This window comes from Cygnus atratus, chromosome 4 (genome assembly GCF_013377495.2).
Source record: "Cygnus atratus isolate AKBS03 ecotype Queensland, Australia chromosome 4, CAtr_DNAZoo_HiC_assembly, whole genome shotgun sequence".
Classification (NCBI taxonomy): Eukaryota; Metazoa; Chordata; class Aves; order Anseriformes; family Anatidae; genus Cygnus; species Cygnus atratus.
In genome coordinates, this window is record NC_066365.1 from 51,825,661 (window position 1) to 51,969,839 (window position 144,179).

The 144,179-nt window shown below is 36.7% G+C and overlaps 1 protein-coding gene across 1 annotated transcript; it reads left to right on the plus strand.

The window, feature by feature from the left end:
• The first annotated feature begins 33,169 nt into the window (after positions 1-33,169).
• On the plus strand, positions 33,170-120,761 carry KCTD8 (potassium channel tetramerization domain containing 8). Its single transcript, XM_035552260.1, has 2 exons — positions 33,170-34,013; positions 120,301-120,761. The coding sequence occupies exons 1-2, from the start codon at positions 33,170-33,172 to the stop codon at positions 120,759-120,761; spliced, it is 1,305 nt and encodes a 434-aa protein (XP_035408153.1).
• The last annotated feature ends 23,418 nt before the right edge of the window (positions 120,762-144,179 follow it).

Genomic DNA, 144,179 nt, shown 5'->3' on the forward strand with positions numbered 1-144,179 from the left:
TTGACAAAGAGCTTGATTTTATAAATAGCCTGTATTGTTTTAAAAAATCAAACATCTGTAACTCTATCAGTCAGTCTGTTTCTGCAGGTAATAATCAGTTCAATGAGTTCCAGAAATATCTTTGCAGCCAAATCCACTAATACTATTATTATGCAGTCCAGTGTGACAAGATAATGTGCATGGTCAGCAATAACTCATTGCTACAGTTAATCCATCATATGCTGTTGATATTCTGTTTATTACCAACTATTTATAGTATCTTCTTCTCTTTGTCCTTGACAGGGCATACTCTATTTTAGCAAATAGATGCACATGTGATTTTTTGATAGATCTGGTGGAAAATTTTCATCTGAAACAGTTTTCCTGACAAGTCTGCCTATTTGTTCAAAGCAGAGATACAAATCACCATTTCATCTTAACAAACAGCAAAACAACCTGCGTACTGGAAATGTGAGGGGGAATTAGGGTTTCAACAGTTATCAAAACTTTGGAAGAACTGGAAAATCCTACCCTGTTTTACTTCAGTAAAGTAGAATAGAATGGGATAGAATAGTTCAGTTGGAAGGGACCTAAAAAAATCATCCAGTCCAACTGCCAGACCAATTCACGGCTAACCAAAAGTTAAAGCATATTAAGGAAGGCATTGTCCAAATGCCTCTTCAACGCTGACAGGCATAGGGCATCAACTACCTTGCTAGAAAGCTTGTTCCAGTATTTGATCACCCTCACAGTACATAAATGTTTCCTACTGTCCAGTCTGACCCTACCTTGGCCCATCTTTGTGCTGTTCCCATGCATCCTGTCATTGGTTATCAGGGAGCAGAGCCCAGCACCTCCATCTCCCCTTCCCCTCCTGAGGACATTGCAGAGAGCAGTGGGGTCACCTCTCATCCTCCTTTTCTCCAGGCTGGACAACGCACGTGTCCTCATAAGGCATGCCTTCCAGACCTTCTGCCAGCTTTGTTGCCTTCCTCTGAATGCATTCAAGTATCTTAATATCATTTTTATATTGTGGAGCCCAGAATTGCATGCAATATTCAGTGCTAAATATAGTGGGAGAATAACCTCTTTTGAACCAGCTGGCTTAGCTGTCTTTAATGCACCCCAAAATGCAGTTTGCCTGCTTGGCTGCCAGGGCACACTGCTGACTCGTGTTCAGCATGTGCTTAACTGGACTATGTTTACCAAAAGAAACCCCCACACCAACAAATATCACTTGGCGGACAGCAAGTTTTGTGCAGGCATAGGCACAAATAGATAAGACGACCAAAAGGAATAATATGACAAAGCTGGGCTGTTTTCAGTTTCAGGAATACAAAGCTGACTTAAGCTGTTATGTCTCAGGTTTCAGTTGACTTGGATCACTGAAAAAGCACTGTGTAGTTTTTTATTACTTGGAAGTATGGAGAAGAGGAAATTGCGCTATTCTCTATACTTTTTTATACAAACACAGGGAAATAGTTCAATGCCTTCATCACAGGAGTGCTTGTATTATTTTGCTTATCCCTTTTCTCATGCAGTGGTATTTTATAAAGTTGCTTTCCATTATTAAGTAATTTGAGCTGAAATCAAGCAGCAAGGAAAATGAAAGATAAGATTTTCTGTCAGTCCAAAATGTTTCTTTCATACCAATTAATCTGATGCTAGGCAAATACTTCTATAACATCAAAGCAATTAGACTGAGTAGCATATTTTCATTATTTTCTTTTTAAGTGTGCTGTTCTTTAGATCAATTTCTAATAAACAGCAAGTAGTGAAAATAGTTTTCTACCTCATTTGGATCCTGATCCATCACCCATCAATGTCAATAGAAATTCTTTCACAAGATTTACTGGTGTTAGGGCAGAGCTTTTAGTGCTTGCTATGAAAATTGAGAATATACAAGTTCCTGGAAGTGATGGTGAATGCCATTTGAAATGTTCATAAACTGTTCAACAAAACCAGTATAATAGATATCATCACATATCCCAATATTATTAAAGCTTGTCAACTAGGAGAAAATGAACCCTGGAAAAGCATACAAGGAGCAGGGGGAGGTCGTGTCTCTTTTTTGTTCCACTTGTTAATCAATCTGGTTGGTGGTTAGTCTGGGATCCTTAGGATTTTTATGCAGGTGATGACTGGTTGTGTAACCCTGTCGTACTGGGTCATTTTGTTCAGGCACCATTAGCCTTGCACAAAGAGATGCTGTGATCAGCATGTATCTGGCTTCAAAGTATAAAATAATTAACTTTATTTTTGGTCTTTTTTTTTTTTGTCTTTTTTTTTTCTATAAGATGGCTAGAGGATTTAGTGAGCTGCTATGCTATGCATGCTCACCACCCAAGAAGATGCTTGAAGAGACTTTCTGGCCAGTCTTTCTCAGTCTCCAGGTGCTGTCCTCCAGCTCCTTGTGTTTTCTTTTAGTGTTTTATAACCTTCCTATGTTTCTCCTTATGGCTCTGCTACAGATTTCTTCACAGCTCTTTCTCACAACAGTGAATTTCCTCAGCCATCTGAGCCAAAGTTTTGCAGTTTGGCCAGTCAGAGCTAAGCATTGGGCCATTCAGATGAACTACTGGAGAGATGGTTATACTGTAGTCAGAAATACAAGATGCTGCTGGACAAAGGAAATGTGATCATTTTTTCATGATCCCTTCTCTTCTGCAGTCCTTTATCACCCCACTGTCACTACAGTGCCCTCATCCACTGTCCTTCCTAGGCCCAGTGGTCTCCTTCCCCCTGCTTTAGCTTCCCTAGAAGAGAAGTTCTTGGCAGGGTCCGGCATCGTGCTGGAGAGTGATATGCCAACAGTAGACTGAGAAGCAAGGAAGGATGCCAGCACCTCCTGTCTCTTCTCACCACTGCTCAGGTGGCACCAGGAAGCCATTTAGGCAGCACATTCCTAGGTCTTTTGAAAAGCATGGGGTGGACAGAAGTGGATACAGCACGGTGAGTATGGGCAGTACCAAGTGTGGCTCTGCTGGGCACACAGACACTAGATTATTTGGTATTATTTATCGTCATATATATTTACATTAGAAATGATATTATGATAGCAATGCATCACTCACCATATATTCTGAGGGCTGCATCCTCATTATATATAAATCAGTATATTATGGTAACTCTGGGGAAGCCACTACATCTACACTGTCTGTCACAGAATCACAGAATGGTTGAGGTTGGCAAGGACCCCTGGAGGCCATCTGGTCCAACCCCCTGCTCAAGCAGGGACACCCACAGCAGGTTGCCCAGGACCATGTCCAGGTGCCTTTTGAAGATCTCCACAGCCTCTCTGGGCTGCCTGTGCCAGTGCTCAGTCACCTGCACAGTAAAAAAGTGTTTTCAGTTCAGACAGGACATCCTGTGTTTCAGCTTGTGCCCTTTGCCTTTTGTAAATCCATCAATCTAAATTGTCATTTAAAGTAATAAGGAATACTGATCCTGTAGGCTGACCTCCAGGCTACTGTTGAATGTACAATCCCATCCACAGGTTCCTTCAGTAAGGAGAATTTGTCTTCCCTCCAAGTCCAAGAATGATACTAAGCACAATTTACTCATGATCGAAAACTAATGTAAAGAAGATCAGGTTTTACTCTGAACTACACTGCAGTAAATCTGGAATAAAGTCATTAAAAAATATAAGTGAATGGATCTTAGGAATATCAAGACATGAGATTTCTGGGCAACACCAAATACCTGGGTAATGGCAGGGTTTAGGCTTAAGGACAGAAAAAAGAAAAAAAAAAAAAGAGTTTTTGACTTTCTCTGGAGTGTAAAATAACTGTGACATTCCTGACAAAGAATAGTTTGTGATAGCAAAATTGCTTTCACGTTTTTAATGAAAAAACTTGAAAGCAGATTCCTTCTGGTTCAGACAAACATTAATCAGTAGAAGCAGGTTCTTGTAAATAAATTAACTGATGCCATAGCCTCCTGTAAACTTTTTTCTCTTCACATGCTGAGAAATCACAATATACCTCAGGGAAAATGGTCTTATTTGGTGTTAGAATCTAAAGATGTTATCAAGAAAGAATAAATACAAATCAGAAGTAAAATAAAATGCTTGTCTCTAATGAAAAGACGGAGACTGTTTGATTGGATTGTGATTCTTAGCATCTACAAAATTGAGGTCACTGTTGTGAAGGGGATCAGTCAGTTTCTAATCTATTTCTTTAGTGCAGTACTACCAAATCATCAGAAAGTTATAGGGAGAAGTCCAGCAGAGCTTGAGGCTTGGGCAGAATTCATTACTCAGTACCCAACTTTCCCTTCATGAGATGCATATTTAGTGCAGCGGCTGTATTTGAATCCACCAAAGAACTCTGCTTAGATCCCAAAGGTTTTCCTTGATAACATTCTGAAAGGTCTCTTGGAGGTGTCTAATCTATAGCAAGTCTGTATGTATCCTTAAGGGTATCAAGGAGTATACCTTTACTTACTCTTAAGGCTGTTTTTGTAAACCAACAATGAAAAAATTTACAAACATTACAGATGAAGTCTGACTATTGATCCTATAAATCATGCCTGTAAAATCACTTCCCCAAGCACTATAATGCACAGAGTACATACATTTACTCCATGGGAAAAAATAAAAATAAAAAATATTTCACGATTATTTCTACTGTCTTGGTGAATGCCAGCCTTGATTTCTCCCAGTAGGTTCTGCCTTTCCATGATCACCATGCTTTCCACATGCAAAATGGAAGAATGGTTTGAAGCTTTGCTACATAACCAGATTCCTCATTGCCTTTCATATTTGTACTTATTTTTTGCAGAAAAGAAATCAGTTCTGTTAAACTATTTTAACCATCAGTGTAATAATCCATTTGTAGATTAAGAGCAGCTTTCTATATGTATCTCTACTGAACTAAGGAGAGAAAATGACAGAAACACATCACAGACTCATAGAAATGTTGTTTGGAAGAAACAACAGAGGAGCATGTTGTCCAACCTTCCCCCTCAAAGGGTGACTATCCCCAGCACTGGGCTAGGCTTTGTCTAGCCAGGTCATGAATTCTTCCAAACATGTCTGCAGCATTCATGGGCAACCTGTTCCAGTACTGCACCATCTCCTAATGTCCAACCTGAACCACCTAAGCCATGTTTTGTGGCTACTGCCTCTTGTTATGCCATCTACCACAGCTGAGGAGTTAGGCCCAGCATGTTTGTAAATTCTTCACTCAGAGGGTGGTGAGGCACTGGAACAGGTTGCCCAGAGGCATTGTGGATGCCCCATCCCTGGAGGTGTTCAAGACCAGGTTGGATGAGGCCCTGGGCAAGCTAATGTAGTCAGTGGCATCTCTGCCCATGGCGGGGGCGGGGGTGGAACTAGATGATCTTTAAAGTCCCTTCCAACCCAAGCCATTTTATGAACTTCAGAAGAAAAAAACTTCAGAAAGCTGCAGTCTGCCCTTAGGCTGCTCCTTAAACTTCTCCTTGCCTGTCTAAACTAGTTTTGCTCCCTCAACCTCTCTTCATAGGGCATGTGCTGTGAATAAACCTTCTATCTTCTAACATCGAGATAATTCTCAATATTTTTGTACCAAAACTGCCAATAACTTCAAAAAAGTAAACATATGAGATGATACATAACTATTTATAATGAGGGCCTGACGGTCTAGTGAGATATCTAAAAAGGTCTGATTTAATGAGTCTCACCTTACCGTATTTTAGTGAACACATAAAATTAGACTGCCTGCTTTTCTTGTAGAAAGTGGTCGTACAACACAAAAGATTGTTGGTTGAAGAAAAAACACCAAAACCTGTAACATATACAGTAAAAGTTCAGATCAACACAAAATGCAAACCACTGTCCCGGGAGGACATTATGAGACGACTTCAGTTTTGTCAGCTTGTAGATTGCAACATGGCAGCCACTGGGAACATTATAGCAATTCCACAACTGTTTAATTTAGCAGACAATAAATGAAGTGTTATTTGTTCCCTTTACAAGTGGAAGGGGGAAAACTTAAAATGGAGTTTGGTACAAAGTATGCTGTTTCTCTAATTTCACAGCAGAGCAATCAGAGACTACTTAAAACCACAAAGTTGTGAAAAAACTCAATGCTTCTAAAGCAGATATCACCCGCCTGGGCCTTATTATATTGAAGGTAACATAAAACTGTAAACAGCATATGCTGAGCTTCTGTACTGTAAAACAAAGGGTGAGCATCCTCTGTTTCAGAAAATGGCTGTAAGAAGCTCATTTGTAATCAGCAAGGTATAAAATTCCTGCAGATTCCTAAAAATGATGAACCCCCATGAAAAGTTAGCTATACTCAACACAAGGCATGAGGGATCTTTTACATTAGAAATAGAACTTCGGAACATATGAAAAACAGGCATGTGCTTGAGTTTTGCCAGTAAAGCTTGGACATACAAGACATACATTGTGAATTTCTGTATAACTCTGGTGAGGCTATCCAAGCAACTCTAGTCATAAACATAAAGGTGGCTCAGATATGTAACAGTACTCCAGATATCCATCTTGTAGAAACTAAGCTTTGACAACACTGAGCAGTTCAGCATGTATCTTATGCCTGAGGCCCAGTAAAACTCCCAGACTGGACATCTAATGTTTTTTTCACTGGAGGAGGCCAGTCTGCTACAGATGTTAGTATTTATCTCCTGCAGAAGGCAGGCAGGAGGAGCCTCCTAGGGCTAGAGTTTGAGGAGTCATTGAAAATAATAGGTACAAAATTATCTCTGCATCAGAAGTTAACCCTACATGTTATTCATCCCAACAACATGCTTTAGCCTTGGACTAGAGAGTATTAATGGATCAGACATTCCCGGTGTGCCAAGACTATTTACTCTTTGTGTGCTATACATGTTCATTGGTCACAGAAAGAAACAATGATAAAAGTACATTTTAGTGTAGTTTACACTGGAAGATTTGCAAACATAAATTCTGATCCAGCAATTATATAAATATTTTATACAAAATATATTGGAAGAGATCAAGAATCTTCCACATGATATAACTTATTATGCTGTGGGAGATGTGGATCTAACTCAGGTAAGAAATCAAGCTGTGCCTCTCCCATTACAGGACTGAGTAAAAAAGTGGCATACTACCTCCATGCTAATACTCTGAGCACAGGTAAGTGACAACCAGTTTTGGCAGCTAGCATCCATACTGAATACTGAATTCAGCTTAACATAAGGAACTGGGTGTTTCGCAGCACTTAGGAATGGCTTGTTAAGCTTTCTGGCCCTTGTGAGCCCATTAATTTTATAAGGGACCTTAGATGACTAGCTCTGAATATGGATTCTGCAGAAAGTTAAATACCATGGCTGTTAGGATTAATCCACCCCCTCCAGGTGTTCCCTCACTAACTTTAGGGAAAACACCTCATACATACCCTTAGCAAAAAAAAAAAAAAAAAAAAAAAAGGTCACATACACATATGATCAAAACAATAAAGGCTTTATTTTCCTTCTCCAAGCAGATCAACAGAAGGGTGCCCAACTCAGTTAATACAGCTAGTAAAATGGAAAATTTCTGCTTGTATTCCCTCTCTCTCTATTTTTTCTTCCAAGGGTTTTCATTTACTACCTATATCATCTCCCAGATATACAGTCTGTCTCTATTCTTTCCTGTTCTCCCTAATTTTGGTGCTTCATACCTCTTCAGTACTTGTGGTACGTTTGCACTGGTAATTTCTATCTTGATCAGCAATTGCTTTAACTTAGTAACCTTCTCTTCTAATCAATAATCTTTCTCATTACTGCTACTTCTTATGTCACCATGTCGTTAATGTAGCCACAAGTCAGGATTAGATATCTGCATATACCTTGCTCCCTTTTGTTGCTCTCTACAGCATTTTATAATTTCTCCTGTTGTTATTTTGTTAGTGTAGCTGTGTGTCAGGGCTGGCCATATGCATATATATGTACCCTAACAAGAGTCTGTTGTGAATCTAATACACTTTACATGTATTCCTCACTGTAATGGAAGATTGATTTAAGGTGTCCCTACTACAATAGCAGTACTTTGTGGGTACTCGGTTATCTGTCATTCTTGGTTAGCACAGGAGAAATGTTGCTTCCTCTGCATTAACTTTTAGATGTTGGTGTATAAAACCTTCAGGAAGTTTCTGCCAGAGATGAGAAATTTATATCATCCAAAGCTGCCATGATACAAGAACTTAAAGTTACTTTAAGTTGATTCTCCATATGGAAGAATAGTAATAATTCATACATAGAAGATAATCATATTATAAGGACTGTTGACTTCTAAGGCTCTTCCAGATTTGTCCAGATTGACATAAAACCGCTTAGGTTAGTCTGGAGAATTAAAAAAATTAACTGAGGGCTGTATTTGGTTAAAAATATTCAGTTTCTTCTTTCCCTTTTTTTCACCCCTTAATAATAGGAAAAGATTAGCAGCTGTCTCTGTCCTCATTGAACTCTCTCTTCTTGGAAGATTACTGCTGTTGACTTTGGCTGCTCATATTGACTGCATGTTTGCATTCATTCAAGCTCTGGTGCTCTGCCACTCTAAAATGTTTTCCCTGACTGCAGGAATGCCCTTCAGAAGTCAGTCTCCAAATGTAGCTCCTACAATTCCATGAGGAGGACTCCACAAAAATTACATGGATCACTAGTAGAATACATGCTTATATATATACATATATCCTGTATATACATATGTTTTTGTAGTGGATGACTAATGTAAATGGCTTGAATTATTCCATATGTATTCAGCTAATTCAGCCCAGATGGTGAATTCTTAAGACTCTTCTCTTCAAGGACAGAGAGCTTCTGAACAGATTGTATGTGACAATAGAAATCAATTCTTACTCAAAGAGTTTCTATTATTTGTCAGAAAAAATCATATCAAGCATGTCACATCAGCTCTTTACTGTCCTACCACAAACAGACTGACTGAAAGATATATTGAAACATTTCAAGCAACCAGTGGCAAAGCCCTCCTGGAGATAGTACCTTTCCAGGTACTGCCTTGTGGTTTGAACACTCTCTCCTCTCCTGTAGAAAAGCAGTAGATAATTAGCCAAATTATGTCTTTGAAATGTTTTCACAGAATATAATTTAAGGTTTTTAACATCAACAGAGTAAGCATTAATGAGTTCAGCTAGCTGAAAACTGAAAGTAACAGTATTGTCATTTACTGGTCCACTCTCTTATAATTTTGTCATGGATAACATAAATAAAATATGTGGTTATATAGTTTTGATACTTTTTTGTAATTACGAAACAAACAAACAAACAAACAATCGTGTTTCCATTCTTCTTTGTACAGAATATTGAGTATGCTAGGATATGTGTTGCTGTTGTAAGTTACATTGGCTGATGAATGTGCTGCAGATAAATTATATAAAAAATTGTTGTTGTTGTTGTTCATGACTGAGCTTCCAAATTGTTCACTCTGCCCTCTAATATATGTGATTTCAAAGGGGCAGCTCAGAAACTTAAATAGTGACATATTGCTGAACTGCAGTTTTCTGTGACTTCATTATTCATAAGTGTAAAGATCATAAGAGAGCATAATGAGTGAATGAATGAACAAATAAATAGATGGTACTGTTCCAATAAATTAAAAACATGCAATGCTTTACATGCCCATTTCATGACCTTTTGAAGGACAGCTACTTTTACAGATAAAAAATTAAGCACAGACTTAGCCAAAATGAATAAAGCAATTGGAAAAAAATAACTTGTGAATTTTCTTTGTTGTATTTGATTGGCTCAAAAAAAAAAAGTGATTTTTTTTTTTTATATATATGACATGACAGTTTTCTTGACTGAAACAAAAACAATCTTCCTCTGAAGATGAAACTATCACCAAAGATCTTCAATATCGGAACAAGAGCTGTAATGCTCTGATGAATTAAACCTTCTTGTTTTGCTATGTTTCTAGCAGACTTATATGTGTGTCGCAGGATCCACACCATCTTGAGAAACTGGGGCCACTGAAACCAGCCAATTTTGAACAATCAACAAACTGTAGTAAAAAAAAAATATATAAAAAAATCTTGAATTTTTGAGCTCTATATTCACTATTTATTAATACAAACATCAGCTAGTCATTGAAAACAGCAGTTCTTACTATTTTCTATATGACTGTAGACATTAGCTGAACCTGTCTGAATGTTACTTTTGTTGGTGAACTGTAATGGTTAATGGGGAGGGGAAAAGGAAAGGAAAGGGGAAGAAATTCCACTGAGTGACTAGAGGGAGAATGGATGTAGTATTTACTGTTCCAAGAGCTTATCTGAAATTGTCATACACTGTACTTGAACATTAATTAATTCTAAAAGTACAGTTCAGTAAACAGTATATGCATAAAAAGTAGACTTTACTGATTTTAAGTTATGAATGGAAGTACCTGCGTCTATGATCATTCCAATATTATGCATTGCATCACTTCTGGTAAAAATGGAAAGGAATCAAGTCCTATCCTGATCCTGAAACATTAAACTACCTCAAATAAAAGTCAATAAAAAGCACAGTTGTATATAGTGTGATTCCTTCAGGCACTTGTTCAAAAGCTCCATCAGATTGTAGCACCACTCCATTGCTAAAACAAGATACCAAGAGACATAAGACACGACACATTCCTCTGCAAAGTCCTTTTTCCCAATGCTGGTACTTTCTACAGTGGAATAATGTGCTAGCTCCTCTCATGGTGGTACTTTTAATATCAGATTTACTTCCATGGAAATGATATCTCTTTCCACCACCTTTTATCAAGGGGTAAATATACACTTATAGCATTTCTGGAAAGTTAATCCAACAAGAACCAGACCTTAGTTAGCAAGGAGAAGTTCAGAAGTACGAAGATTCAGATGGGTAAATCAGGCTATGTCTGCAGCGTGGGATACAAGAATCCTGCCCAGCCCTTGCACTGTGAGGGATGACCTCCAGGCTTTCAGACTCCTTGCCAGAACAAGACCTGAGCATATATCCCCTGCATCTGCACACCTTGGTTTCTGTGGCCGTGGGCCAGGAGGGAGCTGCCAAGTGCCCTGCAGGGTGCCTGACCTGAACATCAGGGATCTGCATGGCACATCGGTTCTCGGGCACACAGAGTGTGACCTGAAGGCTGAGTAGACATTTTCCTCCCATTTACCTGCTCCCATTCAGCAAGGTTTTTAAGGAAATGAATACATTACACCCTATTCCGAAAAATTCACAAGCATCAAATAGCTGTGGATTGCTAAACTAGTTTTCTGTATAGGCATCCCCCCCATCTCTTTGTCATCTGTGACAAGGTGGTATTTCTTCAAAGGAAAGGAAAGTGTGGTCTTATGCAGGGAAATGGAACTGAGGAATACTATTTGATTCATACTGGGAAGTTTATAACATGACTTTCCTCTTTTTGATTGTAAATTGTCAAAAGAAGTAATTAAATGGCTCAGGTCTCCTCGTTTTCTGGATATTTAAACATTTGGGCTAATTTTGCTTGGTTTTAAATGGAAAATAGATTTTGAACAATCACATGTTTCTGTAGACAGAAAACAAACCAACACTTCAGAGAAAAAGAAAGCCAAACAAAACTGATCACCTCTGCTGAGACGTGATTCCAGGTGAGAAGATTAAGTTCATTTTTTCTAAGGATATTTATACTGATAATATTTGAACATGGCTTATTTCATAAAAGTAAACATTGAAATCGGTCATTAAAATTCAGTGTCTCTCACCAAAACCCATGTCTGGAAAGTGATAACCTACCGTGGGATAATTATACAGAGATAGTATATAATGTAAAGAATGTCATCCCTGTTATACTAACAGTTTATAAAAATATTTTAAAGACAGGTGCTTCTGTCAGTAGTTTCTCTGTTCCTTTTCACTACCAGGTATGAGTCAGATTCAGAAATATACAAAAATGGCATATATGTCTATGTATTCATCTGGAAGTTGCAACAGAAGTGGTATCTAAGAAATAGTTTATACGCTTTTGTAGTGGAAATTGATGGAAAGTGCAAGTAATGTGGAGTAAGTAATCTATTAGATTGATTTGTCATTTTAAATACCTTGACTGATTTTTTAAATCTTTGTAGTAATCATATAACATACGTGACAAACTGATTTATATATATATATATATATATATATATATATATATAAAATCCTTAAGGCAGAACCAAATAAACACTTAAAAGCTAGTTCAAAGAGAGAAAATTTGGAAGATTTTGAATGGTGTCTTAGAATACATAACTGTTTTTATCACTCAAAATTATTTGTCTGTCTATTCATTCAGCCAGTATAATCTGGGTATTGAATTCTTTGCTTCTGCTGCTTTCACAATTGTTTTCTTAATGCAAAGCCTATGAAGACACACACTTATCCTGCAGGGGATTAACAAAAAATATAACAAAAGGCAAAATGCAATAATTTGTGTAGTCATATCATTTTGCTCAATAGAACAAAATGGAGTTACTCAAAAATCCTATATAATTTGTAGTGCGTATCACAAGAATGGTGTGTGTCACCGTAACTACATCATGCTCTGCTATTGTGAAGTTGGAACTGTCAGCTTTTACACAGAACCCTTTTTGTTCAGTGTGTTGCTCCAAGTCAGTAATTATTGGTGCCAAAAAAATAAATAAATATTATATTAGCAAAGCAGAACACATATTAGAATTTGTTGGGGTTTTGTTTGTTTGTTTGCTTGTTTTTCTACTGATGGAATGTTATAGCAGGAACCAATCTAATACTTATGCAGAGGAACAACTATTTTTAGTAAAGCAGTTTTCACTAGATATAATTTGTGTATGCTGAATACAATATGTGAACCATTGCAAATTTAACTCCTCTGGGGTAGGAAATAAAGTTGATGGTGTACATGACTAAGGTGATTTTCATTTCAGAATATGATATAGGTTTTGATCTGCTGTTGCAAGGTCCCCAGTTGTAAGATACTCCTGCATAGGCAAACAAACACGGTATTCAAGGATCCTTTTATAGCAAGAATACTTATAGATAAACTGTGATTCAAATTCATGTAATTTCTTACTGTAACTTCTTTTCATTAAGACAGATTGGCTTCAAATATTTGGAGGACATACCCCAGCAAAGCACAGCTATTTTCATTTTGCACAGTGTAAGTGCTCTACGTATTCCACATTTGTTTCTTCCAATCCAAATATATTGTAAAAGCAGTGATTTGTATTTGTCCATTGTAGGTTCAGCCTATTAACTCTTACCTATTTATTTGCCTGCATAAGTAAATTTTTCATACGAAGCCTGTGAAAGTAGTATCTAAGCAACAGCCTGAACATTTCAGCTTTGTCCTGAGGACTCCATTCAGCATTTAGAATGGAGCATAAATGTCGCAAGTCGTAATGGCTATCAGGAGTTCCACCACTAGGGTAGTTTACCTGAGTGTGTTTGAAGCAGCTGTAAACAGCATGATGTTTAAATAGTTACACTCTCCTACTTGAAACAGCACTCTCACAGTTGTTACCAGTAATGAAACTACCTCAGAGGTGCTAACCTAGAGAAATGTTAAGATGATACTAGAAAAAATAACACTGAGAAAAAATAAAAATAAAAAATCAGTGCTATACTCTTGTTGCAGTCTTTGCATCTGGTTGCAGGCATACATGGGATTTAGTGGGATTTACTTTTCTGATATTCAAGGCAGGCTAATAAGTAATGAAAGCTTATGATGTTATTTGGATTTTATTCTAATTATACGTATATTGAAAGGACCTGGCATATTTTTTAACCTATCGGTCAATGTGTCTCTTGAAGGCTACTCTGAGAACTGCTAATTCATGCTTCTTCCCCACCAGTACCTGAGAGTGTGGTACTCACTGTTGTGGCAAATTTCCTTCTCTTAGCTAGAAAAGCTATGTATGAAACATATGCTCTTTTGGCTGGCCATATATTGTGAGAAAGTTGTTTGGCAAACTCATCTTGATTTTTTACCAATTGTGATAAAACATATAAGGAAAAGTTTTTGAAAGATGGCATGAAAAGAGCTACTAACCTTGATGTGTGAGACTGAGTTTTCTGTTGGCTGACTTGCCTCTATTATTGAAAACAAATGAAAAGCCATAGTCTCAATCAGGAAAACAGGAGAAAATAATCAATATGTAAATCCTGTCTGTATTAGAAAAAAAAAATACTGATTGTATTGCAACTTTGATAGTACTTCCACAATTTTTTTGCTGCAAAATGTGGGAACATCAGATGTGAAATATTTCCAGCTTAGAGAAGGACTGGAATGTCATATAAAAGAACCAGCCTTAGGCTAAAGCGAAGCTGAAATGTAATAATGTTAAACAGGAGGACATGAACTTAGGGACTTACAGTAAGAATTTATTCTATAAACTGTGGACTCTTCTGTTGAAATGTCAGAGTAGTAGAAATACTTTCTTTTCTGTTAAATAACTCCTGGCATGTGAAAAGAAAAAGATAAGATGCCAATGTGATATTGCCATGAAAGAGAATTGGAGAATTTATCTACGAGAGGAATCTAAAAGACTTAGCTAATGTGTTTGCCTGTAATAACGAGCAATGAATAGTGATGTCCTGGGAATTTTCACCTAACAAATTCCTAGTCACTATCCAGCTCTGGGACACTGGTTATTCTTCAGAGTCTCCCTTTTATCCCTTATGATACAAATTCTTGACTTTCACATACATTGAGAAGTATTTTGCAGTTTTCTGAACAAAATGTTTATAACATCTTTTTTGCATTTTCACTCCACTGGACTCAATGACCTAATAATTCTTATCAGAAGAATATTCCTATACATATTCTGGGAATTACAATTGCCAAAATTAAAGAAAATCCACTCTATTATTCAATTTGCTGAGAGAAAAAGAAAGTTCTTTATGAATAACTGGAATTTTCATGGCCACAATGTCACTCCTGTGTGTGGGAGTACTAAAAATGTATTTCAGCAAAGCAGAGAGAACTTAGGGACAGTTAAGAGAAATAAGGCTTGGAAAACTACTCTCGAAAATCTTGGCTAATGTCCACATTTTTACTGTGCCTAATAACGTCTTGGATTATAGCTATGCTCCTCTGTAGTAATTAATATTGTTACAGAAGAAATCTGGTCCAGAATTATTGCTTATTCTTGACTGCCCTGTCCTTTTATTCCCAGATTAATAACGAAAACTTTATTATTGTTTCAGATATCTAAAGGTAAGCAAGTTAGCAGTAATTCTTATTTCATTTGAAATATGCATCATTATTGCTTTTGTCCTTGTGCAGTCTTTGAGTTCCCATTATTACTTTCCACTTCTTTGAAGAGGACAAAAAAAAATCACTTAAAAGAGAAGTATTAAAACTAAATGTAATACTAAATAGCCAAAGATTGTGGCTATTGTGTTAATGAGTAAGTCACTGCACTGAGACATAATAAAAGTTGATTCACCATGGAAAAAAAAAAAAAAAAAAAAAACAGCAGTAAGGGGATGCCCCAATAATCTAGTAAAATACTGCATAAGCTACCTGGCTAGGAAAAAAAAAAAAAATCGGTAAGAAAAAAACGAAAGTGGGGCGAAGAATAGAAGAATAGAATTTAATTGATAAAAGGCAGGAAAATACTAAGGACCAAAAAAAAAAAAAAAAAAAAAGGTGACAAGTTCTTCTTATCTTCTTGTCTTTCTGACAATTTTGTGCCAACATATGAATATTTTAGGATTAAAAAAAAAGTGTTGTTTTTTTTTTTTACCAATAATATCCATTTTAGGATTTTTTTTCCTTTTAGATTTCTGCTATTTTCCCTGATAATTTTCTGTTTGCTTCTTCACGTCTTTACTCTTTCTTTTCTACTCCATTATTTCCTCCTTTGTCTCTCCTCTCTGTCTCGTTTTCTTACTTCAATCTTTTTTTTTTTCTTTTTTTTTTTTTTTTTTCTCCTGGCTGGTCTCCATAGAAAATACTGCAGTATTTTATTTTTTTTTTCATACTGTTCTTGCCAATAGAGCAGTATCCTTGATAAAGAGAAGAAATAAGCTGCTGCTCTGGAGGTGGCTAGAAAACTGGCGTAATACCAGTGAACATAATCCAAGCCTGGCATGGACAGACAAGGCAATCTAAAAACTTTTCCTTACCTCCAAAATCAAGCTTTTTGTGGAACCAGTAAGGAAGAGGGGCAGATTATAAAACACTAAAATCTGTCGTGACTTTTTAATTTATCTGTGGAGGGCTTAAAGTGCTCCAGAGAGACTGTCCTTAAGCAGGGGTTTTGCTCTCAGTGTTTAATTTGCATTTCATCTTGTTTTAAACTAGATAGCAATAAGATAACTACTTTAACTACTTCACCTCAACCCTTTGCTTTTGTTAAGCAGATGAGAATACCGTGCTAGGGACAGAGGCCATCACTCTTAAATAGGCAGGTTTAGACAAACAGGGAGTGAATAGACAAATTCAATCTGGAAACGAGCAGAGTAAATCCTAGACCAGCACTACAGTGCAGTGGACATGGTTTTCAGCAATCATATAAAGTGGAGGAGTCAAAGACTAAGGCAGATCCCAGAGAAGTTAATACCCTAGGTATGACAGCATGTCCATAAATTTCCTTTCCTTCCTTTCTTGTCTGTTGTCAAGCTTAGCTGCTTGCACCAAGCATGGGCTTCAAGACTGTAGACCCATGTAGAGGAGTCTGAGGGGTTTCTTCTTGCCTGTGTCTTGTGGATCTGTGATTTGCCTAGCCTTTGAGGAAAAGTACCTAACCATGTTTGGATACATTCGTTTAATGATTTCAATTCTTGTTTCCATTATTTTGAAACACACACTTCTGAAAGACTGTAGAGACATCCTGTATTCAATAGGAAACAAAATATCCTCTCTAATCCAAGGCCGTACTGTGTCAATCCCCGGGGAGACATCAAGCTCCTTTATTAGCACAGGAGCCAAATAAGTACATGATAGAAGCCACCACTGACACTGACACAATAAACACTGTGGTGAAGGTTCAACAAACCTTCAGACACAGTAATTTGACATTTTATTTCTCCTCCTTCTTTGTCAGCTATCCATCTATATATAATTGAAGCACAAAACAACCATTTGATTAACAGCTCTTATTTAACAGAAATTCAAGACCAGTAACTTTTCAAAAATAAAACTAGGAACACTTAAAAAAATGAAGGATTCATCCCAGATTTGGAGCTAGTTTGCATTGCCATTTCTGACACATAGGACTGAGCCTTTTATTTTCATATCTTGCTGTAAGCCTTTGCCAGCCTGCTTATATTCCCCAAATAGCTTCTGCTTCACTACATTTCCATCTGTACAGAAAGGGCATGGACATAAACACTGATAAACAGTGAATGAAATCTTCCCAACCTCCCAGCTAAAGGCAGGATACTGGCAGGCCATATTTTTCTTTTCAGAAAGTATTATGCTAGGGATTGAGTCTTTTATTGTGATTTAAGAGGGATTTTTACCAGGAAGCTTACAGCAACAAGCCTTTTTCTTCTTCTTTCTTTCTTTATTTATTTTGCTAGATGTTGCACTGCTCTATGACATATAGGTGTGTGTCTTTTGGCTGCTGTAGCAATTTTTCTCAGAACCAACAAATAAAGTTCCATTAACTATATCTTCACCATTTAATCTCTGCAGTAGATTAAAGTAGATTTTTGTCCTGCATTTTTTGTCTGAGTTTTCCTCTGATTAAGAACTAGATGGAAGATTATCATATATGCTTACATAAAGGAGGGGATGTAAGATCTGTACTCCCCTCTGTGGACCGCCTGCATCAGGAAATCATCTGGCTGTTAGTGCAAAGTAGATTTCATGGGAATGCTATTTCCCATGTTAAATAAGCAAGAAACATTTGGAAGGTTAGGGTTTGGAAGAATGTCGCCTTTTTCACTTTTTTCTTTTTTTTTTTTTCCTTTTTTCTTTTTTTCATCTTTATTTTCAACATTATTGTACTGGTAACTATTGGTAGAAAGTTGTCTGAGCCTCTTGAATAATTAACACAGTTATCATGTCTACAGTGGAAATAAAGCTCAGGGTTAAGGAATTATAAGTCCAGGCAATAACAATTTGATAAAGAGTTTTAAAAATCAATAGAAATAGATAAGTCACTGAAAAACAAATAAAACTCTCCACATCTTTCCTTCCTGTAGGAGGAAATCTTCAAGATGAGATCATTCCAGTAAGGTAGGGTAGTAGATGTTGTATATTGAAATAAATACTATACTGTATTTAGCAAGTGTTAGTGTAAACCACAGGTCCCTCTATTGATGAAAAAAAGACACATATGTCTTAGGAAATTACAACCAGATTACTTAAAACAGAAAAATGTTTTTCTATGACTAAATTAATATCACCATAACTAAGCTCATGTAATTCTCATTAATATCAATAGGAAGCTGATATTTAGAAAGAACAGAACCCTTATGCACTTAAAATTATCAGATTTGCAGCTGATTAATTCATAAAAATTAGTAAACTAGCTTTTAGCTTCTGATCCTACACAACACACATGAAAATGCATATACAGCTTGTACCCTGCATTCTCATAAGACAGCATCTATTCCTGAGTCCTGAACCCTCTTGAAACATAGCCCAATGGTAGAAAACTAGGAAGAAGGGTAAATGAAGAATGTTCTTCTTCATTTAACTGTTTCCCTTTTACTTCCAGCCTGTTCATCAGAGCTGCTTCAGATGGCAGCTACTCCCTTACACGTTTTTTGGCATCGTGTTCAGAGTAGCCCTCAATCAGACCCCAAGAGGAGGTCCCTATGGAGGCAGCTGTGGAAATGCACTCCGGAGTGTGTTAAGGGAACCTGCAAGAATGTGAAGATCAGGCTGAACTGCAGTTAATACAGTGCCTGAGGAAGTTATTGCCTTAGTAACTACAATGAAGGAAAAACATGCTAGACAGCAGACTGCAGGAAAGAATTGTATTCTTTAATTATAGATGCAAGAATTTGAAAAATACCTGGAATTCTTCCCTGATTCTGAATGAAAATAAAATAATAAGTGATTGAAGAGGACAAGAATGATAGGTATGGTAGAGGTTTTAAATTGTCAGTAAAGATAGTTGCCTGAACTCTTGCTGCTGTTTGCCATGAGCTTATTATGAAGGAAAAGACCATAAGCACTTTAGACTTGTTATCTCAGTGCTACCCATTTTTCAAAAACTTGGTGATCATAAATTCCTATGCCAAAAATCGATGTGGATCAACCTATCTTTTAGATGTGATTTGTAGTTATTGGGGGTATCCAAATCTCATTTAAACATAGCTCTGTCACTGCCCAGTCCCCTTAATTTGTCTGAACATTATGTTCCTTCTGCAACTACACAGGAGCAGAGTGCACAAAAAGCACACTACAACATGTCATGCAGTGGTTTGATGTGGAGAACTGCACTTCATAAAGTCCTACAGGACTGTCATATGCTAGTGAGTCTTCAGGTTATTAAAGCCAAAAAACTCAGGAATGATCAAAATGTTTCAAGGGATAAAGAAAATAGAAATATAATATAGCTTCTCCCCTGAAATTTTGCATGCCTCACTGTTTGGTGAAATGACAGACAAAGTAATCCTAAAGTAAAAGTATTAAAAGGTTTCTGAGAATTTTTTTGTCTTCTCAGATGTCCTGTGCATATATTATGACGCAGCAGTCTGTGCTAAGAAAATAACAACTTCTTAATTTCTTCTGTGACAATTTTCTGTCCTTTCTTCATTCCTCCTACTATGCAGGTCCAGAAGGAAGTGGGGAGACTGAGGAAGAGGAGGGCTTTTCCCTTCTTACAAAAATTTTCTCCACTGGCCACAGCCAGCTGGCTCCAAGCCAGAGAGAATAAGCAAACCAGTGAAAACCCAAATATGACTTTTCTGTTTCTACTCTTCCAAGGACTAGGTGCACTCAGCCCCACAGCTCACCTCAGCTCTGGATTTGTTGTTTCTTTGTTCAAACCAGTCTGATACATGGCAACAGTACTAGATACCATGGGGTGTAAGTGTGAATCCAAAGGATCTATAACCTGACCATATACAATTGAATCATCTTATGTTTTATGTCATGCATTGTCCAGTTGGTTATTATCTTCTGCCATTCATCACTTGCTAATTGATTAATTACCTCACTGATATTCTAACCATGCAGGAAAGATCATTTAATGGGTAAAAAACATTCAATTTGTATTATTATCTTTAAGTGTCATATTTGGAAGTTCACTGGTTTGCTTCCATACAGTACAATACATGTATAATAATTAAACTTTCTATTTTTAAGCCTTTATGGCAAGCTGTATCCTACACTAGGAAAAATGAAAAAAAAAAAAAAAGGGCAGGAAGAAATGAACTGAGAGGGGAAAGATAAAACTGACTGATTTAATCAGCGAACCTTGAAGGCAAATTCAGTCTATAATATAGATTTAATTGTCAGATAGAAAGCTGTGTGTCAAAATTCCATGATAAAATATACCTGATTGATATAATGTTGATGATGGAGAAAAGGGGCTGACAGAGACCGGCCATTTCTGTTAGAAGTATAAAGAAACATGGTTATTGATACACACAAAACAAAGGAAAACAATTGCAAACTCCTGGAGTAGGGGGCCTATTGGAACTACTGTTCCATATTTGTATCTCACTACTCACTAATTACATTCAGTTTTTACTTTTTATAAAATCTTTTTCCTGTACTACCTTAAAATCTCCCCAAATACAGGAAATTGAAGTGCAATTACAAGAATGTCTAAATATAGTAAAGACAATTACACTTCCTTGTTTATTATAGCATTTGTTCTTACAATAAGAATAAGGAAGATGGACTTGTATGGAGTATTTTCTATCTGATTTTCTAGATCTTCACTTAATAAGATCTGTTAAATAAGTTGGACTTATTTAAAATATGTTTTTCTGTTTAAGTGTTAAACTTCGACTTCTATCGGTGTCTTTTTTCTTTTTTTAACTCCCCTGTTATTTATTTATTTATTTGTTTGTTTGTCTTCCAAATGGCTTTGTAAAAGGAGATCAGGCACACTGGGTCAAATAGGATTTTGAAGTTAAATACCCCTGGAAGCATATTACTTCAGTTTCATTTAATAGCTCTTTGGATTTATATTACTGTATAAAATATCCCCACTGCTTAGTGATATGGTGGTGTTTCAGATGCCTTATTTTGATAGCGTTCTGGCCCATGCCTAAATTACTCCTGACCCTGCTATTGTAGTTTTGAGAGCCGGTCTAGGTGGTTTTGTAATTAGACCCTCCCAGGTAGCAGGAAGCTAGAGCTTTGGCTCCCTAGTTAGCAGCTGTGATCCCAGCTGGGTGTGTTTATTATAAATGAAAAAGACTTTTCAAATTTCCATTCTCGGCATGACCATGCTTGGCTTCAGTCTCCGTTTCTGGACGTCACTGAAGATAAACATTAAAGCCAGTCTGAATGCTGCCTTATAAAGATTTGGTTGACATAATGTACCATAATGATATATTTCTAATCAGGCTATTTAGTGCTATCAAAGGGTCTTTTAAAAAATGAATCATGACTTGTCATTTGAATATAAATGTAACCTAACTCAGACAACTCTCTATATAACAAGCCTATGCAGTATAGCAACTGAATATGAAATGAAATATTTGCCTAAAGCATGCAGGTGATAACAAAACAATGGGGCATTGTTGACCCATGGTGAGAGCATTTCACTGCTCATTTGAAGAAAAAATATAAATTGTATTTCTATCTCATTATAAAAACTTGAAAATGTGCTCTCTGGTATTATCCACAATAGTGCACTGCATTTTATTGGCTCGCTTACACCCAATTTGGAAGGTTTAAGTGAGATTTAGGGAGTACATAGGCCCAGTACTGCTTCTTAACATGGGAGGGTTTCATCATTAATAGCTGTAGATCAGACATAAACCTCTATAAAAGAAGACATGGAAAAACAGCATTTAAAATTAGTTTTCCCTAAAGTCTCTAGAGTATATTTCTGTAGAGCTGGAGGTTTTTGTTTCAGGTGATATTTTTATGAGTTCAAAAAATGATTCCTTTCCACTCTCCCTTCTATTTAAGCCCCTAACAGGCAATCTTTCCCTCTGCACCTCCCAGCACTTTCACTGCTTTTTTGCATGATTCATTGAGCATTTTGTCTCAGATATTTCATCCAAGTGTAACAAATCCCCTCAAGCCAGCATTGGTCTAAAAAAGGCTGAGGATGGTAAAGTAACTTATTTCATATCAGGGTTAAAGTCTTTAGATTACTGTTCTGCGTTTTAATAACTATGAATTTGTCTACTTGGAATTTTTTTAAATCAGAGTTCTGGTTGAGCTTAAAGATAAACTCTAGATTTCCTAGACTAAATCCTACCAAAGTAAATGAGAGTTTTGCAAGAGATTTCAGGGAGGCCTAGATTTTATTCAATTTCTTTACCTTCTATGTCTCTAGGAGATAAATCTCGGCTCTGCCATCCTATTCTGCTGCATTCTCCTTTAGTGTCCCCATATGGTTATTCTTATAGATCAGTGGAACACCAAGGTGCCTTCTTCCAAAGTGACTTCCATGCTATGGAAAGCAATCATTTTCTTCCCTGGAAATATGCCTCCCAATGACCAGGTAGCCTTAATCAATTATTTAGGAAGTATTATTACCCATCAGTATGAAAATATATTTGATGCACTGCTCTATTAGGAATACACCCAGTCCACCACATAATTTATTATCAGTCTTGAATTGTAGGCTCCCGTGGCCAATGTCTGTTCTGATCTATGTCCTGAGCCCATTATCATCGCTGAACAAATAGAGGTAACTCTTAACATAACCATGAGGAAACTAAACCAGGAAGCTTTCAAGAAGACCAAAAAAGGTGTTCTGTCTCTACCTCTTTACAAATAGAAGAGTTTAAATGTGTTGATCCTTTGATCATGGCACCATAAAAATGTAGTGTTATGTGTTCCTAGGTAGGGCACTCTCAACCACAGATATTCATGAATATGAATTTGACACTATCAACAAATTTTCTTTTAACACAGTAAAAATGCATGGATGGCAGCCAGACACTGTACTTCATCTGAAACCAGCCTCTATGATTAACTATGCAGTAGAAATCTAATTATATGTTACAGTATCATGCCTATAGGATGAATAAATTGGTTGAGACCATATTCCTTCCACACGTGCAAAGTTTGGCTACACTCATTCCATGTTTAACATTACTGGAAAAAAACGTGCTTTTTCTCCCAGAGATACACATGATTCTAGAGGCCAAATTCTACTGATTTACACACAGTGAAGTCTCACTAGGTTAAATTACTAGAATTTGATCATTTAGCATATTACAGCTTAGCACAATTCTTTTTCTATCACGCATATTAGAAAAAAAAAAAAAGATGTATTTCACTTTGGAGAAATGCAGTTGTTCTGGTGTGTAACATCAGAAGCTGTCATCAGCTTGGGAGATAGGAATAAAACCAAGAAAATCGGTGTAAGTATTCATGTAGGTCACATTCTGAAAAAAAATAATCCAACCAAATTATACTGAAGGTTTTTTTCTGCTTTTTCTCCAATCCAGTTACAAAAGGTGTTTGAAGTAATTTGCTGCACAGCACCAAAATATTTGAGAATTATTGTTAGTTTTAGGTCAGTATTAATTCTGCTTACCTTAGCTACATTTTGGTGAACCCCAAGAGCTGATGGAGCACAGGCTGCCAACCTCAATTTAAGAAAAATTCGGAATATACACAAAGAAAAAACAGATAAAGTCTAAAAAGACAAAAGAGTCAGTTTGAGGATTCGAATGTTTTGTTGTTTTAGGAGTATGATCCCTCAATTCCCAATTTCCAGCAGAAGGAAAAATTAACAAAACCAATAAAGTTTCATGAATTTTAATATAAGGTATGCTACATAAAACTGAAATCAATGTTAATATAATTTACAATACAAGGTTTATTCGTCAAATCCAAAATTGTGTGGCAATGTTTCTGCTCTTAATTCCAATAATTTATTAATATTTTATGTATAAGTATTTATATTACATTTATTCCTTGCTTGCAGCACCAGCTACCTTTAGTATGTTCAATAATTGTATTGAATTATCTTTTGAGTTCCCTAGTACCTCAACCTTTTGTATTTTAATTATTAGTTCCTGCATTTTGATGTTTAATAGGACATACCTCTGTTTCACCTCTATTTTTAGCTTTAATTTCAGGTTTAAGCTTGACATCCCCCATACTTCTTCTCCACATTTGTAGGTTTTGTGATTATCAGCAGTATTTTTGCTCAAAGTATTTTAAAATTTATTATGTAGAAAACTGCAGCTGTGTTTTATCTCCACATACACGCTACTAGCTTCATTTCTTCCACTTGATTCTCTCAAATCTATGACTAGTTTAAGAAAATCTCCCATTACTCCAAAAGCTCTCTTGACCTTTCCATATGCCTTTTCATTTCCTCAGTCATTTCACACTCGAGCTGTTCTTTCTGGAGAAGGCGGAATATACAATATTTCTGTAACTAGTTTATTCTCTGAGACCTATTCAAATTCAACCCCTAATGACACCAAAGCCTCAGGAATTGTCAGGTGGCTGCTGTTCTTCACTTGAAGAACAAGTGAATCAGTGCCAATATGAACACCTGTCATGGGAAAGAAGTAAAAAGGAAACCTTTCTCTCATGGCATGGGCTCTCCACATTGAATTGGATGGCCAATTTAAGCTGATAGAACAACAGTTTATACCCCTTTCCAGGTCCTCTGCCCCCAAGTAAAGGGGGATGAAGTAGTTTCATTCATAAGAGTAGTTGCTCATAAGGAAGGTACAGGCTTCCCATTTCACAGACTTCCTATTTCACATTTCTGCTGCCTTCATCTAATATATATCTTTCATTGTTAATAGCCCAGTTAATGTAATCTTCAAGCCATATTTAAGTTATGCCTGTAATATCCTACTTTTCTTCATATGACTAGCTCTCTCATTCTCCTACCTACTTTGTTAGACTTCTTTCCATTTTATACAGGCATTTTAACAACCTTTTATTATTGAGCTTACATTACCGTATATTAATGTCTATAAATTCCCCATTAATCTCTTACATAGCACATTTCCACCACAAAAGTACATTTTCCTGTTAGCATTTACTCTATTTTTTGTTTTCATCATCTCTATGCATACAATTGTTAGAGAGGCCATATTTGGGAGGGGTTTGGCTTCAGCTGACTATAAGATACTACCTTATCGATCATAAGATACTCTTATGAAGGTAGAAAACAAATAAACACTTGAGTACTGGTGCACTCAGGTAATTTCTAGAAGTCTTTCCTCCCTCCACTCTATATATTAAATCAGAAAATGTCAGCAGGAATGAATATATGTATATCAATATATACATGATATAATTGCCTATTTTGATATAAAAACCTTGTAACAGTGAAGTCGTTATTTACAGTTAGTTAACAACATTTTACTTGACATACTTTATCATAAAGAATACATACATATACGCTTGATAAGGAGGTTCTTTTCTAACAAATAAAAAAGTGTCAATCACAACATGAACGGTCATAAACTATAGCAAGACGGTAAGGAGAAAACCATCATACAGTGTTTCTACTGAAATATGCCTTTCTTGGTGTTATTGTCCCCTTATATGTGTGGTTTTGTGTCTGTTTTTTTTTTTTTTTTTCTATTTTCCATAGCACCTGTGAAAATCCCAACTTCATTTTTTTTATTGTCCTCTCAGAAATGGGAGGTAGCCCTCTCTAAATCCTTTTGGTCAGTCCAGCACACATACACAAAAAAAATTTACTTTATTCTTTCTACTTTATGGCTTTTATTAATGTTATTTTGATAGTGACAACAATTTTGTTGGCTGAAAAATCAAATGCACATTGTTATTAGTAGTTAATACTGATTTTTGCATTCACGTGTAAATTTACTTTGCTATTCATTGAAGCCTTGTCACTTTCATAATTTTTCTTCTGCTTTAAAGCTATCATTAATTTATCATTATAATCCATTCCACAGCTTGCTTTTGTGAATGCAACTCCCTGCATGACAAAGAAATTCTATCTTTATATTCTGATTTTGTTCTTCAAAGGAATGTTAGGAAGAAAGTATCAAGTACACAAAGAAAGAAGAAAAAATATACAGAAGAAACAAAACAGAAATTCATATTTCACTATGTAATTTTGTCTCTTTCAGGATGAAATGAGTAGACAGTATGCTTTAAAGCATTATGAATTATTATTTTATGCTCTATATAAATATTGTTTCATACTAATGAAACATCAGTATAACTGACAGAGAAGCAAAGACTTAGTATAATCTCTGATCCTGCATAGCATGTGAATATCCATCTCATCATATCCATTGGGGCTCTTTTTTGCTGTTATTGCAAAAGTTTCTATATGTCCAGACCCAAGTATTGAAGCACTTACCTCCTGTTTAGGCATTTCACTCACATTAACTCCAATGTATCATGATAGGGTCTTGTATATCCTGTTATAGATCTGGCCTTAAGTGTTTTGTAGAATAAGAGCCCTGTCTGACACATCCTTTTTGACTCATCCAACAGCAGTGTTGATGTACAATATGGCAAGCTGTGATATTACCAGAAACATGACATTTCTTGGGTTTGTGCATTTGACTCAAGTATAATCTTATATTGCAGAAGTATTGTGCATTATGTTTTCTTTGATACTTTCTACCTTAATGAAGAAGGAAAAGATCATTATCATCATCCATTCCAATATTAGATAACCTACAGCAAACAGGAAAAATCTATACCGAGTTTAGTGGAGCCATAATTTGTACCACTGTAGGGAGTTCCTGAAATAAACACTGCTGCATTAATTTCCATGTGCTAGACTATAGGTATATACCCACTCAGACACTAAGTGCCTACTTATAAGAACTCCTGAATACCACAAACACAAGCTGAAGCCAAAGGGAGCTGTGATTATGTAGAATCTATGAAAAACAGAAAAATCAGAATTTTCATTGACAAAACAGTTACAGTCAGACTCTAGCTGCTCCAGCACCCATATGCACAATCCAGCACCCATATGTGCTATCGGTTCCTGATGCTTCTGGATTTAACTCGACTTATGTTCATAAAGAAATGGCAGCAAGAGAATATGAGGTTCCCTGTTTGGACAATAGCAAAAAGGAGCATAGCTGCATAATATCTGTTGCTATATTAAGGGGATGATATAAACTTAATATTCAGGAGCCAGGTGTTAATGAAATATAACCTAACTTCACTATAATGAAACACTGCTGTGCCAGATATATGTGTGTTCTGTCAGGCTGTTCATTTTAGCAGGCTTTGGAAAATTGCTGCTGGAGAATAAGAAAGAAATGAGCAGCTGAGCAGAACATCAATACACAGGATTTTTATGGAGATCGCTTCACATTGATCAACATTTAAAAGAGGGTTTTTTAAACAGATAAATGAAAGAAGACGGAAAAAAATAGTACATTCAAATGCTGAATACAGACTACACTGAGAAAAGTGAGAAAAATGTCCTTATACCCAGGTTACACTTGCATAACTGTCCAGGCTATTAGGCCTAATTAACAACGAGCTAACACATTCTTACTATGAGGTGGTTAGATGCAGAGTATGCTAAATGTAAAATTTGCTCCAGTGAAGCTAGAATTTAGCTAGATTTAGGTTAGTGTAAATTCACAAAGAAGACACATTTCTGTTTTGAAAAGGAACCAAGAGCTTAAATACTCTGGGTATGCTAATTCAGAGTGCTATATTATTTTCTACTATGTTTTAATCTTAATGAAGCAAAAGAAATTGTGCATTCTTTGTGTAACGAGTCCAGTAACACCAAACATCAAATTATTCTCATGTTTGTTTGGATAAAATAATACAGTTGAAATATTGTAATTAAGCAAGGCTGGTTTATAATTCCTGGGGTTATTCTTCTTGTGTGTGTGTTCTCTCATACTGTAACATAGTATAGGGAACATTTCAAACAGCTACAGTATGAAAGACCCAGCTTATTTTAACTTCCATAGATGACTTTGGACCCCAAGAACTCATCACGTAAAGCTTGTCCAGTTGTTGCAATGAATAAATCAAACAACTCACTTCAGCCACAGTACAATGGAGCTGATTTAACACTGGTAATCTTTGTAAATACTTTAATAAAACAGGTATGTTAGCTCTTAGTGACTAAAACTTCCAGCCCTTGAGAAGCAAAACTTGCTAAATTCTTCCTGATTAACCTGACTGAAAAAAAAAAAACTTCTCACCAAATCTTTTTTTTTATTTTTCCTGAGAATGTATAATCTCTGAAACATTAATAACCAGCAGGTACATTTCAAAATGCATCTTACATTAGAGCAATCAATTACTACAGACTGTAAAGAACAAAGTTCCCACATTCTCAGAATCAAGTGTGCAGATTAGTTTCTCCTGATTTCAGTCCCAGCGGTACAACTAAATAATCTATAATACTCATTTAAATGTATGAAATGTTGTGTACACTCGCAATGCTGTTTAGGTCCTGAATGTACAAATTCTCACAGTACTAAGTTTACATGTGTGCTTCTGCTTAACTCTGAGAATTAATCACATGAATAAAATTATTTCTAAATTTTTGTATGACAGAGCTCTAATCATTTTGGAATAACGAAACATTACATAGAAATACTTCTAAGGTTATAAAAGGTGGATTCAGGACTAGAAGGAAAATGTAGTAAGGAGAAGACCCAAGAAGAAGCAAATACAATCCATATACTGAATTGACCACTGTTAGATGGATGGAAACCTGACAAGCTTACAGTATTTAGGAAAACAACAACAATAACAACAACAAAACAACAACCATTTCGTTGAAATGTTGCATTTGTGTCAACACAGAACAAGAAAGATGTACATCTTAATACAAAAATATTAATAACCAGAAAAATGACAGAAATTATAACAAAAAGAGGAGAGAACCATGAAAGCAGCCAATTCTTTTAGGGCTTACTGAGTGAGAAATCCAATTCTGCTGGCAGTTTGTCACACACTTGTCTACAATTTTAATGTCATTTTTGGGGGGCTGATGAGTTTTTGAAAGACATCATAATCTTCCTAAATGCTTATCAGGTGATTTCTGTAATTATTATAGACCCTCCCATTGTAATCATCTGGAACTTTTTCTGATTGATGCTCTTCCTGCCTGATCCTGCAATTCCGGACAGAGAAACAATTCCCTTTGACTTCACTGGAAATCTGCCAGAAGATTTAGCAAGAAGATCTTCTTGCTAAAAAAAGTTCACTTAATTTATTCACTTACCGGGATTGCAGAGTTTTCATAATTTTCTCTCTAAGAACCTCTGATTAAGCAGCCAATTTCATTGTTTGTTCTTCTCCTACATGTTATCCTCTACTTTGTTGTTCATTTTCACTAGGGGAATATGATGTATTTTGCAATTTAATTTGAAAAGTGGTTATGAATCTTTCATTTTGTATTATTCAACTGTGTAAAAATAAGACTAACAGCAGAAACCATCATGGATAGTAATAGCGAACTTTTTTTTTTTAAAATTTTATTTTTAAAAAATGTTGAAATGTATCTTTAAAACATATGTTCTAATCTTAACTGTTGTCTGGGGACAAGTCACTTGTGAAGGTAACTGTCACCTTCAGCACTCTTCTCAGAAACCTTAAATATTTTATTTATCAGTTTTTAACCAAATATATTTTCATAACAGAGATTACAGAAACATTTCTAAAATGTAAATAACTTACCTTTTACAGGTGTAAAAAATTTACAGGTGTAAACCTTTATCAGTTCAAAAACTGACAGAGCAATAAGCCAAGTAAATGTATTAGTCCCTAATATCCTGATTTCCATTTCAGAACTGAGCAGTCTGAGCAGCAGTAAACGCGTGCTTGTATCTATATGAATTTCTCATAAGGATGACCCAGTTGATCTGGATGATACAGTCTGGATGATCTCCCTGCCCCTCCTTTCTGCTACTTTCCCCTCTCAGCATGATCGTCGCGGAGAAGTCTGGATTTATCATGTAGCCTGATCAGGCCAGCACCTGGAATGACTCCACGGCAGGAAGGACTATGGTAAAAGGAAGCTTTTTCACTGAGGAATATGGTCTGCCTGTGTCTGTCCAGGCTGACTGCTTTCCCAGGGGCTGTTGTTGCTGTCTGTTGCTTGCACCAGTGTGCCTACCTAAGGCCAGGGCTGGCGAATCTCAGACAGAAATTATTGCCTACATGAGGTCTTCTGCCCTATCTTAAAATGCTCCCCGAAATCACTTTCCTGATTTCACCTGCATCTTTTTTCCCCCTCTGCTTTAGGAATCAAACACCACCACCCATTTGAAGCATAAGGAAATTTACTTATGTACTTGCACATTTACTTTTTTCTGTTGAACTGGCCTCAGGCTTCACCCACATGGTACTGCAGGACATTGTTGGGACATATGTAAGCAAGAAGAGGCTTCTTATCCTATATAGCACAAATATGTTCTCTCTGCCCCATTCTCATGTAAAATTACCTCTGAAATTTATATGAGGTTTGGTCATTGACCCAGACATACGCATTGTTGGGCATAGAATGTACTTATTCACAGAGGAAACCATAAGCTGACCAAACAATTGGAAGCATACAGGAGCTTAATACAGAAGCGACTGCAAACATTCAGTATGGTCATTTTTCCCGTGCTTCAGACAATGGCTGTTCAGCCTGGAAGAATGAAGGACTCATTTTTCCTTCCCCCGCCCCCCCCCCCCACCCCGCCCCGAGAATCTCGAGAAGAAATTTCTACTTTCCCTGAGTAATACGTTAACATTTGTTTTATGCATGACTCCTATGCAACCTGCTAAACTTGGGCAATCCTACGTGGTAAATGATCTCACTCTAACATTTGTCAAGTTGCATATCCTTAGATTACGTCCTTGCAAACACAACTCAGTAGAGAGAAAGTTTAACACAGTTCTACTGTCGCCATGTGTTTCTGGATGAGAAAGACAAGCAATTGTTTCCTTGCTAATGGCACTGCACTAGGTATGGTAGCAGCTCAGTGCCATTCATTGGTGTGATGCTGCAACATCACAGCCATACAGTGCTCTGGCACAAGTTGTCTTAGACATGGATAAATTATTATTCCATACTACACAGAAGAGGGCAGGTATGGAATCTGTCCTCTTAGAAATTAGCAGAAATGTTTCAACTGAATTCTCAAAGAGAAACCCTGAAGGCAAGAATAAGACAAGGAAACTGTCTTCTCTCATACCTTAAGGATTTCCACCTAAAGAAATATGTGACAAAATGGTCAATAAACAATGATGCCCTGCTTTCTTCTTGTCTAGCAGTTTGAATATTTTTTCTGACCTTCAAGAGCATTTCAAACAAATAACCAAAGAGAGAGAATGTGGCTTAATTTCTTACAGTCATCCCTGTTTTCAAAACTATTCATCAGTTTCAGCGCGTGGTCAAGAAGAGGCACTAATGGTATCTTTTCTGTACATTTATTCTTTATAACAAGCCCTTTCAGACCCAAGTAATTTTTAAGTTTGAAGCATAACATAACCTCGTTTTCTAGAAATCTTCTCTCAGTCTTTCCAACATTCCCCACCCAACAGATAGGTGGGATGCACCTCCCCTAACATTAGCCATGTGAAACTTAGGAGTGCTCTCTAAACATTATATGTAAGGTTTGTCGACAGCAAATGGAGGGAGATGGTAGCACCATAGACTGATTCATTCCACCTCGAAAGAGGTACCTAAGACAGGTGGAATGAAGTGCTGTAGAAATATCTGTGCTAGTGCATTTAAAGAAGTTCTTTCTAAATAGGTTGAGGAACATGACTGAGCTTCTGGTGACTGCTGAAGGAAACTTCCTTTTCTTCACCAGCACCTTCCAGTGAGGAGGTAACAGACTGCAACAGAATCTACCTGTGAATGGATGTCTTCTGAAGACTAAAGTGTGACCGTTATTTAACTTATGAATGTGCTGGGCTACTGTGTCTATATGGCATAATCAAGGCTTGAATACTTAACTTGTAAGGAATCATAAAAAATTAAAGTGTTGCCATGAAGTACCCAGCAGAAGGGAGTCACACTTAGATCTGGCACTAGGAGTCTGAGAAATCCTGTCAGTTTTAGGCCTCAGTTTCTACTGGCAAGAGCAATTGCACGTCTTTCTTCCAATACATGGGCACAAGTCTGCACTCTAGTACGTTCCAGCAGCACAGACTGAAAGTACATGCATCAGAAATCTGGATGCAGGTGAGCTGTGGCTCCGGCTAAGAACAAATAAATAAAAATTAAAAAATCTACTCTTTAAATAGAGTACAAATTTAGTTGTTACACAGCCAACAATCCAGATGGTGATGTGTTCCAAGACAAAATCTGTGTTTGGCATCTGGATCCCGGTGGCAGCTGACTTTCTTTTCTGTTCTGAATCACCCCAATTCCGTTGTGAAGTGAGAGATCGCGTTGAGCTTCTGCCACAGCGCTCTGAAAATCAGGATCCCGGCGATGCATGCAGCGTTTGCGTCCCAACGCGGCCTGTCAGAGCCATACCACCGGCACGGCTGAACACCCGTTTCTTTGATGCCCTCAATTTCCTCCCCTTCCCTCGCAGTGAAGGCGTGCTGATTATACGGTGAAATATGTTGTCATATGCACCCTGCTGGATGCTACTTTTGGACGGACCACCGTCATCCTGGCTGTGAAACTCTGCAAGCGCCGAGCGGCGCGGCAGCGTAAGGGAGACAGAAGGGGGGGAGCCTGAGAGGTTTTTAAGCGGGGGTAACAAATAAATAAATAAAAATAATCCGAAGCGAACCAAAAAAGCCACCCAGCAGCCGAGGCGAAGGGGAGGAGCCGAGCTAGGGGCTTGGCTCTCCCCTGAGCTGTGCTTGGCAGCGCGGCAGCGGTTCGCCAAGTGCCAGCCGGCTCCGGGGGCTGCTCGGCCGCGGGACCAGGGCTGCTGCGGACCCCCTGCCGCCGGGCGGGGCCGGGCGGGGCGAGGCGGGGCCGGGCCAGGCCGTGCTGGGCCGGGCAAGGGAGGGCCGGGCAGGGCCGTCCCGGCGGCGGGGCAGCGAGGGGGCGCCGCGGGGCAGGTGAGGGCCGGCGCCGCGCCCCGCGGCGGAGCCGGAGAGCGGCGGCTCCGTCCAGGCGCTTCCGGGCGCGGCGGGGAAGGAGGAGGGGTGGGGTGGGTGGGTGGAGGGAGGGAGGCAGGCAGGGAGGGAAGGAGGGAGGTCGCCTTTTTTAGGAGGGAGACCCTCCTTCGCGGCCGCCCGCCCGCCCGCCCGCTCGCAGCCATGGCTTTGAAGGAGGCGGGCGGCAGCATCCTGCCCATCAGCGACATGGTGTCGGGGCCGTCGGGCTCGCCGTTCCCCGAGGTGGTGGAGCTGAACGTGGGGGGCCAGGTGTACGTGACGAGGCACTCCACGCTGCTCAGCGTCCCGGACAGCACGCTGGCCACCATGTTCTCGCCCTGCCGGGGCGGCCCGGCGGCGGCCCGCCAGCTGCCCAGGGACAGCCGGGCGCGCTTCTTCATCGACCGCGACGGCTTCCTCTTCAGGTACGTGCTGGATTACCTGCGGGACAAGCAGCTGGCGCTGCCCGAGCACTTCCCCGAGAAGGAGCGGCTCCTGCGGGAGGCCGAGTACTTCCAGCTGGGCGACCTGGTGAAGCTGCTGTCGCCCAAGGTCACCAAGCAGAGCTCGCTCAACGACGAGGGCTGCCAGAGCGACCTGGAGGACAGCAACTCACAGGGCAGCAGCGACCGGCTGCAGCGGGCGGCGCTGGACAAGCGCTCGGGCTTCCTCACCGTGGGCTACCGCGGCTCCTACACCACGGTGCGGGACAACCAGGCGGACGCCAAGTTCCGCCGCGTCGCCCGCATCATGGTGTGCGGCAGGATCGCCCTGGCCAAGGAGGTCTTCGGCGAGACCCTCAACGAGAGCCGCGACCCCGACCGCCCCCCCGAGAAGTATACCTCCCGCTTCTACCTCAAGTTCACCTACCTGGAGCAAGCCTTCGACCGGCTCTCCGAGGCGGGCTTCCACATGGTGGCTTGCAACTCCACCGGCACCGCCGCCTTCATCAACCAGTACAGGGACGACAAGATCTGGAGCAGCTACACCGAGTACATCTTCTTCAGTAAGTGCTGCCCCCGGGGGGGGGTGCGCGGCGGCGTCCGCTTAAATCTGCCTCCCCACTCCCCTGAATAAAAAACAAAAGCACCTTGCTGCCCCCCCACCCCCTAAAAATACTCTAAAAACGCCATGCTGTCCCGCAGCAACGTGTAGCTGGGGGAAAAATGGGGCTGCAACCCCTCTTTAAGCATTGTCACCCCCACAGTACTTTGTCTAGGGGGAGAGCCCGGGGCTGACTGATGTCTCCGGAGTCCAGATGGGAGCGGTTCTCCCCCCCCCCCCCCCCCCCCCCCCCCCGACCCAGTTGGAGAAATCGGGGCTGTTTGCACCTTTTGGAGGCGAATGTGCCCTGGGAAGGAGCAGCCCCCCTGCCCAGTGTCGGGGTCTCCCCGCAGGGCATCGTGGCAGGTCCCAGTGCTGGCTGCGCTGCTCCATGGTGCGGGGACTGCGCTGCTGGAGCAGGGAGAGAGGAAGGGTTTTTAATATTTCATTACTACATTGCCTTCAGCTCTTGTTAGCTGCGGAGTAAGCACGCTGCTGGCAGCGGGCGCGCTCCTGGTGAGGGCAGCAAGGGCAGAGCCATGTCCCGGGGGAGCAAGAAGGAGCCTGGCTCCAAGGGAGGAAAAAACCCAAATGTATACACAAAAACTCCGTGGTGTGTACGCAGCTCTTAAGTAACTCTGCTTGTCGGCGCTGCGTAGCCTTAAAGGTTGCGGGTCACTCGCAAATAGGGGAATCAAGCGATGGAGAATGCAGGGTTTCTGTCTTGCAAAGTACTCAGCCCTCTGTAGGGCAGGGATTTGGACTGCTGAAACAGCAGCTGGATGGAAAACACCAGCCCTTGGCAGAGAGCTGTCTCTGAAAGGCAGAGGTTAGCCTTACACCTTACTGGTGTGTTTGGGAAGGGAGCCCTGCTGTTCTCCATCCCCTGCCTTGTTCCTTCTACCTTTGTGTGGTCTCCTGCTGCCTGAGGGCAGGAGGAGCGCTTTTGTTGAGCATCCATCAGCACCTGGGTGGGATACACAAACCCAAACCCCACCAGGAGTGGGGCTAAACAGAAGCAACCTGTTCTGTGTGCAAAACCGGACCTGTGCACAGGATTTAATAGAGGAGGGAGATGTGAATGGCTTTCTATTGGGAGGAGAAGGTCATTCAATAGTTCATGTTGCTCTATGTTATATAGGTGGTGACCACCCTTTGGTGAACAAACTTCAGTTCTTCAGTCTTCAAAACTATGTTAAAACAGCTTTTGAAGATTCATTATGTAACCCATCAAGCTGATCATATCTGATTAGGAGATGTGAAAACTGAGTTGTTGGAGGAGCTTTACTTTCTTCTGGGTGGACTTAATCATGTAAAATATGTGTTAATTAATTTTCCTTTCTGAAAAAAAGGGACGTACTAATTTTCAAAATAGTAGAAATTCCTTACTGTTATTATCAAGACTATGAAATAGCCTGTTCTGTTTGCTCAGACATAGATTTTTTATGTGCCTAATTATTTGTATGCATTTGTGATGCTTACAATGTTTTGGATTCTTTTGCGTGTGTTATGATGAGGTTGCTGTATAGAACAGTGCTCTAATTCAGATCAGCATTCCAAATTAATCCCCGGTGTAATGCCACTGATTTATGTGGAATCATGCCAGGGATGAATTGGATGTTATACACCACGATTTCTTTTTTGGCTTCCAGGTTACCGTGTTATAACAAGTAAAACAGGTAGTTAATTACTTAATTTGATAAATGAAAACTTCAGTTTTTGCCTAATGTCATTATTTTTCTCTAATCCTGGGTGCAAACAATGGCTGAGCTAAAGTAGGCTTAAAAGAAGGGGAACACATTTTAATTTTTGTAGCCTAGTTTGGCAACCTTTGCTTAATGTAACTTTATAAATTTCTGTATGATTATGTGATAGACTCTTCCAAAATGTAGCAATGTTGAGATAACTTAATAAACAAACAAACAAAAAAGAAAAACAACATCCAAATGGGAGGAGAAACAGACAGAGCATAATGTCTGAAGTAATGCCTTAGGGATTATTTTTCTTTTTAACTGACTGAATGTCTAGTTGATGGAGTCTCTGATAAAACAATGCTTTATAATGGAGGGCTCTGGATGGATTGGGTGCTTTCTGTAGTTTCTGACTCCTGCATAAGAATCCATTGAAGGGACAGCAAACCTTGAAAGCCTGCCCTGCTGCTGTATACCGGGGGGAGAAGACTAGTCAAGGTTACTGACTGTGGTCTCTCCAAGACCATTTGCCAGGACCGTATTTGTTTATTCACTCACATAAACACAGCTTTGTACACATCATGAACACCTGCGACCAGCAGCTATATTAGTTATTGGTTTGTAATTCTATAGCAGCCACACAGTTTTCTCTCCAACTGTTTCTCCCGAGGACTTGTGGACGATTCTGAAAGTGTGGAAAAATACATGAGGATATACACATTCTAGCCATTGCCTTAGATCAGGACAAGCTGAATGAGTTTCTTCCCGAGCTACTAAGGAACATTTGAAGGCCAAAGGTGGCCTTTAATCTCTGCTTTGGGAAATGGATTTCAGGTCTGTTTCTAGTGTATCTCTATCTTCTGTATTTTGAATTGAAAAGACCATCTCACTTTTTAAGAAAATAATTTCCACTTTCTGAAATGTTGTGACAGATGAAATTCACTGGGTACTAAACATAATTTAGTTAGTTTTTAGATGGCTTAGTATCCATGGATGGATTATTTGATTCAATTCTGACTCAAGAACCAGGGATTGTTTGAGATGATGCTTTAGGCTTTGGCAACATGTCCTGACGCATAGAGAGACAGGCTTCCTTAGTGTGCATAATTCTTCTTTTTTTTAAAAAAAAAAAAAAAAAAGAGAAAAGATTTACTTGCCTCCAGTGGTGTGCAAACTATCACCTATGCAGTGACTGCTTCATTTGTCTCCACAATTACTACATATTGATGGCTCAGTTCTGGAAAGTGCTCAACAGATCTGTTCCATGTATCTATTACAAACTCTGTCTCCTAATGGCCGATAAAATTGGTAGCTTTTAATGTGGTATTGAAAGGGCTCTACTAGAGTGCATCACTTTTCCTTTTTTTTCTCCCCAGTAGCTCAGCTCTGAGCTATACTTGCTCAGAGCCTGAAGACTGACTAGGGCTATTGAAGCTTACAGACCTTAACCCATGGGAGAGTGATTTGGTTCTGTTAACACAGTATGAAACGCATCTGCAGTTTGGGAAAGAGGCTGAAGCGCTTTTGCTGCGTTAGTTTCAGGCCATCATGTGGACCACTGTTTTAGTTAATTACCTGTTGGTGTGCATAGGAGATAGCCCTCACAGAAGTTCCATCTCGATGGAGATGGGAGACCAGAAGCAGGGAGACCATACTTCACATGGCTGCAGACAACTTAGCAAACCCTGTTAGCAGGTCTCTTTGTAACGATTTTGTGTAATTTACATTTTTAAGCTTTTGCCTTTCTTTTGTGGTTCACTGTATCTCTTGGTGCTATTGTGTAATGTAGAATTGCCTGTGCACGCTATTACTATATTTTTTTCTTCTGTAGAATCTAATTGGTCTTAATGGATTTTACATTTAACATCTGCTACACAATCTGACTTATGGGTGTTGAGAGCATCATGCTCAACTGGAAGCTATCCACTCTGAATTGACATGCATACTGTAAGAAGAAGACAGTAATATTTCATGAAAAAACTGTCGTATTCTGTTTCAATGTCCCTGTTTCACGTGACATTTTGTTTCCGTGTCTTTTATTTTTATTCATAACAGGTGATGTTTGCATGAATTTATGGCACTTATTTTCCCCTCAGTCATAGTACGCAGAGATTACACTGGTGTATCTGGAAATTGTTGTAAACAAGTGTTAATAATTTCATAATCAGTAGTGGAATAATCTGTTGGAAACAATGAAAAAAAGAAAAACCACTCCCACCTCAAAAACAAACAAGTAAACAAAATACCACACCACCACCTCATTGTTTATATCTTTGTAATACAGAGGAGAAGAAAACAGGAGGTGATGATTGAAACATGGAGAAAAAACATAGGTAAAATAGTTTGAGATGTTAATTGTTCTGTAAATGCCAAATCGAGTTCAACATCCGACTGGGATAGTTAGGGGGCGGTGTGTTGGCAGGTAACCCTAAACTGCTCTGAGGGAGCAGTGTCAGGAGATCCATCTTGTGGGTGGTTTCTGTGGCAATGCCAAGCTGCTCTTCATCCATCACTATTTGGTAGTGTTTTTGCTACATGGAGTGTGTCTTTGATACTTTTTTTTAACCTCCCTTTTTATGTATGGAATGAATACCTGGAACTTGCTAGGCTTGGAAAAGAAAGGAGACTAAACCAAAAGTAAAATAAGGATATTGCTTCTCTGTGGAACATGAAGGTGGGCTATTTTTTCTGAGCCTGAATCAGTGTCTCAAAGATTTGAGTGGAAATTTTTGGTGTATTTAATCCATCACGTCTCCCTGCATCACAAATGTGATGTAGGAAAGCTTTAGATTTCTGACAGTATCAGAATCTAGGAATGTTGGTCCTGGTAGGACTATTGCACGATGCTTTTTAGAACTTAGTGACTTTGTAAGTTGTCCTGTGACTTCGGAGAACTGACATACAACTTCAGGATATTCTGCTTATTAGTCCAGTTAACTCTAATGTTGTTTAAAAATATATAAATAATAGTATGCTTTATTTTGTCATCTTCCAAAATGTATGCCCCTGAACTTAAAAGGATGAATCAAAGCATACAGTCATAAATTACTATTATGAGAATATCTTCCTTATGCCACCATTTGACATAGTGAAATAATCCGGACTACTGAAATTGATATTCTAATTTCAGTCATCATTTCAATCTACAGACTCAATTTCAGGGACTGATTTTTTTAAGATATGAAATTAAAAAGGAATTAGAACAAATTCTGCTTTTCAATAAATAATGAAAACCAGAGTTTCTCTACAGCTAGTGTGTAAAGACACTGCACTAAAAATGATACCAGGAACCTTTTGATTTTTCTTAAATTCAAATAGAAGTATGCAAGACTCAATACAATGATTTGTGATTGAGCTTTAATCATTATATCTACATTCTGCTCTTACTAAAATAAAGTTAAATTTTTAAGTACTGTATAACCGCTTTAATGTTTGGAGCTGAGGATTGGGACTGTTGCACAGTATTTTAAAAGTAAAATTGGGGATTGTCAGAGGAAACATCTGTCCTGGTATTATATACTAGGATCACTACTAGATGAGTAACAGATTCCTTGATACAAGCAGCTATTATTTCTGGTATTTGGAAATGGAAATACGCTAGTTTTGATAACTATTCCAGACTTATACTTCTTATACATTGGTTGGGAACGAAGTTACAATGTTGGAGAAGCTGACTTTGCTGGTTCTCTAATATTTTGCAGGAAAACTGCTTCTTGGTGTCAGATCACTTCATGCATTTTCAAGGATTTATGACAGTGGTTGCAGGGAAATGTTTACATTTTGACAGTGGAATGAGCAAATCATATCTTATTTTTTTTTCTTTACTGTCAACATGAATTTCTAGTTATCTACTGTTCAAGCACAGAATTTGTGTACAAAAGTTTTTCATAGTATACTGTTCCAACATCATGATTTAAAATTAAAACATTACTGCTAATAAAATATATTTTGAAACGTATTTGCTTTCACAGTGTGATATGGCTGGTAATTTCACTGCTGCTTTTCTCCGTTGCAGCAAATACGGAATTCATTATGCTGTGATGAGAATTTGTGTGGTGTGCAAAAATTCACTGAGCACTGCACAAAGAGGGAGCTCAACAATACTCACGTTATCCTCTTTCTGCCACAGTTCTGCGTTTAAACATATTTCCCCAGAAATGAAAAGCCTGTCAGCCAGCTCTCAAAGATAAAATGCTATGGGCGTGAGGAAAGACTGAAGTGGTTTCCACTAACCTAAGCCTAAGAAGGGCACTCTTTGTGGCCCAGCTGAACATCAGCATGATCTGAACAAACCATCCAGAAATAATCAGTCACATTTTGGTGTGTTATCAGCTTAAGGGTGAGGTCTTTGCTGAGGCAGGTATCTAGGACAAAGAAGGAAAGTATGGAAGGTGGTATGCATCCGTTTCACTCCTGTGGGGTGACCAGGACCAGCGTGGTGCCTGGTACAGCCCCTAGCCAGCATTGCTCTGTTCTCTCAGCAGCTAGGCACATCCTGGGTGTCTCTGCAGAAGGGAATAGCATGGCCCTGCTCTGGTCTTCCCTCTCATTTTCTATCTCTACTTTTGGATTACTCTACTGCCAGAGTCATGTAAGAAGTCTATTACAGAGTTGAGTTGACTGAGGTCATATTTACAGGGTTTTTCCACAGCACAGGCTGATTATTTGGTTGGAGGTTGTTTGGCTTGATATAATTGTTGAGGAAAGCTGGAGTCACTATACCAGATAACATCTTAACTTGGCAAGCAGATACTGATATTTTTGTATCTGAGGATGACTATTTCATTTCTCATCACTAGACTTTTCTTACTTAAAGTGGCAGGAATAGTAATGGCACTCTCAAATCATGGCTCTTAAATTGAGCCACAAGTCCAATGGAAAATCCTTTAAAAAAATTACCTGGGAAAACTTCATTTTTCTTTAGCAAATCAAATGCTTCATGATGGATTTCCTGGGGAGGTTGTTCACTCTAGCTTGATAAAACTGCATGTTCTTTTTGAGAAGAGGTAATTTATATTCTAATTAAAGTTCATATATTAACTAAATGTTAGGAGAAAAAAGTGCGAGGTCTGAAATGAAATTATCATTCTCAGTAGAGTTTAAGTACGTCTCTTTAAATATTTTGCATTACTTCTATTTTTTTATTTTTAAATCAGTAATGACCTTTGTATATTTAGCTTTTGCCTCATACACATTAAGGATTGTTCAGTGTTTAAATTTTTTTAACCTAAATGGGATTAATCATACAAATAGTGTGTGAAACTCACACTCAAGCCCCATTCACAGCTGCGAGATAGACCTTCACTGGGACTGAAGCACCAAATAGTCTTGCACTAGTCTTTTACATCAAAGTGAAATTCAAATTACATGAGTAATTATTTAGTGTCATAATTGTTTCTAGTACACAAAATCCTGGCAGGAGGCAAGCAGTGATGATTTATAATTTTCATGGCACTTGCAAAAGAATTGAATGCAACCATTCAATTTTGGTTGCGTTTTATCACAATGTGGTAACAAAACTTTGTTACGTTTTGATAGTTTAGTTTCAGAAGACATTTAAATGAAAGGGTGCATCTAGCTGCAAGGTGCCACTCCACTTATGTAAACTCATCTCTAAATGTTTTCAGGACTTCACCACACATGTAAATATCACAGTGGTGTCAATGAATATTTCCCGTTTTTAGTGAAGAGATGAATACAATGGTTTAAAAATGTTTAAGCAAGTATTATTTCATATTTATGGTATGACTTCTATCTTGTCTTTCCAAGGTTGGGAGCAACGTATTTACCCATTCTTTACCCTATGGGTGCCAGCCAGGCCATAAACAGTGGGAGGACTGCTTTCAGTGATTCATTCATCGCCATTTCTCCTGGTCAAAATTCAGTTGTTCCCTTTCTCATTGTTCTCATATTCCTGAACTCTGTTACAGGGGCTCTGAGCAAAGGAGGCACAGAGACAGGAGCCACTGCCTCGGGGGATTGCCTCCGCCTCCAGGCGGCTTCTGCTGCCTCTGGGCTATGTGTGCTTGTCAGGTTTACTTTGTAGTGCTTGTGTACACTGTGCCCGACTTCTTTTCTGTTTCAATGATATGCACTTAGTGAATAAGGAAAACCATAATGGATTATAGAATAAAAAAGTAATAGAAATTCCTTTTGAAGGGGATTCGACAACACTTTTACAACACTATGAATAACAGTCCGGAGACAAACAACTCAATCCAAAGTGCAAGTACATGCAGCAAGAGTAACTAATGCATAGAAGTAGATATGCTGCATGTTTCCTTTGGGGGAGAAAGAGAGGGATGAAAAACTAAAGAGAAATCAACACCGTCATTATTTTTTATTAATGAAATTAAATATTCCAGCTTTTTATTTAGCATGCATTCAGTCTTACTGTACATAATATATAGAGATGTTCTCTTTGCATTAGCACAAAGATGTGATTCAGAAATGAAATCAGGCAGTGTATTTTATTTATTTGTTAAAACCTTCAGATGTGTTTTGTATCTTTTCTTCTTCATCCTTACTGGGATTTACTCTTTAGTGGTATTAACAAATACTCCCAGAGAGAGAGGAGTTGGTGCTCAGGGACTCGTCACATTTTGTTGTAAACAGACTTCTGCAACTTAGGATAATAGTGAAATTGTTGTGTATATACATTTTTGAACATGGATGTTCATAGGTTCTTTCAAGGTTTATAACTATGTAAGTGTATTCTGTGGAAGTTATTAAAGTGTGTTATCATTCCAGAGGCTTTTAACCAGTAAATATTTTGTATAGCTCTTGGATATCTGTGAAGCTTTTTAAATTTGTTAAATAATAAGAAGAAATTCATGTCTAAATTCTAATGCAAGCATGTCTATATGCATAGGTATATGTATCATGTATACATACATGGTTAATGATACTCGGAGGTATATAATCTGGCAACATTGTTCATGATTCAAAGGTTTTTCCCCAGCAGTTAGCAAGCTCCTTTCTTTATTCAGATTACTAATGAAATACCCATGTCTATCCTATCTGATGGTCGCAGTTTAAGGTACAAAAGAATTAAAGTGGACATATGCAGTGTGATTTTAAATGCTCAAACACAAGGTATTCTTGTCCTTTTGCACAAATAAGCAATTTCCCAGAATAAACGAACTTATTAAGAGGAAGAATTTTCTTTTGGAAGATCAGTTCACTTTTCCTTGTCTTGATTTCATTTACCTACTTGATGATGACAAGCTGTATATGAAAAAACAACCATAAGTGGGCTCAGTGGATACTATGTCACCTAGTAAAAGTAGAATTTATTTTTTTTTAATTCTCCCCTGTCCTGGAGAGATGTAAGAGTCTCTAGGGCTGATTTTCAGTTTCTGTTTGACGTAAGTATATCCAGAGGATGTTTATTAAACATTTTCCACCTTTGTCTGTTTGCTGCTTATTTCCATACTTGCTTCTCATCTCAGACTTGCTCATCTTTTTTTCTATTTGTCTTTTTCTCTCCTCCCCCTGTGCTTTGCATTTTTCCTTCATCTTTCTGTTCAGCTAATTGCCTCAATTCCACCACTTGCTCCAGAACAGAGGATCTAAAGCTTGCATGTAATTTTCTTATCCTGCTCAGACTAGGCTGGATACAAGTCACATCAAGATGAAAGTTTGGTAGTGGTATGCACTGGACCATGTACTTAAACTATTATGCCTTATTGACAGGACATGCAAGTTTGGTTTTGTTTTCCAAATATATCTAGTTTCAGTGAAAAAACATGAGCTCAGCTAAAGATTTTGAAAGTTTAGATTCACAGTATTTCTAATATCAAAATGCCAAAGAGAAATCTACTTATTCCTTCCTAACTGTGTTCCATAATAGCTGAATTAGAGCATGAATGTACCTTGGAGAGTCTGTGAAGTATATGCATTATTTGACCCTTTATAAGTATAATAAAAAAGGGGTGGTGCCAATATTTGTATATAGTGAAATATATTTTAAGGATGACTGATCTTAAAGAGGTCCAGAATTGCATATATACCCATTATAGAAATAAATAAAAAGCTATGATGTAGTTCTTTTCAATATGTTTTCATAACTTAAAAAGTTTATTATAACAAGATGTTTTTGGTTTTTTTCCTGCCTATTAATCAAATCTCCACTAAAACCACCATACCAGCAAAACTTCCAGAGTAATGATAAATATCTATTATGTGTAAGTAGAAGTATTCTGTAATGCTTGTGGTCTTTAATCCAAGGTTCTTTTGTTCTCATTGGAATTCACGAATACTAAATAATATGAAAACAAACTACAAAAGTGTTAGAAGGCAGATTAAGTCTGGAAAATTTATCAGGGTTGTCTTTTTCCACTGTATTGTCTACGCATTAAAGCTAAACAACATTTTCTGCTAGTCTTTCTTAATAAAGACAGTTTCTTTCCCTTTTTCTTAAGTCACCCATTTATAGCCAGTTACTTCTCAGTATTGTTGTTTGCAGACAGCTGTTACTATTTCTGTTGTTAATGCCTACTGTGGCTTTTTAGTTGATCTGAAACAAAGTGGAGGCATGGTTACTCTTGCCTTTTCACCTATTTTTGTCTCTTTCCAGTGCTTAGGAATAAAAATATCACTCATTTCATCCTTCTAAAAATAACTGCATGCAATCTTGTAAGAGTGTGATCAATATTACTGAAGCTACTTGGACTTCAGGAAAAAATATCAAAACAATTCAGCTATATATGATGCAAGATAGAATAGGATAGTTGTTTAAGTAAGGTTGGATCTGTCCTCTTGTATCCAAATTTTTGGCGTTAAACCCCCCACCTTCCTTTTTCAGTGGCATCCATTCTCAGAACCAGTTCTTGAGAGCAGGAACTGTCAGTATCTGTGTATGTGCATATGCCTTATCATATTAAAACGATAACAAAAAATGTGAAAGGAATATAACTATGAACACTAATTTGTAATCCCGCTTGCAATTTTTACTTTCCTAATACCTGTAGAGTTTAATTTTCTATGTTAGCAATTCCTTAGAAAGCTACACATAGCTGCTACCTGTTTCAGTTTTGCCATAACTCAAACATCAATTTCTGACCATCTTCTTTTTTCACATGAAATCTTTTCATGCTGTCAGTTTGTCTCAGGGGATATAATAAATGAATATAGCATTTCTAAATGTTATAGACAAAGATAGACAAAATGTATATCCTTAAGCTATCATCCCCCCTCCAAAAATTGAGAATAAAAGCTAACAATATCTGTAAGCTTTAGAATAATGCTGTAACTCCATAAGATAAGATACAAACTTCAGAAATTTATGGGTTATTTAGTATGTGACATTTTGAGTACTGATTGAATTTTTGTTTTTTCCCATAACCTGCCAAGATTATATATATTCATATAATCATTAGCCATCAGCCTGGCCTCCAGTCATAACAACACTCACATTTTCACTTGCACCCTTTCATTACTTGTATTTTCCACCTGCAATGGAAGTAGTTTGGTGTCTAAATTGGTGAAATTATGCCCCTAAATAACTGCATCTGTGATCACACTTAATTACAGGAAGAAGAAGGCACTTGCTGTAGAAGAGATTAGGGTAAATGCTGCCTGTCTAATCACATCCCTGGTGGCTGAGCTCTGGCAGTGCTTTATTCCTAAATCCTCTTGCTGTGGAGGTGATGAATAAAGCCTGCGTGGTCTGTGCAAGTACATGTTTGGGTCTATTCAGAGGCTTTAGTTTTTTAGTGTGAGGGATGTGACATACTAGGGGCGAGCTGGATGTGGGTCCCTGCTGCCAAAAATATGTGGGGGCCTCTCGGTGTCTTTGGCTAGGTGGGCTGAGCAGGGGTGTAGGCCTGGGGCCCAGGGCTGGGCTCTGGGGAGCTGAAGTCTGTCCTTGCTGTGGCCTTGCTGGGGGTCCTGGGCCTGATATGGGATCCTGGCCTGTGAAGGAGTCCCACGTTGGTGGCCAGGGACCTTAAAGCCAGGCCTGGCAGCAATGGGTGGAAGGAATTTGCAATTGCCTGCTTTCTGGGACTACAAGCAGAGAAGCCAAGAGCTATGTCCTCCGAGGACTTGTGGCAGGCCACCATCACGGGATTGCTTCAGAGCCTTGAAATCCCAGGGCAGTGATTCATGGCTTTTTTTTTTTTCCTCCTTCCTCCATGCAATTTCATGAACTTCTTATGACACAAAATACATGAGAAATAACTCCTTGAGTTATTATTATACATGAAAAGCAAGGGTTTCTGGTCAAAGACACCAGGAAGGCAAGAGTTATACCTAGCAAATGTTTATTCAGTGATGAAGCACGTTATTTGAGTTTCTTCAATGGTGCTGCTGAAATGGTGTAAATTTAATAGTAATCTTCAATTTACTAAGGTTGATCCAAATATTCTTTACATTTGGGTACAAAATATGGAGTAGGAAAAAAAAAGCTTGTGTTATAAGCAATAGGTAACCTGGAAACAAAACACCTAGGAAAAAAAAATTGCTTTTTAGACTTATGTAAAAGCGCTTGATTTTTAATTAGTATTGACAAAGTGACTGCATGCAAGCCTATCTGTGTTGTCACACTTAAGATGCATGAAATGTTTAAAGGAGCTTGGGGGGTTGCTTAGCTATTTTCTGAAAACAGTAAAAATACTCTGAAGTTTGAGAAGATGCACTTTTTTAATCTTTAATACATCTGTTTGGAAACAGTTATCTTCTTTTAATCAATAGTGAGGCTACTAGCAAAAACAGATATCCTTTTTAATGAACCATATAATTAATCAGATTTGAGAATAGCATGAGTCTAAAATTGAGCTCCAAATCAATGCATATAGTCTTGAATGTATTTTCAGAAAATTCAGAAAAGTTCAGGGAGAATTTCCATCTGCACTTTGAGTACCAGTCAAACAGTGGGAATAGAACTGAAGTTTATGTTGCTGGTTTGGAAAACTTGGTGGTTCTTACCTTCGTGACTGGCAATAAACCACACTTGTTTGACGACTACTTTATCCTGTGGTTATATTAGAGGTTTAGCAATACAGAAATCGACATTTTAACCAAAATTCACCTTTTTTTTTTAAAAAAAAAAAAAAAAAAATTCTGTCAGTGTTTACCTCTCAGTCATTATTTTTGCTCAATTAAATGAGTTTATAACAGCGTTACTACTGTACAACAGCAATAGTGGTAAAAGCTATTTACTGTATTATCAAGTAGCTGTATAACAAAGCTATTGCAAGTTACTGGGTAATTACTGGTTGTTCAGAATGGGTTGCCATAATTTCTGTCCAGGAAGGTGTGTGGTGTTAGACTATGGATCAGTAAATTAAGACTATTTCATATTACTTGTAGCAGCTGTGTAACACTCAGCTTCAGAGCTTCTTAATAGACTTAGAAGTTCCTTGATAGAAGGAAAAAGCCTCTTGCATTAAGGCATTCAGGCATTGGAATAGGCTGTGCCATGATGCTGTGTATGTTGGGCATCCTTGGAGGTTTTCAAGACTCAACAGGATCAAGTTCTGCTAACCTGGTCTGGCCTCATAGATGCCAGACCTTTCTTTTTGCTTTGAGTTTTGAGCAGAATGTTGGATTAGAGATCGCCTCAATTACCCTGTGATTCTGTGCTAGGTGTTTTAACTTAGTATTGGAACTGCTGCAGGTAAATGAAGTAGATTATAGAGAGCTTTAAATTCTGATCGCTCCAAATGTCACGAGGTTCAAAACCTGAACTTAACGTTATCATTTTACTTACTTTTTTGTATCTTACATCTAGTCTGAACTGAAACAAATACTCCAGGAAAATGTTTTTTTTACAGGACTTTCTGGCTTAAATTCAGAACCGCAGAATGTTGAACAGGCCACAAATAAGAAAGTACTTTACACAAATTTTACAAAATTAATGTTGGATGTTACTATGGTGGTTGATCAACTTTTGCTTGAAGAAAGACATGTAAAAAAAAATATAGTAAACCACTACTGTTTAAATCTCTAACCACTTTCATTGCCATTCTTGAGACATAGATACCTCCTATAAAATTTAAATATGACAGATCACCTTGGATTTCTTTGGGATTTTCCTCATTTTTATATTTTTGATTGGTGTTTGGTTTCTTTAGTATGACATATTTTTGCTTGAGCTCTTCAGCCTCTGTATTTTTCCCCAGCACAGATTGAGTCAATTTACATAGTAACTGAAAATATGCTGAGCAGAATTTTTTTGGTAGCTTGGAAAACTTAAGAAACAAATCATAAAGCAAACATGAACCATGCTGAATGACTTTTTAGTGGTTCTCATGGATTTATATTAATCGGATTTATATTAATCTATCTGTAAGTACTGATTCATTAATTCATACCTTCTTCATAAAATATGCCTGATCTATAGTGGATTTCTAAAGCTATCCAGGGCCTAATAGGGAAGTGTCAGAAACCTCACTGGGGGAATATCTGTTTTGATTTTGTAGTGTTGTATTTGTGATTTTGTATTCCAGTGGCTAGAAAGTCTTTTTTATCATTATGTCTGATTTACTACCACGAAAATCTATCAAATTGTGAAGGAAAAAGGAGATGCGTTAGAACTTTTTCCCTTTTATTGATATTTAAAGGCTTCATGTCCACCATATGTTCCATTGTGGTGCATCTTCAATAAAATGCTAAGATGCTACCAAGAAAATGTTGTCATGTTACATTTTTTTGCCTTACAAGTTATAAATGTTTAAATGTGTGTTTAAATGAGTTTAAATGTGTGTATTTTTAAGTTGTTTTTAATTATCCAAATAATTAATGCAAAAGGAAAAAGTCTTGATTGTGTACAGTCTGTGACAAAAAAATAAATTTATTATGGGTTTCTCCTGCTGTTATTTCATCTTCTGTAGTATACCTAGAAGAAACTGCTAGACATTCAAAACGATGAGCTCCATTTTCTTCTTTCCATAAGCAAAGAACTAACTTCTGTCCAGGATAGGACAATTCTACGCATAGACCAGTTGTTCACGATAGCAGAGAGGGAAGGAAGGGTTCCTGAGGAAGAGCAGCCACAAGGTTTTGGTAGATCCTTTCTGTGCCTAAGTTGGTGTTATGTCATAGATGCAGTGAGCCGTGGAGTTTAACCCCTCAGTGATTTGCACGGGCCGGCCTCCTCATTTCAGGACTTTTTAGGCTCATCTCCAGAGTTTAATTGATCTCACAACTCTGCTTATGTCTGTCATCCTTTCTTCCTGGAGGAAGAAAACCCGGAGGGGCAGATAATTGCTTTTTATTTTAAAAATAAAAGCCTTTCATTTATGCATAATCATGTGAATGAGGAGCTTAGTGTCTGTTGGTGCTATGACCTCTTTTCAGTACTCTCTTTCTACCTTTATTTGTATATTACCATTGGAACTACAGTAACAAATTATCAACGCAGTATTTCCAAATATTTCTTAAATCTGATGTGTCATAACCTTAAATCTATATATCTTATATTGTATCTATATTTAACTATCTATAAATGTTTAAAGAAAAGGCATTAGCTAGATGTGATACCCTGGCTCAGTACTCTGAGTCATATTGTGGTGGTTTGGGAGGAATATAAATAAAGTACTTTATGAAATGTATTTTCCTTATAAAATTATTGACAGGAGTTAAATTCTTGGCAAGATACTTTGCTTCTTTTCTTTTTATTAACATTTAAGAAGTAGATAGCTGCACCAGTATGTTTCAGGATGTTATTGCCATATCTCATATGCCTGTTATTTTTTCATACGTTCTTAAATAGTCAAATATCTCATTGATCCTTGGTGATTATTAGAATGTTTAGTGTTGAAATAATTTGTTTTACCATGTGACTTATAACACAAAGGAATTCCTAATTGATTTTGCATAAACTAAGAACTATTTGTTTCATCTTGGGTGAAAGCTTCTTGAGGTCTTTGCATTTAGTTCAGTTTATATGTAAATTGTATCAAAATACAATTATTGATTTTAACAATCATTGTATGTAATGGTAAATCCTATATCAAATAAATAAGAATTATCAACTATAGAAGATTATGCTAAAGTAATTCTGCTTTTTATATTCTTCTTTATATTTTTTTAATTCTTCTTTATGAATTATACTTTTATACAGGATTTTCTAGCCACATATTTCTCTTTTAAGATGATGTTTCACCCCTCAATGGATAGGAAAATAGTCTCACTGGCACACAAATACATTTTCTCTTTTCTCTCCTCCAAATTAACAGTATTTCTACAGCATTACTGGAGACAAAAAAGTGACTACATTTTAATCAGGATGCAGAAACTAGCTATGTGGCCTCTAAGAGACATTGGTTCAGCCTGAGTTCGAAGCAGGATTTTCTTGTGGTGGGGATGATAAGGAATATCTGTACCAGTTAAATAACGCTGTCATGGTATAGTTTGGGAAAGAGGCAGACTAGGTTGTTACTTGAGTAATTAAAATTCTTGATTAGCTGAGTGGTAACGTAGAAGTTATAGCAAGTTATAGAAGTAAGAAACAATTTATGATAACGTTTATGATAATCAGTCTTTATAACAAATCTGCAGTTTCTGTAAAATTATGGGCTATGTGCTTTTGGTTTATATCATTTGTACATAACTTCAGTGCAAAGTTGGTCCAAGCAAAACAGGTCAGGTCCTTTTTGTGTCCATTGAGCAATTGTAGATAATTGCACAGGATGCAAAACAACAGAAACTTGTGGCTGTATTGAGAGAAATCTTCTTGAAAGATATGAGAAGATCTTCAGCTAATGCAGAGACAAAACTGAAGAGTCCTTGATCTCTGGTTGTGCAGTCCATCTGTTAAGATGCAGTGCTTTTCATAGACTGTGAGTTAGAGAATAAAGCCTTGAAATTGTAAGTCTGAAATTAAGTTTGTGCTAATTAAGAAAAAGCTCTTTTAGTAAAAAATTCTTGCTGTTAAATACTGTAGAATTTTATTTTTAGCTTTACAAAAGTCACTTCAAATGAGGCTACAGGGATGAAGAGCTCTGATGAACCTGTCTGCCCTGACACAGTACAATCTAATGGAAGCCATTGCAGTCTGTCAAGTCAAGCAGTTTTCTATAAAAGGCAGGATTTATATATATATTTTTAAAGAAGAGTGACTAATATTATGAATGGAATGTTTTATATAGGTTCAAAACATTTGGTGGAAGCTGATAGCATTTCATCTACCATGTTGCTGAACCTTTTTTTTTTTGCTTTGTTTTTGTTATATTGGTTTTCCACACTAGATGGCAGTGCATTAGCACTAGTGCATGATAGGGGAATTGATGTAATTTGTCCAGGGGGGAACAAATCCTTCTATTTCGTGCTTCCTTATACAAACATAGCTCAAAGAATTGCAAAGGAGACTGGATTACAGTCAGACACATATAGGTGTGCAAAGGAAGATGCAAATTATTTCTCCTCTTCTGTTGTACAAAAGAAAATCCATTCAAACTGATCGAACTAGGCTTGCATTGGCTGTAGGTGAAATGAACCAGGTTTCTTTCTCTGTGCTGTCCCTAAAGAATTGCATCCATAGAAACTTCATACGAAGCATTTTATTGAGTTAGAGCTGAGAATACATCCAGACTCAGAGCAGATTGCCTCACAGTTTTGAGCCATGTGTTGTCTACACTGAGAAGTCAGGGAGAGAAAAAAAACACAGCTTCCTTCTCTTTCCAAGAAAACCACGTGCTGGAGAGGTGGGGATGGAGAGCAGAGGGAGATGACTGGGGTTTGGGGGGGAAGGAAGGGTAGTTCCTAGGTATGGCTTTAGCCATACCACCCAATTTAGAGAATCCAAAGGCAGGGACGGGGAGAATGAAGAAGTGCCCACTGTAGGAGAAGGTCAGGTTTGCGACCATCTGAGGAACCTGAAGGTGTTCAAGTCCATGGGATGAGATGCATCTAAAGGTCCTGAGGGAACTAGCGGATGAAATTGCTAAGCCACTATATTTGAGAGGTTCTGGCAGTCCAGTGAAGTTCCCACTGACTGGAAAAAGGGAAACATAACCCCCCATTTCAATAAAGGGGGGGGGAGGGGGGAAGGAAGACCTGGGGAACTACAGGCCAGTCAGTCTGAACTATGTGCCCGGCAAGGTCATGGAGCAGATATTCCTGGAAACTATGCTATGGCATATGGAAAATAAGGAAGTGATAAGTGACAGACAACATGGCTTCACTAAGGGCAGATTGTGCCTGACAAATCTGGTGGCCTTCTGTGACAGGGTTACAGTGTTGGTGGATAATGGAAGTGCAACTGATGTCATCTACCTGGACTTGTGCAAAGTCACTTTGACACTGTCTGGCGTGACATCCTTCTCCCTAAATTGGAGAGACCTGAATTCTATAGATGGACCGCTTGGTGGGCAAGGAATTGGATGTATGGTCGCACTTGGAGAAAAATGTAAAAGCAGGAAGCTTGGAGTTGAAATTTAACTTGAAATTAAGATATAATGTTTGAAATTTATCGGTGAGGGCTTTCAAAACATAAGGTTATTAAAAACCAGACCCCCCCAAAAACAAACAAAAAAACCTACAACCCCTTGTCTCTCATTTTTAATCCTCGTATGTAAGGACATGAGGATTTTGAAAAAATGCAAATATGAATAGACTCTGTGGTCAAAAAAAGTCACATGCAGTACCAGGAGAAATTAAACACCTTAAAAGAAAAGCAGCAGTTGAAATAATAAAAAAAAAAAACTAGGTTGGATGCAGGAATAACTGGTTGTATGAAAAAGAGCTGAAAGAAAGAGGGTATAAGAGACTGAAAAAAAAGGTATCAGGAAGTCAAGAGTTACCAAAGAAATATCTTTCTCTATGTGGATTTCATGAAGAGTCTCTTCATGGTGGGGGCTTGCTCAGAAATAAGATCACTGTTTCAAGTCTCATTCAAATTTATACTTACAGGAGATAAATTCGCTGGACCACCTTTATCTTGCTCACTGGAGTTAAGCATTTTAAAATCAGGAAAGTTTTTGCCTGGGGCTGGGAAGACTACTGCCATGAATATATTTTCTTAAAGAAAATTTAACTAAAGTCGGTGTCTCCTGGGACCTCAATGAATGCAGCTTCTGCCTTATTTATTCAGTTTTATTTTATTTTTTGCTATATCTCTACTGAATGAGCTGGATAAAAACAAATTGAAATGCAGGAAAACAAATTTTCTCTCACTGGTTTTTACTAGGTCTGCCACACTAGCTGAAATTTCATTAATACTGCTGGCAGGAAAGCCAAAGGAATGTTTGCCTATCTTTTACCACGATGTTCACAGAAACTTTATCTTTTAGCAAAATGTGCTGCTGTTACTTGCTGTAATTTTTTTGTAGTTCACAGAAAGCGGTAGTCCTGCCTGTAATTTATTACATAATTCTGCCAGAAGATGCAGATGGCTTGCTATAAAAATGCAGCTCAAATTGTATTTGACTTAAACTATTCCTTGTTTGTTAGGAAAAGCAACAAATGGTGTGAAGTCGGAATTTGTCAGGAACTTTGTGCTAGAAAGTGAGCCTAATTCTTGGGACAATTATGTGGGAGGTAGAAGTTGCCAGTTCTTTAAATCAGAGAGAACAAATGACTGAATATAGACCTCCCACCTCTGACTTTTCTAATCATCAGGTTAGGTTGTCAAGAAAAATACCTACTCACTTTGCAACTGTGTTTTTTTTTTTCCTGAATTCAAATATAAATATGGTGCCTTGAAGATTTACATAAAACAGAAACTTGTTTTCCAATTAGGCTTCTTCTTCCCATCAAGAGGAGACATAGCACAGAGCTGTTAGAGGAAAAATGTCTGGGGTATTTTAAGGAAAAAAAATCTCTATCTATGCAATCAGTATTTATAAAAGTTAATATTTGTTTATATGAACAGTATTATGCAAATATTTAAAGTGGGGGGAGTTATTGCTGCTGTTGTTTTTTATGTTCTGTCTTGCTTTTGTTTTCTTTCCCAAACATCTTGTGGTCAGATGATGAATTTGGATTTTCTTTTTGATGTAGATCTTTGGGAATTCTGAAAAAAAGGAGTCTGAGAGTAGGTGAACTACTCCCAGAGTTTATCTTCCTTTCAGTCTTCTGTTGTGAGCACACAGTTTCACATACTGGATGATAAATGGTAGCCAGAGATCTAGGGTCCATCTGGGTACCCCTCTGCTAGAATTTCTTTAATATTAACATAATTGCATTTTCAGAGGCTCCGCTAACCAATCTGGGTAGTATGCAGATCAAAATCCAGTTTAAAAAGACGATAAATTGTAAACATTCAATGTAAGTAGCAAAGAAACGTAACATCTATATTTTTAAAATAATTAGAGAGTCTCATTTGAATGTGGTTATCTCATCAGTAGATTTGTAGCCATTCTCATGTTTTTTAACAGCAATGTTAAGCATTTGGAGAAGCAGCAGCAATCTTCGTGTTCAGGCAATCCATGAGCATCTTGCTCTAATAGCAGTTTTTTATCTTGCTCATATGGCAGTTCTGATTAGATCTGAAGAACAAATGAATGACAGGATTCTTCAAACCACCCAAATGACTTGTCTTTACTCATATCTGTGATTTATTTGTAAACAGTTGGTTTGCTTTCAAGAATCAGGCTTCGCAAGCAGAAGGAATACATATTTGTTAAATTTGCACACCCATAATCCAAGCTTTATTTCCTCAAAAAGGCAATGTGCTCTTCCAGACTATTTTCTTGGGTTTACTGTGGCTGTGTTTTTGAAAAACAAAACAAAATGTCACACCTTTCCAGTTTTGATAATCTTGACATTCATGAAGAGCACATTCATTATGGGTTCCTACTACTACTTTCCCTCCCCAGTGTTTTGCTTGCCTCCTCCTGGATCTGAAATGTCACCTCCACACAGAGTTATTACTGTTGCTACGTTGACGTTAGCATTCCTTGGTACGGCTTTTATGCCATCCAATTGCTTACCAGTCAAGTTTTGCAGATTACACTTGAATTACTCTAAACACCATCTGGGAGATATCCTTCCAACTCATTGGACTTGGGAAAAACATCCTATCATAAATTAAATTTTGAATGGCTTTTCCTGTCACAGATACTCCTGCAAAATACTCATTATGCACTCCTGTTGTCCTCCTAATTTCTGCCTTTTCCTTCTTTACTTGAACTTACATAGCTTTTTTTGTTTGCCATCATCTTCCTCTTGAGAGGCTTATAGATATGTTCATTATCCTTTTGACTGTGATATCATTTTTCTTTTCTTTGTTTTGATTTTTTATGCATTTTTAACTCCTTTCTTTGCTGTCACTTAGTTTTTCTGCCACTGTATTTTGTCCTTACTCTTCTTTTTTCTTGTTTAATTCATTACCTTTAAGTTTTGTTGTTATTTTAATTTAAAAGTCTCTGTTGTCTTATACAATTGCTTCTAAATGGAAGGCATTCTACCAGCAGTTGAATACTTTGTACTCAGAGGGTTTAACAGACAATCCCTCTACCTCATTTTATGATTTATTCTGTTTTTATCAAAATTAAAACCTTTAAAAGACAGCAGCTTTGGTTCTTTCTTAATTGTCTTTGTTTTCTCATCTCTGTCTTGCCAGACATATGGAAACAGCTGGTTCCCTTGTTTCCATTCCTTAACTGTTACTTCCCATGGTCACATTCTGTTCCACAGCGGTGTAAGTTCTTTGGGTCGCATAATAGAGATAAAGAGGTTTGTATTTTCTTTGTAAAATGTCACGCTTCCTTATTCTTTCTTTCAATTCATGTTTTAAAATGGAGACTGAAATACATGATCTCGCTGTTTAAGGCTTCATTTTTTTTATTCCTTCATGGGTAAGTTCTGCAACATACTCAAAGTCCTTTGTTTCCGTTCACTATTGTCGGTTTCTCCTTTAGATTCAAATCCTCAGTCCAGCTGAAAAGCCAAGTTGTGGCTGCCCTTATAGCATAAAAAGTAAACCTTTATGCATTTTTATTTATTATTACAGACAAAAATATAAAAGCTGCTAAGATATTAGTCTGTTTTTCTCCATGTTTTTGTTTATTGCAGTTACTTTCTGCCTCACTTCATATAAAAGCAGCTAAGGTAGTGAGGTAGATTTATGTCCTTCCTAATTAGGGCCAATAAACTTACAAAATTGAAATAATTTGTGCTAATATTACTATGCAATTATTTAATGAGTTTTCTTCTTGAAAAAATTCCCTAAAAAATTAATGGGAAAATGGCTAATTTTATCCAACTTGAAAAATATTTAAGAAAACACAGAAAGCATCTATCCTAAAAATTAATGCTCAGTTATTTTTATTCTCCATCCTGTATTCTGTGGACTTGATTTTCTAGCTTTAGATGTGCAACTTTAGCATTACCTCATTGTCATGTTAACTTTGTGAAACTTGATATTGAACTGAGTTTTTACGGAAAACAATATTCTCTTCAAAGACAACAAGAGAGTCATAAGCCATTAAAATTCAAGAAGAATTCTTTGAGAGAAAAAAGATCATATTCAATCATGCCACGTGTTAAGAAGTCAGCAACAAAAGACAGGATATTTATCTGTGATGATCACAGTGCTGTATACAGACAGGAGGCAAAAACAGAACTGGCATTTTAATTTAAATATCCAAAATTGCTGGTCCCGAGGATCCTAAGTATCACTATTAAAATTATTCTTTCTCTTAGTTCATAATTGTAGTACTGACAGCCTTCAGTCTGGGATGCTACACTGGAGGCTCACCGGCCTGTTGGAAATTGCTGCTCACCACCGGTCCTTCACTTCTGACATCCAGAGGGGGCAGCTTGTGCCAGCGCTGTTTTTCCTTGTACTGGCTTGGGAAAGCCAAGTTTGTCATACCAGGAAGGGAGCTGAGATGCTTCAAAGACATGGGAAACTGAGAACGAGGACAGAAGCAGTTGAGAAGAGAGACCTTTCCCATTTTCTTTTCACAGTGACTAAATACAGTTTATTTAATCAAACAGTAATACAAACCCCAGAACATGATGTGTTCACGTGTATGTTCCCGTTGGACTTTGTGGATGTGTCTAATACTTTATCATTTGTGTTCTTAGTGTACTTGCTTTACTATTTGACTTTTAAAGAATCGGTTGAAACAAGTTTTCCAAAATGGAATATCTGCCCTATAACCTTCAATCTATACCTTCTAGTACTAATAACTATTTATTTACTCTGTCAGAAACCAGTTGAAAATCCCTCAGAGTAGCTCCATATTTTTGTATGACACAATGAAGAAAAAAATAAATTCTAATTTCCCTATGTTATTTTAAAGTCGCATCACATTTTTCCATATGTTTGTAAATGATGTATCATATATTGTTCCTCCTTTCTGTTTGCACTATTTAAATCACTGGGGAGTGGTGAGTTTGTTAATTTTTTATTGAAGTATTGGCAAAAAATCTTTAGACAGAGGTTGCTGAATCACTGGTCTGGCCAGCTTCACCCTGTGTTTGTAATTCTCCTTTTCCTGGCTGGAGGGTGGATTTTTTTCTGGACTATAGTGGTTTTTGTTAAAGGAAATTTTACCTCACTTCTCCTTTCAGCTTACAAAAAATTGTAAGGACTTAAAAGAACTTAAAAACATTTTAAGAAATGGGAATAGACTCTCTGAAAATAAAAATAAAATTTAAAAAAAAATAGGTTTCCATAGTAACATCTGTAGAACATTTGCAAAAGTTTGATTTTATTACATGGTTCTGTTGTATGGTATGAACAGATCAGTTTGGCATCCTGAGTTATGCTTTGCGTTTCTCTGGGTCCTGGCTCATAGTGGCATTATGAACAATAATCAGCATGACGTGCAGATGAAGGCAGAAGTGTCCAGTGGCAATCTGTGTAGACGATTTAACTTCTCATTGTCATGAAAGTTTTATTCATCTGCTATATTTATAGGATGGAAGAGCTTAGGGAGGGTAGCTGCAGCCTTTAGCTTCATTTTGTTACAGAACTTTAATGAAAAATATGCAATAAAACATGAAATCCTATATTTTAATTACTGTTGCATGCCTTTGTGTTAACAAAATCACCAAAATTGCCTGTTTTGTAGCATTGTACACCTCATTGTTTTTCTGTTCTCTGAAAATCTACTTTTTGGCAGATGTAATTCCTGCAATACTGCAGTGGACCCCAAAATACAAATTCTTTACACTTGAGCGGTTCTGCTGAGGAGGAGTATGAAGGATTGTATCCAGCTAAGGTCCAGTGAGGAATTGGCTATGGTCTGATGCGTTTTCACATAGGTTAAAGCATATGTAAATTAATAGAATGCAGTAATAATTTTATTCCTGTGAGCTGATGGCAATCATTCTGCTATGGTCTGCAGAAATTAGATAGTCTCAGTTCTTTCTAGCGCAGCTGTGTGGGAGATGAATGACAGCACCTTTGTTTCCTCTGTTCGCAGTCAGTCTTCCTTCCTGCAAAGCTCTTAGCAGTCACTCTGAGAAGTGAACCTAATTTTTTTTACGTAATCCAGTGTGTACATTTGTAAGAAAGGTATGGTAACTCAAATCTCATCAATAAAGAACAAAATATAATTAGAAATCAAATATCCCTAAGAATCAGATGAGATGAATTACCTGGTCTTTCAATCTTTATTTAGAATACATTCTATATCTTAAGGCAGAGGATAAAGATAAAACACTAGATTTCCTCCAGCAACCTATTGAGACAACAAAGCAAATAGCTTTGTTGCAGCCTCGGTGCAACTTTCAGCTGCACTGGTTGGTTTGTAGAAAAATAAGCCATAAGCCTGGACATGGCATTGCAGATGCTCAGGTCCAGCCCCTTGCCTCAATAAATAAGTGTACATAGTCCTGTTAATATGTCTGTGTCAATTTAAAGCCTATCACCGTGTCCATTGTCACTACTTCTGTTGGCTAGAAGCCACCTTGAAATATCCAGCCTTAGCTCTACCCAGAATCAGTTTATTCTTTTTGTGATTTGCTCTTATTTGCTGGTAGTTTACATAGGCCTTCTTGTCCATTCTAGGAACAGCTGTGTTCTTCCTGTGTTTGTTTGCTAACATGATCAAGGTATGATTTTGTTGTGTACTCTTATTTGATAGTGTTACCATTCGTCTGATTTTCCCAGTACCTTTATTTTCTGCATCTGAGCCTCTGGGGGGAAAAAAAGTTAGAATTGTATAGAATACATCCAATGAGACTTTATCATTATTGTGGCATTTACATATTTTAGAATAAAGTTTTTTTTCACAAATTCTTTTTTTTTCAAACAGATACTAGCTTGCTCTTTGACATTTATGTATAAGTTGCTTTTAAAACTCTGACTACTGCAAAACAAAAATCCTCACAATGATAATGAAATGTTATCAGTTAAACATCAGAGACAGAATCAGCAGTTTTCAAATTTGGCCTGCAGCATGTGTTTTTCCGTTGGAAAATTCTGTTTTTCCATTCTTGAGTTTTTCAGTGCACTTGTATCTCAGGTGTTAATAGAAGGGAAGAAGAGCTGTGATGAATGCCAAAATGAGCTACGGTTAAAATTAAGCTTAGAATGAAATAACATAACATTTAGCTGCATTTGTCACCACTTGCTATTGGAAAATATCTTGTTATGAAATTCTCATGATAAGTACAGTTTATTATCTTTTTCAGGAGAATTTCTTGATTATGCAAGTAGCAATAATCTGGAAATTGAGTGGAGTAGCCTACTGCACTTCTGCGTTGTATTTGATTTCAGTCTGTTGCAAAATGGCGTGCGTTGCATGATGTTCTTGTGGTTTAAAAGGTATAGAAGTGGTCTGTTAAGATTGGTGATGTTCAAAAGTGGAATAAATAACCATGTTGGACTTTTCACCCTTTCCCATTCAAAACAGCATTGTTTCTTGTATTTTAGAAGCGTAGAAAATGCTTAGGATTATCACTGATGTATTTCAAAGTGGATTCAAAAAAAAAAAAGTTGGTTATCTCTGAGACCATAATATGTCATGATCTTTGGCTTAGAATCTCAACATAAATTGAACTCGCACACAAGTGTTTCCCTAAGTTTTTTTTCAATTTTTATATGCTTATTTGTGTACTACTAACACGTATATTAAACTTAAGAATCTTGCATCATACCATCGCACATGGTTTGAACAGTTTTTAACATTTATGCATGCTATGATTTAATAATTGTTGCTCCATGGTTTGTTTTGTCCTTTAACTTAATATAAAATTAATTATATCTTGAACTCTACCTGTTCCTCTTTCTTGAAGCTAAATATGTCCATTAGAAAGGAATGCTATATTTCCAACAAAAATTGAGCAACAAATTTGATACCTGCTGTGAGTGTTCAGAGAACTGCTCCCAGCTGTGATATTAATATTGCATTGTTTATCAGGAAGGTAACTTGCTGAGTTATTTCAAGTTAAAGGCCAGGGTTATCTCCCACTGAGATAATAGCAGCATATTTCTCTGCAGAAAAGTGTTGGTCTAATAACGTTTTTTTTAACTGTGCTGCTGAACCGCAGTACCCATATAGCTACATACATTAAGGTTAAAATGACTTTACATTGTACATTCAGCACTGAATTATCCTGTCTTTAAAATATGTTTTTTAATTTTTAATAAGTATGTTGTTACCCAATGCATTCTTGTTTTTGAATTTTATTATTACTGAGCTTTAATGTAGATATTCAGGAAAATTAGCTGCATAGAATTCTTAAACACTTGAATGTTTTAAAAGTCAAGTCCGATTTTTGTACTTAAAATGGTACTATATGATTTATTAAATATTAGTAATTTTAAGGGGAAGTTACAAATTTAGCATGTGTTGATGAAAAGAGCATAGTAGGTTGTAATCTCAAAATCCTTCGTCTTGTACAGGTAAATACAAAATAACATTAATATGGTACTCAGTCAACTAGTCAGTGAGTTTAGCAGTACCCTTCAGTCATATTTTGTAGCTGTTCTCACAGTTTGTACTAAAAATGTTTCTAGGTCTCCTAACTGAAGCAAGACAAACAGGCTCCAGCATATTGTTTATTTTCTGCCAGAGACAATGGTAGTATAAGATTATGAGGAGGTATAACAGCAATTAGTCTTATTTCCCACAGTGAGTATTCAGTAGTGATATTTTAAACATTTATAGTCCCTCACACTTGAAGATTTTAATACACTTTAAATGTGTGATTTACTGCTCCCATCATCTCTAGGACATATTGGGATTACCATTTGCTTTAAATATAGTGTTAGGCAATCAGAGAAGTTAATATGAATCTGCAAGGTATTTATTAGGGCTGCGCTAAGCGTGTGAGTAAGTGGAGAATACAGTGTATTGCAGAATTAAAACTGAGGTGAGGAATTACACGAATAAGTGTAAGTGTTTGAAATAGAATGGAAGAAAAGGAAAGTAGAAAGAAAATGCATTGAGTCAATTCAGTGTAAATTACTTCTCCATCCTGAGTATATGTACAAAACTTAATAACTAATAGAAGAAAAATGGCAGGCTAAAGCAACATCCATAATACTGGGTGAAAGTTTGTTAGGAGAAATGTTATCTTAGTCTTTAAACCGAAAAAATAGCTAATGCACTGAAGATCTGAACAGTTAAAACACTGTTCAATACACAATACCTGGCAAGGGAAACTTCCATTCATTTGCTGTAGCCACAGTTGTAGGTGACACATTTAACAAATGGACTCAGAACAGCCAGGTAAGGCCAGGTCTTAATTTTCCATGGATGCATTACTCAGTTTCAGGGTTAAATGTGCTGCTGCTGGTGCAGAGATACCAGAGCTGGCTCTGCCTGAGCTGTTTTCATTGCAGGAGAAGTGCAGCAATGCCCAAACTGAATGCACAATATGCTCGTAACTGCTTGGTGGGTGCCTCCCTGGGGATGTTTGTGCTCCACGCTCATCTGTAACAACCTTGCTATGTGTTCTTAGGGCCTAATATTACTCATATTTTGTATTATATGTGGTTTGGGGTTACTTAGGTTATCCAACCCCTTCAGAGTCTGAGTGCATAATCAAGAGCTGATTGTTGCCTGCTGTTTCCTCTTTACATTTTTTATGTACCAATTTGCTAGGAAACTATATTAAAAATAGGATTAAAATTAAAAATGCTAATGTTAAAGCCATAACTTGCATGTGACTTCACAACTAGGCATACTGCTGTGTTTTAGTAATAGGACTCATTATCTCTCCTAGTGGCAAAGAGGCATTCTTACTACTAACTTAGACATTTTGCTCGCCTTGGGCTTTTGATGCAAACTAAATTTAAACTGTTCTTGCAATGTAATTCTTCTGCAGAAAATTGATAAGGCAGTCCACTTCAGAACTTTATGTGGAGTAGATGCACTTTGGAACAAATAGGAAGTAGTATGTGATTTAAATTTCACATGGTTTTGTTTCAGATCCCTTTCACAGCGAGTATTAAGCCCCACTTTATGATATTTTCACTTCTACATTCAGAATTTTAAAGTTCTCATCAATTGTTTTGAATGCTTTGTCATAGCATGCCGTGAGTTTTAGAGAGTCAATTATACACATATTCACATATGTTATTTTTGGCTGTGAAACAATATTTTATTTTAACAGAAGGTATCATTGGCACTGTCAGAGCCATTGATTCTCAACCACATATACCGATCTATATCTTGCTTATTATTTATGGACTACTTGTAGCATTATTTGGAAATAGTAGAATGGGAATCCACTTAAAAGATATAATCATGATGTTTTTGAGATAGATAGAATTGTACATTTTACAAGTAATGTGAAGTTTTTTGAAGTTTTTTTTTTTTTGACAGAAGTAATTTTAAATGCTTAGCATAGCCATTTCTATTTGAGATATATTCAAAGATGTAAGAGAGAAACTTCTGTTTTGGGTAAAAAGCTTTACATTTTTTGGTTATTTCCATAGTAGTGTATTGTGTCTTAAAATGCAGTGCTGTGGAATCTTTCACATTCTCTCCCTGAGCTGCCTATAATTGAATTCTTGGTCAATCAGTGGCATTTCCTCTGTAATCATGAGATGCCATTTGTTTCATCAACATCATCAACTGCCTCACAGAGAAATATGACAGTATAATATTACACTCACTGAAATTACGTGAAGTAGATATCTGAAAGGTTAAAATCTACATTTTCACATGTGTCTGTCAGGCACTATCTGAGTAAGAAGGAAAAGAAAAAAGATGAGGATTTTCAATAACAATCTTTTCCTCTGGCCTTCAGTTCCACATAATATGCTAAAATGATAGTTGCTTTTAAAATACCAAACAGTTTTTTCTTTGAAAGATTTCCAACTTTCTCATCTAATATGTTGTATCAGGCTCCTGTTGAAATGGAAATAAGCTGGTATCGGTATTTCTGCCTATTAGTCCACCTGCATATGTCCCTGTGGACTTGGATATAATGTGCAAGCTGGTCTTTTTGTTACAAGGCCAGGGCATTTTCTTATTAACATAACTGTGCTTACAATATATTCCCAAAGGCTTTGAAGAGCCTTCCTCTGTGTCTTTGAGCCAAGTGGAAAATGTAAGACTTTCACAAAAATTTCAAAAGCTTTGATGTTGCTAGTAAGACCATAGGTAGCATTTGTTTTTGGAACATATGGTAATGAAGATAAGAGTGTGTTTCATATTTAAATCTTTAGTTTTCAGGATTCCTCATTACCAGCACATGACCACCAGTAAAATCAGTATAGCTTCTGCTCTTAAAGTGAACAGTTTGTCTTCAATTTTCTAGACACTTTCATCATAATCTTTAGCAAATGGTTATATATAAAAGAAAAATGGTGGGAGGATACATATATTTATATATAAACACCAATTTCTGTTAGGAAAGCGCTTCATTGGTAACTCACACTTCAATATTAACTCAGATTTTGGACTTCTGACTCTGCCTCACAGCAGAATGTGCTTTGTTTGTCGTTCCCATGCTACAATAGCCTGTTGCGTTTGTGACCTATTTTTGTGACCTTTCATACAATTAATAAACCGACTTCATTTCAGCTGTGTTCACAAAGATTGCCTCTTGCTGAGTAGCTCTCAGTCATTGAGTCATTGCCTTTCCCAGCTGTGAAACTCTGTGAAACTTCCATGCAACTTCCTATCTGAATCTGTGTTGCAAGACCCCCTCTGTCATTTTTGAAGAAGGTACTCGTCTTGTGTAGTACCTCTTCCTTTAGCCTCACCCAGATGTGTAAGCAGCTATGAGCCTGTGAAGTGTGCACAAAATACATGGAAAGCAATGATGCAGCTTTCTGTCTTAGCAGCAAAATGGTGACAATCAGGCTATTTTTTATCAGTTTCACCTCATGGACCCTGCCCCAGTGGCTGGCTGTGCTCCACACCTTGAAGGTGTCACCAGAAGTGTACAAGGCATGGATGAGCTGACAGGAATAGGAGCAAGGCAGAGAAAGAGGAGGGAGAAGGCAAGGGATGGAAGAAGAGTGCTGAGGGTCCCTGCAATATAGTCCTTACTTCTTATTTTTCCTCTTCAGTCTGTAGAAGAGGCCAAGTAAAATCCTTAGAACTATATATCTTAAAAGTTTCCGTCAATAACAACGCTTCCAAACAATGATTTTTGTCTCGTTTTGGGACCTTCTTTCTTGCACTCCCTCTCAATGCTTGCATCTTCACCTTTAGCTGCAAGTCCTCGAGCCTGCTACATGGTTCTGTAGAGGTACCTTGATCTGCTATTAAGCACATTGTTTTTGTTTACTTAATCCCGCAGTGATCTCCTGCCTGCCAACAGCTGGTGAAGAGGCATGCATTAAACTCTGCTCATCCCTCCTGGCTATGAAACTATATGGGGCCGAAATGTGTGTATCGCTCATCAGAGCACATTTTGGCAGTGTCCCCTTTCCAAAAGAGCAAGTGGGTGGAAATTGGAATAGATGGCACACTCTCCTCTACCTTAAGTATTCCTGTGCTCAACACCATAAGCACAGAAGAAGAATATAAATAATCTGGCCAATCTTTGATTCCGCTAAGCCAGATTATGTGAAATAACCACAACCTTTGCTCTTCCACTGTCTTCTAAAGTTTTTGTCTTGTGCTTCCAGATTCTTTGAAACCCCTAGTGAAGAAGTTGTCAGATTTCTGGCAGTAGTGTGAGTGAAGCCTTCTGTCTCTCCTATCGTAGACAGAACCTTAGCCATTGATGATAGGGTTGGCTCCACAGAAGATCTGTAGGGCTGCTTTACTAGGGCAACTTGGTGATTAACCCACCTGCAGTGAAGCACAAATATCTGCACAGGGCAATGCCATAGGGCAGGCTCTTCAGCTCTGTGATTGTATGCATACAGAACTACAGCATATCATTATGTATGTTTAGGTATGTACAACTTCTTTTTCCTGCCTCTACTACCTGGTCTATCTGGGAAGTTTCTGTGACATTTCTTAAGTTCAGTTTAATCTCTTCCACATATATTTTTATTATCTGTCTACATGCTATCAACTTTCATCCTATCCACCAGAACTGCAGTCTCCCTTGTACATACACATACTCCTTCTTTTATGAAATACCCATCCATACAACATAGACTCACACGATGTACTTGCAATACTTCCACAACCCTCAACTGGGCACGTCCCTTGGGAGATGGCAACTCCCCATATACCTCGAGCACAACAGCAGTGTGTCTCATAAGGGACAGTGACAGGCAGTAAGGAGTGTGTGGATATCAATTGGGATGGTCAGTGTTAGAATAAAATCCCATACATTCAACAGAGACACAGGTGGAGGCTGTGCTGTAGCAATACTGATCACATTGTCCTTGTCCAGCTATGGAAATGACCTGCCGTGAGGTGAAGGATCTGACAAGCTGTTGTGGTTTAGGCTCGGCAGCAGCTCAGCACCACACAGCCACTCTCTCACTCACCCCAGGTGGGATAGGGGAGAGAATTGGAAAGGTAAAGCGCAAGAAGAACTCATGGGATGAGGTAAAGACAGTTTAGTAGGTAAAGCAGAAACTGCATGTGCAAGCAAAGCAAGACAAGGAATCCATTCCCTGCTTCCCATCATAAGGCAGATGTTCAGCCACTCCCAGCAAAGCAGGGCTCATCACGCATAACAGTTTCTTGGGAACACAAACACCATCACAGCCCCCCAGGCTCCTTGCTGACAGGGCAGCATGAGAAGCTGAAAAGTCCTTGGCTCTGTGTGAGCACTGCTCTGCAACAACCAAAAAACGTTGGTGTTGTATCACCAAAGATCCAACCACAGCATCCTACAAGCCTCTGTGAAGAAAATTAACTCTGTCGCAGCCAAAACCACGACACATGCCTTAGTCAGCCAGTCTTCCTCAGTTCTTTGTCTCTCAACTGCCTGCATCATTATCCACCCTGAGTATTCAACTGGAGATGATGATAGCTTAAACTAGTTCATTTTTTTGTCAAATGAAAGTCATTGCATATGACAAGAGCTGGTAACTCATTAGTCACACCTGTCAAAAAGCAGAAACTGCTACAGTAGGTGTTTGTAATCTTGACTAATTTCAGTTAAGAGTTTGCCACATACTGGAGGTTCTTTTTTGAAAAGCTCAGGGGCCTCAGCACAGATACAAGAAAACCAGCTTCTTGGATGGCATCTGGCAAGTCACATCAAATAATCTGTGTAGTGATATACTCATTTATCACTTCCTTCTGGATATGCTTTCAAACAGATAATTTTTTGGATATGTTGCAATGTGGTTAGGATGGCTCAGCGGTCTTCTTCAAGAATAGTGATATGATTTTTCTCTTCTGAATCTTTTTTTCAGTTTTTTTACCTCTTAATGTTTTAAGATTTGGTGCAGGTGGAATGGCAGTATCTGGCAGCACGTTGAAGCGGTGGCAACACCACAAGGATGGCAATGAAGTAATGCAGAGATGAAACAGCCTTCACAAGACGTAGTTGAAAGAAAGGCCAACATCGCAGCATGCAGTGATTCATCAGAGCTCAGCAGTGGGGGTAGCAGTGCTCTCATCAGTTTGCTGAATTTATGGGACTGAAATCCCCAATCAATGACAGATGACACAGGCAGAAATGTAACTGGCTATGATATCATCTTATGCCTCGTTCTTCGGCCCAGTAGGCACAATAAGCGATCGTAATGGCAAGCATGGGCAGTTGAAAGAACTGCATGGTTTTACTTGGAAGTAATCTCTCTTGTTTCAAAATTATTTTCTAATTCACATAATTCTGAAACCAAATCCCATGGTGCAAATGCACTTACATTGACTTCCTCAATGCATCCCAGCTGGGCTGATCTAATTTACAGGCAAGCATATTATTTCAGTGACTGCAGCAGCCCTTTACACTGAGCGCTTGCTGCTTGTGCTCAGGGCCACTGCTTCTTTCCCTGAGGAGCAATGCCACACGCTCCTGCTGGTTGTGTTTATTCCTCAGCAGGATTTCACCACTCATGTCACAGCCCTGTTGTGGTGTTTGGAGATTGGGACCTGTGGGGCTGAAGAAGCAGAAAGCAAGAAAATGTAACTTTTTATGGGTAATAACATGATCAAAACCACTCCATCTGGATCTTCATAGAGAGGAACAGTGTATGACCTTATTTCCTCACAGGCAAGAAATTATATTCTGCGTATATAGCAGTGGCATTTCATCTGGATATTCATACCTCAAATAATTTCAGTGTCCTTTTACACACACATCACATTTTTGCCACCTGCTCTTATTTTCCCGTCTGTGTAGGAGTTTGCTGCCTTCTTCAGAGAGAAAAATAGCAAGTCCAGTGCCATTATTGCTATTGCCTCTTTGCATTTATCAGTACCAAGGTTTCCCTTTACCTTTGCTTCTTTAGTCCTTGAATCTCTTCAAGGACTCATCAACAGCCTGACATGGAAAACACTAATGTTGACTGTTTTAATGTTGTCCTTTTCATTGTTGACTTACACTGTTGCCAGCTAGCAGCCTGTCTGCTTTTATCCATATGTCATTTCATGACTGGCACTGAAAATGCAAACTGTTGGCAATAGACTTGCTGCTTACTAATTGCCTTCAGTAATACTTTGAAACTTGACTTTTTTTTAATTCATAAAAAAAGAATTATAATAGTGCTGTTAATATGACTAATACTGCTTTTTTTAAAAAAACACTTTGCTAACAACACCAGTAGATCTATTTCTGGGCACATTGTTGTGGTTTAACCCGGCTGGCAGCTAAACACCACACAGCAGTTCGCTCACCCTGCCCCCTCCCTCTCTGGGATGGGGGAGAGAAATGGGAAAGTGAAGCCTGTGAGTTGAGATAAAGAGTTTATTAAGACAGGAAGAAAATAATAATAATAATAATTTGTACGAAACAAGTGATGCACAATGCAATTGCTCACCACCCGCTGACCGATGCCCAGCCTATCCCCGAGCAGCCGCCCCCCCACCCCGGCTAGCCACCCCTATATATTGTTCAGCATGACGTCAGATGGTATGGAATACCCCTTTGGCCAGTTTGGGTCAGCTGTCCTGGGTCTGTCCCCTCCCAGCTCCTGCTGCACCCCTAGCCTGCTCGCTAGCAGGACAGAGCGAGAAGCTGAAAAGTCCTTGGCTTGGTGTAAGCACTGCTCTACAACAATTAAAACATCAGCATGTTATCAGCTCTCTTCTCATCCTAATCCAAAACATAGCACCCTACCAGCTACTAGGAGTAAAATTAACTCTGTCTTAACTGAAACCAGGACCATTACATTAAAAATAATACTGTTAATTTAAAAGCCATGCAAAATATAGCTAAGATAGTAGACTAAAGTGCCATACATATATCACCAGCAGTGATCTATAGTAAAGTATGTAACTGTCAAGGCATCCCAAGTGTGTTTGAAAACCTTGTTCCTAAACAAGTTTCTGGAAGATTTTAGTTGTGCTTTGTTGAATTGTTGCTACAGAAATCTGATTATTCCACCTGGATATTATGTAGTCATGGCTGTTTGGAAATGCTCTGAAATAAATTTGGTAGCTTTTTTGTTTTAGAAGACTGTAAAATGTAAGATATTTGGGAGATTTTACTTCTTTATATAAAAAATGACAGTCCTAGCTGGGAATAGCCAATGGTTTATGTTTCCAAGCTGTCTATAACAAATAAAAGGAAGGGTTCTTATCTGAAAAGTCAGAGATCGTAGGGAAATTTGCAAAACATCAGGGTGTAGTAATTTAAGTCCACTTGAGAACTAATTTCACTCGTATGGTTTAGAAAACTGGAATGCCAAGGACATTTGGTTTAGTAGCTTGGGAGATGAGATGTAAGCTTTACTGACAACAGTGTCACTACAGAGGCATTTACTAAATTGTTTCAACAACAGTCTGTGTTGCCTTTGTGAACTATGTTTATAGAGATTTACTTTTCATTCTTCTTGCTCCGATAATGTTTTGTTTTCGGTGCTGGTTGAGCTGCCTTTTTTACTTGTGACCTTTTTGCTGTATCTTTAAGCATGTAAGCATGAACCAGCAGAACAGGGGAGAGAAATGGAAAGTACAAAGGAAATAGAAAGTTCAAAGCTTTCACAGAATGCCTTTAGGTTCTTGAAGTTTTTCAAGTTGAAAAGTATGATGAAAATTAATTACTTGCTGGTGCTAAACCATAATTAAGAAATAATAATAATGGATGGCACAATATACAAAATTTAAACAAAAGTTATATTATTAACATCTAAAATATTTATCCAGAAGCAATTTTTAACCATATCGCAGTATTTTATTTTTTTATGATGGATATATTTTGTTTTTTATTATGGATATAATTTTAATAATCTGAAAATAAATGCTTGCTAGTGGTTTGGTGCAATGATATTGTTGGTTTTAGGTCGCAGTTCAAATAAGACCTTTTAACTAGTAAGTTCAGGCCACTGCAAGTTGGATGTCCTAGTTCAATTTGTGTTTTAAAAGCCTTTCTTTTATATGTGAGCTTATCCATACCATGATTTTTGCTAAATACCAGCAGTTATATCTGGACTTCAAAGACATGCTTATGCCTTGAATATGCCCACCGTGAATGTCCATGTTGTAAACCTTAGGCTACCTTTAAGTACCTATTGTAGGTAAGGTTTAAAGCATCTGTCATTAGAAATTTATTTATTTATTAATTTTATGGTTAAGAGAGACAGAGAGATACCTCCAGAGGATTCTGGAAGGATTGAAGTTGTATATCTTTTTTAATACAATGAGATTACCTCCTTTAGTGTTAATATCATTTCACATGGGGGTAAATTTATGCTCTCAAGTGTAAAGCTTCATCTGAATAAAACTGAAAAATTATTAATAGGTTTTTAATATTTTCAGGAGGTTCTGTTAAACTAATCGTAATGTTGTAATACAAAATAAGCTGTTTATCCATTTAGAAGAAATAGCACATGGAAATATCAAAAGGAAGATGATCTGTGCGTAGAAAGTGTCATGTAGCCAAATGAAGTACAAACTATATATCTTGCCTTAAGGCTTATAGTTAATGTGGCTGTGCTGTCTCAAACCAAAACCGTGTAGTCAGTAGCCACATTATTGTGGGTGGAGAGGATATTTAATCAGAGATGTATATGGACAGATAGGGTATTTAGCTAGGGAGAGGCATGAAGAACAGGTAAGATAATGTCAAATATCAAATGCCTTGAAAAGTGTAGATACTTGGTGATCCAATAGTGATACTTCCTCTACTTATATATAAAGACAGAAAAAATATTTTGGTGTTAGTATTTGAAATGTAGATGCTGGCACACCAAAGCAAATAGCTTTCTGGATGCTCTTTGGAAGATAATTTTGCAAACTGTGCAATTTCCATAGAATATAGTGCATCTCACCCAAAAGAAAATGTCTTGACAATAAAAGGTAGGTGATTATGTTGACAGATGCTAAACTACTTATTTTAAAGCCAAGATTAAACTTCACCTACCTGAGACACTTCTAAGGTAACTTTCATTCACAGCTCCTTTGTAATTTCTTTACGACTTGTTCATTAAATTTTAAAATATGATAATGTGTTATGTTTAATGTAGAGAAAACTTTGAGGCAACAAAGCACATCATGCAATGTCCTGAAAAGAGCTGAGAAAATAATTCATAATTTAGTTGCTGATTTTTTTTTCTCTTCTTCGCGAATAGAACAGTTTTGAAGTATCAGATGTTTTAATTGCTGAGAATGGAGTTAATTTTAAGTTAAGTTCATAAGTTTTAGTCATTGAATTCATGAACACTTAAATGTTTCGACTGATAGGACTGGTAGATCTCAGGCTTCAGATGCCTCTGTGATTTCCTGTGTGGAGTTCAGAGGTCCATAACCAAGGATATAGAAATTCTTTCATTGGAGAATGCTCGTGAAAAATAAAGTATAATGTTTATATAAGTTTATAAACTTAGGAGAAGTTTATTATGGGATAGATGAGACATGAAATGTAAGAGGGAAAAAAAATAGACAAGCAGTAGAGACCAATAGCAGGGAACTGTAAGTGCTTCTACAGTATTCAGGTAAGATGGCATTTCCCACTCTCCTATTTTCTTCATAGCATGAAAAAGAATCCACAGTCTGAGATCTTTACTGTCACACAGCAGTAGCACTGATTAAGGTCTAGCTGGTTGTAGATAAGCAACTGACCTTGAGAATGATAAATAGTCTCGGAGTTCTAAGCAATATTGCTATGTGCTTGAGAATTTTCAGTGGCAATAAGATGGTTATGGACATTAGCATAGTCTGCATATGGAAAAAAAAAATCATGTTCATTTCTGTATTTGTTTGTAAAATATTTGTAAGCTCTGTAGTTTCACATATGTTATTACTTAAAATGTATGTATCTTTATTCAGACACAGACTTTTACTTAGAAAACTAGGCACATAGTGTTTGTTCCTGTGCAAGGTTTCTACTAGTATTCAGTATTTCTTTCTGCAGTTGGCTACCAATCAGAGGTTTATTTCATTTATTTGTTTCTCTCCAAATGCCCAGGGACAGAGTGGGAAACAATTATTTCTTGCTTCGACTGTTGAAAATCCCCGACATCAGGTACAGCCTGTCTGGCCTGGAAGGCTTGCCCAGACCAATAGTTTTGCATTTTGCACCTTAATGATGATTACACCATTATCTCTTGCAAGTACTCTTTGTAATATAAACTAACTCCTAGTTTTCTTCAACATGCATGATCTTACAACACAAAATATTCTGTATTACTGGTGATCTGAAATATCAGTAACGTGTGCTGTTTGTTCCATCTTTGAAGGGCACTTTTGTAAAAACTAAATCTATTTTGAAATACCCCAAATACATTTGAAATACACCTATTTTATAAAAAGAAGAGAAGATACGTGGACAAAATGGCTTGTAAAAATTAGCTGTATGAAAAAAAAATACATGTATGGTTTTCCCCTCACAGTTTAGAAAGCATTTACCCAGAAAAAATGCGTATCTTGGCAATTGGATTCAATAGACATGATATCAAACGCAGAGCAGTATAAATCCCAGACAAAATCTACTTACGCAGTGTTTGAGAGAACCTATTTCTGAAAGCTGTAGAAACTCTTTACCAAATGAAAAACACTACCGTTAGAAAGGATTTAAAAAAAAAAAAAAAAAAAAAGGAGGGGGGGCGGAGAGGAGGGAGATTTAATACTGGGAAGCAAATTTATGTGTTTTTTGTTTGTTTTAGCTAAAGCTCCTGTTAAAAGAAGGTTTCTGAGATGGATAGGACACAAGGAGAAAAAAAAAAAAAGAATGGGACCATCTAAAATATAAAAATGCTTTTATTCTGGCGTAGATACAGGTAAAGGTGTTAAGTTCCCTTCGTTTAAATAGCTGAAAAAGCTGAAGTGGCTTTTTCTTGTATTAATTCTTGTCCTGGTCATACTTATAAGAGTGTGATAAAGATGGTACTGATGCATTGTCCCAGCTTGCCGGTTACAGGCAGCTCTCTGGGACCTTGCATTTCTGTGGTGTGCCATAGCCAGGTCTGGGTTTATTGCTGTGCAAACATAGGAACAGGGGCCTGGAATCAACTACCTGAGACTTCTTTGTTCTGTCATTTTGTACAGTGGCCACTTAGATTCACAGTTGATTCAATGAATAAAGAAATAAAAACCACAAGCAATTAAAGGTTACAGGTTTGGAAATATCTCTGCAATTTCTACAACAGAGCATTACTGAAACTTCTGTGGGTATATGTATTTGCCTAACTGTTGAAAACTGGATGTCTCTCAAGATCCTATGCAAAAGCCCCATTTATTACTTGAATTCTGTTGTGCTTCGCACCATTGCAACTTGTCACTTTAAATGTACGTGTTTTTTTGTTTTGTTTTGTTTTTTCGTATTTGCTGCTTTCATTTGGAAGAACAGTGATTTTATTTTTTTATGCAAACCTTTTTTTTTAATGCAGGAGACAGAGATTACTGCTTCATTAAAGAAACATTCAGGTGGAAAAGAACCTAATGCTTTATCCAGCTTGCTTCTGTTTTCAGTTGCTTGTTTTTGTTCTGACTTTGTCTTCTGTCACTAAAAGCACAGTGTTGTCAGCATAATTATTCCATACATCTCTTTCCATTTTCTGTAATTTTCAAATTAAAGCACATGAAAACTGTTCTTTTGTAGGATTTCATGACACCTCATTTCTTGCTCCTAGAGCCAATTTCGCCATTGTGAATAAGCTTATCAGCCAACGGTGAGTTGCCTGCCAGAGTCTTTCTATCCGGACTATGTTTCCTAGTTTAATTGCTGTGAGTCAGCAGTAGGAAATTAGAAACATGCTTCATAATGAACGGAAGCTGTCTGTGAATATTGTCTTTCTAAAATATAGTTTAGCCTTTACAAGTGTAAGCTGATTTTTTGTGCTTTGTTTTTTTTTTTTTTTAGGGCTAAGCTTCCATTCAGATTTTTTTTTTCTTTCAGAATTTAACATCGTGTTGTATGTGGCAGACCATAACGCAGCCATAATTGTAACCTGTAAATAATTGGCCAAATGATTTTATATTCCCAAATCACTGAGATTTGTAAACCTTGAACTGTAATTCTGAAAATTGTGAATGTTCCCATGTCCAGCTTTTCCTGCATGAAGTGTCCATGTGTGTTTTTGGAAATGTTGCCTTGCCCATGTAGTCAGAGTGAGCTTCCAAGAAGTTCCTATTGCAAAAATAGTGACAGCAATGCAATACTTTCTATAAAGGCATGTTATTTTATATCACAAGGACTAAATAGATGTCTTAGACAATCAATGATTTATACATTTTATAAACTTTAAGCATTTGAGTAAATTTAAGCTTTCACATAAGTCTTCCCAGGATTACATCCTAAAATTTTGATGCTAATTGCCAATATTTAAACTAAATACTGAAAACGTATTCTACTTGATAAATTCAGTTTAATGATATGCCACCCCTTGATTTTTTCCACTGCTTAGAGCAAAGACAAAGAAATGTTACTGAGAGGGAGATCTTGGTGTATCATGCTGCTAAACTACCAACAGCTGTGCTATGGCTGGGTCTTCCGATGATTTAATGTTTCACAGTGCCTTAGTGACAAGTACATGAGGAATCTAATCACTACATTGAAATTATCCTTCCTACTTTTCCCTTTTCTTTTTATACTTTGCCCTTACTTAATTTATTGGTGTGAAAGACACAGAGTCAAAGCAATTAATTTTTTTGGTGTGTTTTTACTCTGATTTAAGTCCTGAAAACTTTGCATAATCAAAAAGACAATATGAACAGGTTTTTATATTTGGATCAAATCTGAAGCTTGCAGAAAATGGTTCTTACCAGGTGGTTATGCTAGCTGTTGAAACAGGATTTTTAGAAGAAATGTATGAGCAAATTGCAAGACACTGCATGGCTTTGCAGTTTGCCTTTTATTTAAGGTGGTCAATTTATTGTCTATGACTAAATTCCATAAGTGTAGAGATTACTATTTTGAGACAGCATTTGGTAAGGAATACTTCTGTGGGATTTTTGAGATGTAGCATTAATATGAGGCTGTTGCTGGATGTTCCCTTTGTCAGGTTGTTTCGATCCTTTTTGACTCATTTTTTCCATCTGTAAAGTAGTTGTACTGGTCTTGTTTACTTTCATGAAGTGTTTTGATATCTGTTTATAAGATAATGTCTTTAAGAGCCACATACAATTAACACTTTATTAGTGTAAGGCTCATGAATGTACAACTATTTATAAAAAAGAAATTATATAACATTTTGCTCACCCCAGATTTTATGGCATTCCATGATTTACCAAGAGCCTCCTACCACACCTCAGTCCTCTTCCTCCAAAAGTCAAAACCAAGTTCCTGGATTCATCTAATTACCCACAATTCAAGCTTTTAAATTATATTCTAAAATGAGTACTGGCTCTTGTGGATTACAAAGAAAAGATTGAAAGGTGTACTTCACAAGGATGAAAGTAAAAAGACAAATCCTGTTTCCTTCTTCCTGTCAAGATTTTAAACCCAATGTTATGATTGTTTTATACTTGCCTTTTGTTTTTGGATGTTTGGAATTGGTATTATTTATTTTAAAATATCTTTTATCTATTTAGACTAGTGGACTTTTGTCCCCTGTACCTAGTCTCACAGAAGAGATGGAACCTAGAAGTTCCCATACCGAGTTAAGTTTACCTGTTTAAATATACTAAAATAACTCCATCGTGTATAGAGACTGTATTGAGAATTTAAATATTCCATAGTAGTTTCATAATCCAAACTGGGAGTAAATACACTTTTAGAGAGAGACACTTTCAGACTACCAAAACTGATAAGGCGGTGTAGGTTTGGCTATATGTCTTTCTGTGGAATTGACAAACTTTTCATTGAGTTGTAAAAAAGGTAATAATAATAATTCAGAGCTGTGTTTGTATTGTTTCAAAGTGTCTGGTAATTAACCTTTCTGGGTGCTACAGTTCTGTAGCTTTCAGCTTCCTCCCCCCTCTTTTTTTTTATTTGTATTTTTGGACAGTGTGATGAGTTGTGAGTGGTATCAACTGCCTGCTGTCCATTGAAAACCTTAATGAAATAGTGCTGCGTTGCTGCAGTGTGTTTGCTCACACACAACATGAGGAGTTTTAGCTGCAGGCATCTGTTTTTCCTCCTCTTTCTTTCTCTCCTCTCCCTGTTTCTTGCTTTCACTCTCTGTGGGGGGCAAAGGACCCTAATTGTGGTTTAGTATTTATCCAGAAGCCAATATCAGCAACTCAAGGATCCTGCCCCAAGCAGAAACAGCAAACCCTGCTGTGAAATTTTACAATTGTTACTGACTGGGACTTATATTCATATGACTTCTGCAACTCTGGGGTTTCAGAAAGACCTGCGTGCACATGAAAACCTATAAAAGAGCACGGGGGAACCAAATTGTTGTGAACTCCCGCGGTGAGTGAAATTTTCAGTAAAAATGTCAAGTTCTGAAGCCAGAAGATCATTTTTCCAAATTTAATAACATTTCTTTCAATATTCCATTAATGTTACCATATAGCCTTATTTCATTCTAGAGAGGGATGTGAAAATAAACCAAAATCTTGAATAGGCACAGTGCTAATCTAACATTTTTACCTGAGTGAAACCCAATCTCCTTTTTTTGGCAACAGTTTACTGCTAGAGTCAGTGCTTTGTGATGGGGTTTGGTTATAGGTGCCCTCTCACTTGAGCTGGGATTCACATCAAAGCATTTACTCTTTCTTGGTCTGTCCATGCCTGTGTCAAAATGGGTCCATTTGGCTCTAGTCATCTTAACTGAGCTCTCCTGAGCTTCAGTTTCCTGCAAGTACCAACTTGCAAGTATAAGCATAAGTTTTTAAGGTGAATGAAGTCTGAGGCATTAAAAAAAGAAGGCTGGTTTCATTTGCTGGCAATTAAGATAAGGTTATTCGTGGATGTAATAGATTGCTTTTTTTCCCTTCTTCTAACTAATTATCAAAGGTCAGTTTTAGCATCAAAGACCTGAGTGTTTCCATCGTCACTGACTTTCCACAAAGTCAAAAAAGTTCACATCCTCATAGGCAACATTCAACACTGCTGAATGAATGCTCCCAAGTCTTCCATTGCACCTTTCTGAAGAATAAATCTTCCCTGAAAATGGAAAATACATTCAGTTCCAGTTCTATGTAGTTTTGATTCTGAGAACTTCTCAGAGTAGATCAGAAATGAGTATGAGTACATGAACAAAATATATGTTATGGAAGTTTTCCAGCCACTAAAAAGAATAAAAGCAGCCATGATTATGTATGGATGCATTCATCACCTCCATCTGCTGTCTGCTTATAGCAGGCCTTTGGAGATTTGTTTCAGAATAAAATATTAGCATAATGGACAACAAAAATACAGTGCATATATTGACTTCAATGTATTATACACAAGCATCTTTTACTTTAGAAAAATATAGCAAAAGGAATGGCTTTATACAGGAAAATATTAATAATGCCAGTATATATAACAAGATTGAATAAATGAGATAAGGGATTTGTCATATGTAACTATCAACAAAATATTTGGCTTATATTGAGGAATTTGGCAGTAGGGTTGCTGTCACTGGGGCATGGTTTAATAGTCTGGTACTGTTTGATATAGTTTTCCAGTTTCTTATTGGGCAAGGAAGAAGGGGAAAGGTGGAAATGCCTGGAATTGCCAGGAAACAGCAGATGATGGAGACCCCATTCAGTGAACACAGCACTCCTGTAACAGATAATTATAATAGTTTCTTCATACTCTTGTGTTACATTGCAAAGTTTTTACGTGAATTGGAATGCCTAAGTCTGCAAATCACAGCTATGATTGATCACGGTCTCCAATAGATCATATGGTAGATGAAGCGTTAGTTATGTGAGCTGTCAGCCCTAGAAGCAAGCATTTTTTTTTTTTCTGTCACAGATGTCCACATATCTGTTAGTATCCTGGAATCCAGAAAATTGAACTGATTGATGCAAAAAATTTTTATGTTTTTTATTTAATGCACAATAAAAGATGTATTTCATACCTAGTCTGGAACTTTGTAGAAAAAAAACCAACACATTAGTGAATTATGGGGACATTGCAGTAGATTGGTAGTGGTATAACTGAGGTCAGAAACTGCTCTTAAAACATTGCAGTTATTAATCTGTTAGTTTAATTGCCTATTAGATTGTTGTCTCTGTATCAGGAACTATGTCTTCTCCTCTGTTTACAGGATTCTCAAAACAATATGGTGTGAACCGTGGGGTTCAGAGCCTTTGCTATTCATTGCTGGAGTGGCATATTATTAATTTAAGGCTGTTTCAGTGGCCATACAGACATCAGTTGGACTAGATGGTGTTTGAAGGTCCCTTCCAACTGTACTATTCTGTTCTATCATGCCCTCACAGGTGACAGAATGCCAGGCCAGTGCCCTGTCTAGGTTTCTAACCTCAGAAATACTGAGGGCTTTCCTATTCCTCATCCACTGCAAGTAATTTAAAGTTGTTGACAACTATCATAATTTTGAGGGATGAACCTAGTTTACACCAAAGTAAACACTGGGAGAGTTCAAGGAAGCCTTTACAGATGCTCTGTCAGAGCTTAACTGGATTTAATGTATAGAATATGACACAATTTTGTATTTAATATTAGCTTTATGTCTCTCTGTCGCAGATACGCAAAGGCTGTTTTGTATCAAAACATTGTTAAACTTTTAATCTATGTAAGATGTTATTAAAAGAAATGAATCATGCAAGATGTTTCACAAGTAAGGAAAAAAGATGGTATTTTGGGGAGAAAGCTTGTTTGAGCAGAAGAAGGGCATTGCACATAGTTACAAGTTGCTTACAGGAGTAATTTTTAAGTCAGGCATATTTTGTCCTGCATCTTGGAGAATACTGCATGAGAGCTCATGGAAGGCTTTTGATTATAACTTAATCCTATGGCAGATGTGGGTAAGAAGCATTTTGTACCGAGCAGTGTTGGTCTCTTGGGCAACCACACCGATCATATTTCTGGGTACAGCCTCTCCTGAGATACTGAGATTTGCTAATATCTGCCGCCTGGCATTTGTGGTCCCAGGAGTTTATGATTATTTCGTAACATGGAAAAGAGGGAATATAGAAAGAAAGTAACAAGAAATATAAAGGCATTTGAGAACCTGCTCATCTTTTATTTCCTTGCCTTCATAGCTTCAGTCACAGCACTTGAAAACCCAACTTATAACATTGGCTGGAAAAAATGTTGAGCAAGAAAAGAGACATATGTCAAGGGATATGTAAACACCTGGGCAGAGAGGGAAGTATTCAACTGGAAAGTGCCCACTACAACAATTGTTTTAATTGGAATGTAAAACTGATCACTCTTTATCCTGGAAAATAAAAAGTAAACCTCATTTTTTTTAGGGATAAAAACTGTACAAATTATTTAATATAAATGGCATTAGAATAAAAATGTTAATAGCAGAAATGCACGTTAGCACCACGTTTTTAATTCCTTAGGTACAATTATGGAAAATTCATAAACTTGGTAAGTATTTGAGGCCAAGACAATACAAACAGCTTCAGTTTTAATAATTGATTTGATAGTGTTAGGGTTTTTTTTTCTCCATGTTTTGATCTCTAATGTGTAATTGTGTTAGAGGATAAAGGTACTGAGCAGAAATACAAAAATAAAATTGCTGTTCTTAATAAGCGGAAAGGAAAAGATGAGTGAGTCCTGCAGTCCCGATTTACCACTACAGCACTGCACGTTTAGTCTGCTGAAGTATGAATTTTACTGGTTGTAGTAAGAGCTACGCAGAAGTTAACAAGATTTACAGGTTCTTTACCATAAGTCTTTTTTAGGAATGCATTGGAGCTTTCAAGTTTCTTGTCTTCTTCAATCAAGAGTGGTGCTGTATATTTTTGGTGGTATTTGCTGTTTTGGGTGGTATAGCATCAACTGGTTATGTAACTGACAGTAAAAATCTGCCTGGCACTATGCTATGGATGGATGCACACACCCCAAAAAAAGCATAGCTAGGGGCTCAGCTGAAGGAGATCGCCCTCTGGCCATTCTGGCAAAAGAGGTGCATTCAATATGAAAGGACAGTGCTAACCTTCCCTATAAGTCTTAGTAAATGAGAAATGGCTAAACAGTGCTACCTAGGGATGTACAGAGCTCTGGGATGCATGGGGAATAGTAATAGATTTATAAGATATATCTATTAGATAAAGATATCTATTAGGTTAGATATATATGTAAAGTTTAAAACACCTCCATGAATAAAAGTTAAAGTTACACTGTTGTCATTTCTATGTCAAATATTCTTTTCTGTGATTACACATAAATTTCCCAGTTTCCTGTGACACTGGTATTTTTTAGTTTATTAATTGCAAAAAATTAAATAGAAATCACATTATTTGTATCTGTCATTCACTATACAAGGTTTGTATTCAGGAAAAATGCACATCTGAAAACTTAAACGTGGGATTTGTGCATTTTTTTAAGTACTTCTTAAGAAAATATATAGTCTCATTCTATATTTTCTGTTCATTTTCACTCATTCTTCCTTAACATTTATTCTACCATAGCTGATGCTCTGTGATTGTCAGGGTAGTTAATAAAAACATTGGCCTAAAATAGCAGCCAAAAGTGATTTGCTGCCCCTTTTCTTGCAATGTTGCATACTTTGATATATTTTCTCATTGTCCTTAAATTCTTTCCCTCCGTTGTGAAAGTTCTCATCACAAAATTATATTTGACATAAGGAGACAATTTTGCTACAAGAGTCCATTTGGAAAAAAAATGAACACTCATTGATTTTCTTAGAATACTTTGAGCATTTGAGGGATTTCATTGTGATTCTATTTAAGTTTAGGAAAATAGATACTGCTAACTTCAATGCATTTTAGTTGGATATTTTGGGTAGGCAGACCCAGAGCCTCTGTCCTAAAAAAGACAACCCTGTACTTACTGTTTGCCATGAGAGGTTTTCATTGTTAATCTGAGCTGTCTCATTTGCCTTGAGGGTAAAGACTATGCTAATATTTGCCACCAATTTACAAGTGATGACTTGGCCTTTATTTCCCATAGTTTATAGTCAGGGAACCAAAAAAAAAAAAAAGTCTATTTCCTTATCTTCCCAATTTCCTTTCTTCTTTTTAGAGTAGCTGAAGATTTACTTTTCTCCACACAGAAACATCTGACAGGGTCAGGTCTATTTACACTTGACTGTCACATGAAACAGAGTTTTAGTAATCCCAGCATTCCAGTGTACTTCCTTTTATTCCTTTGAATCCTTCAGCAAAATCCTTATCCTTTCAATGACTTCACAAAGGCATGGCATGCAGATAATACGCACCTCAAGCAACATCTCTTAAAACAGAACAGAAGATTCACTTCCGTCTGCCTTTCCAGGGATTGTCCAAGCAGTCCGGAGATTCCTCTCTGCTCAAAAATGCAGAAAGCACTGCTATGTTATTCAAAATTGGAGCTGCTGTTCTTCCCAGATGGCTGCACAAGACAGGCTAAGGAGGATTTATCCCTTTTCTGCAGCTCTTTGCAGCTTCACAGAAGCCAGGGACCATCTGACCCGTAATTGATCTTTGAAATATATATGTAATGTAAATTCCTAAGAAGCTGCTGCATATTTATTTGAAACATTCATGTGTGTCTCCTGAAACAACTAAAGGCAACGGACAATACAAGCGTGCATTAAAAGAAAAAACACTAGAATGGTTTCATTATCAATATATTTTTCCCACAAATTTTCTGATTACTTGAAATGACATGACTAGCAAGTCAGTCAGGCTGCCTTGGGCTCAGACTGGTCATAGTCCCAAAAAAGGAGGAATCATTCTTAGCTATGAAATTATTCATGCATTTAAAAATTTCTTGATGGGACTTTCCATTTTATCTCACTATAGGTAACAGTCATCTTTTCCATCTCAGAGGTAGGGAATATGTCTTAAAACTGAGCAGGGAAAACTTTGCAAGAATGAAAATTCAGAAGACATCCATTGGATGCTTAATGTTTGATTGTTTTTTAATTATTATTATTAATCTGGTTTCAGGTATTTATTGTTTAAATAAATACTGTTAGCAGGGTAGCATGACAAAGCTGTTTCTTGACTAGACATCAATGTAGTATCATCATAGAGCTGCAAATAATTTTATGATGTCTTCATAACATCTTGGCATTTCACATGGTCACAAACCTCTCCAAATACCTAATGGGTTATCCATACAAGAACAACAAGCGAACTTTTACAATGCTCCCTTACGTTATTTCAGGAGGAATGATAAAACGCAAATTCAAAAAAATTGAATATTGCTCTGAGATGAACTAAGAATGTGATCTCTTTAGATATTTTTGATGAGTACTGGCAGTGGCAAAACATGAGTATGAGGAAATATATAATGCATAGGTTCTAAAATAGTTTTATGTGAAGAATTAGCGGAGCTTAAAATGATTTTTTTTTTATTATTGCCTGTGGATTATATGCTTTCAATAGCAATAGAGAATAATTATTTGCATAAACTGAGTGATTGCATTTACATTTTATAAAACATTATTGATAGATTAAAAGTCTATGAAGAACAAATGAAATCTCAATAGTTACTAGATTGAAATCTAACTTTCCTAACTTTTGGATGCTACATAATTACACAGCAGTTTCTAGATGGGATGAGATAATTATTTGGAGTTTTATTTATAGAAAGAATAACTTCAGAGATTCTTTTGAAAATAGTTATCTTTCATAGAATTTAAGTAGGTAAGAGAAAAGGAAATTCATAAATTGAAATCAGCTGAATTACAAGCAAACTTGCACAGGTCTGCTATCCTGCCTGATTTTGCTCCTGAAGATTTCCTTGCAGTCAGAAGGAGCTCTGTGCTTTTTTGACTCTTTTGTTGAACAAAAACATCTGTAAGAACTGCAGAAAAGGGAATCCCTTATTGTTTATATTCAAGTAGTCACTCCTTGAATGGCTTCTTTATTTTCTACGTGTTCAAATATCCAAGGTGGCAGAAAATATGTTGTTGTTGTTGTTGGGTTGTTTCCTATCACGTCAGACTTAGTTAATGTTTTTGTTTTTTTGTTTGTTTGTTTTAATCAATAGGACAAAGAATAGTGGGCTAAAATTGGTGCTTATGTTCTGAAGGCTTCACTTCATTCAAATACAGGGCTGGTATTTTCATATTTGAAAACAAACCAACAAACAAAACCTGAGGGATTAAAATGTTAGAACTAAGAGTTTAGCTCTAAGCACACAAAAAATATCAGTACTAATACATTTAAATGCCTGTTATAGTAAGTTCAAAACAGGGTTCAAAGTTAAAATCTTATTAAAGTTATATCCTTTCGGCTATATATTAATTCTTTAACTTCAGCTTTATATGAGTTTTACTATTATTACTGTGTTGTTTTCTAAGGATTATTTTAATGAAAAACTCTGTAAACCTATACATCACTGTTTAAAACTTCTAATAGTTGTCTGATAGTATCATTATTTGAGTTGAAAAAATGTTCTTTTAATCCTCAATTATGTAGCTAGAACTGTTGCTACAACTGTGGAAAGTAATATAGTTCAGGCATGACATTTTAATCATCTGATAGAACATAAGATTCATTTTTCATTAAAGTGTTACTCATCAGCAAATTGACTAAATCCTTTATTGACCTTTCTTTTTAAATTTTTTGAGATTTCAGAGGCTTTAAAGACTTGCAGTTCATCATCCTGATCTTTCAAGATTGTATTCATCTGACCTTTACTCTGTATTTAACATTACTTAATTTTTTGATTCAAAAAATCCCCCATTGTGAAACATCGTTTTAACATTTTCTTCTCCTGTCAGTTGAAGGTAACACCTGCAAACTTTAGTGATAAGAAAGCAGAGGTCTTTTTCAGAATGAAACTATACATGTTTATACTATTACTAAATTAAGATGCTCTAGTGCAATGTTTCTCTATTCTGCTCATGCAGAGGCAAGGGGGATTTGAAATAGCTGTGTCCTGAAAAAAAAAAAAAAAAAAAAAACAACAGAATTTAAGAGTTCCTTGGCTTTGACTTGCATTGTTAAGACAGTCTGACACTAGATTGCTGATGCTAATTTATCAAATCACTATCCACAGTTACATTCCTTGATTGTTTTACAGAGCATAATGAGTTATGTTAGACAGGATTTTGATAAATCTTCAGTTGAAAACTACAGTCATACTACAGGCATACTAGTGAAGTCCACTCAAAGTTGTGCCATTCCCCCAGTAGCTTTTGCCGTAAGTATCAAGTCAACCTATATTTTATATAAGTGTTTGGTCTTCCACCTTCTCATATCATAAGTTAAAGAAGTGGATAACATGGACCGAAGAACTCCCTTCTGTCTTTGTTGTTCTCCATCCTGGCTATCAGGCATTAATTTCACTGCCATTACCTGTTGCAATACTGTTGAGTGATTCCCCACGTAGCAACATCTGTGATGAGCTTTTATTTATAGACAGTAACCTCTGTGTAGTTTTCAGCTTTCGTTCAGTTCTCATTCTGAATGAGAATTTTGTTCAATATGCTGAATAACAATTTGGTTCTGGTTCAGGAAAAAATATCTTTCCAAACTCCTCTCCTCTGACGGGGTGTCTTTAGCCACTTTTTCAAAGAGTTCTTGCAGGACAGTCACTTTGTGGTTGTTGGTCATTTCCTGCAAAAACAGCACTGAATCCTCCATGACCACTTCCTCTTCCTTAGACATCGTCAAGCTGTCAAAGCCATGTGTTATTGAGCATGGGAGGAAAAAAACAGTTCTCTTGCTGAACTTGGCTCAGTTCTTGTTGGGCCTAAAATCCAGTGGATGAAGTCTTTTAGGATGCCTGAAGTCAAATAATGCCAAATTCGGGCTAAACAGGAACCAGGTCAGTTTTATGTCTACCAGAAGCAGTGTTTCTAAACTCAAAACAGTGCCTACTGAATTTGGTAATCTTCAGTCACCAAAGAGAATTTGGGCAACGCAGCTTTGTGTGTAAATACTTCCACAGTGCTCAAGTCGCCTTCTAGATGCACATTTTCATGGGATAGGAAAAATCCAGAAGCCAGTTCACCTCTGTCATTACACATGTTATAAACACACATAAAAATGTTCTTGTAACTCAGAATCATGTATATCCAATCGACAGCCCGCTAGGAACAGGGAAATGGCAAAAAAATGGAGCAGCTTATTAGGGATTTCTGAGAATGATCATTCTGTTTGTCCTCGCAGCCATCCGTGCTTGAAGCTCTCTGGAATACGGAGTGGCAGTGTCCCCAGGTTTGCTTCCACATGTCCTTAACATTGCTGTCTCTGCAGGGGAGATTACTTCCTTCCTAACTTTCCTTCTCTTGCAGAAGCTAACTTTCTATGTTAAAGTAGGTTCACCTAAATGGAGCCCAGGTGTGATGGTAGCCCGAATCAGTCTGATTATGGGCTGCCTTCTCCTGACTCCCTTATCATACCTATCTGCTTCTAGATAATGTTGACTCCATTTAGCTTCACATAAAATTTGGAATAGAAAAGGATTAACTGTAGGTGGCTGTTTCAGTTCCCTTGTAGCCTTACTCCAGCAGCAGTGTTTTTAGAGTGTAATGCATGCAGACACAGGTTTAAAAATTACTCAAGGGAAAACCTGGGAATTGTTTAACAAACAACCACAGCAACTCATCTGGTTTTTTTTGTTTTTTTTTTAAAGCAGAGTTGATGGTATTTAAAATTCTTTGAAATTCAACCTGATGGTTCCCGGAATTACTTGCAAATGAATTCCACAGTGGTTTAGTATCATCAGTGGGAAGACGAGTGTGAAGCTGAGCAAATCTCTTGCCATCTGGAATGTAACCCAAGCACCTGATAGCTCCATTCTAAGTCCCCTCAGGAAGCTTACAATTATATAAAATGCTTAATCAAAGCTGTTATGCCAAGTATAACTGCAAAACTGACATCAACATAGAAAAAGGGAAGCTAATTGACTCCACATGAGCTGTTCTTATCACTAGAATTTTTAAAAGCTGGGGGAAAGAGAGAATCCCAAATTTACTTCCTTTATCTGAGAATTATTAAAATCAGTCTTTTAGTAAATAGTGTCCTTTGGCTACCCAACATTGTTATTGTAACTTATGTTAATTACAGAATTAATGTCCATAGATGTATGGTTCTGTTTCGTGAAGAATGAATGTTTATTTATTCAGTTGCTTTCAAGCGTTCTAATTTCTCTATTCTAACAGTAATCATACAGAGTTGACTCAAACCCAACTGGCTTAAAGTGCATATTTTTTATTTTTTCATTTCAGCTCTTAAACAGAAAAGATTGAAGCATTAGAAGGACTGAATTAAAAATGAACTCATCTGTTGAGCAATATTTATATAAGATGTAATTTCTATAGAAAAATGGTATTACAAATATTTCATCAGGTTGAAAATTTCCCGCTTCTTGAGAAATTTCTATGCAAAGCGGTTTGTGTGCCACAAACCATCTGTGTGCCACAAAATCTCGTGGTGCTAAAGGCGTGATCCTCCAGAGCAAAAGAGACTGAAAATTCTGAAAATCATATATGTTCAGCATATAAATTCCAGCTAACGGTTTTGATGATCTTTTTATTTATATAGCTATACAAATAATTGTCTTTATGCAAATTTAAAATAGTGTGAAATCTTAAATGTTCCGTAAGGTGGGAGTGTTATATCATCAGCTGAGGATTTGACTGCCATATTATATCTAGTGATTTTTAAAATATGGGTATGAGAAATTCCAAATCAGGAAAAAATTAGTCCATTGCCTTTTTGTATTGTAACATGCTATGGCATTGACAGTGGTTTTAAAAACAGGAGAAAGGAATTCAGATCTCATTTTCACAAACTCACCAAGAGAGGTACAGATTCTTTAGGGCTAAAGCTTTGCTGTGATGGATTGATGAACATGACATACTTGAAGAACCTAATTAGAAATAAACCCATGATCCCAGAGTGCACCAGAGTGAAGGAGATTCAAATGCCTCCAAACCATCTGACTTCCAGTTCTACAAATATTGTTCCATTTCTTAATTTAAGGCATCCTACTTGGCCTATCTATGTCTGTAATTCTCATCGAATCTTAGAAATGTTGGCTGGAAGGAGTCTCCCAAGGTCATCTAGTTCAGTCTTCTGCCAGGAGCAGGACTGTCACCATCCTTATACAAGGTCAGACATGGCTTTGTCTAGCTGAATCCTGAAAACTGCAAAGGAAGGGGTGTCATGACTTCTCTGAGCTGTGTAGTTCCAGTGTCACACTGCCCTCCTGGTGCAAAAGTTTTTCCTAATGTGCATCCTGAATATCCCAAACTGCAACATGTGTTGCTGCAAAGATACATCACTTGCCTTTATCAGGCATTTGGCTCCATCACATGTACCCAACCGTCACATAGCTATGGGGTCAGTTTCCTCTTTTCCCATTCAAGTGTTAGAGTACATGTCAGGTATTGCTAAAATCTCTTCTCTTCTCAAACTTGCAGTGGAAAAATAGCACTGTGACCTACTTTTATATTTACTTGTAGGAAGGCAGAGAAGGAATCAGTACCAAATTAGAAGACGATGCACTAGTGACTCTGGTTTTGTGGGATGTCCATTTTTTCCATCAGGAAAAGTCCATTAGTCCCAGGCAGCAAGGAAGTCTTCACTGAATCACTGAATCTTCAACTTCATCCAGAGCCAATTTGGTTTAGAAGAGAGGGAGCATGGTTAGATCCCACCAGAAAGTGTGGTGGATGGATGGTACCAACTGTGCTTATTTTGAACAGATTGATATGAAATTTTCTGAGCCTTTACAGCTCCCCAGGATATTATATTGACATAATTAGAGCTGTACCAGAACTTTACGTACCACCATTTCTTTCTACCTACTGCCATTTCTTTTTTAATAAGTGGGCTGAAATTTCCATTAAGCTAGTCTAATAGCAGGTTTATCCTGCTGCTTTAAGTACTGCTTGCCTTTCAGTTGGAGTGAATTCTGAAGACAAACTAACAACTCACAGATCAGCTGGAGAATGTGCCTTAGGTACCAAAAGGAAATGTGCTGCTTTAATGGTATTACAATTAAACCTATACATACCGAAGGTATTTAGGCTAGCACTTACCTGTCATGAAGGTATATTTGAGGGCTACCAATATTAATAGTAACTTTTTATAGTTTGCCTTTTACTACACCCTAGAATTAGAAACATGAAAGGAAACTAGTTAATTAAAAGAAATGAAACAAAACAAAAACTCTTAATAGTAGATGGGAAAGTTTGACAAGAACACTGAAACCTAAGAACTTGAGTGGATCTTTCTGTTGTTTTTCTTTAAAATGTAAAGCACCTGGTCCCCATGCCAGTAAATAGCCATTAAATGGTGCAGAAGGTAAATACTATCATTTCTCTTTCGTGTCTCTGTGCCCTTTCAGAAACTCTCCAAAGACTTGTGAAGTGGCCCATTCATCTTAATGAGATACTGCCAGGCAAATGAGGACATCTCAGGGACATGAGTACAGATGGAAACCATCCCTAGGAAGTCTGCACTGCTTCATTCATTTCAGTGGCTCTTCTCATTTTTCTTACTGTAGTTTTCTCTCTTGTGAGCTTGCTGTTAATTAGAGCATAAAGTTTTATTTTTAGATAAATAATTTTGCAGTACTTTGATACTTAGAGTCAAAATTTTTCTAAGCTTTCTGTATGTATGTGCATGCATTGGAGAGAGAAAAAGAAACTTGTTTTATTTACCATTAGCAAATCAAATAAAATGCCTGAGTCAATGTTGCATAGTGTTGCACTAAAAACGTGAAGAAGTGAGTGCAAACCACCCCATTTTTGCTTGAATTATGTCTTCATACAGCATCTTCATGATGACACCCATAAAAGGTCACTTGAGCTGTGTCGGCAAACCTTACACATTTTCATCAGCAAGAGAACTTCAGCTAGCAAGAAAACCTCTACCAATAATTGAAATACTGTTTGCAGTCTGACTCATCTTCTAAGTTTTGTTCTAGTTCCTGTCTTCCAATTCTTTTCTTTATTAAGCTATTACTAACCATTTTCTCCCTATTGGCATTTTTTTTTAATTGTAAAATACTAGAAATGTGCTAGGCAATCATGAAAATTATTGTACGTCTATAGCTATTTTAATTTCCATTGACCTTTCTTTTATTTAGGATTTTTAATCTTTCCCATTTAGCTTTACCAACTGCATTATATTCCTTAAATTCTGTTCAATTTGCTTCATAGTTTTGTCATATTCCTTGACAACCCTCTGTATAAAGCATGCTGTCATTTAAATTATGTATGCTTCTATTGCTTCTTAGTAGCACTTAGTCTTTTAAGTTTTGCAGGATACACCTTCAGGTAAAATAAATTCAACCTTGCTTAGTGTGATCAAAGAGCAGGCAAGAATTTAACAGGAGCTAAGATCGGCTTCATCTCTAGTGCTGTCAGCACCCAGGTTATACCATCTGGATTGTTCCCTACAAAATAAGGTCAAAAAAGTCAACTTCTAAATCCAGTAATGAAACCAATCTGTTAAAGAGTGGAGTGATGTGATGATAATAATTAGGAGGAATTCTTTTATTTCATAAGTATATGTTTAATGAAATAACTTCATTAACAAACTAAACATCTCTGCCAGGTACTCATTTTCACCTAATACTAATAATGGTATGAGTTGATTCAATCTTTTCTAAACCTGTGAGATGCAGTCCTACAAATTCGTATAACTGAGCTCATAGGATCAATTCAGTTTTTTAGGCACTTAAACCCTCTGGTCATCTGAAATGGTCATCTGCCTATCTGAATCATAATTAGCACACCACAGCTATTTGTTTTAAGAGATTGTATGAACTTTACCAAGCAGGTCCTAGCTGAGGAAGCAGTTGCTAATTACTACTCTCTTTGTTTGTGTAATGTAATAGAAATTGAAAATTGGAGTTTATTTATGAGGCTTTTGCTATCATTAGCTTCAGTCCCTGATAAGAACCTGAATTCACCAAAAACTTTCTTGCCAGCTTATGGAACAAGTACCACTCTAAAAAGATTTCACAGTTATGTTCCATCATACTAAGGATCAGTTACACTTCTCAAACTTGGAGCCCTGTTTGATAACTTCTGCTCTTGTTTTATTTTTGCCTACATCAGCCAGTGTGTAGATTTTCCAGAGAGAATACTGTTCTTCATGGATGCATCTTTCTTTGATTTCATGTGATATTTTGCTGTTTCAGTATGAATCACCACATAGAAGAGGTTGAGATCAAATAATATAGAAAATCTTACCAAAAATGAAATTAAATTCTAATACAGCGTATCAGAGCTATTTTTAGTACAATGAAATATTGTTAATCCTCATCCTGCTGAACTATTTTAAGTAAAATATTTTCCCAAACATAGAAGTTCTTGAAAATACATTACAGCCTACACTGAAGGCTGAATAAAAAGAAAAATATCAGAAGTAGTTATCACAAGAAAAATATAACTCTTTAGGCCAAATACTTTTAGAAACTGTCTGATTTTTTTTTCCCCATTTTAAGGATTAAGAGATTTTGCACTGCATGAAAGAATTCTTTTTTCAGGCCATCTGCCCCTATTGCTTTACTGATTTTGATTGGGTGTCTTGACTTGTATCTCTCATCTTGTAATTAGTATTCTAAAATTGATTTGTCTTCTGGTTCCTGTAGATAAAGACAGAATTTATCTAAAAATGATACTGTTTCTTCAGGGTGCTCATAAATCTTCTTATGAAATGAAACAAAACATAGTAGGATTTTAGTGAAACAAAACGTGAAGACTGTAGGGTCTTCTGTAGGGTGAAGACCCTTGGGTTCCTTCTGTATATGCTTTTGCTGCTGTTCAGTCAGACAGCATCTTCTTCATCCTCTATGAAGAAATACTTGCGTAACTTCTCTGAAAGAAGGATCTTTGCCAGTGTTTTTTTTTTCAGTACTGAAAATTGCACAGGTAGAGTTGCAGATTTTGGGGAGTCATTTACAGGCGAATGGTTGTGACTATGTGATGCTTTGAGATGAGTGAGACTAAGGCCCTTGAGAGATGCATTAAGGATCCCCTCATCCCTAGTGCAGGTCGTCTCTGTTCTAGGGTAATTTGTAGATGAAACCTGCCCAGGGTAATCTGCAGGTAAAGCTTGCCCTTCAAAGCTAGCACTGATCCAAATGTTGTGCAGCATATGGTTTTGGCTCAGGTGACCAACGTGTGCATGCCTACATGTGTGTACCAGTGGTTTTCAGTCTTTTACAGTGAGGCTTCACCTGAGAAAATTGTCAAAGTTATGTAGTGCATTGGAAATCAATGTCTAATACTATATTTCTATATCTAGTAATTCACAGAGCTTTGACTTTGCCAGAGGCCTAATTACCTCCTACGTATGTTGAATTTCAAGTTTAGCCAGCACTTGAATACTGGGATGCCAATAGGTTTTTGCCTCCTTTACGGGCAATAAACTCATAAGCTCTAAAGAGGTTTTGAATTATCAATTTAAGAAGCATGAATTTAATCCTGTCTAAGTTCCACTCTGATGCTTATTTCTTATTGTTTGGTTGTTTTTTTTTTTTTTTTTTTTCCAGTCTGGATTTTTGCTCCCTCTCTCCAGCCAGTTCTTTATTTGTAAATATATATTGTTCATTTAAAATGTTTTTCACCTTGTGATGCAGCAGATGTGAAATTTTCACATTCCACGTGAAGTACAGATTATTTTCAGACAGACTTCATAGACAGAGCACATTAAGCAAAGTCATACTGTCATAATCTTCTTCCTTAAAATTGTGTGACAAAAAAACTAACAAAATATTAGTTGGTGACAAATGTAAAAGAGCTTTATTATTACAGTGCCTGTAAACATAAGCGTTTTAAACTATATAAATTTTAAAAGGGAATACTTTTCTGAAGTTTGCAACTTATTTTTTAATTCTGTATGCTCTTTAAAGAAACATAATAAAATGGATTACAGAAAGATATAAGTTAAGATAACAGTTATTGTGCCAGTAAAATCACATACTTTCTTGATTGTGTTAGTATAGGCCTGGAATTCAGTAGTTTACCTAACGTTTTAGCATATTGGCTGCTTCCTTAAAGGTGAAAAGAGAGCAGTAAAATGACCTGTTGATGAAAGACTGTTCCATATTTGGGGCTGAAGCACAATGGGGAAAAAAAAAAGTTGAGAGAGAAATCCTGGAATCGCTATTTCAGAGCTGTCTCCAAAGTACTTCATCATTTTGAGCTATAAATTATACCTTGCAATTCTTTTGTTTAGCATATTATATAGAAAAGAAAAATCCATCTATTGTCTCTCTGTTCTTCAAGACCTGCCAGTCTAAAGTAAAACTAATCAAATATATTCTTTCATAAAATGGTTGATTATACTGTGTGAGCTGAGAGGATGCTTCTTATAACTTGAATATTAAGAGCTAATTCCAGTAATACTGAGTTGGAGTGGACAAATAACTACTCTTACTCAATCAGTTCTCAAGAAAAGGGCAGCCTGAAGCACTAAGGAAAGAATTACCTTGCTTTTATGATTTTTATTTACTTATGATAATTTAAACATTCTTGTTCCATCAGTTTTCATTCTTAAAGTGTAAAGTACATCTGTTTTGACTTACTGCATTTTGATAAGAATATAAAAAAATAAAAATAAAAATCTCTGGGAGCTATATCACTTCTGACAGCATACAGCTTTCTTTCCTGGAAAAAAATAGCTACATGCAGAAAATTCAAACTCTCTGTTAAAGTCCACTCTGCCATGTATAACCTGATCTTGAAGAAGGCAAAATACCTTTTTATCTCACTTGTAGCCACTGCTTGGGATGAGGTTCCTTACTCAAATATCAGTCTGTTCATCTGGTTTTCTTCCATTTGTCTTCTTATCTCCTGCCATCTTAGTGTATGTGTTGCAGGTGAGAATACTATGGCAACTGATGGGTAGGGAGGAGTAATAGGGTATATGGGAGGAAGCCTTCTGGTGTCTATGAAAGACTTAAGATTATTGTGTTTCACATACCCATCACTGCTCTGGTCCAGTAGATAACTGGTACTCTTTGACTTTTGCGTCCACACTCTCTCAGGGTCAAACAATGGTTCTTTTCTTGAGAGTGTTGAAGACCTTCACCTCTCTTTGGCTGACATGATTGTCAGGCAAGAATAGGGTTGTATTTCAGACAGCCTCGTCATACAGGCTGAAAATGCATCCACACCTAAACTGAAACAGAAAAAAATGATTGCTACTGTTGATTACTGGCATAAAACCATGGTGGGCATGCTGTAGGTGCTTTGTATAAGGGAGATCACTTGAGCTGGCTTTGTAATTGCTCTCTTTTACATAAAAATAAGAAAAGTTCTTTCCAATATATGTTCATAGGATATGCTGATGCCTCTCACACTGCTGAGTCTGGGTACTGTAATAAAAGATTTACCATTTTTGCCTTTAAGTCCAATTATGTCATATTGTTTTGCTGTTCTCAGTATCCAAAATACAACTTCAGTAACTGAAATTTCTGAGAATTATACCATTAATTATTTATTATTATTATCATTTATTATTAGATGCCTGATTTTTTTTTTTCTGACAGCTAGTATTCACTGTAAAATTCAATAATTTAAGTCTACTAGAGTCTTTCTGTAAGTTTTCATTATCAAATAGTTTATAGAACCCTTAGAGGAGATTTTGTCATTACCATTATTAAGTATTGTTTGAAATAAAACATAATAATTTTAGCACATCTTTTTGGAGCATCAGTTTTTCATGATCTCCATTGTGAGTATGGAGATTCCTTATTTCTTCAGTTCTGCAGTTGTTTAAGCAAACACACTGCAGTAGAGGTCTAAGGACCAGCTGAGCAGTATGGCCCTTCCCATCACAATAGGAAATGGTGGAATCAAGATCAATAAACAATTATAATTCATTTTCTGTAAATATCTATATAACTTCCTTGCATGTTACATTTTCACTTTTCAGATGCTAGGATGTTTAGTCAGAACATTGTACAATTTTATTAAAATAGCAAAGCGTGTTGCTGTTCAAATTGTCAAAGGAGTTTATGCACAGCAGAGAAATTCCAGCTCACATTTTTCCACACAATTGAGTTAATAATGAGCCAGTCAGCCTGTCTGTGGATAATTAGTAAGGAGAAAATAAACACCCATTTCACCAAGACAGTGCTCATTTGGTGGTGTTTATTCTGCAGTAGTTGTTGACAAAATTTGGATTGGGGTCCTAAAAGTCAGAAGCTTCATGCCCTGTTCCTGTAACTCCTTCGGTTTATATATATAGTCACTGCACTAAGATCCATAAATTGGAAAATATTCTTTAATTAGCCTTTTTCCTTCAAGAAGGTGCTTTCCAAATATTTCTAAAACTATTTTCTCATTAATCTTTTTGCTCCTTTTACTTCTAACTTTCTTTGCAGAATTCAGTCTATTACACCTGGTAAAATCAGAATGCATTAGAATATTAGAATTAGAATTTACTTATACCTATATATTAACAACTTTTTGTGCTGGATTACATGCTTATTCTTAATGTTTTCTCATTTATTTAAAAGACATGAGAAATCGAGGCTTTTTTAAAGGTTTTATTTGATGAACAGATTAAATGAATATATCTCTGAACTGTAATTATTTATCATCAAAGGTAAAGCTATCAATCTTTTTTAGTCATATATGATTGTGACTCAAAATGTTTAAAAAAAAAGAAAATGTAAAAAGCAAACCTCAAAGATTTCAAAATGTTACTCTGTACCTTGTACAAATAGCTTTGAAATCATGGTCTGCAGTGAACTTCATGTCATCCAGCCTAAAATCCTCCTTCAGGCTTCCTGTACCCTGCATTTCTCGCTCTTTTTTTTTTTTAATTAAAAATTTATTTAAGCTTTAAAACCTTCAGAACTTCAGGAAGTACTAACTTTCAGAATTCTTCAGTTTCATTTAGAAGTATCACTACTGGGAAATTGCTGCCTCATAATCATAAAATAAAATAAATAAAATAAAATAAAATAAAACAAAACACAGTATTCAGTCACAAATTACAACCTTTACACCATGCATGGATAATATCAATTTATCATCATGGAATTTATCTGGATGCTGATACTAGTTAGGTAGAACAAATGAATGAATATATGCCCTGAAGGAAAAGCATTTTCCTTCTGAATATTTATAGGTGTTAAATTTAGTTATATTGGAACATACTCATACCTATGCATAGTATCTGGAGTCGATGAATAAAATAAATTAACTGTCATGTATAGTATTCAAAATATTTTCAGCAGGCCCTCAGTTCAGAATCACTTATTTTCCATTTTCTAAATAAGTGTTTATTGCCTGGTTTTCTCAATTAGTAAGTAAAACACTTTTTCCTTACAGTAGAGAAGTGATGCTATATATACAGTGATACAATGACACATAGGTATCATAGATAGCTGAAACAGGAATACTTTGAACTCTTTTCTGAAGCTCCCATTTCTGATAAATATGCAGGGTTGGACTCATACTTAATGTTTTGAAAGAAATAATGCTAGGTAGTCCACAGGTTTCTCATTTTTGTATTTGGTAGGTATGGCTATGAAAAATAGTTTAATATTTTGACAATTTGATAAGAACTCTTATTTACTTACAACTATTAGTTTTTAGAAATATTAGAGCATTTTATTTCTTTATCTGAAAGAAGGGTTAAGGGCAGTATAGATGATGAGTAGTGCACCAATAGAGGAATAGAAAGCTTTGAAACAAACACAGTAATTGTGACAATATATTAAGTTGTAAAGTTTCTTGAGATAAATTAATAACCTATTAGGACACTGCTGTATCTCCTGCTCTTTCCTGTGTTCTGTACAGTAATGGAGACTAGGATAATCTGCTACTCCCTTGCTCTCCCCAGAGCTAACATACATGGTTTGTAAATTTTGATGAATTGCCGACAGCCTGACAAACGCTAAGAAGCCTCTGCTTCAGTAGCCACCTCTGTTGTGAATCTCCATGAGAAAGTCGTCCAGAAAGCTCTTCCACTCCTCCCCCATCCCAACTCCTTCCCATTCTGAGTAAATGAAGTAGTGTCCTTGGGCCTTTACAGGTTAGTTCAGAGAATCTAACATTTTCTGCCTATGTGATACAAAATTCCGGTAAAGCCAGTAAAAGTAGTGTCATACACTTTCCAACTATTTAATTTTTGATTAATTAAGTGAAAGTAACCTCTTAAAACCAAGGAAAGAGCAGGAATTAATAGTAAAACCTATTATTGATTAGAACTTCTTCGTTAAACATAGGTTTCACAGTCTCCTATGGACCACCTGTTGTCACCTCTAATATCAAGAGATATTAAGAGGCAGTACTAGTAAGATTTAACAGAACACTTACAACACATCACCAAACCTAGGCTACTGTACATAATCTTTAACTGAGCAAATATAAAACATTCTATCACAGCAAGGTCAAATCAGCAAATTAGTCTTTACTGAACTGGAATTAGATAATCAAACTAATTAAATCCTCAAATTACTACCAGAAATAGCCTATCTTTATATGTATTCAAAGTGAATCTAAGAAATTGGCGGCATCTATGGGGTGCAAATCCTAACTAAAGAATTTTCCCAGAGTTGTTTCATTCAATAATGTGAATAGGGAAGTGGTTTAAAACTGACAGCAGGCTATACTCTAGCATCTACACTGCATTCTTAAGGGTAATCATGAAACAAATCCAGCAAATAAACTTACATGGAGATTTCAACTTTTCCTATATATTTATTCCCTAAGAAAACGTTGACTTTAACAGTAAACGTACTGAAAAATGGAAGTTTAAGAGTCCTTATGTATCAGAAAGTGACAGGTGTTAAGTCCCAGTCTTCCAGAAACCACACAATACCAAAGTAATAATTGATTATGTTTTCCTGCATGGACACACTGTTCTGACTTGCTGACATAATAGTAATGCATATAAAACATAATAACCATATAGAGGTTGTATAGAGAGAATTCCATTTCTACAAATGGAAAATATAAGGGGAATCTTCAAATTAATAATGAAAAACAAAATAAAGAAGAATGAGCTGCTTGAAGCTTACTGGAGCTTGGATATCTTTTCCCTCCCATAGGACAGGTCTATACGGTGAAGTGGAGCACATCTCCAGGCTAGTGCTGATGAAGCTCATCTGATGCCAGAAGTGATATGCCTGATGCATGTTAGTGCTACCCTGGTGCTCAGGTGTAGCACTGAAAATATGCCATAGATAATTCTCGGTGTAATGTGTTAGCTGTCAGTAACTTGGATAGTCTGAAATGGAAGCGTAACAGAGCCAGAGATTGTTATCAGAGTGAGAGTTTTGTACATAAGCTAAGAAAATAAATTCATACTCATGACTGCAGCACATTTTGTTAAGCACTACTTTTCTTCTTAAAGTACTGTCGTTGACTTTGTGACACATGAGCTTTTGAAGTCTGGTTTGAGGTATACCATATGCCATGTGAAGAAATGAAGCACAACGGGAAAAACAAAATCCAAGAGAGCCCGTTCTTCGAAGCAGACAGAGCATATATTTTGTAAAGCATGGAGCTAAGACCTCTGTTCAAGGGGATGCTCAGTGGGTATGGGATAGCCAATCCGGATCTATAGTTCAGGACCACTTTTTCCATGCTGCATATGACTTCTTTTGAGAGGTCAAATTTCTTGCAGGAAATCACACTGTCCAGCAGAGAGATGCAGGATACAGATGAAGATCAGTTAATTATTTAAAAAACAGAGTACAAAATTTCTCTTCCTGAAGCAATTTTGAGCAGACATCAAGCACAACTATTAAAAAGGCCAATATTTGACTTATTTTTACATGAAAGAAAGTTAATAGAGATGGGTTATTAACTTTTGGTTTAAAATATTTTTGATATTACATTAAGGCAATCTCACACAGAGAGACACAAATTGAGAGTTTACAGGATTACAAATTGAAAGCTTATTTTCTGCTGCTACTCTCCATTATTCACTGCAAATCACCGTTCCAGTTAGCATTTTTACCACAGAGATAATTTCATAGAATATTAATATATAGTTAAAAGGAAACAAGCACAAAGTAATAGTTAAATCCAGCAAACAGTTGTCAAACTTTGCCTCTAACTTCCTCTCCTTTTCCTCCTCCCCATAATTTCCCAGGGAGCAGATTAAGACTGGAAATTTAAAAGAATATAGATTTTTTTACTGTATACAAAAAAAAAAAAAAAGCAACACCCAAAACCAGAAAGGTTCTCTCCAACCTTCCTTTCTCACCAATCCCATTAATGCAAACTGTCAGAACATCATTTTTGAATAAATGAAAACTATTTACTCTGCTTTGCATATAACTAGAGGAGGTTTAGCTTGTGGGAAAGTGGAGCTCTGTGTCAGTTCTCTTCTAGTTTCATCAGATACATTTTTTATTATTGTGATTAGTTTAGGGGAAAAAAAAAAGGAAAGAAAGAAAAAAAAAAAGTTTTCAATTGTTATTTTCAGATTTGGCCAGAAAGTGTGTTTTCTTGTATGCTATTATTCCTATCGTGCCTTTGCCTCTACCAAATATTAACACAAAACCTCTCTTTCTTTTGCTTCTTTGTGCCTTGTGTTTCATACACTTTTTAAAATGTCACATTTTCCTTTTCACACATCTTTTGATAAAGAGCTGAGAATAGTCATAGAAATATAAAATCCCATCATTGATCTCAATCTGAAAATAATTTTAATTTAGACAGATATGTTGTATCCTATTGGCACAACACTGTCCTGTGTTGTGGTAATCCAAGAAATGCTGCTTTTATTATCTCATAGTCGCATACCCACCGTCTGCTTGCTTTTATGCGTTTAACCAATGCGTGTTGCACTTCCTACTCCTCTGCCCTGATTCTGCAAATGAGGCCTCTGAGTCATTTACACTTCATTTTCCATTCATGCCCCGTAGGTTTTAATCCAGTTGATAGTGTGTACAGAAACAGGTACATTGAGCCCTTCTGAACACAGAATGAAGCTACAGCATCTACATGCTGCACACTAATTATTAACAGCTTCTAGAACAAGGCTGTGTGTAAGCAGCCCAGTTTTCCAGTCTAGTGCTTCCCTTCACTCAAAGCTTTCCTCATACTTTTTTTTTTATGATATCAATAAATGAAATTATAATTAAAACATGAGCAGATCAACAGTGCCTTTAGATTTTCAGGTGTAATCTCTTAATCCTGTACTAATATTAGACTTTGGTCATTTTTTCAAATCCTCTGTTTAACATGTCTGGGCTACTCCTTAATTTGCCCAAAGATTAGCTTTGGTAAACCAACCTGTGAGTGTTTCACAGTAGTCAGCTGATTTCCTTTTCAATTTGTCTTTTGCATGATTTATTGCTTGCTAAGAGAGCCTAATTAATTTTAATGGACTGCTAGTATGCGTCTATTGGAATATTGACATTTTATCACCAATTAGCCTGTATTCCTTATCTCATTATGCCGTTAGCTGGCATTTTATTACTTTACCTTATAGGATTAGGAAATGCTTCTTCCTTTGTTTTTCAACATACCTGTTTTTAATTAGGGTGTTGAGTTTTTTTATTTGGAAAATAGGAGCTTTATATATTGAAAGTACGCAGGCCATGAAGATGTATGTTTATATACCAGGAAGGTGTAATCATCTTATACATCCTTCTCTCTTTTTCTCCACCTATATTTTTTTCCAAAATGCATCCCCCAAGTTGACAAATTAAGCTCCATATGTAAGTTTGCATTCGAGCTAGAATTGCCTTCTTTATTCCAAACCATTCTGCCACAAGAAACTTTGAGTGATTTTTATCTATAGTATCTTGCTAAACTGCAATGCCCAATTTCTTAATTATGAAACACTGCTGCAGGACAGTCCCCTCACTTCTCATCATGAGTATCTTCAGGCATCAGAAGAGTGACTGTGTAGCATAATCATAATGCAGCATTAAAAGACGTGGGGCTGTTATGGGAAGCTTAAGCCTAGGCAGTGGCCTCACAGATACCTCTGTGAGGTATCACAGAGCTGTTGTAGGGTTATTATCTGGAAAAGAGGTTGTTGGCATTGGGTATAATTGTTCAAAGAAAATTGCTTGCAATTACACATCCTGAACAATCTCCTTGGCCAGTAGCTGAAGTTGCGTCTATTTACTAGTGTTTATTTATCTGTAGAGCTTTCCTTTGCATAATTCAGACTTGAACTACAATCTGAAGATTGCGCAGTATTTCGTTAATAAAGGTCAGAGCATAAAGAAAATCAACACTGAAACGTCTGTTTAGAGTAGTAAAAGTGAGGTTGGGCTACATAAAAATTTGGAAAAGAAACAAATCCAAATGGATTTCTGCAGCAGTCAAAACAGCACAGATATCAATACAATTAGACTATTTTACATAGTCTACATACATTACTGATGTCTTACATACATTACTGATGAAATTGTAGAGAATATGAATCCATAGCAAAAATATTCTGTTATTGGTATGTAGTATTTGGTACATATTGGTAGACTTGTTCACCAAGAATATTATTTATGGACTACATGATTATTTGGCACAACAGTTTGTAAAAAAATACAGGATATCAATTGACAGGCTGTACTGTTGTTTACATTAGAAATATATGGTATTTCAGTGATAGAAGGAACAACTCTGATGTATGATGATGGAACCAAGCAAGAATAATAAAACATTTATTAGTGCTTACTCCTTTAAAACAACACTGATTTATATATATATATATATGTATATAAATTTTAATAGATTTGATTAATGGGCTGTGTTGAAAGGTAGCTGAGATACAGGCACATTGTTTTCTTTTGTTGTTTCAGGGGGCTATAACCTCTTCCAGAGTTGCACAGAGAACAGATGAGACTAAGCTTAAGATCTTCTGTCCCCATTCATTAAGATTCACCAGAGGATGTCTGTGCCTGGTAAATTTATACAGCCCTTAATTTTACCCCTGTTCCTCTCCCATGAACAGATACTTAGTTTCATTGGTCAGTGCATATTGTATTGTACTCAGTTGCTGCTGAGACCTTCAAAAGATAGGAATATGTTAAATTTTGCCCCAGAAAGGTACACAGTATAGTTCTTTTCAGAGTAAGTGATAACCACTGCAGATGCATTGAAGAATTGTACAGGTTATTAACATAACTTCAAAAGAGTTACCCTATTGAATTAGAAGAAGGGTTTTCATATGAATTTATGAATTTATTTAATAACCTGTAGTACTAATGATTTGATGTTTACTAGACTTCTAACTGGCCCTATGCGGATTGTAGTGATAAAGAGAAATTAGCTTTATGTTAAAAATACCATTACTCTATAGTGTTTTTAGAATAAAGTAATCTGCTTCATAACGTATGTTATTCTCATGATGATTTAACAACTTGTCTTAGATGCATTAGATGTGGAAGCAACAGCAGCAAAGATGGCAGCATAAACATCATGCTCTACTACGTGCCCTTTGCTAAAGAAGTTAAAGAGAATGTGGGAGGAAGAAACACTGTGTTGAGAGTGCTGAGACTGACAGCCATGAAAGCGATGAAATCTTATGAAATCAACAGCATGCAGAATATGTATTCACCAGTTATGATGACAGGGTTTCACTGAAAGGTGGACCCGATACCATTACACCCAAACCGAGCTGTTAGGGCAGGCTTCTGTTTCCAAGTGATCAAGAGAATTGTGTATAGCTTTAAATAGATAATAAAGTTAGTTGAATCCAGCAGCTCTTCTAATGCAGCTTCATCTTTTCTCCTATCAGTATAGAGTTTGAACGGTGAAATACTTTTTCGACTCTGTGTTTTTCCCATTATTTTCATCTGACTTCAAAATATTCTGTAGCCTCTTCTTGCCTGGGAAGGCACACAGTCTTGGTCTAAGAGCTTGGCCAAGATCCCCATATTCTCAACATCACACATGTAATACACGTGCTACTGGGAGCTAACAAATTCTCAGAAACACCTATTGGGGAGGGTGTTTTTTTTGTTTGTGACTAAGATGCAGGATTTTTTAAAAAAATATTTTGTGTATAGCTGACCAGCTTCATTTCTGACAGGGTGGCATGACAGCACGTGTTTCATTTGTTTGTCCTTAAGCTTGGACACTGTGATCTTTTATATAGGCTGAGTAAAGGAAGGGATATTGCTTCTGCCTCGTACCATCACTGGGTCACTTGGAACGGAAAAGTTGTGCAAATCTGAGAAAAAAATAAATAAATCTGGTAGCCCCCAGCAGAAATGACTCAAGGAAACCCATCTTCTGTTGTGGTTAATTCTCATTTAGTAAAAGCCTTTGAGAATTACCAATAGGAAAATATCTAGGCAAATCCAAAGCTGTAGCTGATCTGGATGCCTCATCATAGATGTGGCTTGAAGACAATTACCATTTTACTGAATTTGCTCCTGTACTATCACACAAGCAACCACATGGAAGGAATCCTGTTAACAAATTTATCAAATTTCAAAACCTTGTTGTTTTGCTTGTTAAAAAGCTACTACTATATTCACAATTGGTTAAAATCAACTTATTTTTGTACCAGCACTGTAATTTCTGTGAAAAGAAAAAGAAAAAGAAAAAGAAAAAAAAAGAAAAGAGAAAGAAAAGAAAAGAAAAGAAAAGAAAAGAAAAGAAAAGAAAAGAAAAGAAAAGAAAAGAAAAGAAAAGAAAAGAGAAAGAAAAGAAAAGAAAAAAAAAGAAAAGAAAAGAAAAGAAAAGAAAAGAAAAGAAAAGAGAAAGAAAAGAAAAGAAAAGAAAAGAAAAGAAAAGAAAAGAAAAGAGAAAGAAAAGAAAAGAAAAGAAAAGAAAAGAAAAGAAAAGAAAAGAAAAGAAAAGAAAAGAAAAGAAAAAAAGAAAAGAAAGAAAAGAAAGGAAAAAAAGAAAAGAAAGAAAAGAGAAAGAAAAGAAAAAAGAAAAGAAAAAAAGAAAAGAAGGAAGGAAGGAAGGAAGGAAAGTTAGAAGCTCTTTCTACATCTCCTTTGAATTGAAATTGTCTTTCAAGACTGTGGGAAGTCATAATTAAATGTGGTATTCTGGATCAGGTCTTCCCTTTAGAGCTGTTCAGTATTTTCTTCTGGGTACGCCTGACTTGTCATGCTCAGGAATTGCATACATCCTACTCTTTAATGTCTGTATTACTTTGTTCAGAGACACTGTGATCAATTAGCACAACCAATTATTTCCTATCCTTTTGTTTCCAGCTCAGATACTTAGGGAAGAAATTCTTGTTAATAATGTTCAAGATGCCTTTTATACTGATCTATTTCATCCTGTTTTTAACATTTTTGGTCTTCAGCATCAGTTCATTTCTCCAGCTTCCCTTTTAATGGCAGTTCTTGCAGCTTTGCGTCAACAACACATTTTAGCAGCATGCTTCTGTGCAGAGGTCATTACTACAAATACTAAATGAGACACTCATCTCAACAATGATTCCTAAGGGAAACCACTTGTCACTTTTCTCTAGCTTAACAATTCAATTTTCAGTGCATCTTCACCTCCCATTTAGTCAAAGGTTGCCACCTTTGTATTTGTGTATCCTGTCCTCTTGTCTGGCTTTTTGCAGATCATTGCTGCAAAAGTTTCACAATACTCCTCAAACGAGTGAGAAGTTGTGCTGATGTCTTAGCAAAATATTTATTACTCAGAATTCATCTTTTCATGCAGCTGCAGATTCTATTCCAATCAACGTATTTATAGCACACCCATCACCAAAGTCTAAGAAACCCATGGCAAGCAGAAAAATATGTATATTTACACAAAGCCCACTCAGAGGACTCCTGCACTTAAATGCTGCAAGTTTTTCCTTCTTGTATATAATTTTGCAAAGCAGTTAAGGATTCTTCATGCTTAAATGCCTAAGGAAACTAAGACATTATTAATTCTTGCATAAAACAGCAAGAAAAGTCAATGAAATCTTGGAATATTTAGAGCAGCAACGCTTGTTTATGCAAAGCCATGACACATAAACTCATATTTATTTTACGATCAGTTAAAATAAGTTCATTCAAAGAACATTTTAATAATAACATGAAGGCACAATAAATTGAGTTAAAATGTTTGGGCCTATCTTGTATTCTTAAGCTCCATGACAAAACTGGTTAGTACAATTTTACAGCCCAGAGAATAATGCTGCCACTGTTTTCTGTACAGTTGCAGCTGAGAAACAGCTTTTTCCCCCCTTTCCTTCATGACATTTTCTTTTTGTTTACTAAAAATAGAAAAGGACAGCTGCATACTTAGATTTGCATTAACTTCATAAATTGTTAATCCTGAAAAGACATGCTGCTCACAGAGGGGGTTTAGTTTAATGCTGTGGACTCCCATTCAGTGACTATCACTATTTCTTATGTCTGAAATTGTGCATATCAGGCAATATTTGCTTCTGTATAAACTGAGCCAATTCTCAGGGTGTCCCTTGATGCAAGTAAGAGCTTTATTTTTGTTTTGGAAAAGAGGGCTCTCACATCAATCTACTTTGTCCTGATATCCAGGCTTGGACAAGGGTTAAGGAATCAAGCTGGCACATACCATATAGTACCTTATACTACCATACACTACCATATACTACTATTTCCAAGCCTCTTTAACTCACTTACTTCCCAGCCATAAGGTTTTCCTTTTATTTTGGCTAAACTGAGATGCTTAATACACTTAGTGAAGCCTTTATTAAAGAAATGTAAAGGAAGAAAACATGACTGGAAATTTTCCAAATTTTTCATTGCTTACATGAGAGATGACAGGAGAGAACCATTCAATCAAATGAATGTTTTGCAAACATCTCTAAGCTATGTTCCAGTTACGAAAAACCTGAAAACCACATAACAAAAAAAAAAAAAAAAAAAAAAAAAAAGAGGAAGATTTAAGTGTATATGCTGGAACTTAGACAACCCCAAAATTGTCATCCTGAGAAGCCTGACTCAGCTATTGCTTCACTGTGCAATCTATAGCAGAGTTTTCTATTTTCCAGGCTTTTAGCTTTCAATGTCTGTGTTCCTGGACCGCCTACTGAGATTGTTCCACAAGGCAGAAAATAATTCATCATCTAAAAATGATGAATCCTTTCCTAGTAGCTATGCTTTAAAAACATATCTAAATACACAAACAATAAAAATGAACTGCAAGAGCAATACAATGGTTCCAATCCTAGCAGCGCTGTTTGATGATGACTATGAAAGCATTTCTGAGTTTTTTGAAACAGAGAAGTTTCAGAAGGTGTTAAGTTCCTCCAGGTCCAACTATAATGTTGCTGAATATAGCACTGTGTCTCTTTTGCATATATTCAGGTTGATGTATGATAATAAATGAGATGTTGTCAGTGAACTCATGTTCTGTTTTAAGTTTGGTGAAAGACCAAAGCACCTCCTTCAGCATAGCTGAAATAAAGTTATATTTACAGTACTGCAACTCAGATCAGGATCTGATTCATGCTATCAAAAATGCATCCCTATGAATGTGCCAGAACTGAAATTCTCATTACTGAGCAAACAATAGCAGTAGGAAGCAAAGGATATGATGATTGTAAAATAATTGCCTGCCTCCACCTGCTGAGGAAAAAAGTGTCATATTTTATGTTATATTATATAATGTCTTACCATTAGTAGCAATGTATTCCTATATCTATATTTTTAGTACTGCATTATCTATGTCTACATTATCCATAGATACTGCATAATCCATAAATACTCTTATTCTAATTACTTTGCCATGCATGTTAAAATAGTCCATATTCTTTGCCCCTTTCTTTGTTTTAGTCTTCCACATAAAGACTTTAAATAGCTTCAGAAATATATAATAAAATAATAATCTGTAGAACTATTGGTTCAGTTGTGTTACAGACTTAGGGAGATATGGGAGGTTATATATATGGTTGTGTTCAGAAAAATCTGCTGAAATATTTTTTCAGTGAAAAATAAGGGTTTCATCAGACGCTAAAACATTTGAGGCACACGGATTTAAATGAATTTATTCCTCCCTTCCCCCCCCCCAAAAAAAAAAAAGAGAGAAAAGAAAAACAGAAAATTTCCAAAGTATTGGAAGTTAATTCAATAATTATTTATTTTTTTACTTATGTGGATTACATCTTTAATATATATATTGTATATATATATCATATATATACATGTAACTTGCTGAAATGACAAAAATTGTCTTAAAACAAGAGACAAAAAAATTAAAAAGCAAAAATCACAAAAACACACATCCTGAGCAAGAGAAAAAGCAAATTTGTTCTAGTCCATCATATACTTAAAAAATGTAAAACCTCCACTATGACTAGGATATTACAAATATATTTTGCCAAGGATCTTTACCCTCATAATCATAATGAGGGGAAAGGAATTTAAGAAGTGTGGAAGAAGTCCTTGTAGAAATAAAGACAGAACTATTTCCTGTTCTGAAACTGGTTCCTCTTTTGTTGTTTTTGTTTTAAATACATTCTCTTTCAAGGGAAACCTCAACATTTTTGTTCTGTTAAAAAAAGTTCCTACCAGTGTTCATCTCACATCTGTGACCTCGTCTGGAATACAGGCAGCTCTGAAGCTCTGCCAATCATGCCTAGTAAGGATAACATGAAAGCTAGCTCTTCAGCATGTAACTTACAATATCTTGTATGAAAAATTCAGGACTCCATATTGACACATTTTTCTTCCTCTTTTCCAAATTTCTTTGCACTTTCTTTAAAAGGAAGTAAGGAACAATGTCATAAACCGTCGACTGATGAGTGAACATCAAAGTCAATTAGAAGCAGCCAGAAGAACCAACGTTAAGATCACTGGATCTTCATTCATCTTTTCCGTTAAGGACAGAGTAGTTGCCTCATGTGTTTAGACTTCATTTACTTTCCTAAATTTGTCAAACCACAGTGATACCATGGAATACCACTCATTAGCAGAGCAGAAACCAAGTAAGAATGAAAAAGGGGGATATCTTCTGTAGTCTCAAGAAATAAATCTGTTACTGAGTTTATGATCTTGATTTTACTTTCTCTTTGCCCAAGCTGTACTTTATTGTGTAACCCATCTCAGTGAGATTTTTCTGGTTTAATATTATGAGTATCCAGTTATCATACAATATTTTCAGCAGTAGATCTTGAAAACATTTTCAGAGGAGACCACCCACATTTAACAGATGGAGAAACTCAGGCACCAAGGCAGGGGCACACTGACGTTCATAATGACATTGAAAAGCAGAAGAAAATAACATTTTCAGACACAAAACCAATTTGTTCAGTGTAAATGTCTTGCTGCATTTGAAAGCTCAATGTACAGCTGATTAGGAAAGAGATGCTATCATTGGTAAAACTTGGTTAAATGAAGCTAGCATTTGAGGCAATCAGATGAGTAGTATTAAGAGAAACAAGATGTTGGAAGCAAAACATTTTGTACAAAAATCCTGAGGCCAATGAAAGGGAGGAGTATTTTGACCTTTGGTTCCTGTTTGGGGAATAGAGTGAGAAGAAAAGTAACATGTAGGCCTTTCCTTGATTAATCACCACACAGATAGCACTTGGAAGTCTGAGTTACTGAAGTTACATCATACACCCCTGACAGTCCTTATGCAGATAGTCTTTTGTCATCTCTGGAGCGTGACAGAAAAGAAGCACCACCTCAAGCTGTTGTGAAAAGCAGGTTTCAGTTTGAGATGCTGTTGGAAACTTCCAAATGCAGAACTACGACTCATTCTAGGTTCTTTTTGTCGCCTGTAAGGCAACAAATGAGTCTTGTATTCTGAAAGACGAAATATTCCCAAACCTTATGGTTATTAGAAGAAAGAAGTGTTTTCATATCAGCTGCCCCTTATCTTCTTCCAGATCTTAATGTTTGTGTGTTTTAGTATATTTGTACAACTAAGATATTATAGCTCTTAGATGAATGCAATGAAGATGTCAATTAATACAAAATGAGATTATATTCATTATGAATGATTACTTGCTAAAATACATTGAATGCTGCTATTCTAACCCAGTAACTTTTTTGTGATGATACTCCCAACTAATTATTCCATCTGCTGGCCAATCCTCTGTTAAGCCTGTCCAAGACAGAAAAATAAAATAAAAGTAAAATAGTTTAGACTTAATGAAATTCTAGTAAAACAATTATTGACTTGACATTGGTCACACTGAGGCAGAACTGTTAGTGATAATCAGAGTGAGGTTGTAATTTTCTATGAAATGTTTTTCCTATTAGGTAGGAAAAATGAAAATTATGTTAAAATGAAAATTGCTCAGGTTTGTTTGGCAGATGAAATCTGAAGTAATAACTTTCAATAGTACTTTCAACTGTCCCAAAATGACATTAAATATTTTTTTCTTTTCTGCTCTTACTGTTTTTGTTGTTACTACTTTTAATTCAAACATTATTCAAATAATTTACTGGAATTGCTGTAAAATGTATAAATGAATGTGTATCTCTCTGAAATTCTCATACTTATTCTTGTAGTTTGTCTGTTTTGCCTCTATTAGGGCTAAATTAGATAATTGACTAATATCTATATTTCTGCACTGATAAGACAAGTTTTGTGAATATCTCAATATATGGTATGTTTCATAAAATCCAAAATTCTAACAATAATGAAAGAAATGATAGTCTTTTGGACTTATTTTGTATTCAATTTGCAGGATAGTGGAAAATCAGTGCATGTTTTATTGTTTAGCATTTTTATTATTTAAAAACTTTTCAAATATAGTTAATATTTCAAGAAAGAATGAGCTTAAATAAACACATTTCAGTCTGTGGTGGGCGTAAGTTATTCATGCAACTGTGTTAAGTGATTAAATATCTCAGTTATGCATATTTATTGTGTCTCCTGATAAGATATCTGAAACTTTGGAAATAAGGGGAGAATGAATTCCTCCTACCTATCGTAATCTTGTGTTTCTCTGGGCTGGGAACCAGTGTCATTTTAACTTGGTCAGGGGTGGAAATGTTACATGTAAATACAACCATTGGGCACAACTAGATGTCACCTTGCAGCAAATATTTTTGGTGAGGTATTTAAGCAATAAATAAATATTGCAGGCAAGATCTCTCTGCTTACAAATTCGTGCATTGTGTTGCATCCATAATAAGCTAAATAGAATCAGAAGTGTATATAGTGTTTGCAGGACAGATCTTAAGAGCCTAAAAGTGCTCAGAACAGGTCTGGTGTAATTTAGCTGTTGATTAGTGCTGCAGGAAGAAGGGAGGACTACTTTAGGAAGAGCTACGGTGTTGCAAGAAAGCATTTTAGGAGAGTATTGTAAGAAGTGTTGAGGAAATCATGGAAAAGCTAACCAGGACCAGCAAGTTCCATTGGCCTACATAGCTGCATAACAGAGGGCACAGAAGAATCTTCTGGCAAATGGTATTTTCTACCTTATCAAAATAAATTACATAAAAATAAAAATTACATAAAAATGAAAACTGGTCATATGCACTTTTGTGTATATTAACAGCAACATGTATTTTTAGTCTTAAATGAGCTTGCTTAGAAACATGAATAATTAATTATACTTTTAATAAGTGGTCTTTATTTTCCTCTTCTTCCATCCAAACTTTAAGTACGTAACTGTGGAAAAGAAAACTTTATCTCCTTACAGAGCATCTGCTCTGTGCTGTTAATAAATAAATAAATAAATAAATAGTATATATTTTTTAAGTAGTTTATTGTTTTGACCTTTGTTTCTCAGTCCCTACATTAAATTTTTCAGTTTTATGTCAAAGTGGGTTGTTCATCCTCACACTCCAGGCCTTTGATTGACTATCCTCACCTAGCCCCCACATATTTCCTGTTGTAATTTTAACTCATGGCTCCCACCAGACCATGGCAACTTTATCTATTGCTCACATTCATGTCATTGCTGATACTGCTCCTTACTTAAGGAAGAAAATACCTCTTAAATCTGGACTGCTATTGTGTTATTCTCCTTCAAAATCCTCCTTAAAACTCTCTGTTTCTATGCTGCTCATATAAGTTTTGACAAAAGATTAGACAGCTGGAGGTCTGAGACAAGCAGCCTATCATGCTGACCAATACTGCATTTTTTTGGTACTTTCCCATCTGTCTCTTCCCATCTGTTGTTTCTTGTCATGTTCTTAGATTTTAAACTGTTTAGGCGCAAAGGTCATCTATTAATTAATGCTGATGCAGCCTAACTACGTTGTGTACAATGCAGGTGATTAATAGAGCATATAGTCTGCAACTGCAAGAGGAATAAATTTATTATTAATAACAGCCACATCTTCAATAAAGGTAAATCCTTTTTGGGTCTTCATTTTTACTCCTTGTATCTGATTAAATGATAGCATTTAGCTTAGTTCAACATATATAACATCACACTTGTCTTCACGTATTGTCCAAGAAGTGCATGACAATTTTTTTTGATGTTTTGAATATTGCTGTTTTGGATTTTTAAATGTGATCAGTGTACTCCTGTCCCTTAAATGCTTTTAATTCTGTGTTGTCGCAAATGTAGTTTGCTCTTCTGCAAATACTCAGGATTTCTGTTAAGAATTTCACATTTTCTTTACTGCACTGCAGTTGTGATCTGTGCTGTTTCACTGTTTCCCAAAGAGAATTCAGTCAGTGAATTCAGTCTTCAGTCTTTGTTTGTGGGTTTATGTGATATAGTCACAATATTTTGGTTGAGTACGTGTAGATATATAATATTTCTAGATACAAATCATTTGCAAACTCTTTTTGTTTTTGCACAGGAGAAAATATGTGTCGAGTGAATTCAGTATTCAATAACTTTTATTTTACTTAAATATATACCAGATAAATAAGATTGTTTTTCTGCATGTTTTCACATTTTCTGTAGTTATTAGGGTGAATGCTTTCAATGTTCCATAAGGCTGATCTAGGAATTTGGATCTAAAGATAGTGTGCTATTATCAGCATGTGCTTTACATAGTTTAGGATGCGATGCCTCATTAATTTCATATTATTTTATTTTCCATGTACCAGCCATTAATGATAAAATAGGTGAATGGCACTGTTATTACTGAAATGTTAGTCTGAAATGTACTTCAAAGCTTGTACATAGAAGTAAGAAAGATTTCGTTGACGGTCATCACTGTTACTGAGGAAAAGCTTTCAGCAAACATTTCTGGTCCTTTCACAGCATTCTTGAAGACTGACACATCCCAAGAACCTGCACGGAAAGGCTTAAAACTATGCAAATATAATCTGAGTATATTCTGAATTGCCACTCTGTTAGTTCTTCAACTCTTAGGAAAACTCGCTGTGGACTCTTAAACTGTTCATTTCATTCTCTGCTATCTGTCAATAATCAAAATTAAAATACAGACTTGTTCTTAGTGTATATTTCTCATTATTTTGTACTTGCATACTGCCTATAGTGCTATCATTAGTATCATGTAAGCCTGCCAAAATTGCTGATGTCTAAAATATATTTCTTTAATGAGACACTTCTTTCAAGCCAGTGCGTGGTATTTTGGCAACTTTCTACTAGTGTGTTTTATACACATTCTGTAAATTCACATTAACATTAATTTATTTTGCATGCCAGTAGGAAAGAAACCTGTGAAATTGAAAGAGATGGAAGGAAGAAGTGGAGATTACACATTTTATCTAAAGTGATTGACAAAGTAATTGACAGAGCAAAGAAATGTGAGATGATACCAGACAAACTAGAAGTAAAACTGTGGAGGAAAAAGTTTGTTTTATTGTCTGAGATTATGGATTTTGTCTTTTTTTTTTTTTTTTCTGCCCATGCTGTCCATCACAAGGAGTTCTTACCAATGTAAGGGTTGTGAATGAATTTACATTAAAAGAAAATATCAAAACAAAGATTCCTGAGATCATTGTCTTAATCCCTCTCCTTCAGTCTTGAAATAATTTTTGAGCTTCTGTGGGCGTAGCAGTGTTTTTGGAAGTGACAGAATCCCCAAAGTCCCACTGAAATAAGTTTGTGTTTGGTAGATCTTATTTGAGTGGGTATTTTTTACATTCCAAGTATATTTTTATTGAAAGTAAACTACATGTTGATGAGGACATTATTACTGTACGTGTGTGTAGGAAAAAGTTACAGTTTCATGTATGTTTCAAGTTGCCATAAGCCTTCTCTGAAAAGTGCAATCCCTTCTCTTGTATTCTTTCCTGTCCCTTTGGTGCCTTTAGTTCTGGCACAAGCATTTGTGTGGCCACACAGGGAGCTGCATCTGACAGCTGAGAAGTTAAAACCAATTTAGGAAAAACAAAATGTGAGTCGTTCAAAAAGGAGTGTTACTTATCTTGGTGGAAAGGGATTCAACTTCGTGTTGCCTAAAGCTCTGAGTAGGGCTTTGCCAAATACAGATCCAGTGGCTAAAAGACTATTTCACAGTTGAGCAGATGCCCAACCAATATCAATATTTACAAAGCAGAAGGCAGCAGCCAGCAGTGCAGTTGATGACAGACTGAAATTCCTGATTAGGTTACCCTTAAATATGTTCTTAGAAGAAAGGGGAAGGGAGTGAGGAAGGTGAATGGTAAGTTGCCAGAAGTATCTGGCAACCTCAGAGATACAAGGAAAGCACAGGGATCTAAAAGTCCTTCCCAGCCCAACAGCTGTTTTCTCTGAATGCAGCCTAAGGATACAGGATAGGAAAGAGAATAGTGAGTCTATAAACCCATAGGTTAAACAGTAATCCATAGTTTGTCCTATGAATCCTGGGATTCATGCATCTAGGGTTTGTTTCTGCAATATGAAGATGGAATGATTATCTTTCTTTGTCACTCTGCCCCCATAAAGTTTTTGCAAGTGCATTGTCTACTTCTGATTTTTATTTTTTTTTTTTGTAATTTAAGCCTGTGGTAGAAGTAATTTCAAGAAAATAGTTAAAACAAAACAGCTTAAAGACATTTGGATCCTTGAAACTGGGATTTTATTGTAGTATCTAGACCAGTATCCTGGTGTTGAAAGAACTGAGAAGACACTTTTCCTTTTAGCTTTAAAGAGAGAGTTGGAAGCTTGGGATTTGCATCAAGGAACTCTCTTCCAGTGATCAACGGTAACAAGATAAGCTTTGTGTCAGCACCAGTCAGGGGAAAGAAGCAATGAAGTCTTAAGGGAGTTTATAAGAACTACATGATAAAACGTCCTGCTTTTGATACTGTTCTCCTGACTTCTTTTTGTGGTCAATTGAGAATAGCACCCTAGATAAGTCTTATTAAATTTCAGATCCATAAATTAATAATTTGAAGATGATTTCGTATAGTTTAATATTAATTAACTATTTTTTTAAGGAATAGCCCTTTTTTTTTTTTTTTGAAAACTAATAAACATTTCTCATGGACAGAACAAAAGGTTTTAGCTCTTAACTGCTGGCCACTGAAAAATAATCAAAAAGAGGCAGATAATGTTAGCACATAGAGCTGAGTGCAAACCTACTTGACAGTTAGGAAATGAATGACAAGGATGTTTACCAGAAGTTGCTGAGATATTTCTGAAATACAATTAGTTTTGTCTGTTCACTGTTGCAAGTGAAGGTATGGAAGGTGCCTGATTTTTATGATTTTTTTTTAAATTTATTTTTCATATATATCAATGCACTCATTTTTAAGTAGTCCTTAAGTATCAAAATTATCTTAAGAAAGGTTTCAGATTTGGGTCCAAGAAATGACATTTCTTGGTACATCTTCACAATTTTCAGATTAATACATTTAAAAAAGGTTTTGTGGACTCTTCGTTAGTTTTACTGGAATGCAACAAATTGTGTCAGAATTTCATTGACTCTCTCCTATATTTATGTACTGTTCTGCCTACCACAGAACCCAGTCAGAAAACTAATAAATGGAAAGAGTATGGTTTTGTTATTTGTTCAAAACAAGACTAGGTTGAAGTATCTAATGAATTCAAGTTGGGCATCAGAGTGCTTATTGCATATCTTCAGTCATTCCAAATAACAAAGGTAGTTCCCTCTATATAAGTTAATCTCTTTATATTGTGAATAATGTTAATATTTCAAATACAGCTTTACTGGAAGTAAACAAAGAAATTTTCAATAAATAAATTATTTGTTTAACTCATTCTACTATGCCCTTTCTAGAAGTTAATTTAACATCAGGTGGTAGTAAATGTGACAGAAAAAAATATTTTTGTGTTGTGTTTTTTGTTTTGTTTTTGAGACAGAGCAGTTATCACTTACAGGCATGTGGTACTAATCTGAAAGATGAATTGGTTCATTCCCTTCACGTACCACATATCCATTCACACACCACCAAGTTTAACACTATTAAAGGGTAATTTCTCCTGTGAGATCTATGCCCGGTACAGCCAAAATCTCTACACAGTGCCTGTTAAACTTTTCATGGCAGGTAAGGGGATTTAAATAAAATGCTTCATCAAACGTGCAATCACACACATATTCTTCCTGTTGAAATATCCACGTATTCAAACAACAAATAAACATTGCTAAAAATCCTGATGCTCCGAAACATTAACAATAAGACAGTATCTTTTCACTCCTTCTTTCACCACTAAATTACTTTCCTTCTAAGATCTTCTAAGATTTTTTTTTTACATTCACACTAGAATGAACACTCTTTTGAAATCAATTTTTTATAACTTAAGGTCACAGATTATGTTGTCTCTGACTTGAATGGGGTCAACATTTTAGTCTAAAACATTTTTTTTAAATGGATGCAGTTTTGGAACCAGATTCACAGATCAGAATCAGCTTGTTAGTGAAGCCAAACCAATCTGCATACCCTGAAAACATGAACTTGAAGCTTTGCCAGATCATAGGTCATATTTACAAAACTGTTTTGTTAAGATGTGAGTAACCTAAGTGCTATTCTTCATGTTAACGAAGCTGTGCTGCAATTCACAAGACCTTTCTGTGTCGGTCTCATCTGGAAGCTGACTTGCTTGGCTTTCTTAGGTCACATAAAATTTAGGTTCTGCTCCAAGTACCGAAGTTGGTTTGTCAACAGTATTGGCCTTTTATGCAAGAGTTCAGGGCTTAAAGCATTAATAAATCAAAGCCTCCCAGATACTAATTCTCTCTTGTGCCTGAGGGAAGTTAACTCACGTCTTCCAAATGTATATATTACCCTGAAGGCACTGGAGTAATTGAAGGTGAAGGGAACTTTCTCTTCAGTTTATCAAAGCTATTCTACTTTGCATTGACTAAAGCCAAGTCTCAGCTGGGTCAAAAAACACACAAGTGTGAGCATTTGGCTACCCATAGCAGTTGATCACTCATCTGAAAGGAGAAATAAAAATAGGAAAATCTGAGTTTCAATCCTCCTTCTGAAAAATACTTCACTATTTTATACTAAGCATTCTTTGGATCTGGCTTTTAATCCAAAAACTGGTTTGAAATTTTGTTCCAGAGGAGACACAAGCTGAAAACTGAGTATTTACTTATTTCTTTATCTATTTCTTTATTTATTTGCTTTTTAATTATTTTACTTGCTATTTAAAAAAAAAAAAAAAACAACAAACAAACAAGCAAACACCACAACATAAATATTTCTTTTTCTGGCCATAGAGCAGTTGATTTAGCTTGATTTTGTTGTGCGTTTAAGAGGACAGAGTGCAGTGGTCCTTTTGTAAACATCTTTGCCATCAAGCACTATTCTTCAAAAAGTGTATGTTCACAGAAGAGATTTCAATAAGATGATATAGCACAGAACTTACAGTTGCTAGTTTTAACCTACAACTCTGGTGGTAAGAGGCAAGCTGAATCCCATGCTGGTCTCAAGGAATTAGCTGGATTTTCTCCTATCAGTGGAAATATCATTAATATGCCACAGATTATCATAGAATCATAGAACGGCTTGGGTTGGAAGCAACCTTAAAGACCATCTGGTTCCAGCTCTCCTACCATGGGCAGGGATGCCACCTCTAGATCAGGTTGCCCATTACATCATCCAAGCTGGCCTAGAAAACCTCCAGGGATGAGGCATCCACAGCTTCTCTGGGCAACCTGTTCCAGTGCCTCACCATCCTCTGAGTGAAGAATTTCCTGCTAACATCTAACTCTCCCCTCTTTTAGTTTAAAACCCTTCCCCCGTGTCCTATCATTATCTGCCTGAGCAAAAAGTTGGTCTCCATCTTCTTTTATAAGCTCCCTTACTGAAAGGCTGCAGTGAGGTCACCCCGGTGCCTTCCTTTCTTCACGCTGAACATCCCCAGGTCTCTCAACCTTTCTTCACAGGAGAGGTGAAGAAAGATCCATGCCTCTGATCATCTTTATGGCCCACCCTTGGACCCACTGTAAGAGGTCCACATCCTTCGTGTACTGGGGGCACCAAACCTGGATGCAGTACTCCAAGTGAGGCCTCACAAGGGCAGAGTATGTGCCCTTGTGATTGTAAACTAGATATTGGTGTTAATTATATTATTGAAAATCAGAGTAACAGTACAAACCACAAATATATTGGGTTTATAGAGCTATCTTGTTATAGCTTTTTTGAAAAAAAAAAATCTTTTTAAAAAATAAAGGTGAAATTAGACAAAAAAAAAACAACAACATAATCCTTTATCATAAAAGTAACATACTAAGTACTCAGAAGTCTGTTAATGAAAATGTTCTCACAGTAATCATAACCTGTCATCAAAATTCACAGGTGACTTTTCTCTAAGCTTTTAGGTTAGCACAATACTCTGAATGTTGGTGAAAAGTAATAAAAAAGGTAGATATACAAGATGGATGAGTCCATCATAATATGGGATTTGATGAGGGGTTTTTGTTGTTGTTGTTGTTGTTGTTTTTTACAATAGATTATTAAATACAGTTAATTTTACTTAGATTTTTAAGAATAAAGCATAAAACAATAGGATTTGTTTAATAATGTAATTTGAGAAACTAAGTAGAAGAAAATTTCATTCAGGAGTATTAACAAGGCTGTGTACCAAACTGAAATCCTATGTAGCTACACAAAATGATGAGAAAAAAGTCTTCATGTCATGCAAAATCATATGCAAATCACATACTGCCAATATTCTCATTCATGCAAAAATTATGAATCAAATTGAAAACCATATTGTTGGATTAGATTTTTTTTATAAATACAAATAAAAATAGCATTTGTTCTCTTTGCTATCATGTTTTTGAGCCTTCCAAGATAATCAGTCAGTTTAAGCCTTGTTGTCCTCCTGTTTTCATTTTTGATGAAATCAGTTAAAAACATGGAAGGTTTTTTTGGATTTTTACATCATTATTGTATTAACAATGCTGCAATGTTTTTAAGATGCATTCTCAATAAATATAAAGTATTTGCTAAAAATTTTTGTCTTGTAAGACACACCTTCTGATGAGAGGCTAGGGACACTTTGGGTTGTGTACTCTGGAGAAAAGGAGGCTGAGAGGTGACCTCACTGCTCTCTATAGTTTCCTGAGGAGGGGAAGGGGAGAGGGAGGTACCTGCCTGTTCTCCCTGATAACTGATGACAGGATGCACAGAAACAGCACAAAGATGGGCCAGGGGAGGATATTAGGAAAAGGCTGTGGTTTTTTTTTTGTTTGCTTGTTTGTTTTTCAAAAAAAGAGGGATATTAGGAAAAATTTCTTTATTGTGAGGGTGGTCAAACACTGTGACAGGCTTCCTAGCAATGTGGTTGATGCCCCATGCCTGTCAGCATTCAAGAGGCATTTGGATAAATGCCCTTAATAATAATATGCTTTGACTTTTGGTTAGTCCTGAAGTGGTCAAGAGTTGGGCTTGATCTTTGTAGGTTCCTTCCAACTCAATTATCCTATCTATTTATGTATTGGAACTGCCCAGAGAAGTGTTAACTGGGAAATGTTGGGAGAACTGGGCAGCGGAGAGGACAACCAGACATATATGGGTAGAGGCGAATGAGTTGGAGAGGACCAAGATGCAGTGACTCACTTCCAGCTTCCAGTTGGAGAACCAGCAGCAGGTAAGAGGTCCTGGAAAGGGCAGGAGAAGGAGGGACAGGAAAGGGTGAAGGCTGGAAGTCAGTGAAGCTTTTTAGTTACATGCACAGTAGAGCAAATATACTTTCTCTGAGTTTCTATTCTATAGACCTATTCTATACTTGTGGAAAGTAAATATTTCCAGGTAGACTGATTTGTATGAACATCTTTGGTGATATTTTGGAAGGGCTGAGAAGGTATAGTGGAACCAGCACCCCATCACACAGTCCCAGTCACAAATGAGGGCAATAAGGAGTTGCTTTCTGAAACAGAGAGATATGTAAATTTATCTAATAATCCCTAATTTTGAAAATAAAACAAATTTCTTCTCAGGACCCTTGATTGTGTATTTATAAATTCTTTGGGGGTTTAAGCAGATGTAAAATACCGTGCGAAAAACAACTCTAATTCAGCAGGACTTTTACTTCTGTTAATAACGCGCTATCGAGAAAGAAGTGCAGGAGCATATAAATAATTCTTTCTGAGGGAGTATCTGTTAATTTTTAAAAGGAGCGGTGTGAGAGAAACCTGTGTATGGATTAAATTCATTGTGAATTTAGGCAATTCAGAGCTGTAAGGTACTGAACGTCAGGGCCCTGGTCCAAATAAACATTTACATACCTGCTAATATCAGGCAGTTGGATAACCTTGTAGCTGTAAAATGGATTTATTTTTTTTATATTCTTGGAAGTATGTATGTGTGTTTCAATACTTTTTTTGAATTAGATCCTTAGTACAGTGCAGGTTTGAGCCCTGGAGAAACAAGGAATAGCAATAAAGAAGTAATAAACCAACTAGACATAATATCTTGATTCACGTGGTTACAGCAAAAAAAAAAAAAGGCCAGGAAAGACAGAGTTGAAGTCTACAGGGTGTTGCTAACACTAAACTAATTTCTCAATCGCAGATTCTGTTGTTATATTTGAAGAAGCTATGATTGTAAACTAGACATTGGTGTTAATTATGTTATTGAAAATCACAGTAACAATACTGAAATCATTATCTGATTAACTGCTCAGTTTTATAATCGCATGCTGCACAGGCAGAGTAATTCCATGATGTCAGCTGACTGTCTACATTTAGCATATTCATACAATGGTTTTGAGGTATGAAATGAAGTGCCAGATGCAATAGTAGAAGGCAGGCATGTAAATCTATTTAAGAAGGTGAACCTGTTTCTGGAAGAGAAAGAGAAGGGAAATTTCTGCAGCTGTGCACTAAATATTTTCTACTAAAGAAGTAGAAAATCACTTGTGATTTCCACTGTGAATAATGTAAGTACAAGCCCTGATGGATTGTTTTCTCTTCTCTTTGGATCTTGATTATTCATGGATTTCTCCAGGTGGACTACAGAAACGTGGGATGCTGTCTTAAACAAAAGAAAAGCAGATTGTTGAGTGCTGCTTTGTTAGTTTATTATATATTTGTTTTTGTGTTTTTCTTTGTTTTGTTTTCCCCTGTGTCTCTTATAAAACACTGCCATCTTCTTAGATTCCTTTGAATCATAGAACTGCACTGTCAAAAAGACACTAGAGTGTTTGTATTGCTCCTGCATTCTTTATAATTGTAATTATATTTCTAATTTGTAATTCTGAAAAACAGAATAATAAGTGACTCAAAAATCTCCTTGCAGCTTTGTCCCACTAACTTGGAGTTGGGCTGTCATACCCAGAGTTTTGGTCCAAGCAAAGACAGTAACTGATGCTTGTGGTGTTTGGGTAAACTGTAAGGGTAAGCTAGGTTTGATAAGACATTTAGATGCTGTTTGGACTCTGTCAGGATTCCTAGCAGACACACAACTGTCACTGAAATACTGCTCTTCATTTTCATTTAGATGTTTAAACATCTTTGCTCTGATCCGAAGCCTGTTGAACTCTGTACATATTTCTGTGAGCTTTAGATAGTGTCCCAAACTGACATCATGATGTTTATATGATGTCAGCATAACATCATTTCACAGCTGGAGTTTTGAAATAAGTTTTCGGAAATGAAAATACTTGTACAGATTTAGCGACAACCATCTTCACATTCATAATTCTGCTCAAGACTTCAAAGCAAAAATAATATCTGGAGAGAATACAGCCTTGATCCCATTTTCAGTTGCATGAAGCACTGAGCAATTCCTGCTGATAGGCCATCAGCTTGCTCTCTCTGCTGCTACAGAGTGCTTCGTTGCTGATAACTTCATAGCCTCCTTTTCCTTGCCAGCTTGTGCAGTAGGAGATGTACAACCTAATCCTGAATGTGCACTGAGGCAAATCTGGCATAACAACTGACAGTAGGAGGGGAGTGAAATGAGTATATGGCAAAAATAAATAAATAAATAATAATAAAAAGCCTAAAGACTGCCAGTACAGAACAATCTCTGTTATTCCAGGATTAATACTCTTTTGGAGACTGGGGTTTCTGCATAGCTGACATCTGTAGGGCATGGTATCAGTAGACTGTTCTGAACAGATAAATTAGAGTTTCAAAAAATAAAAGTAAAAATGAAAATAAAAATAAAAAATTAAAAAATCAATGCCCTTGGAATATTTTTCTTTAAGCAAAGGAAAGAGATTGCAAATTGTATGGCAGTATTTTCCTAATACTACAAAAACTAATTTTTCATAATAAACTTCTTGGGATGTAGTGGCAAAATACCTCTTTCAAACTTGCCTGCAGGGATTTCTGATGCAGATAATCTGTGAGAATTATACATATTTCATTTCCTGGATTCTTCCTAGGCAGGCATTGAATTCTTGCTGAAAACATTTTTAGGTGTGAGGATATTGACAACTGAACACGTATGTAGGACCAGACCTAGAAGTCACATACCACTCTGACATAATTCTTTTGACTAAAAGGAAATGCCTCCATTTTGTCTCAGCTGAGACCCCGCATCATGTTTTTCTAAATGACAGCTGATCAGTTTTCTGTGTAAACCGATGCATTATTTAATACTTTTTCTTTCCTGCCTTGTATTAGGGCCACCACAGAGAACTGTTTCCCCCAAACAAGACCATGAGGACAGGAAGCACGACAAAGTCTTGGACAAGGGTAGTGAAAGTGGGACTTCCTGCAACGAGTTGTCCACCTCAAGTTGTGACAGCCACTCAGAAGCAAGCACTCCTCAAGAAAATGCTTCTAGCACTCAGCAGTCCACAGCTCACCAGCCAAATACTCTGACTTTGGATCGTCCATCTAAGAAGGCCCCAGTGCAGTGGATGCCACCGCCAGACAAACGCAGGAACAGTGAACTCTTTCAAACTCTCATTAGCAAGTCCAGAGAAACAAATCTTTCCAAAAAGAAGGTATGTGAGAAGCTGAGTGTTGAGGAAGAAATGAGAAAATGCATCCAAGATTTTAAAAAAATCCATATTCCAGATTACTTTCCAGAGCGCAAACGTCCCTGGCAGTCTGAACTCTTACAGAAATATGGGTTATAGTACTCAACTCTTTCATTACGTATCTCTGGGGCATTTGATGTTTAATAAGTTGCCACTAACTTACTGATGTCCTCCTCCTGGCCAACTCTGCCACCAGAGCTATTCCTGCTGCTTATTTCCTTCTGTGAACAGTGGATGTTGGATAGTACATGGTTTCTTTAAAAATATATATAAAAAGATAGAAACTTAAAAATACAAAAAAGTGTCTCATCTAAACCACCTCATAATAGCAAAGAAAAATGTGCATGGTGAAGAAAGATGGTTTTCGAACTGTAGTCAGTTGAGCTTCATTATCATTTTGGAATTTATCAAATAAAAATCTCAATCATCAGTTAATGCCTCGTTTTATGTCACAAATAAAAATGACTCAGACTTGCTATGGATGAAGAGAAACAGGGTTGAAAATTTGATTGAACTGGTTTCAGAACTAACTCCCAATGTTCTTTCAATGTTAATGCAATAAAACAAATACCTATTTTGCATGAGCACAATGTTACAAATAAATCACACAAGAACAAGAGGTTGTCTGTTGCTTGGAGAATTATTTGTTTGATACCAAGCCTATAACGTAAAACGTCTAAGGGATTGAATTTGCTTTGTTCTGGGTCTGTGATTTTTTTGTGTGTACAGTGTTCTGTATGTAAGGATGGTGTAAATATGCCTTATACTGTTTTATTATTGCACCAACAACGTTCATCTATTAGTGCTTGTCAGGATTATTTCTGTGAAATGCAAACTTATGACAGATTGTGAAAACTGGTTTGATGGTCTGAAAGTTTCTGTTATGTTAGTCACTAAAATTGGAGAAAAATAAAAAAGACTTTAATGTATTTATTAAAAGAACCATCTGGTAGATTTTCTTGGCTATCATTATCTCCTCTCTCTTTTTAAGAGACTCAAGCAAATTGTTTTTGTTTTGTTTTGCTTTGTTTAATGTTTTCATAACTACTTTGCTGAAAAAAAAATGAAAAAAAAAACCACACAACACAAAGCCAAACAAAAAAACATGTTTCAGGAGTGGGTGAACAATGTTTAGTGCAGTGCCATTTAATCGGAACAACAGTACAGACTCCAGAAGGAAGAGCTATGCTAGGCTGCAGGGGGGAATGAACTAAAACACTGCGTGTTTTCACTAACAGAACTGAAAGCAGTCCAAACTCGACAAGTTCACAAAAATCATTTTAGAAACAGAGGATTTAAAATATCACAGAAAATTTACACATTTACAAAATAAAGTTTTCTGTGAATAGTCTTTTCTATGACAAACCTGATTTCTCAAAGCAGATACAGGAAAATTGATATGGTTGTCATTATAACAAGGTAACTGTGGTGCAGACAGCCATACTTGGAAAGAGCTTATTGCTCTTTCCCATTCAACTAATCAGTTTACTCCAGCATTTCATCTTTTGAAAGCATTTTCATAACTTAAAATAAGACTAATGAGAATTTTTGAGAATCTCACACTGAATTTTCTTCTTGCCTTTTGAATCTGACTTCATAGCGCTTCTCACAGGTTATGCAGTTTTCCATTGTCTTTATTTTATGCCGTTTCTATTTGGGATGATGCCTTTTAGGTTCACACAGTATCTTGAACCTTTCTATTAAACCTTGCCATTGAGTTTGGAGACTGTTTTGTGCTACTTACTCTTAGCACTTCAGTCACTACCTGCCTATGGTATGGCTAGGTATTTGTTTGACCTGTTTATCCCTTCTAATTTGTCAATATGTAGATTTTTTTTTAATGAGATTTTTTTTCTTTTAATGTACTACCTAAAATTTCTCAGATTTAATTCATTCCTGAAGAGAACTGAAGTGCTCGCAAGGCACAAGTGATGTGTCAGATAAACCACATTGCTGTTACTTAGCAACCCCACCAGCATCTTCAGATTAAGTGTTTTGGTCGGGGGGTTACACAGCACACACTCTCCTTCTTTCAGAGTGAAAAATTGGCACGTGTAGTAAGAGACTGGGAAAAAACAATGGCTCCCGTGAATCCTCCAGGCATATTCTGCGATGCCTGTCACACTTTTCATACAGTTCACACAGTTACAGCTCCAACCCCATCTATGTGTTTATTAATTTACAGGTTTAAGATTACAGGGTGTGATTAGGGAGATAGCAAGCCACATCATTTGGTGTAACTGAGGAGCTTGTGGGTGATTAGATGGATAGGGTTGGCAGGAAATTCCCAAGTGTTATAAGAGAATTCTCTAATAGAAGCAGAAAGTGGTAAGAGCTGGGTTTTTTGATTGCATCCTTCTTTCTCCTCTTTTTCTTACTTTTCTAATTAGCTTCTTTCTCTTTTATCCATTTCAGTCTTTTTCATTATCTTTCTTTTCCAGCTATTTACTTTGTTACAGAGGAGTAGTCTACAAACCTTGGAATTCTGTGTCCTTTATTGTCTTTCAGTAGAGGTGGTCAGTACATTAAAATTCCACTCCATGTGAAGTTTATACATTTAAAATACACATTCTTTGGAAAGGAAAGATAGATCAAAAAATTTTTTTTTCAATCTTAAATTTGAAAAAGAATGTCAAAAATAAATTTGTTATTTTTCTTTCAATATTTCAACTATAATTTTCATATTATTTTCACGTTCTAAAGGGTTATATTTCACAGTTAGAGTAATGACATTAACTTTTATCTCATTATAGAACAAGTTGTTTTTAGCCAGCAGATGATAAGTTTTAGATGATAATTGCTTTGTTAAAATACATAAAAAAAAAAAAGTCAATATAAGATAAAATACTAATAGGTCACATAACATATAAATGAAACTGATTTCCGGAAGGAAAGTAAGTCTTTTTGAAAAAAATATTTTGTTTTCAGAAAGTTTTTTTCTAAGTCAACAAAAACACTTAAATCATTATGTTATTGAAAATTGAACTTGTAAAACCATCTCCCTTTGTATATTTCTGCCAAGTTTAGTTCCTAATTTTTAACATGCTAAGCAACACAGAAAGGTATATTATAAACTGTTTTTAAAGATTAGGAACAGATAAAACAAATTTTCCTTTAGAAGCAATGTCCTAATTGAACTAATATTTCACAAAATTCAAGTATTCTATTCTGTTCTGTTCTGTTCTATTCTATTCTATTCTATTCTATTCTATTCTACTCTATTCATCAGAATCTGCCACAAAAACAGTTCTCGTTGCCCATGTTTACTCACTATAAAAGTTATTTTTAAGACCACATGATGGATAGCACATCTGTCTATTTTTATATTCTTCGTTGTCCTAACTGAGCAGATGGGAAACAGGGGTACATGCAATGGAGTTTACACCTTCAAAATGTGTGAAGAAAGATCCTAATCACATGGTGGCCTAATTACTGCTGAAGGATTACTTCTGAACCTATTTCTGAGGATTATTTCTAACTTAAATTTACAAGTCTTGGATTTTATTCTTTTTACTTACCTACTGGAAGAAAAATCTACCAAACAAATCAGATGAGCAAAAATGTTTGGACAGAAGTCGGTAGTGTCCATAAAATTGCCACTGAGCACATGCTTTGAAATTAATTTTGAAATATATTTTAGAATTCACTTTCAATGAATTTTAAATGAACTAAATTGTATTTAAAACATCATGTCCACCTTTAAAAACTGTGCTTATTCAAAATCATTTGACTTTCTAATGCTGTCTTTGTTAAAGTAATGATGTTCAAAAATACACTTCCTACTGGAGGTGGAAACTCAATTTAGTATACTGGGTAACAACAGGGCAATGATGGGTTCACTCTATGAGTGACTCATGTCCTGAACCAAGTTCCTTGGGAGTGCTCAGAAATTCTCAAGAAGGCTTTAGCTATTTACAGGATCACACCATTGGTATAGCTCACCATAAAAATAGCATTCACACATTACTTTAGCTTATATATTACAGGTCATCAAATAGCTTTATTTATTCCAGGCCCTGTTATCTAGAAGTAATTTTCATCCAATCTCATATTTTCTGCTCTGCCTCTCTTTTCTCCATTGTTACTATGGACATTCTTATAATCACTTCTATTTATCTGTTCTTTACTTGAAGTTACATAACTGAATTCAGAAGGGACTACAGCAGGCTTCATGCTAGAAAATGATGGGGGAAGCTGAGCACACTGTGAGTGCTGCTTGTTTGAGGAAACTTCAGTACTATTGGCAAGATAACATGAAGCACAAGCTGAAAGGTAAAATCAGGTGAATCACCCTACATCTCTTTATTACTGTCCAGTCATCCAATGAAGCAATCCCTAATAGTGTTGCTAACAGATAAATATGATCCCAATATCATCAGTATTCATCTTACCATGCACACGCACTTTGTGTTGGTACTGCAGCTGAGACAATGATCGAAATTCAAACACGATGACTCTGGGTTGCACAGAGCAGGTAAGAGCAGTATGTCTGTTCATAAAGATATACCACTTTTTACAGACTGCTGTGGTGGATAGCTGCCTCTCCAGGGGCACACCCTCCATCACTGTATCTGACCTGGGACCATTGTTTCATACTGCTGGATCATCGCTGCTTGCACTGAGAACATCTGTCCCATGGGACCAAGTCCTTACGTGTAGCTTCATAGCAGCAGATGGAGAGCTCTGCTGCTTTAGCACACTGTTCCTTCTTTGAAACTGGCCTCATGGTAATGTGAATGGGGTGCTGAGAAAACAGTACAAATGGTGCCCAGAGGAGAAACTCAGCACTGACTGTACTCCCATCTCTTTGGAGGCTGGCACCCTGGAAACCCTCAGTTTCAGGCATTATATTGTGTAAAACACATTGGGGAAACCACAAATGCAGTGAGTGCAGTGAATGATGATTATAAGGGAATAAATATTTGGGGATTTTCTCTTCCCCTGAGGACTTGTCCTCTTTTTGCTGGGCCAAAAAGAAAGAAAAAGAGAGTGAGAAGCAACAACAGACTAGATAGAGGTAGTGGGAATTTGACAGTCTCTGTGTTGTATTGCCTTTTAAAATCTGCTTATTTAAAATGTTACTTTATCTTCCTTTATGTACATAAAGAGAGAGTGTAGAAATAGTTTGATGATATCCGTCTTGAGATACTAGATTGTATAATCTTTCCTATACGTATTAGATGTAATTCTAGTATTGAGCATAGTAAGCATTTCAATTACAGTGCAGTGTAATTCTTAGCAAGAAGTCACCCAAGAATAGATGAGTACCAGTAACAAGAAGAAAATTAAATTAACATAAAAGAAGGGAGATCACAATTGGCAATAAATAATCTTTCCAGATTCTCAAGCAACATTTAATGCTGAAATACCATAACTTTATCAACTATCTGCTTAACATGCATGCAATTCATTAATTTAATATTGATCAATTCATAATGTGCCAACACTTCATGCTAAATTTCTGACAGGCCGTTTTGTTCATAAATGTATGCTGTGCATAGTAAGTGTAAATTTTGACAGCAGGGAACACCTGATGGAATATTTCTTATCCCTACTAGATTGCTAGTTTAGTTTAGGATGAAGTGTGAGAACCATCCATCAATGACCCTATTTTTATTTTTATTTTTATTTTTATTTTCTGTTTTCTTCCCTATTTAGATGAGTTGTGGGTTTCATTTCATGCTATTTTTTTGTTTAAGGTAGTATTGGACTCAATGTAGTACAAAACAGTTACTGGCATTTTGGTCTTGAATTATTTTGATTTATATCTAACCTTGATTTAAATTACATTAGTAAGCTTCTGACATCAGCAATTGAGATGACTGCTGAGCAGTAAAGCAATTGCCATAGAGTCTGCCCTGGAGGTAGGGAAATGGGACTAAAAAAGATAGTGTTAAAAATAATCTTTCATGCTATTGTGGATGTAGAGGCAACCCAAGGGATTAAAAACCCAGTCCCTGAGGAACAGAGCCTGTGGTGCTTCTCTCTCTGGGCAGGGCAGGATGTGGAGTCCTTGCATACCCTTCCCCAAGGGAATTCTGGATTCACCAAGTTACAGAACTAAACCTAGTCTTTGAGGGAAAAAATGTTGCTCTTTCACAGGTTTTATGATGCTGATCCAGTATGTCCTCATGGAAAAATTAAGTAGCACCCTCCTGGCCTCTAAAGAGCGCAGGCTTGGCTTCTGTTTTTGTGACTAAGTCATGCAAATACTTGTCCAGAATTTCCCTGGCGAGTATCTCTGCTGACATTGAGATTCAGTCTGTCTCTTTAAAAGTGTTTTCTTACTTTCCTTGAGTGTCTTCCAAGTGTTCAATACTCTTTTGGGAAACAGGTACTTACAGATGCACATATTCTCATTTTGGTCAGTAATAGAAGGACAGGGGTAGAAAAAAGGTTATTCTCTTCCTGCACTGTAAAGGGACATTCCCATTTATAGAATTCATTATTTTATGTTCTTTTTTTTACTGTCTTCTTATATTGTAAGCTTATGTCTTGCCTGAAATAAGATCTGTATTACTTTTCTTTCTTTTTCACTTCTTTCTTTCTTTCTTTCTTTTTCTTCCTTCCTTCCTTCCTTCCTTCCTTCCTTCCTTCCTTCCTTTCTTTCTTTTTCTCTTTCTTTCTTTTTCTTTCTTCCTTCCTTCCTTCCTTCCTTCCTTTCTTTCTTTTTCTTTTTCTTTCTCTCTTTCTCTCTTTCTCTCTCTCTTTCTCTCTCTTTATTTTTCTCTTGCTTTCTTTTTCTCTCTTTTTTCTTCTTTTTTTCTTTCTTCTCTCTTTTCCTTGCCTTTGTTTTTCCTGGTTACTTCAGCCCTTTTCAAATAAACAGCACCGATTTTCAATTATTTCTGACCAGAAATAATGTCAGACACATTTTACCTTTCTCTATGTTTCCAATTATTCATTAGTCTATTTTATTATTTTTTTAACTGAATTTTATGAATATCCCACTTACTTTATCTTAGATAATTAGAGAAGATGGCAAATAAAAATGTGAGAGAGATTTTCAAAGGCACATAGGTGAGAGAGCCCCAATTCCCTGTGGCTTTTACTGAGACTTGTGTATCTAACTCTTTTTTCTCTACCTCTGAAAAACTCCTGTTACCTCTGCAGTGATCCCTGTGTCCTTCCCCTCATCTCAATAGGATCTGTCAATCATCCTTAACTGCAGCTTCCCACTTCCACTCCAAGGCAATTTGAATTAATCATACTAGTAAGGGTTTGGTTTTTTTAACATTGAAATCAGGCATGATTATAACATCCCATTCCCTTCATACACTAATTCTGTAGTGCTTACTAAAAGGAATAATCAAGTTTGTCTGACAAGAGCTATGTTCTAATACTCCTTGTGAGTCTGTCTTGTCTCACACTAGGGTAAACAGCAATTGCCTGAGCCAGCCTGTGATAAGCATCTCAGCAGGAGGGAAGCCATGGTGCTGCTCTGTGGGGTACAGAAATGAGAAGAACTCCACTGCATATGAGCTTCAAACAAATTAGATGTACATTAGTGTTTCTGAAAACCCACAGGAGTTTTCTGAAGGCTTCTGTGTCCCTCTGTAAGTCTACTTATGGTGAAGCTGCCATAGGGGGAAAAAGAGGCAAAATAAAACAAGAACAGGACAAAAAGATTCTGCATGACTTTGAAAGTGATTTGAGTGGTTTCATCCAGTCTCCAAGTACCAGGGGAGCAGAGAGATCTTTAGGTTCTTTGAATTCATCCTTCCTACATGATTACCTCAATTCTGTGCTGGGGCCCCCTGTTTATTGAATTGTTCCTGGCTCAGGAGATGAGTTCCTATTGGACTTCCAAGATCATGGTCCTCATTGCCTAAAGCCATCAGTGTAGTAAACAGGGAAGTAATTTCATAGATTATTGCTTTAATAATGGTGGGAGAGGCATAGACTACCCCCAGGGATTTCTTTCTTGGATGTTTGCCACATCCCATCATTACCTGAAGATCTCAGCAAAACTGCAATATTGTGCAGGACCCAAGACCAGAATTATCATATCTTGTTCTTACTCTAACTGTTAAAGGATTATTTTCAGCTGGTAAGTGACCAGGATTTGAAGCTGTATACGTGCTTGTGTGATTATCTGTTTGATGCTTCCTCCCAGTTCTGAAGGCATGTTATTTATTTTTCCTCATCCCTGCTGGCACCTCAGTCACCCAAGGATATTCAGTAAGAATTATTGATGCAGTAGGCGTGTGCTGATTTACTTAATATCCTGGAATGCCTATCATGATTCATTTTTTATTTATTTTGCATGACATACATGGCTAGTGCTTTACAGCTAAGCATAAAGACTTGTCTCCTTTCTCAAGACGATTGAAAATGACAAAACAGGAACAGGGAGAGTTGCAACAAATATAACATAAATGCAGAGAGATTGTTTGTTCTATGTTGTTTCTATTAGTATTCCCTAGAATGGTTCTCTTTAAACTTTATTACAGTGTGGGGTACAATCACAGTCTTTTCATAACTCCTTTGTTTTTATATCAGTGAACATCCTTGTCAGTTATGTTGTGCCTAGACCTAGCCTTTCTGCACCAAATCTTCCTAATTACCTTTCTTTCTGTTTGACACTTTTATGTTTTTAAGACTTACCAGATTATGGCACCCTATTGTTTGCTTATCAACTGTGTGATCATCTAACTTAGAAATCACATCATGTGGATGCAAAACAGAGGAAAAAAACCTTACCTACAACCTATCTCAGTAGTGAACATTTTGGTCCGTGTGTGATAGTTGAGAAATTTTGTCTTGTGTCACTAGGCAGGAAAGCTCCTGAAGGGGTGAAATGTTTTATCATAGGACCCAATCTTGCAGCCCAGTGGCTAAGCAAGACCCTGTGTTGGTCAAAAGTCTGTTGGTATCAATGCACATGTTCCCCATGTATATCCAAATGCAGGATGAATGCCTTAAAATTCTGCCCTTAAAATTCCCATCTGTTCACGTCCTAGAAATGCAGAGCAATGTTTTGAAGTAGATGGCAGCCATGAGAACTTACCTCATGAAAGAGCATCACATTCCTCAGAAAGACTAGAAATAAATAAATAATGAATGAATTAATGTTTAACAGTTTTGCAAGTTCAGCTGCCTGTAAATACAGACCCAGACCTTTCCAGAGAGATAGGGTAGGGTCTCTCCAGCTTGATACCACACAGCTGTGTTCTGCATTTATGGGGCACATTTCTGCTCACTTATAGGATATACCACTCAAAGTTTCTCAAAGGCAGCCCTGAAAATTGGCTACTCAGCCTCCATGGAAGGCATGTGTCCAAAACAATTGTCTGGTCCATCGCTACCTTTAACTGTTGCAATACTTATATTTGCAAATCTGCTTAAATTACCAAAGCACAGTGCTGAAAAGGAGAAAAGAGATGTATTCTCCTTCTTGCATAATCACCCTTTCTGTACCTTCTGTCTCTGAGGTTTTGTGTAGAATCCAGGTGGGAAAACAAGCTGCTTTTTATATATATATATATATATATATATATATTTACAATTTTAAAAGAAGGGAATTTATTTCTGGCAGTGCAGATATTTTCTGGCAGTGGCATAATGTATTCTCTGTAACACATGATCAGCAAAATCCTATTTTCTTCCTTCTTTTTTTAGGCTATAATTCCTGAACTGCACGGCAGAGCCAAGTAACTATAAGCATTGGTCCCCCCAGGATTCTCAGTTTACTGGACACCAGTTGGGGAGAGACAGTAGATACTGCTACACTCCCCTAAACCTTAGCCTTAACCTCCTTCTATGTTTCCAATGTCTTGTATGGCTGAATGATGCCAACTTCATAGCCTGCAAATTCAGCATGGAATTTGGGTTATTTTGTTTACTGGTTTGTATTTTTCCCCTCTGTATGCTGGAGACACCAGCTGCAAATCCAGGCCTGCAGCCAACTTTGTCTCTCCTTGAATAAAAATAAGACTGAGCTTGTGGAAAGTGCAGAGAAGGCAGAGGAAGATCACACAGCTCGCTTGTATCAGCTACGCAACGCTTGCACACGCTACTGTGAGCTGGTTTGGTGCTGCCCCAGAGAAGAATCCTTGAACAAGTGCTGCATGGACAGCCAGGCACCTGCATATAGGAAGCTAATGGCCAAGGAGAGCGCAGGGAGAGATGCTGATGAACTGATCTCAGCTTCTCCCAACCACACAGTGAAGAAGTGCTGTCCTGGCATCACCCTCGGGAAGTGGTCTGGGGGGTCCTGGAGGAAGCTGAAGCAGGTGTGGTGTGCTCAGCCACCATGGTTTTCATAGGCTGAGGTTGAAATCCTTAGTGAATTCTCTGTAAGGAAGCCGTCAGAAGCTCTGGGTTGCATGGGAAAGGTTGTGAGAGGGGCTTGAGGCTAGAGTCAGGGATGTGAAAATAAACAGCGATTGCACAGTGAGGGTGAAATGTAAAACAGAATACAATTTCTTCCTTCTCCCTTACAAGCCACAGAGGATAGAAACATACCTCCAGGGGGAAGTTAAGTCCCAAAGCAGACCTGTCCTTTCCCCCTCCTTACCCACCTGCTGACAGGGCTTTCTTCACCAGCTGCCCTTCGAATGATTGCTTATAAGCAGTGCTGCATATGGGACATGGTTACGTGATGGGGAATGAGTGCTCAGCTTCAGCATGACTAACTGAGCCACCCCAACAACATGGCAGGTCCATTCCTTGCCTCATTATTAAAATAAATAAATAAATAAATAAATAAATAAATAAATAAAACAGGCAAAAAACAGGCTTTCTGAGAAATCTGGAGTAGCAAAGGGGTTCCAGGAGGTGGCAGATGTGGCTGTCCAGATGTTCTGCTGGAGCCACCAGCTCCAGATGGGGACTGTTGCTGGGTACAAGCCCTGGGGTATAAACATTTGGTGTGTTACAGACATTTCAGTAGTTAGGTGATGTTGAATGAGTGAATACTTGGAGGGTTAGGCTGCAGATAAGTTACAGTTTAAAAAAAAGTCTGGGATGCCCAGATTGTAAACAAAATTACCATCCTGCTTCTTTATAAACCCCAACCTGCAGGCTGATATCCTGGCTTCTCTCCATCCCCAAGCCCAGTGAGGGCCCCATGCCTGGGGCTGGGGCTGCCCTCAGCTGCCCCCCAGCTGCCTGGGTCCTGGCTGACCCTGGCTTCCCCACCCCAGGGAGACCCCACAGTCTCTGCAATGTATATGTGTACAGAAGCTGTTCATCTAGGTATATTTTTAGGAAGAAAAATTGGACTGGAATACTAAAGTAGTAATAAATATATAAATAAATAAAGTCACAAAAATTCAGTAATAGTGATAGTGCAATGCCATATAGCAATTTTGGCTGATTGCAAATAATCTCTTTCCTGTAATTTTATTGTATTTTTCAGGTCAGGAAATAGAAGCCATGCAAATACCTGCTTTAGACAGGTCTGCTCACTGTTCATCTCTCCTTCCTTGCATTCTAAACAGCTCATAATAATTTCATTCAGGACAAAAAGGTTATGTGCTTATAGTAATACAGGACAGGAATGAAGCTGTTACTCTCTGAATCGGAAGCAATCACCCACAAAATATAGCTCTCCTTCCACACCAGAAGAGTCCTGAGGATGATGACATGATAGCATGCTTCTGCAAATACCTTTTTGTCAGAGAAACAAAAAAATAACCCCATTCTCTACCCACCCCCTACCCCCTAGTATCTTCAATTTATAAATCTGCCAAGGCTGGCTTTTAAAAACAATGAAGCTGGTAGAACAAAACGTATGAACCTTAAAAAGACTTATCAACAGGGAGAGAGTCAGGCATGTCCCTAGGGATATTGAGAAAAGATCTCTTCCTATAGTAATATATAACACTGTATCAAACAAAAAAATAGTGTGTGTGTATATATATATATAAAAATAAAATGGGTTCTAAATCCTAGAACTGACATTTTTCATTGCCTGTTTGCCTCTCTACTCACAAAATCTTAGATCTTTCCTTATTTAGACACTATCAAAATAACTGTCCATTATATCAGTAGAGAAGGGTCTTTGAAACTGGAGACAGTGCATCTTACACCCCTATGAAACCTCTTTTACTGTCATTTTTCATGAACAGCCTTGGTGCAAATGAGAATCTGACACATTCCTTTTTATAAACACTGCCATTTATTAGCAGGTTAAGATAGGAGAAGACGTCTCCTTTTGATGCTTAGTGCAGAGGATAATTAATTAGAGTTGTAATTCAACAGAAAATGTTAAATTTAAACTTCAGAAGAATTATAAAACTTAATGAATTGACCTGGTATGTCCAGAAACTTCTAGCAACTTACTTAATTGCTCTAAATGAAGTGACCTAAAATCATGATTGTACACTAAAAAATCAAATTGGTTGACCTAACCTGTGAGCAGGCAGTAAATAGCAAACTGAGGTGGAATTAGTAATATTCTAAGAGGAACAGAATACATCTGTTTAGGAAAACACAAATAATTTATATAATATTATTCCTGGCCCATAAAGATTACAATTTTAAATGAATTTCCATACATTTCTAGGAAAACCCACAAGCTTCAGCAAGGGGACTTCAAATAATATTTTGAATTAAGGAATTCCCAATGTAAGCATGAAAGGCAGGAAAAGAGGACTGGGCAGCTTGCTTTCTGCTGCTCTGTTTTGCTGCCCCATAAAACTCGTCTCCTTTGTGCTGTGAGTGCCCAGCAAGCAGTCTGTCAGCTTTCCAGATGTGTGAAGACAAGGATTGATGAACATGCTCTACATACAGTATCTGTACATTTCAGATTTTAATGTGTTTCTGAGGTATTTAGCAGAGTTCCCTAACCCTTACATCACATCTATAAAATTAGTTAAAATAGCAGGGACATTTAGCTTAATGGACTATGAAGCTGGTACAGCTGAACCTGAGGGCACACACAGAATTCTTACACATCATTTGTACCAACCATAGATAAATAAATAAATAAATAAAACAGAACCACAAATATAAAAGTAAAAATGAGATTGTGCAGTTTAGCTTTTGAGGAGCCCAGCTTCACTCCCCAGTTACAGATTCTGATTGATGTCATTGTGCAGCAGCAGAGAATTTAGGCCAGTGTGTAAGAACAGTGGCAGACTTAATCATGCCATATGTTTGTTTATTTCACCAGTTCCTTCCTCACATATGACTAAGGCATGATATTCAGGCCGTGCAGGGGATGAATAAAGCTGCCTTCATATCATGCCTGTGGGTGCCGTTTGAACTTGGTCTAACTCAACAGGTTGATTTAATCATTTCTGATGCAAGGTGTCCTGTAGCCAGCCATGACCCACACTGTGAAGCTTCACCACCTGGAGCATTTGTATGCACATGTAAAGTGTATTTAATGAAATAATTTTTGGCAGCTATTTCCTCACACTTACCAAAAGAAAGTTGACTGCACCCAAAACACCAGCATTTTCCCTTTTTTTGCTTTCTAATTCTGCTGAAATAGTGATGTGTTGCAGCAGTGTGTGCTGCCAAATGGCATAAGATCACTTGCACAACAGGAATAAAGCTGCATGCAAATCTAAGGGTTTCGAGAAGTTACTCAGAGACTCGGGTGACTTTATGCAATCGAAGATAAAGCAAACAGCCCCGAAAAACTGCTGGGTAGAGACCTATGTGCTCTAAGGTAGAAATATTGCAAAAGCTTTGAATCAGTGCTGAAGTTCTGGGCAAGTCTCAGTGTCTGTCAGAGTCAGAAACTCATCCACCTAATTAAGCATTGATTTTAAACTTATATTTCCCCTTCATTGTTATGCGCTGCAAGAGTGTACTACAAACATTAGTATCCCATTATTGGTTCATACTATGGTGCCATTACTCTGTCCCAGCTCAAATTACCATTGTAATGGCTACTGGCTTCCTATAACCTACCCCAATGTGAGATTTCACAAGGGAGACACAGTTTATGTGAGGCACCATGATAAAAGTCTCGTAATATGCATTAAATTCCAAATTGTGCATAGAAGCTTGAACATCTTCTGAATGCAAAGTCTCTGCACTCTCTGCAACAGATGTTTTCTTTCATGCTGCCCAAAAATAATATAGCTTGGGAATTGTGTTAATACAAATATCTGTCACTGTCTCTACGAGCATTGGTTGATGCCACTTGCAGCATCTACTTCCTTTCTACTTTCCATTCTAAGTGCAAAGACATATGGGCATCATCTTCTGTGGAGTTTCACCCTGTTCTCGTACCACACTTGATCAGTGTGATTTCAGCTACCTGATGCTGCACTGCAATTAAACTTGTTTCCCCAATATCCAAAATTTCTTGTCTGTCTTCCTGCCATGCTTTGGAGTTCCCTCCTGTTCAGTTTTCACATCAGCCCTTTTGACAGATACGTTCTGCCAAACAAATACCAGCTGCACTCCCTTCCCCATCCAGCCCCTTCAAGGTTATCATTATTTATTTATTTATTGCATTTTTTTTTCCAAAAGGTTTTAATTAAATTTCTCTGTTCCTATTTTACTGTGTTTATAGTTGCCATTGGATATTGACTCAGTTTGGTTGAATAATCTTTGAAAAATATTCTTAGGAGTAAGCCATATTGTAAAACAAAGGTTAACATATCACTCTAACAGAGACATGAAGTTTAGACGACCACTTCTTTTCACATGCACTGTATTTATGAATATGTAAAATGTAGACAACTACCCCATCTATCAGGGAAATTTCTCCATTTAATTTTCGTTCATCTCTCTCTCTCTGAGATCTGCATCTCACAGTCAATAACTCTTTTCCTCCCAAATCATATGCCCCGTCAGCTTTCTTTTCTGCAATCTTAAATATAAAAGATAGCCTTTTTTAAAAATCTATGCTTTTTTTTTAATGCAAGACCTTATAGCATTTTTTAGTTTTCTTTTCACAAAACTACTTCTTTCTGTAAATAATTAAATATCCACTTCTTAGTCATTTATCATATTAACAAAGCTTACATACTCCACAGCATTAAGGGGTAGCTTTTCCATTCACAGCAGTAACCTGCAGTCAGAAGTTCTCTACCTTTTTCTTGCTTATAGGAAGACTGAAGAATATGATATGAGAAGTCTGTGGTAAGGATTGGGGACAACTGCTGCTGAATACACTGACAATAAAGTTCTAAATTTTGACTTGAAGTTAGACTGTGAATGAAGATGTGTAAACTATGGGCATATGTAAACCTGGAGCAAGTGTGCTGTAGCAGCTGCATACAGATAAGAATCCTATGTACATATTAGTGTAAGAAGCTGGTTAATGAAGTCATTCATCATATCCCAAGGCTGAGTTCAACATTGCTGAGATGAAGCAAAGGCAAGTCTAGGAGCTGTATTATGCTCACTGATTTTTAAAACTTAGCCTAATTTTTGAGAGCCTACTAATGCAAATTGTGTTATTCATTTCTTACAGATGGAGATTCAGTTGCCTCTGAGCTCTTCCTGACACACAAAAGTTAGCAAGTATTTTGACAGTGAGTTTTCCTGAGTTTTCATTGACTTGGGGGTTCTAATAAATACGAAAATATCTAAGATATTTGTGTGGAAGTTCTTGTCGTCCTCTCCTTCCCCTCCCCCCCCCTTTTTTTTTAAACCAATAACATTCAATAACATTTTAATTTAGTGGTGCTCTTACTTGAAAATTTTACAATTATGAAAATTTCATGTCCCCTTTCTTTGACATATTGCTAGTGGTTTAATATGAAACATTGCTATAAAATAAAGATTTTATGTTATTTCTTTCAGGAAGCACTGGGGAAAGGAATCTACCTATATCGATCAAGTAATTAAAAGGTCTTAATATTTTGATGTATAGGGCAAGTGTGTTTTCTAATTGGAATAATGATTTCTGTTTCAGTGAACAATCATTTAGTTTGCACCATATTAAAACCATAAGAATAGAGATTGAATATGAATAGTGAAACACAAACCATTATCTTAGTAAAATCATGATATTGTTTTACAAAAAACCTTTGATCTAGAATTCTAATATATTTTATTAGAATTAAATTATACTTCTGATGAAATGGAACATATTTATGTTAGAGATAAACTAACCTTCAAGTGTGTAAAGAGATCTCTAGAAGGAAATAAAAAGGTTGAGGGGTATGTTTGTTTATTTTTGCTTTGTAATTAACAGCCATTAATGACTTAGAATCAATCTGATTAATGGAGCAGTGTCTTTGCAAATTTGTTTTCTGTACTGTAAGGAAAAACTGAGAAAGGTTATTAAGATAGCACCACCTCCAATAATGAGACTAAACAAACTTTCTATCAGTTCTGACGGAACAAATTAACAATGATCAGAACAAGAAAAAATATATATATATCTTTGTAAAGACAATTTACCAAAAGCAAGCAGTAGACTAGTAGACTACAGCTCCAAACTAAGAAGCTTAAGAATGATATCTGACCTCTAGCCACCCAGAGACCACCCAGGACTATTGTTCTATCTTTTTCTAATTACAAATTTAGCCAAAGAGTTTTTAAGTTAAATTTCTTGTAGACAGTTGAAATTAGTGAGGTTGTTCACAGTATTGTTAATAAGTTTTAAATCAGGTCTTTGCCTTCTGGTGAGACATCTTCAAGAATTGAGACCTCTTTGATTGTTTTAAATTTTTGAAATACTTCATCTTCTGTCCAAGTCTTCTCTTTTCTTCTCCTTGGGTAGGAAAGAAGCTCCTTAGAGCTTATTTCATAAGGAGCCTTTTATTATAATCTATTATTTCTCAGAGATCCAAAACAAAATATTTCTTTCACCTAACCTGCCTCTAAGTACTATCTAAACATTTCCATCTGACATGATGCAAAAAAACCACCTTTGTGTCCTACTGCACATGATGAACATCTGCCAGGTTGTCAGCTGTTTTTAACATCAAATTCTTACATGCAATTAAATCTGAGAAACTGTCATTTTCTTGATTGTAAATGTTTGACAAAGTTACAAAGGGTTGCCTTGTTTAAATGCTAGAATAGGCACAAACTGAAAACAAAACACAAAAAAAACATAATATAAGAATCTTAAAACACCGTAAAATAAATGAATTTATTGAAACAATGCAGAAAGAAACAAGAGAGAATTCAGTAGATACAAATAATTGCACACCTGGGTGTTCTGTTTTTTGCCATGAAAGTTTCTTCTCCCATCATCCATAAATCATTTTCTTAGGATGTCAGAAAAGTGCTTAGATTGCATCACTGAACACGTAAACACCAGGCATTTCTGCAAATTTTGAGAGTCCTTTCTGCTCTTATTTATTTATTTATTCATTCATTCGTTCATTTCTTTATTCCTAGGCACTCACCTTACATATGCTTAAAATAAAATTCTTCTTACACATATGGTGCCCACAGTTCATCTAGATGCAAGCCTGTTTTTATTCTATATTATTTTATCTATAATGCTTTATTAAATTATTTTATTATTATCCTATAGAATTACTTTTAGAGCTGTCCAGTTTCAACAGCTGATAAACAATACTTAATATAAATTTCCTTTATATATCATCATTTTTTGTAATACGGACATACTTTTTATATTTAAGAATAAAAGGATTTCTCTGTGAGAAATTTCTTGTGAAGATTCTCATTGCATATTTTGCTAGTATAAGTCTTTGTTCTATAATATATTATTCTTGCCTGAAGAAGAGGAAAGTGAGAAATGTAACAATATTATTGGAAGGAGACTGAGATGGTGGTTTGAGTTAAAAATAACCTTTCTTATGCAATCAATTCACTTGAGACCTCTGGGTGTAGTCTTTAGTAAAAGCAATTCTATTGTAAATAAATGATAACAAATAAAAATATCAGTTTAAAACTCTGTTCCAGAAGCCAACTTACTAAAGCCATACCACAAAACTTACCTATTACATACCCCATCAAAATGGTTATATTAGAAGAATGGCGTTAAAAGTCTCAAGGTCCCTACAAAGTTAGAAATCTTCAGTTTTTCCTGGAATTTAACAAATATTCAAACACATTTGATAGTCTTACCTAGATGCAAGCTGTTTTTTTCTTAGGATTAGTGTCAAATGCAGGAAACTAAATAAACAATAACAACAAAAACATCCCGATTTTGGGAGCAAATGTTCATTATGCTTTTTGCCAAATACACATCCTTGTGAACACTGGAAAAGTTCTCTGTGAAGACAGACTAATAATTTCCTTCTGAACTTTTTATACACATTTTTGATCTGTGGTCTTCATCTCATCTATCTGAATGTTAAATGAGTATAAATGAAATTGGTTTTTTTTTGCATAACTGTGTGTATTGTGAGTAAAATATGGAGTCTCAATTCAAATAAAAAGAAGTCTTGCATATACAGGTGTCTTGTAGAAGGGTGTCCCTCAAGAAAAAAAAAAAAAACACAAAAACTTGTCACATCTGCTTTCCTTACACTCACTCTCTGAACTCTGTCAAATACAACGGTTCGGGATGAGAACTAAAAAATGAACAAAAAGAAGCCTGAATTACTCTTAAAAGGGAAAGTAGAGGAAGGGATGCAATATATTGAGAAAGGAAGTACTGAAAACTATCCAAAATCTGGGTTGTATGGATGCCAACTGGAAACCTTTAAATGGAAATGTTTGAGCTGGAACTGTGGCTCCCAAATTACCTTTTCCTTATCTTTTCCACACTCCCTCCCTCCATCATGCACATGTATGCTCACTTGCTTTCTCAAAGGAGAGCAGCAGAGGACCCTCTGTTATGTGTTTTAGAGGTAGTTCAAGGAAGACATGTGAGAATAAATTGGAATTAGAAATATACAAATATATTTTCTTTTCCTTATGTTCAATATATGCCCATCATTCACACTGCTGCTTCTTGATATCATGACTTCCAGATTCTCTCTGTTTTTCATGTTTTTCTCCCTTCAGATGGCCTCTGAGTACCCACAGGCCTGGACCTCTTCCCTCTCAAACCCTCATCTGCTTGCTGAAAAGCCAAGGTGGCAGATCTGTTCAGGAGCATTGGTCTTTCAGGGATAACACCAGCAGACAGGTGCTTTCTGCCAGATAGTGAAAGCTTACATAATCATGTATAACCCTTCCTTCCAGAAGATAAAGGGTTACTACAGGCCTCTCTGTTTCTGCAGGTTTGTGTCTGCCCTGCCAAAGGTGATTTGGAAATCCTTCTCTGGAGGACTTTCCACTAATTAGGTTTTTGAAAAACAAAGCACATTTTTTGTGAATCGAGGGATTTTTTTTTCCTTTCATTTTATGACCTTTAACAAATATGACACTCTGGGACTCAGGAGGTGAATCTTCAAAAGAATACTCCCTGATCACTATTTTTACAACATATTTATTTAAGAACCAGTGGACTAGCATTTGTGAGCAATGAGATACATGGCTGCTGGGAATACCCCCACTTTTTGAATGGCTTTGACATTACAAGTATGGTAATCGAATGTGAATGGAGGCCATTAAAATGTCAGAGAACTACCTGTCTTTGGAAGTTTGTGAGGGTAGATTTACTCTATCTATCAGTTTTCTGCACAACAGACCAGAGGAAACAGTTAAAAATCCACCAGCTCTAGGAAGATTCATGGGACAAAAGTGGCTTAGTGCATTTGCAGAATTCCTAATATCATAAGTGCAACTTTTAAAGCCACTGTTTAAAGAGTGTTTCTCTTCTTTTCTTCCTTTTCTTTTCTTTTCTTTTTTCTTTTCTTTTCTTTTCTTTTCTTTTCTTTTCTTTTCTTTTCTTTTCTTTTCTTTTCTTTTCTTTTCTTTTCTTTTCTTTTTTTCTTTTTTCTTTCTTTTTTCTTTTCTTTTCTTTTCTTTTCTTTTCTTTTCTTTTCTTTTCTTTTTTTCTTTTTTCTTTCTTTTCTTTTTTCTTTCCTTTCCTTTCCTTTCCTTTCCTTTCCTTTCCTTTCCTTTCCTTTCCTTTCCTTTCCTTTCCTTTCCTTTCCTTTCCTTTCCTTTCCTTTCCTTTCCTTTCCTTTCCTTTCCTTTCCTTTCCTTTCCTTTTCTTTTCTTTTCTTTTCTTTTCTTTTCCCCTTTCATTTCTTCTCTTTACCAATATATTCTCAGCATCAACACTTTGTGTCTTAATATTTTCATAGTTAAAATCTGCAGAAATCCACACGCACATATGTATGTACATATGTTTAACTTCAGTTGCTGTTATTGTAGATTTCTGATACAACTAGTTTAAGCTTTTCTATGCACAGTTCACTGAGAAAAAAAGATTACATTAAGTACCGAAGGAACCATGTTATCTGAAAAACTCATTGCTATTAGTTGTGCCCTTTGCTCCACGATAATACTTATGACAAATGTTAATCTTGACAGTGCTGACTGTTTTCTTTTTACACATCTATGAGTATTACCTGATTTCAATTTAGTCTGTCATCATGAGCATCTTAAATTAAGACATACCTTAATCTATACATTTAAACTATGTATGAGCATCCCTACAGAATCACAAAAATAAAATAAAATAAAATAAAATAAAATAAAAATATAAGATAAAATAAAATAAAATAAAATAAAAATCGTTGGATTGTATTGGAAAGTGATTTGTAATAGATGCCTCAGGAAACAGTGTAGGTACCAGCACCCTTACCCTCTCACTCCCTCCCACAGCTGAGAGTCAGAAGCTGGGGGATTTCCTGACCTAAAGGAAGGATCATTATGTTTAATAGGCATCTATTATCTGAGACTGTGTCCATGAACCCATTTATACCTTTAGTTCCACAACATGTTTTAGCAAGAAGTTTCCTAACTTAGAAGAAGTTAAGTTGGCACTTGGAAGCAGGCTCACAGACTTGATTTAGGGACCTTGGCTTCCTTTTGCAAATATGAAGAAAGTAACGCAACACTGAAACCATCACTCTGAGCACTGAGCACCTGACCTTACTGACAGGAAATCTAGGTGCAGCGTACATCTGAAGTTCCCCTTGAGATTCAGCTTGGGATTCACCCAGTCCTCTCCGAGGGCTGTGAAGATGTATAGAACCCTATTTTTACAGCTCAGTGACTAACTCCATCTTCCATTAAAGTTGAGAGATTAGCATATTCACCACAAATATGTGACAGTTCAGTTATCTAAGCCCTTGGTTTCCTGCTTATAATAGAAAATTGTATGTGGTATACCCACCAAGTAATAGATTAGTTAGGGAAGCCTGGATGTTTTAACTCTATCTTGTTCAAGTGATTTCCTAAGTCTGGAATATAATTAAATATTTCAGAAGAGTGAAAAAGAAAGAAAAACCTGTAAACTAGAGAATTTCTTTTCAAGGACTAGAATTTCATTTTTGTCCTTGATCCCAGGATGAAGAATATATTCAGTGGAACACTTCCCAAGATTTAAGTTTCCTTTTCTCCCATTCTGCCTTTGGAGGGAAGGACCACAGTTGTCTCACTCTTCCTGTTCCAGAAAGCCCTCAGGTATGTCACGTGGACTGGAATGACTTAGCAGGGAAGAGAAGAGCCCCATATCTTATAATAGGTCACAGAAGAAGAGATGTTCATTTGTAATGCTTCAGGCAGAATAAGACACTAAAACCCAGCCCAGAGGAGTAATCCTATCATTAAGCCACTGCTAAAAACAAAGCACTAACACCCTTTCCCTAAACAGACTTGGAAAATGAGCATTATATAAATTTGTTGTGTTTTCTGACAACACAAGTGACTTGTGTCATAATGTAAGGTCTAACTTGTGATTCAAAAGAGGCTAAGGCACAAGAAAGATGTCTGACTGTTCATTCCTGTTACACATACATGAGAAAATGAAAAGCTGGGACATTGGTGGATGATGTGTGCTCAGAATTTTGGACATGGGTGCTGGCAGTAAAATGAAGTTCATTTTTAAGTGACGACCCTTTTTTGGATCTAGGCTTTTTTCGCCTGTTTGCCTTCTGTTGAATGGGAAGGTTATAGTTTATCTCTCAAGCACAGAAGAGTTATGCTAACAGGAAGAGAGAGACATCTAAACACCTTAGTCTTGGAGATGGCTGAGATCTCTTCAGATTTATGAGATTCTGAGAGTTTCTTGACAGTATTGATCAAGAACACTGTTCTCTGGCACAAGGCACAAGGTCTCTGAAACCCTAAAACCAAACCACTGACATCTGGAACAAGCAGAGGGAGAAAAACAATGTCTGTGAGTAAAGGAGGCAGGTATCCTGTCACCAAAACAACAACAAAACAGAACAAAAAAACCAACCAAACCAAACCAAAACACATGCAGTATGGGAAACGGATTCAAGTATTTGAGCACGCCCAGTGAGGAGCAGCATGCTGGGGCTGCCGGTGGTGGTGGTTTACCAACACCGAATAGACGTATGTCTTTATCTAGGCTAATAAGCAGGGCAGGAAAGAGATGTATTATGTCAGAAGCAACATTCATAGAATCATAGAATCCTTAAGGTTGGAAAAGACCTCTAAGATCATCTGGTCAAACTATCACCCTACTCCTAATGTCACCCACTAAACCATGTCCCTAAGCACCCAGTCCAACCTTTCCAACCCTCAGGGATGGTGACTCCACCATCTCCCTGGGCAACCCTCGCTACTCTTTCTGAAAAGAAATGTCTCCTAATTTCCAACCTAAACCTTCCCTGAATTCACATTCCTTAGAAGGGAAGATCATCTTTTGACTATGTATTTCCCATCTATGCACAGATCTTTGCCTGCCTAAAGGAAGAAAGATTAGCTCACATCTCCTTTTCTTATAAGCTGAAAAAATTGGGTTCATGAGGAATCTCACCACATATTCCTATCGACCAGATGTGGGACAAATATGCAGCTGAGATGATACTAAATTCAAAATGGCTGTGTGCAAACTGGTTTATGTAATCAGAATAGGAGATTGGTAAAGGCAGAAATTAGGTGATGTAAGTTATGCATGGAAATAGACTAAAGTCAGCATGGTAGCTAGATATGAAATATAATAAATGAGTTAGTTAGAAAAGTAAATATATCCATGCAAAACATAAAAGGCCAAACTAATGTATTAAGTTAATTAGAATATACTGTGGGAGAGGGTTACTTCTCATTTCTTCTTTTCTTTTTCCCTTCCCTTCCCTTCCCATATTTTTTTTCTTACTTAGAAGTTGAGTGATTTCTTGTAATTCATGACCTGCTTTTAAATTTGTATTTAAAAGAAGTCCTTCCCATTATGTTTTTGTTTTGTTTTGCTTTGTTTTGTTTTTTTCCCCACTGTGTTGAACTTATAATTCTAATTGGACATGCAATAATATAAACTATGACTTATTGTAAAAGCAATAAGAATAAACTAAAAAAGGCTAGCTATATTCAAGTCAGGTTAGCTTCAGGACTTTCTCAAAGGCACTGAGAGGTATTCCGTGATGCATCTTCCAGTATCCATGAGAATTTTGCAAGTTATCTGGGGAGTAAAAATGGATCACTTAAGTGTTCCTCTTTCTTCTCATCAAGTTTCATATAAACACACAACATAACAACAATTGAATCCAGTGTAAATCTTATACAGAATATGTACCTTTGTTATGCAAGCTGCAAAGGAAATTAATTGAGTTGAAGACATAATAGAGGAGGGTAATTAAATTGAACTGAAGA

Coding starts and splice junctions, on each gene's coding strand:
- KCTD8 (XM_035552260.1), top strand. CDS start 33,170: ATGGCTTTGAAGGAGGCGGGCGGCAGCATCCTGCCCATCAGCGACATG. Junction 34,014..120,300: donor CACCGAGTACATCTTCTTCA/GTAAGTGCTGCC, acceptor GCCTTGTATTAG/GGCCACCACAGAGAACTGTT.